At 54.0% G+C, this 127,138-nt stretch overlaps 2 protein-coding genes across 3 annotated transcripts; one reads left to right on the forward strand and one right to left on the reverse strand.

The window, feature by feature from the left end:
* Positions 1-28,894: 28,894 nt before the first annotated feature.
* On the reverse strand, positions 28,895-71,062 carry SLC39A4 (solute carrier family 39 member 4). Of its 2 annotated transcripts, none has more exons than XM_072132084.1 (12): positions 70,928-71,062; positions 38,293-38,538; positions 33,523-33,709; positions 32,254-32,465; positions 31,843-32,017; positions 31,546-31,718; positions 31,313-31,465; positions 30,931-31,044; positions 30,779-30,830; positions 30,543-30,695; positions 30,257-30,444; positions 28,895-30,188 (listed from the first exon to the last, which is right to left on the reverse strand). In XM_072132084.1, the coding sequence occupies exons 1-12, from the start codon at positions 71,045-71,047 to the stop codon at positions 30,060-30,062; spliced, it is 1,902 nt and encodes a 633-aa protein (XP_071988185.1). In that variant the 5' UTR covers positions 71,048-71,062; the 3' UTR covers positions 28,895-30,059. The 2 variants fall into 2 exon arrangements, with proteins under 2 accessions (XP_071988185.1, XP_071988184.1); XM_072132083.1 differs by lacking the exon at positions 70,928-71,062 and adding an exon at positions 44,900-45,191 and having other exon boundaries at positions 28,899-30,188.
* A 97-nt stretch (positions 71,063-71,159) lies between these two features.
* Positions 71,160-119,779, forward strand: CPSF1 (cleavage and polyadenylation specific factor 1). The gene is given in 25 exon segments (XM_072132082.1): positions 71,160-71,229; positions 78,601-78,745; positions 80,769-80,796; positions 80,870-81,003; positions 81,088-81,168; positions 81,260-81,411; positions 83,504-83,517; positions 83,520-83,649; positions 83,723-83,862; positions 85,054-85,161; positions 85,263-85,356; positions 89,072-89,159; positions 89,234-89,356; positions 89,476-89,527; positions 92,208-92,302; positions 92,398-92,437; positions 92,440-92,471; positions 98,100-98,180; positions 108,393-108,482; positions 108,588-108,689; positions 108,865-109,006; positions 114,607-114,785; positions 114,899-115,035; positions 115,455-115,629; positions 119,561-119,779. Coding segments are annotated over 24 exon segments (2,580 nt in total). The 5' UTR covers positions 71,160-71,229; position 78,601.
* The last annotated feature ends 7,359 nt before the right edge of the window (positions 119,780-127,138 follow it).

Consider the following 127,138-nt stretch of genomic DNA (forward strand, 5'->3'; position numbering starts at 1 on the left):
GACTGCAGTGGATGTGAGGAGACGGTGTCTGATATAATGTCAACAGAGCCCTCGAAATTCCTACACAGGAAAGACTCGGTGAAGACTGAGGTGTTGGCCAGCAAGGCGTATGAAGGACTGACCGAGGAAGAGGTCAGCCAGGAACCTAGTGCAAGCCATGAAGAGCTTAAGGCTGCCATTGTGGAAAGTCCATTCCAGGACTTGGGTCCGAAGTCCGAAGTGTTAGCTGGAGGTGATGAGGATGATGCTGATGTTGAGATGAGTTTCACCTACACCGAGAGCGGAGGTTGTGACCTCAGAGGTAGCAAGCGCACAGCTTTGCAGACATGTGACCAGAAGCTCACCAATGTGAATCGTGCCCTGGTTCTGAACGGTAATGCCCCCTTCAATGACAAAGAAGGTGCCGTGAGCTCCACCAGAGCTCTGTACAAAGAAGGCAAACCCGTGCGTGTCGTGTGCAATGATAAGGGGAATAAGCACAGTGCATATGCCTCAGTGGATGGTAACCGGTGTGACGGCATCCACAAGGTGATGAAGAGATGGGGCCTAACCATGCCAAGTCCTGAGGGGTATGTGGAGTCTCCACTAAAAGGCAAGAGAAAGAGGAGAAGAAAATCTATCATTGTTAATAGAGACATGATTGAAGATGATCAGTTGTGTGAAGGAAGAGATGCTGGGAGTATTTTTGAGCTGTCTGTGTCTCCTGCAGTTAAGGAAAAAAGCTGTCATTTTCCAGGTATAGAAGATGTAGTAGATAGTAGGGTCTCTACAGTGCTTCTAGGAACCGTAGGGATTAGACCCCAATATAGGAGCTTTGACCCCGGAGGGAGAATTAAGCTTATTGATCAGGCCTACGGCCTTGATCACAGGGGGAGGATATGTGGCAGGGTGGCTGCCACTAGAGAAGCTTTTGGGCATAAAATGTGCATTTTGCCTTATGAAAAGCTGAGTAGAAGACAGACCTGGAAAAGTTGGGTCTGTCTAATTAAGTTGATTAGTTTTCAGCTGGAGGGGCTGCACTAATACATGGGGCAGACTTCACACTGGGCTCCACCCTGGGGAAGAGACAGGCTACGGCAAAGGCCTGTGGAGCGGTGGCAGTGAACTTGCTGTGTTTTTGGGGTGGCTGGCAGTAGGCCAGCACCTGGTGAGGTAGGGAACCTCGATGTGTAGTTAGTGCCGGAGAGGCTTAGGTGTTATTTTATGTTTTGAGTTTGTGTACTGCCAAATAAAGCTGGCTGAGGCCAGTCTTAACCTTACTCACATTGTGTGAATTCCCTGTGTGTGCTGGTCGTCTGCTTAGGAGACGACGATCCCCGGAGCTAATCCCTTACAATATATATATACAGTGTATAATGTACAGGATATTATATATATATATACAGTGTATAATGTACAGGATATTATATATATATATACAGTGTATAATGTACAGGATATTATATATATATATATACAGTGTATAATGTACAGGATATTATATATATATATACAGTGTATAATGTACAGGATATTATATATATATATACAGTGTATAATGTACAGGATATTATATATATATATACAGTGTATAATGTACAGGATATTATATATATATATACAGTGTATAATGTGCAGGATATTATATATATATATACAGTGTATAATGTACAGGATATTATATATATATATATATACAGTGTATAATGTACAGGATATTATATATATATATACAGTGTATAATGTGCAGGATATTATATATATATACACAGTGTATAATGTACAGGATATTATATATATATATACAGTGTATAATGTACAGGATATTATATATATATATACAGTGTATAATGTACAGGATATTATATATATATATACAGTGTATAATGTACAGGATATTATATATATATATACAGTGTATAATGTACAGGATATTATATATATATACAGTGTATAATGTACAGGATATTATATATATATACAGTGTATAATGTACAGGATATTATATATATATATACAGTGTATAATGTACAGGATATTATATATATACAGTGTATAATGTACAGGATATTATATATATATACACAGTGTATAATGTACAGGATATTATATATATATACACAGTGTATAATGTACAGGATATTATATATATATATACAGTGTATAATGTACAGGATATTATATATATATATACAGTGTATAATGTACAGGATATTATATATATATACAGTGTATAATGTACAGGATATTATATATATATACACAGTGTATAATGTACAGGATATTATATATATATATATATATACACAGTGTATAATGTACAGGATATTATATATATATATATATATACAGTGTATAATGTACAGGATATTATATATATATATACATACAGTGTATAATGTACAGGATATTATATATATATATATATATACACAGTGTATAATGTACAGGATATTATATATATATACAGTGTATAATGTACAGGATATTATATATATATATACAGTGTATAATGTACAGGATATTATATATATATATACAGTGTATAATGTACAGGATATTATATATATATACAGTGTATAATGTACAGGATATTATATATATATATATATATACAGTGTATAATGTACAGGATATTATATATATATATACAGTGTATAATGTACAGGATATTATATATATACACAGTGTATAATGTACAGGATATTATATATATATATAGTGTATAATGTACAGGATATTATATATATATACAGTGTATAATGTACAGGATATTATATATATATACAGTGTATAATATACAGGATATTATATATATACAGTGTATAATGTACAGGATATTATATATATATACACAGTGTATAATGTACAGGATATTATATATATACACAGTGTATAATGTACAGGATATTATATATATATATATACAGTGTATAATGTACAGGATATTATATATATATATACAGTGTATAATGTACAGGATATTATATATATATATATATACAGTGTATAATGTACAGGATATTATATATATATATACAGTGTATAATGTACAGGATATTATATATATATATACAGTGTATAATGTACAGGATATTATATATATATATATATATACAGTGTATAATGTACAGGATATTATATATATATATATATACAGTGTATAATGTACAGGATATTATATATATATATACAGTGTATAATGTACAGGATATTATATATATATACACAGTGTATAATGTACAGGATATTATATATATACACAGTGTATAATGTACAGGATATTATATATATATATATACAGTGTATAATGTACAGGATATTATATATATATATACAGTGTATAATGTACAGGATATTATATATATATATATATACAGTGTATAATGTACAGGATATTATATATATATATACAGTGTATAATGTACAGGATATTATATATATATATACAGTGTATAATGTACAGGATATTATATATATATATATATATACAGTGTATAATGTACAGGATATTATATATATATATATATACAGTGTATAATGTACAGGATATTATATATATATATACAGTGTATAATGTACAGGATATTATATATATATATATATATACAGTGTATAATGTACAGGATATTATATATATATATACAGTGTATAATGTACAGGATATTATATATATATATATACAGTGTATAATGTACAGGATATTATATATATATATATATATACAGTGTATAATGTACAGGATATTATATATATATACACAGTGTATAATGTACAGGATATTATATATATATATATACAGTGTATAATGTACAGGATATTATATATATATATACAGTGTATAATGTACAGGATATTATATATATATATACAGTGTATAATGTACAGGATATTATATATATATATATATACAGTGTATAATGTACAGGATATTATATATATATATATATATACAGTGTATAATGTACAGGATATTATATATATATATATATATACAGTGTATAATGTACAGGATATTATATATATATACACAGTGTATAATGTACAGGATATTATATATATATATATATACAGTGTATAATGTACAGGATATTATATATATATATATATACAGTGTATAATGTACAGGATATTATATATATATATATATATATAGTGTATAATGTACAGGATATTATATATATATATACAGTGTATAATGTACAGGATATTATATATATATACAGTGTATAATGTACAGGATATTATATATATATACAGTGTATAATGTACAGGATATTATATATATATATATATATATATATACAGTGTATAATGTACAGGATATTATATATATATATATATATATATATATACAGTGTATAATGTACAGGATATTATATATATATATATATACAGTGTATAATGTACAGGATATTATATATATATATATATACAGTGTATAATGTACAGGATATTATATATATATATATATATACAGTGTATAATGTACAGGATATTATATATATATACAGTGTATAATGTACAGGATATTATATATATATATATACAGTGTATAATGTGCAGGATATTATATATATATACAGTGTATAATGTACAGGATATTATATATATATATATACAGTGTATAATGTACAGGATATTATATATATATATACAGTGTATAATGTACAGGATATTATATATATATACAGTGTATAATGTACAGGATATTATATATATATATATATATATACAGTGTATAATGTACAGGATATTATATATATATATATATATATATACAGTGTATAATGTACAGGATATTATATATATATATATATACAGTGTATAATGTACAGGATATTATATATATATACAGTGTATAATGTACAGGATATTATATATATATATATACAGTGTATAATGTACAGGATATTATATATATATATATACAGTGTATAATGTACAGGATATTATATATATATATATATATATACAGTGTATAATGTACAGGATATTATATATATATATATATATACAGTGTATAATGTACAGGATATTATATATATATACAGTGTATAATGTACAGGATATTATATATATATATATATACAGTGTATAATGTGCAGGATATTATATATATATACAGTGTATAATGTACAGGATATTATATATATATATATACAGTGTATAATGTACAGGATATTATATATATATATACAGTGTATAATGTACAGGATATTATATATATATACAGTGTATAATGTACAGGATATTATATATATATATATATATATATATACAGTGTATAATGTACAGGATATTATATATATATATATATATATATATATATATATATATATATATATACAGTGTATAATGTACAGGATATTATATATATATATATACAGTGTATAATGTACAGGATATTATATATATATACAGTGTATAATGTACAGGATATTATATATATATACAGTGTATAATGTACAGGATATTATATATATATATATACAGTGTATAATGTACAGGATATTATATATATATACAGTGTATAATGTACAGGATATTATATATATATATATATATATACAGTGTATAATGTACAGGATATTATATATATATATACAGTGTATAATGTACAGGATATTATATATATATATATATACAGTGTATAATGTACAGGATATTATATATATATATATACAGTGTATAATGTACAGGATGTTATATATATATATACAGTGTATAATGTACAGGATGTTATATATATATATACAGTGTATAATGTACAGGATGTTATATATATATATATATACAGTGTATAATGTACAGGATATTATATATATATATATATATACAGTGTATAATGTACAGGATATTATATATATATATATATACAGTGTATAATGTACAGGATATTATATATATATACAGTGTATAATGTACAGGATATTATATATATATATACAGTGTATAATGTGCAGGATATTATATATATATATACAGTGTATAATGTACAGGATATTATATATATATATACAGTGTATAATGTACAGGATATTATATATATATATATATACAGTGTATAATGTACAGGATATTATATATATATATATACAGTGTATAATGTACAGGATATTATATATATATATACAGTGTATAATGTACAGGATATTATATATATATATATATACAGTGTATAATGTACAGGATATTATATATATATATATATATACAGTGTATAATGTACAGGATATTATATATATATATATATATACAGTGTATAATGTACAGGATATTATATATATATATATACAGTGTATAATGTACAGGATATTATATATATATATATACAGTGTATAATGTACAGGATATTATATATATATACAGTGTATAATGTACAGGATATTATATATATATACAGTGTATAATGTACAGGATATTATATATATATACAGTGTATAATGTACAGGATATTATATATATATATATATATATACAGTGTATAATGTACAGGATATTATATATATATATACACAGTGTATAATGTACAGGATATTATATATATATATATACAGTGTATAATGTACCGGATATTATATATATATATACAGTGTATAATGTACAGGATATTATATATATATACAGTGTATAATGTACCGGATATTATATATATATACAGTGTATAATGTGCAGGATATTATATATACACAGTGTATAATGTACAGGATATTATATATATATATATACAGTGTATAATGTACAGGATATTATATATATATATACACAGTGTATAATGTACAGGATATTATATATATATATACAGTGTATAATGTACAGGATATTATATATATACACAGTGTATAATGTACAGGATATTATATATATATATACAGTGTATAATGTACAGGATATTATATATATATATATATACAGTGTATAATATACAGGATATTATATATATATACAGTGTATAATATACAGGATATTATATATATATACAGTGTATAATGTACAGGATATTATATATATATACAGTGTATAATGTACAGGATATTATATATATATACACAGTGTATAATGTACAGGATATTATATATATATACAGTGTATAATGTACAGGATATTATATATATATACACAGTGTATAATGTACAGGATATTATATATATATATATATATACAGTGTATAATGTACAGGATATTATATATATATATACAGTGTATAATGTACAGGATATTATATATATATACAGTGTATAATGTACAGGATTTATATATATATATATATATATATATATATATATACAGTGTATAATGTACAGGATATTATATATATATATATATACAGTGTATAATGTACAGGATATTATATATATATACACAGTGTATAATGTACAGGATATTATATATATATACAGTGTATAATGTACAGGATATTATATATATATATATATATACAGTGTATAATGTACAGGATATTATATATATATACAGTGTATAATGTACAGGATATTATATATATATATATATACACAGTGTATAATGTACAGGATATTATATATATATACAGTGTATAATGTACAGGATATTATATATATATATATATACAGTGTATAATGTACAGGATATTATATATATATATATATACAGTGTATAATGTACAGGATATTATATATATATACAGTGTATAATGTACAGGATATTATATATATATATATATACACAGTGTATAATGTACAGGATATTATATATATATATATATATATATATATATATATACAGTGTATAATGTACAGGATATTATATATATATATATATATATATATATATATATATACAGTGTATAATGTACAGGATATTATATATATATACAGTGTATAATGTACAGGATATTATATATATATATATACAGTGTATAATGTGCAGGATATTATATATATATATATACAGTGTATAATGTACAGGATATTATATATATATATACAGTGTATAATGTACAGGATATTATATATATATATACAGTGTATAATGTACAGGATATTATATATATATATACAGTGTATAATGTGCAGGATATTATATATATATATATACAGTGTATAATGTACAGGATATTATATATATATACAGTGTATAATGTACAGGATATTATATATATATATATACACAGTGTATAATGTACAGGATATTATATATATATATACAGTGTATAATGTACAGGATATTATATATATATATATATATATACAGTGTATAATGTACAGGATATTATATATATATATATATACAGTGTATAATGTACAGGATATTATATATATACACAGTGTATAATGTACAGGATATTATATATATATATACAGTGTATAATGTACAGGATATTATATATATATATATACAGTGTATAATGTACAGGATATTATATATATATATATATACAGTGTATAATGTACAGGATATTATATATATATATACAGTGTATAATGTGCAGGATATTATATATATATACAGTGTATAATGTACAGGATATTATATATATATATACAGTGTATAATGTACAGGATATTATATATATATATACAGTGTATAATGTACAGGATATTATATATATATATATATATACAGTGTATAATGTACAGGATATTATATATATATATATATACAGTGTATAATGTACAGGATATTATATATATATATATATACAGTATATAATGTACAGGATATTATATATATACAGTGTATAATGTACAGGATATTATATATATATATATATATACAGTGTATAATGTACATGATATTATATATATATATATACAGTGTATAATGTACAGGATATTATATATATATACAGTGTATAATGTACAGGATATTATATATATATATACAGTGTATAATGTACAGGATATTATATATATATACAGTGTATAATGTACAGGATATTATATATATATACAGTGTATAATGTACAGGATATTATATATATATATATATATATACAGTGTATAATGTACAGGATTTATATATATATATATATATACAGTGTATAATGTACAGGATATTATATATATATACAGTGTATAATGTACAGGATATTATATATATATACAGTGTATAATGTACAGGATATTATATATATACACAGTGTATAATGTACAGGATATTATATATATATATACACAGTGTATAATGTACAGGATATTATATATATATATACAGTGTATAATGTACAGGATATTATATATATATATACAGTGTATAATGTACAGGATATTATATATATATATATACAGTGTATAATGTACAGGATATTATATATACAGTGTATAATGTACAGGATATTATATATATATACTGTTTATAATGTACAGGATATTATATATACAGTGTATAATGTACAGGATATTATATATATATATACAGTGTATAATGTACAGGATATTATATATATATATATACACAGTGTATAATGTACAGGATATTATATATATATATATATATATATATATATATACAGTGTATAATGTACAGGATATTATATATACAGTGTATAATGTACAGGATATTATATATATATACTGTTTATAATGTACAGGATATTATATATATATACAGTGTATAATGTACAGGATATTATATATATATATACAGTGTATAATGTACAGGATATTATATATATATACAGTGTATAATGTACAGGATATTATATATATATATATACAGTGTATAATGTACAGGATATTATATATATATATATATATATACAGTGTATAATGTACAGGATATTATATATATATATACAGTGTATAATGTACAGGATATTATATATATACACAGTGTATAATGTACAGGATATTATATATATATATATATATATATATATACAGTGTATAATGTACAGGATATTATATATATATATATACAGTGTATAATGTACAGGATATTATATATATACAGTGTATAATGTACAGGATATTATATATATATATACAGTGTATAATGTACAGGATATTATATATATATACAGTGTATAATGTACAGGATATTATATATATATATACAGTGTATAATGTACAGGATATTATATATATATATATATACAGTGTATAATGTACAGGATATTATATATATATATACAGTGTATAATGTACAGGATATTATATATATATACAGTGTATAATGTACAGGATATTATATATATATATACAGTGTATAATGTACAGGATATTATATATATATACAGTGTATAATGTACAGGATATTATATATATATACAGTGTATAATGTACAGGATATTATATATATATATATACAGTGTATAATGTACAGGATATTATATATATATACAGTGTATAATGTACAGGATATTATATATATATATATACAGTGTATAATGTACAGGATATTATATATATATACAGTGTATAATGTACAGGATATTATATATATATACAGTGTATAATGTACAGGATATTATATATATATATATATATACAGTGTATAATGTACAGGATATTATATATATATATATACAGTGTATAATGTACAGGATATTATATATATATACAGTGTATAATGTACAGGATATTATATATATATATATATATACAGTGTATAATGTACAGGATATTATATATATATATATACAGTGTATAATGTACAGGATATTATATATATATACAGTGTATAATGTACAGGATATTATATATATATATATATACAGTGTATAATGTACAGGATATTATATATATATATATATATATACAGTGTATAATGTACAGGATATTATATATATATATATACAGTGTATAATGTACAGGATATTATATATATATACAGTGTATAATGTACAGGATATTATATATATATATACTGTTTATAATGTACAGGATATTATATATATATACAGTGTATAATGTACAGGATATTATATATATATATACAGTGTATAATGTACAGGATATTATATATATATATATACAGTGTATAATGTACAGGATATTATATATATATACACAGTGTATAATGTACAGGATATTATATATATATACAGTGTATAATGTACAGGATATTATATATACACAGTGTATAATGTACAGGATATTATATATATATACACAGTGTATAATGTACAGGATATTATATATATATATATACAGTGTATAATGTACAGGATATTATATATATATATATATATATATATATACAGTGTATAATGTACAGGATATTATATATATATATATACAGTGTATAATGTACAGGATATTATATATATATATACAGTGTATAATGTACAGGATATTATATATATATACAGTGTATAATGTACAGGATATTATATATATATATACAGTGTATAATGTACAGGATATTATATATATATATATACAGTGTATAATGTACAGGATATTATATATATATACACAGTGTATAATGTACAGGATATTATATATATATACAGTGTATAATGTACAGGATATTATATATATATATATATACAGTGTATAATGTACAGGATATTATATATATATACAGTGTATAATGTACAGGATATTATATATATATATACAGTGTATAATGTACAGGATATTATATATATATATACAGTGTATAATGTACAGGATATTATATATATATACACAGTGTATAATGTACAGGATATTATATATATATACAGTGTATAATGTACAGGATATTATATATATATACAGTGTATAATGTACAGGATATTATATATATATATATACAGTGTATAATGTACAGGATATTATATATATATATATATATACAGTGTATAATGTACAGGATATTATATATATATATACAGTGTATAATGTACAGGATGTTATATATATATACACAGTGTATAATGTACAGGATATTATATATATATATACAGTGTATAATGTACAGGATATTATATATATATATACAGTGTATAATGTACAGGATATTATATATATATATACAGTGTATAATGTACAGGATATTATATATATATATATATACAGTGTATAATGTACAGGATATTATATATATATACAGTGTATAATGTACAGGATATTATATATATATATACAGTGTATAATGTACAGGATATTATATATATATATACAGTGTATAATGTACAGGATATTATATATATATATACAGTGTATAATGTACAGGATATTATATATATATATATACACAGTGTATAATGTACAGGATATTATATATATATATACAGTGTATAATGTACAGGATATTATATATATATACAGTGTATAATGTACAGGATATTATATATATATACACAGTGTATAATGTACAGGATATTATATATATATACAGTGTATAATGTACAGGATATTATATATATATATACAGTGTATAATGTACAGGATATTATATATATATACAGTGTATAATGTACAGGATATTATATATATATACAGTGTATAATGTACAGGATATTATATATATACACAGTGTATAATGTACAGGATATTATATATATATATACAGTGTATAATGTACAGGATATTATATATATATACAGTGTATAATGTACAGGATATTATATATATACACAGTGTATAATGTACAGGATATTATATATATATATACAGTGTATAATGTACAGGATATTATATATATATACAGTGTATAATGTGCAGGATATTATATATATATATATATACAGTGTATAATGTACAGGATATTATATATATATATACAGTGTATAATGTACAGGATATTATATATATATACAGTGTATAATGTACAGGATATTATATGTAGTTACCTGTTAGGAGTCTCCCGGAAGCGGCCATTTTTGAAGGATCATGTGACTTAAAAGATCACGTGGTGTCTCCGCCCCTCCCGCCCACGTGTTATATTAACCCTGTGTGTACCTCACGTGCTGCAGTTGGTGATTCCTCCTGATCTATCAATTTTCTGAGAAAAATTTTAGATTCTCTGAACAAGTTGTAAGTTATTCCGGGGTCTCATACATCCGGTGTATATTCTGGGGGGACTCATACATCCGGTGTATATTCTGGGGGGTCTCATACATCCGGTGTATATTCTGGGGTCTCATACACCCGGTGTATATTCTGGGGGGTCTCATACATCCGGTGTATATTCTGGGGGGTCTCATACATCCGGTGTATATTCTGGGGGGTCTCATACATCCGGTGTATATTCTGGGGTCTCATACATCCGGTGTATATTCTGGGGTCTCATACATCCGGTGTATATTCTGGGGTCTCATACATCCGGTGTATATTCTGGGGGGTCTCATACATCCGGTGTATATTCTGGGGGGTCTCATACATCCGGTGTATATTCTGGGGGGTCTCATACATCCGGTGTATATTCTGGGGTCTCATACATCCGGTGTATATTCTGGGGTCTCATACATCCGGTGTATATTCTGGGGGGTCTCATACATCCGGTGTATATTCTGGGGGGTCTCATACATCCGGTGTATATTCCGGGGTCTCATACATCCGGTGTATATTCTGGGGGGTCTCATACATCCGGTGTATATTCTGGGGGTCTCATACATCCGGTGTATATTCTGGGGTCTCATACATCCGGTGTATATTCTGGGGTCTCATACATCCGGTGTATATTCTGGGGTCTCATACATCCGGTGTATATTCTGGGGGGTCTCATACATCCGGTGTATATTCTGGGGTCTCATACATCCGGTGTATATTCTGGGGTCTCATACATCCGGTGTATATTCTGGGGGGTCTCATACATCCGGTGTATATTCTGGGGTCTCATACATCCGGTGTATATTCTGGGGGGTCTCATACATCCGGTGTATATTCTGGGGGGTCTCATACATCCGGTGTATATTCTGGGGGGTCTCATACATCCGGTGTATATTCTGGGGTCTCATACATCCGGTGTATATTCTGGGGTCTCATACATCCGGTGTATATTCTGGGGGGTCTCATACATCCGGTGTATATTCTGGGGGGTCTCATACATCCGGTGTATATTCCGGGGTCTCATACATCCGGTGTATATTCTGGGGGGTCTCATACATCCGGTGTATATTCTGGGGGGTCTCATACATCCGGTGTATATTCTGGGGTCTCATACATCCGGTGTATATTCTGGGGGGTCTCATACATCCGGTGTATATTCTGGGGTCTCATACATCCGGTGTATATTCTGGGGGGTCTCATACATCCGGTGTATATTCTGGGGGGTCTCATACATCCGGTGTATATTCTGGGGGGTCTCATACATCCGGTGTATATTCTGGGGTCTCATACATCCGGTGTATATTCTGGGGTCTCATACATCCGGTGTATATTCTGGGGGGTCTCATACATCCGGTGTATATTCTGGGGGGTCTCATACATCCGGTGTATATTCCGGGGTCTCATACATCCGGTGTATATTCTGGGGGGTCTCATACATCCGGTGTATATTCTGGGGGGTCTCATACATCCGGTGTATATTCTGGGGTCTCATACATCCGGTGTATATTCTGGGGGGTCTCATACATCCGGTGTATATTCTGGGGGGTCTCATACATCCGGTGTATATTCTGGGGGGTCTCATACATCCGGTGTATATTCTGGGGGGTCTCATACATCCGGTGTATATTCTGGGGGGTCTCATACATCCGGTGTATATTCTGGGGGGTCTCATACATCCGGTGTATATTCTGGGGGGTCTCATACATCCGGTGTATATTCTGGGGGGTCTCATACATCCGGTGTATATTCTGGGGTCTCATACATCCGGTGTATATTCTGGGGGGTCTCATACATCCGGTGTATATTCTGGGGGGTCTCATACATCCGGTGTATATTCTGGGGGGTCTCATACATCCGGTGTATATTCTGGGGGGTCTCATACATCCGGTGTATATTCTGGGGTCTCATACATCCGGTGTATATTCTGGGGGGTCTCATACATCCGGTGTATATTCTGGGGTCTCATACATCCGGTGTAGGGTAGTCAGGGAAGGTGGGGTGGGGGCGCTCAGGGCGGGAGGGGGCTAACGACCAAGAGAAATTGTACTTCAAATAGATTGCCTGCACTCGGCGGATTGTTGGAAGAGGCTGCCAGGTTTTGCTGAATGTAACATAGAGGAGGTGAGGTCCTCCATGTGCCATGTATAGAGGAGGTGAGGTCCTCCATGTGCCATGTATAGAGGAGGTGAGGTCCTCCATGTGCCATGTACGGAGGAGGTGAGGTCCTCCATGTGCCATGTACGGAGGAGGTGAGGTCCTCCATGTGCCGTGTATGGAGGAGGTGAGGTCCTCCATGTGCCGTGTATAGAGGAGGTGAGGTCCTCCATGTGCCGTGTATAGAGGAGGTGAGGTCCTCCATGTGCCGTGTATAGAGGAGGTGAGGTCCTCCATGTGCCGTGTATAGAGGAGGTGAGGTCCTCCATGTGCCATGTATAGAGGAGGTGAGGTCTTCCATGTGCCGTGTATAGAGGAGGTGAGGTCTTCCATGTGCCATGTATAGAGGAGGTGAGGTCCTCCATGTGCCGTGTATAGAGGAGGTGAGGTCCTCCATGTGCCATGTATGGAGGAGGTGAGGTCCTCCATGTGCCATGTATAGAGGAGGTGAGGTCCTCCATGTGCCATGTATAGAGGAGGTGAGGTCCTCCATGTGCCATGTATAGAGGAGGTGAGGTCCTCCATGTGCCATGTATGGAGGAGGTGAGGTCCTCCATGTGCCATGTATAGAGGAGGTGAGGTCCTCCATGTGCCATGTATGGAGGAGGTGAGGTCCTCCATGTGCCATGTATGGAGGAGGTGAGGTCCTCCATGTGCCGTGTATAGAGGAGGTGAGGTCCTCCATGTGCCATGTATGGAGGAGGTGAGGTCCTCCATGTGCCATGTATGGAGGAGGTGAGGTCCTCCATGTGCATGATGTCATCCACATTGCGGCCGTCGGTGGAGAAGTCTGTTTCCGGAGTACTGGGATGCAGGACCGGGCCCCAATTATTAGGAAGCGTAGTAGAGACCTCTTGTATGTCCTCGTGGAGACGACACAGTGATGGAGGATGAGGAGAGGAGGATCCATTGTCACAGAATTCCCACAGATTGAGGAGATTAAGCGTTTCAAGCTTTCCCAGAAGGGGCGAGGATCCGACAGGACCAGAACATGTGCAGAACGGACCCCTCCTCCTCTCCGCATCTCCAGCATGTGGAGGGTACCAGCGGGAAGATAGTATGTCGCCTAGTGGGGACCCTCTACCATCTGCACATGACTTTGTACCCTGCTTCTTGGTATCTGGAGCTCCCCGAGGCGCTGGGACATAGTTTGAGGACCCGCGTTTTCTGTTCAGGTGTAAGTGAGATGTTCAGGTCCGTTTCCCATTGCATCAGATATTGAGGGGTCGTCAGGGATGGACAGGAGACTAGAATACGAGAAAGAGCGTGTGGCGAACTGTCCCGGTGCTGGAGCAAAGGCTTCCAAATGAGGTTTTACTTTTGGAGAATTGGGAACCTGGGGGGAGGGAGGTCACTTAGTGTCGTAGCTGTTGGGCTTTCCAAGCTCCTAGTGGACAAGGGTGTGTTCTGCCCTGAACTTGCCCGCTCGTCACCATTGTTTAAATAGTGTATCCTCGCATCCTGGGGTAAAGTCAGGATGACCCAAGATTGGCGACATCGGGGGCTGTTGAGGTAATAATTGTTCCCTGTCTCCAGCTGACAGTGACTAACAGTAGGACCGATCGTGGGGTGCGACTTTAAGGCTGTGGTTCTTTCAGTAGATATCCACGGCAACACCTGTAACGGGATAGTCGAGAAGGACTGCTCCAGAGCCACCCAGGGCCTCAGGCTGGACTTACAGCACCAGTCTCAGATTCTGGCTAGGTGGGCTGCTGTGTGGTCCAACCCCTACCAAAATCCTGGAACGATACAAGGGAGTGCGCTTGATTCTGGCCGGTTTGCCAGCCCAGACAAATTTGTGTTGGATTTGGGGAAGGAAAGTATGGAATGCCTGGAAAAGATACAGACAGCCTGGGAGTATACTCAAAAATATCACATCTTCCAAACCATGAAAAATGCCCCTGGTCCATCTGGAGCAGTCCTCCTGCACTCATAGGTAATGGGAGGAAACGTCAGCCTAAATAGGTGATACTCTGGGCTCAGTGTTTCCTGGAGGTGGTCCGGGAGAGACACGTTTAGGGCTTCAGATTTGGACCAATTGGCTCAAAAGTTGGATATTTGGGAAACGTATGTATCTCTTTCATTACGTTAGGGGGAGAGGTCTGTGGATTAGTCAGAAAGAAGAGAAGGTCATCTGCGTGAGCCGCTATTTTATAGGTGACCCCCTGTACCCGGATCCCAGAAATATCCGACAGAGAAAGGGCGGTATATGTTCCCTCTGTGCTTTGTATATCAGATTAATGGCCTTTGTGCTGTTGTCTCTTCCCTTCCCAGCAAATACCCGGCTTGATGCGAGTGCATGGCGCTCACCAGAGCAAAGTGGCTCTGACTTGCTGCGGCGTGGTATCATCAGGTCGTTCCACGAGTGCGGTCTTGTCTGAGTTGGCAGCCAGGGCGAGGTACAGAGACGTTTAGCAGGATTGTAGTCAGGGACAGACAGGAGGTCGGGACGGGCAGCTCTAGATCATAGTCGGGGACAGACAGGAGGTCAGGACAGGCAGCCCTGGATCAGAGTCGGGGACAGACAGGAGGTCAGGACGAGCAGCTCTGGATCAGAGTCGGGGACAGGCAGGAGGTCAGGACAGGCAGCTCTGGATCAGAGTTGGGGACAGACAGGAGGTCAGGACAGGCAGCTCTGGATCGTAGTCGGGGACAGACAGGAGGTCAGGACAGGCAGCTCTGGATCGTAGTCGGGGACAGGCAGGAGGTCGGGACAGGCAGCTCTGGATCAGAGTCGGGGACAGGCAGGAGGTCGGGACAGGCAGCTCTGGATCAGAGTCGGGGACAGGCAGGAGGTCGGGACAGGCAGCTCTAGATCATAGTCGGGGACAAACAGGAGGTCAGGACAGGCAGCTCGGGATCAGAGTCGGGGACAGACAGGAGGTCAGGACAGGCAGCTCGAGATCAGAGTCGGGGACAGGCAGGAGGTCAGGACAGGCAGCTCTGGATCAGAGTCGGGGACAGGCAGGAGGTCAGGACAGGCAGCTCTGGATTGTAGTCGGGGACAGGCAGGAGGTCAGGACAGGCAGCTCTGGATCGTAGTCGGGGACAGGCAGGAGGTCGGGACAGGCAGCTCTGGATCGTAGTCGGGGACAGGCAGGAGGTCGGAACAGGCAGCTCTGGATCGTAGTCGGGGACAGGCAGGAGGTCGGGACAGGCAGCTCTGGATCGTAGTCGGGGACAGGCAGGAGGTCGGGACAGGCAGCTCTGGATCAGAGTCGGGGACAGGCAGGAGGTCGGGACAGGCAGCTCTGGATCGTAGTCGGGGACAGGCAGGAGGTCGGGACAGGCAGCCCTGGATCGTAGTCGGGGACAGGCAGGAGGTCGGGACAGGCAGCCCTGGATCGTAGTCGGGGACAGGCAGGAGGTCGGGACAGGCAGCTCTGGATCAGAGTCGGGGACAGGCAGGAGGTCGGGACAGGCAGCTCTGGATCGTAGTCGGGGACAGGCAGGAGGTCGGGACAGGCAGCCCTGGATCGTAGTCGGGGACAGGCAGGAGGTCGGGACAGGCAGCTCAGGATCAGAGTTGGAGACAGGCAGGAGGTCGGGACAGGCAGCTCTGGATCGTAGTCGGGGACAGGCAGGAGGTCGGGACAGGCAGCCCTGGATCGTAGTCGGGGACAGGCAGGAGGTCGGGACAGGCAGCTCTGGATCAGACTCGGGGACAGGCAGGAGGTCGGGACAGGCAGCTCGGGATCAGAGTCGGGGACAGGCAGGAGGTCAGGACGGGCAGCTCTGGATCAGAGTCGGGGACAGGCAGGAGGTCGGGACAGGCAGCTCTGGATCAGACTCGGGGACAGGCAGGAGGTCGGGACAGGCAGCTCTGGATCGTAGTCGGGGACAGGCAGGAGGTCGGGACAGGCAGCTCTGGATCGTAGTCGGGGACAGGCAGGAGGTCGGGACAGGCAGCCCTGGATCAGAGTCGGGGACAGGCAGGAGGTCGGGACAGGCAGCTCTGGATCAGAGTCCAGTACGGAATCGGGGTCACAGCGGGTCATCAATACACAGGCACAAGGCAGGGACACAGCTCGGAGATCCTGCAGGGAATGCTGGGAGAGGTCGGCTTTTATCTATGTCCTGGTCCATTAAATATTCGTGAGCCGGCCCTAGGAGGCGGGGACACGCGCACAGCCGCTGGAGCGGGGACAGGTAAGGGGCGGGTGAGAGGGGCACGGGGAGGATCCCCTGACAGACAATCAGAGTAAATGATGACTGGGTGTTTTCTTTTTTTGATTTGCTCCTCTTACTCCGGAGTCTCCGTGGAAGAAGGAAATTGACCTTTTCTGTCTCCAAAATAATCGAAAAATTTTATCATTTTTAACTTTAGAATTTGTGGAAATATTAACTTTTACAAAACGTATTTGGTAGGAGATGAGGGGGCGTGGTGTGGCGCAGGACCTGTGATGATGTCATTGTTAGGGTCCCACATCCGCCGGAAGCCTGTGGAAGGGGTCTCCTGCTACTCATGTTATATATATATATGTCCCGGGGAAGCCGCAGCATCCAAGGATCATGAAGAAGGTGATAAACCTGTATTCACACAGGAATGAAGAAATGCAACATTTCTATCCGCCATGAATCTTTGTCCCTGCACTCACCGCCCTCGGGGGCTCCGCTACACTGCACTCACCACCCTCAGGGGCTCCGCTACACTGCACTCACCGCCCTCAGGGGCTCCACTGCACTCGCCGCCCTCAGGGGCTCCGCTACACTGCACTCACCGCCCTCAAGGGCTCCGCTACACTTCACTCACCGCCCTCAGGGGCTCCGCTACACTGCACTCACCACCCTCAGGGGCTCCGCTACACTGCACTCACCGCCCTCGGGGGCTCCGCTACACTGCACTCACCGCCCTCGGGGGCTCCGCTACACTGCACTCACTGCCCTCAGGGGCTCCGCTACACTGCACTCACTGCCCTCAGGGGCTCCGCTACACTGCACTCACTGCCCTCGGGGGCTCCGCTACACTGCACTCACCGCCCTCGGGGGCTCCGCTACACTGCACTCACCGCCCTCGGGGGCTCCGCTACACTGCACTCACTGCCCTCAGGGGCTCCGCTACACTGCACTCACTGCCCTCAGGGGCTCCGCTACACTGCACTCACTGCCCTCAGGGGCTCCGCTACATTGCACTCACCGCCCTCAGGGGCTCCGCTACACTGCACTCACCGCCCTCAGGGGCTCCGCTACACTGCACTCACCGCCCTCAGGGGCTCCGCTACACTGCACTCACCGCCCTCAGGGGCTCCGCTACACTGCACTCACCGCCCTCAGGGGCTCCACTACATTGCACTCACCGCCCTCAGGGGCTCCGCTACATTGCACTCACTGCCCTCAGGGGCTCCACTACGCTGCACTCACCGCCCTCAGGGGCTCCACTACACTGCACTCACCGCCCTCAGGGGCTCGGCTACACTGCACTCACCGCCCTCAGGGGCTCGGCTACACTGCACTCACCGCCCTCAGGGGCTCCGCTACACTGCACTCACCGCCTTCAGGGGTAGTATGTGGGTGTAGTATGGAGTGCAGTATGGGGTGTATGATGGTGACCATGTTATGGTATTGTATGGACCTCCCTTCATCCTCATAGACTGTAAGCTCTTGTGTCCCTCCTCATAGACTGTAAGCTCTTGTGTCCTCCTCCTCATAGACTGTAACCTCTTGTGTCCCCCCTCATCCTCATAGACTGTAAGCTCTTGTGTCCTCCCCTCATCCTCATAGACTGTAAGCTCTTGTGTCCCCCCTCATCCTCATAGACTGTAAGCTCTTGTGTCCCCCCTCATCCTCATAGACTGTAAGCTCTTGTGTCACCCCCTCATCCTCATAGACTGTAAGCTCTTGTGTCCCCCCTCATCCTCATAGACTGTAAGCTCTTGTGTCCCCCCTCATCCTCATAGACTGTAAGCTCTTGTGTCACCTCCTCATCCTCATAGACTGTAAGCTCTTGTGTCCCCCTCATCCTCATAGACTGTAAGCTCTTGTGTCACCCCCTCATCCTCATAGACTGTAAGCTCTTGTGTCACCCTCTCATCCTCATAGACTGTAAGCTCTTGTGTCACCCCCTCATCCTCATAGACTGTAAGCTCTTGTGTCACCCCTCATCCTCGTAGACTGTAAGCTCTTGTGTCACCCCTTCATCCTCATAGACTGTAAGCTCTTGTGTCACCCCCTCATCCTCATAGACTGTAAGCTCTTGTGTCACCCCCTCATCCTCATAGACTGTAAGCTCACGTGTCCTCCTCATCCTCATAGACTGTAAGCTCTTGTGTCCCCCCTCATCCTCATAGACTGTAAGCTCTTGTGTCACCCCCTCATCCTCCTAGACTGTAAGCTCTTGTGTCACCTCCTCATCCTCATATACTGTAAGCTCTTGTGTCACCCCCTCATCCTCATAGACTGTAAGCTCTTGTGTCACCCCTCATCCTCATAGACTGTAAACTCTTGTGTCCTCCCCTCATCCTCATATACTGTAAGCTCTTGTGTCCCTCTCATCCTCATAGACTGTAAGCTCTTGTGTCCCCCCTCATCCTCATTGACTGTAAGCTCTTGTGTCACCCCCTCATCCTCATAGACTGTAAGCTCTTGTGTCCCCCTCATCCTCATAGACTGTAAGCTCTTGTGTCCCCCTCATCCTCATAGACTATAAGCTCTTGTGTCCTCCCCTCATCCTCATATACTGTAAGCTCTTGTGTCACCCCCTCATCCTCATAGACTGTAAGCTCTTGTGTCCTCCCCTCATCCTCATAGACTGTAAGCTCTTGTGTCACCCCCTCATCCTCATAGACTGTAAGCTCTTGTGTCCCCCCTCATCCTCATAGACTGTAAGCTCTTGTGTCACCCCCTCATCCTCATAGACTGTAAGCTCTTATGTCACCCCCTCATCCTCATAGACTGTAAGCTCTTGTGTCACCTCCTCATAGACTGTAAGCTCTTGTGTCACCCCCTCATCCTCATAGACTGTAAGCTCTTGTGTCCTCCGCTCATCCTCATAGACTGTAAGCTCTTGTGTCCCCCCTCATCCTCATAGACTGTAAGCTCTTGTGTCACCCCCTCATCCTCATAGACTGTAAGCTCTTGTGTCCTCCCCTCATCCTCATAGACTGTAAGCTCTTGTGTCGCCCCCTCATCCTCATAGACTGTAAGCTCTTGTGTCCCCCCTCATCCTCATAGACTGTAAGCTCTTGTGTCACCCCCTCATCCTCATAGACTGTAAGCTTTTGTGTCACCCCCTCATCCTCATAGACTGTAAGCTCTTGTGTCGCCCCCTCATCCTCATAGACTGTAAGCTCTTGTGTCACCCCCTCATCCTCATAGACTGTAAGCTCTTGTGTCCCCCTCATCCTAATAGACTGTAAGCTCTTGTGTCACCCCCTCATCCTCATAGTCTGTAAGCTCTTGTGTCACCCCCTCATCCTCATAGACGGTAAGCTCTTGTGTCCCCCTCATCCTCATAGACGGTAAGCTCTTTTGTCACCCCCTTATCCTCATAGACTGTAAGCTCTTCTGTCACCCCCTCATCCTCATAGACTGTAAGCTCTTGTGTCACCCCCTCATCCTCAAAGACTGTAAGCTCTTGTGTCACCCCCTCATCCTCATAGACTGTAAGCTCTTGTGTCACCCCCTCATCCTCATAGACTGTAAGCTCTTGTGTCACCCCCTCATCCTCATAGACTGTAAGCTCTTGTGTCCCCCTTATCCTCATAGACTGTAAGCTCTTGTGTCACCCCCTCATCCTCATAGACTGTAAGCTCTTGTGTCACCCCCTCATCCTCATAGACTGTAAGCTCTTGTGTCACCTCCTCATCCTCATAGACTGTAAGCTCTAGTGTCACCCCTCATCCTCATAGACTGTAAGCTCTTGTGCCCCCCCTCATCCTCATAGACTGTAAGCTCTTGTGTCCTCCCTTATCCTCATAGACTGTAAGCTTTTGTGTCACCCCCTTATCCTCATAGACTGTAAGCTCTTGTGTCACCCCCTCATCCTCATTGACTGTAAGCTCTTGTGTCCCCCTCATCCTTATAGACTGTAAGCTCTTGTGTCCCCCTCATCCTCATAGACGGTAAGCTCTTGTGTCCTCCCTTATCCTCATAGACTGTAAGCTTTTGTGTCACCCCCTTATCCTCATAGACTGTAAGCTCTTGTGTCACCCCCTCATCCTCATAGACTGTAAGCTCTTGTGTCCCCCTCATCCTTATAGACTGTAAGCTCTTGTGTCACCCCCTCATCCTCATAGACTGTAAGCTCTTGTGTCCTCCCCTCATCCTCATAGACTGTAACCTCTTGTGTCCCCCTCATCCTCATAGACTGTAAGCTCTTGTGTCACCCCCTCATCCTCATAGACTGTAAGCTCTTGTGTCACCCCCTCATCCTCATAGACTGTAAGCTCTTGTGTCCTCCCCTCATCCTCATAGACTGTATGCTCTTGTGTCCTCCCCTCATCCTCATAGACTGTAAGCTTTTGTGTCACCCCCTTATCCTCATAGACTGTAAGCTCTTGTGTCACCCCCTCATCCTCATAGACTGTAAGCTCTTGTGTCACCCCCTCATCCTCAAAGACTGTAAGCTCTTGTGTCACCCCCTCATCCTCATAGACTGTAAGCTCTTGTGTCACCCCCTCATCCTCATAGACTGTAAGCTCTTGTGTCCCCCTCATCCTCATAGACTGTAAGCTCTTGTGTCACCTCCTCATCCTCATAGTCTGTAAGCTCTTGTGTCCCCCTCATCCTCATAGACTGTAAGCTCTTGTGTCACCCCCTCATCCTCATAGACGGTAAGCTCTTGTGTCCCCCTCATCCTCATAGACGGTAAGCTCTTTTGTCACCCCCTTATCCTCATAGACTGTAAGCTCTTCTGTCACCCCCTCATCCTCATAGACGGTAAGCTCTTGTGTCCCCCTCATCCTCATAGACGGTAAGCTCTTTTGTCACCCCCTTATCCTCATAGACTGTAAGCTCTTCTGTCACCCCCTCATCCTCATAGACTGTAAGCTCTTGTGTCACCCCATCATCCTCTTAGACTGTAAGCTCTTGTGTCCTCCCCTCATCCTCATAGACTGTAACCTCTTGTGTCCCCCTCATCCTCATAGACTGTAAGCTCTTGTGTCACCCCCTCATCCTCATAGACTGTAAGCTCTTGTGTCACCCCCTCATCCTCATAGACTGTAAGCTCTTGTGTCCTCCCCTCATCCTCATAGACTGTATGCTCTTGTGTCCTCCCCTCATCCTCATAGACTGTAAGCTTTTGTGTCACCCCCTTATCCTCATAGACTGTAAGCTCTTGTGTCACCCCCTCATCCTCAAAGACTGTAAGCTCTTGTGTCACCCCCTCATCCTCAAAGACTGTAAGCTCTTGTGTCACCCCCTCATCCTCATAGACTGTAAGCTCTTGTGTCACCCCTCATCCTCATAGACGGTAAGCTCTTGTGTCCTCCCTTATGCTCATAGACTGTAAGCTTTTGTGTCACCCCCTTATCCTCATAGACTGTAAGCTCTTGTGTCACCCTCATCCTCATAGACTGTAAGCTCTTGTGTCCCCCTCATCCTCATAGACTGTAAGCTCTTGTGTCACCCCCTCATCCTCATAGACTGTAAGCTCTTGTGTCACCCCCTCATCCTTATAGACTGTAAGCTCTTGTGTCACCCCCTTATCCTCATAGACTGTAAGCTCTTGTGTCCTCCCCTCATCCTCATAGACTGTAAGCTCCTGTGTCACCCTCTCATCCTCATAGACTGTAAGCTCTTGTGTCACCCCCTCATCCTCATAGACGGTAAGCTCTTGTGTCACCCCCTCATTCTCATAGACTGTAAGCTCTTGTGTCATCCCCTCATCCTCATAGACTGTAAGCTCTTGTGTCCTCCCCTCATCCTCATAGACTGTAAGCTCTTGTGTCACCCCCATCATCCTCATAGACTGTAAGCTCTTGTCACCCCCTCATCCTCATAGACTGTAAGCTCTTGTGTCACCCCCTCATCCTCATAGACTGTAAGCTCTTGTGTCACCCCCTCATCCTCATAGACTGTAAGCTATTGTGCCCCCCCTCATCCTCATAGACTGTAAGCTCTTGTGTCCTCCCTTATCCTCATAGACTGTAAGCTTTTGTGTCACCCCCTTATCCTCATAGACTGTAAGCTCTTGTGTCACCCCCTCATCCTCATTGACTGTAAGCTCTTGTGTCCCCCTCATCCTTATAGACTGTAAGCTCTTGTGTCACCCCCTCATCCTCATAGACTGTAAGCTCTTGTGTCCTCCCCTCATCCTCATAGACTGTAACCTCTTGTGTCCCCCTCATCCTCATAGACTGTAAGCTCTTGTGTCACCCCCTCATCCTCATAGACTGTAAGCTCTTGTGTCACCCCCTCATCCTCATAGACTGTAAGCTCTTGTGTCCTCCCCTCATCCTCATAGACTGTATGCTCTTGTGTCCTCCCCTCATCCTCATAGACTGTAAGCTTTTGTGTCACCCCCTTATCCTCATAGACTGTAAGCTCTTGTGTCACCCCCTCATCCTCAAAGACTGTAAGCTCTTGTGTCACCCCCTCATCCTCATAGACTGTAAGCTCTTGTGTCACCCCTCATCCTCATAGACGCTAAGCTCTTGTGTCCTCCCTTATGCTCATAGACTGTAAGCTTTTGTGTCACCCCCTTATCCTCATAGACTGTAAGCTCTTGTGTCACCCCCTCATCCTCATAGACGGTAAGCTCTTGTGTCCCCCTCATCCTCATAGACTGTAAGCTCTTGTGTCCCCCTCATCCTCATAGACTGTAAGCTCTTGTGTCACCCCCTCATCCTCATAGACTGTAAGCTCTTGTGTCACCCCCTCATCCTTATAGACTGTAAGCTCTTGTGTCACCCCCTTATCCTCATAGACTGTAAGCTCTTGTGTCCTCCCCTCATCCTCATAGACTGTAAGCTCCTGTGTCACCCTCTCATCCTTATAGACTGTAAGCTCTTGTGTCACCCCCTCATTCTCATAGACTGTAAGCTCTTGTGTCATCCCCTCATCCTCATAGACTGTAAGCTCTTGTGTCCTCCCCTCATCCTCATAGACTGTAAGCTCTTGTGTCACCCCCTCATCCTCATAGACTGTAACCTCTTGTGTCCCCCTCATCCTCATAGACTGTAAGCTCTTGTGTCACCCCCTCATCCTCATAGACTGTAAGCTCTTGTGTCACCCCCTCATCCTCATAGACTGTAAGCTCTTGTGTCCTCCCCTCATCCTCATAGACTGTATGCTCTTGTGTCCTCCCCTCATCCTCATAGACTGTAAGCTTTTGTGTCACCCCCTTATCCTCATAGACTGTAAGCTCTTGTGTCACCCCCTCATCCTCAAAGACTGTAAGCTCTTGTGTCACCCCCTCATCCTCAAAGACTGTAAGCTCTTGTGTCACCCCCTCATCCTCATAGACTGTAAGCTCTTGTGTCACCCCTCATCCTCATAGACGCTAAGCTCTTGTGTCCTCCCTTATGCTCATAGACTGTAAGCTTTTGTGTCACCCCCTTATCCTCATAGACTGTAAGCTCTTGTGTCACCCCCTCATCCTCATAGACGGTAAGCTCTTGTGTCCCCCTCATCCTCATAGACTGTAAGCTCTTGTGTCCCCCTCATCCTCATAGACTGTAAGCTCTTGTGTCCTCCCCTCATCCTCATAGACTGTAAGCTCCTGTGTCACCCTCTCATCCTTATAGACTGTAAGCTTTTGTGTCACCCCCTCATTCTCATAGACTGTAAGCTCTTGTGTCATCCCCTCATCCTCATAGACTGTAAGCTCTTGTGTCCTCCCCTCATCCTCATAGACTGTAAGCTCTTGTGTCACCCCCTCATCCTCATAGACTGTAAGCTCTTGTGTCACCCCTCATCCTCTTAGACTGTAAGCTCTTGTGTCACCCCCTCATCCTCATAGACTGTAAGCTCTTGTGTCACCCCCTCATCCTCATAGACTGTAAGCTCTTGGGATCAGGCCCCTCATCCTCATAGACTGTAAGCTCTTGTGTCCCCCCTCATCCTCATAGACTGTAAGCTCTTGTGTCACCTCCTCATCCTCATAGACTGTAAGCTCTTGTGTCACCCCCTCATCCTCATAGACTGTAAGCTCTTGTGTCACCCCCTCATCCTCATAGACTGTAAGCTCTTGTGTCCCCCCTCATCCTCATAGACTGTAAGCTCTTGTGTCACCCCCTCATTCTCATAGACTGTAAGCTCTTGTGTCCCCCCTCATCCTCATAGACTGTAAGCTCTTGTGTCACCCCCTCATCCTCATAGACTGTAAGCTCTTGTGTCCCCCCTCATCCTCATAGACTGTAAGCTCTTGTGTCACCCCCTCATTCTCATAGACTGTAAGCTCTTGTGTCCCCCCTCATCCTCATAGACTGTAAGCTCTTGTGTCACCCCCTCATCCTCATAGACTGTAAGCTCTTGTGTCACCCCCTCATCCTCATAGACTGTAAGCTCTTGTGTCCCCCTCATCCTCATAGACTGTAAGCTCTTGGGATCAGGCCCCTCATCCTCATAGACTGTAAGCTCTTGTGTCCCCCCTCATCCTCATAGACTGTAAGCTCTTGTGTCACCCCCTCATCCTCATAGACTGTAAGCTCTTGTGTCCCCCTCATCCTCATAGACTGTAAGCTCTTGGGATCAGGCCCCTCATCCTCATAGACTGTAAGCTCTTGTGTCCCCCCTCATCCTCATAGACTGTAAGCTCTTGTGTCCCCCTCATCCTCATAGACTGTAAGCACTTGTGTCCTCCCCTCATCCTCATAGACTGTAAGCACTTGTGTCCCCCCTCATCCTCATAGACTGTAAGCTCTTGTGTCCCCCTCATCCTCATAGACTGTAAGCACTTGTGTCCTCCCCTCATCCTCATAGACTGTAAGCTCTTGTGTCACCCCCTCATCCTCATAGACTGTAAGCTCTTGTGTCACCCCTCATCCTCTTAGACTGTAAGCTCTTGTGTCACCCCCTCATCCTCATAGACTGTAAGCTCTTGGGATCAGGCCCCTCATCCTCATAGACTGTAAGCTCTTGTGTCCCCCCTCATCCTCATAGACTGTAAGCTCTTGTGTCACCTCCTCATCCTCATAGACTGTAAGCTCTTGTGTCACCCCCTCATCCTCATAGACTGTAAGCTCTTGTGTCACCCCCTCATCCTCATAGACTGTAAGCTCTTGTGTCCCCCCTCATCCTCATAGACTGTAAGCTCTTGTGTCACCCCCTCATTCTCATAGACTGTAAGCTCTTGTGTCCCCCCTCATCCTCATAGACTGTAAGCTCTTGTGTCCCCCCTCATCCTCATAGACTGTAAGCTCTTGTGTCACCTCCTCATCCTCATAGACTGTAAGCTCTTGTGTCCCCCCTCATCCTCATAGACTGTAAGCTCTTGTGTCACCCCCTCATTCTCATAGACTGTAAGCTCTTGTGTCCCCCCTCATCCTCATAGACTGTAAGCTCTTGTGTCACCCCCTCATCCTCATAGACTGTAAGCTCTTGTGTCACCCCCTCATCCTCATAGACTGTAAGCTCTTGTGTCCCCCTCATCCTCATAGACTGTAAGCTCTTGGGATCAGGCCCCTCATCCTCATAGACTGTAAGCTCTTGTGTCCCCCCTCATCCTCATAGACTGTAAGCTCTTGTGTCACCCCCTCATCCTCATAGACTGTAAGCTCTTGTGTCCCCCTCATCCTCATAGACTGTAAGCTCTTGGGATCAGGCCCCTCATCCTCATAGACTGTAAGCTCTTGTGTCCCCCCTCATCCTCATAGACTGTAAGCTCTTGTGTCCCCCTCATCCTCATAGACTGTAAGCACTTGTGTCCTCCCCTCATCCTCATAGACTGTAAGCTCTTGGGATCAGGCCCCTCCCTCAGACATTTCTGTTTTTAAATGTTATAGATTGAACTTGATGCTTTTATTGGACACTTTTTTGAGCCCTGGAAGACCCCAGGATGAAGCCTTCTACCAAGCAGAGGACCCTAGGAGGACACCTGCGACCAGGCACAGGACCCTAGGAGGACACCTGCGACCAGACATAGGACCCTAGGAGGACACCTGCGACCAGGCAGAGGACCCTAGGAGGACACCTGCGACCAGACATAGGACCCTAGGAGGACACCTGCGACCAGGCACAGGACCCTAGGAGGACACCTGCGACCAGGCACAGGACCCTAGGAGGACACCTGCGACCAGGCACAGGACCCTAGGAGGACACCTGCGACCAGGCACAGGACCCTAGGAGGACACCTGCGACCAGGCACAGGACCCTAGGAGGACACCTGCGACCAGGCACAGGACCCTAGGAGGACACCTGCGACCAGGCACAGGACCCTAGGAGGACACCTGCGACCAGGCACAGGACCCTAGGAGGACACCTGCGACCAGGCACAGGACCCTAGGAGGACACCTGCGACCAGGCACAGGACCCTAGGAGGACACCTGCGACCAGGCACAGGACCCTAGGAGGACACCTGCGACCAGGCACAGGACCCTAGGAGGACACCTGCGACCAGGCACAGGACCCTAGGAGGACACCTGCGACCAGGCACAGGACCCTAGGAGGACACCTGCGACCAGGCACAGGACCCTAGGAGGACACCTGCGACCAGGCACAGGACCCTAGGAGGACACCTGCGACCAGGCACAGGACCCTAGGAGGACACCTGCGACCAGGCACAGGACCCTAGGAGGACACCTGCGACCAGGCACAGGACCCTAGGAGGACACCTGCGACCAGACACAGGACCCTAGGAGGACACCTGTGACCAGGCACAGGAGTCGGGGACTGGAGGGGTTGGGGCTCCTCGGCAGATATCACAGTTGAAGGTGGAAACTTGTGAGGCTCCTCGTCTACGCGGTGAGGATTGTGCAGCTCCTGCCCCCGAGGCCGAGGTACAGAGGTCATAAATGTTCTCCGGGGTCTGAGGACGGTCACATTGTTCTTGGGATGAGGTCTCTCGATTAGATTGGAGCATCATACAGCGATGTCGTCCTCAAAGATGGAGAGCAGCAGGAGAATTGCCCACCCGATGAGGAGACCTAAGTTATGGAGGATGAACATCAGCCGAGGTCTCTGCTCCTTCACATTCATCATGGCCGGCAGCTGCAGAAGAAGAGCACAAGTCAGGACAACCCCCGAGCTCCGACCTCCCCCAGACCCCCCCTCCTTACCATGTCCACCAGAGCCACGTAGAGAAAGAGTCCAGTGGCCACCGTGAATATCCACTGCTGGATGGCCTCGTCCGCAGCGATGGAGAGGGCGATGTACAAACCCACAAATGAGGTCAGGGCACTGCCGAAATTGAGGAGAAGAGCCATGCGGACAGTGAGTCCTGCATGGAGGAGAGCCGCAAAGTCACCTGGAGACAAGACAAGGTCACGTCTGGTGCCATGAATGAAAGCCCCCCATCCCTCCAGCCAATGAGACCCCTGTCACCCCACAGGAGGCGGAGCTCACCCAGCTCATGTGGCAATTCATGGCAGAGAACGGCAAGGGTTGTGGCAAGACCCGTCTTCCATGATGTGGAGAATGCAGCTCCCATGGCCAAGCCATCTGCAAAATTGTGGATAGCGTCTCCAATGGTGATCATGTAGGGGATCATCCGCAGCTCTGCAGAGAACGTTCCGGAGTAAGAGAAGATGTGAGAACGGCAGTGGTGGGAGAAGACGTGTGCTGGATGTGATGGCACTCACCTCGACTCCTCACTGGAGGTGCGCTCCTCTGAAGCTCAGCATCCGGATTAACCTACAACCAGTAACACACAATGAAAACCACTGACCTGTGCCACCCAAAAACCCCAGCAGGGAGGCACAGAGCCCCACCCTGGCACAGGACGAGGCCATACCAGGTCAGCCTGGGACTCAGACTGCTGCAGCTGCTTCCTCTTCTTCTGCTCCTCATGGAAGTTCTGCAGGGAGAGCCCGTGGTCACAGTGTCCGTGACCTTCATCCCCGTCCTCCTAATAACAAACAATACAATGTGTCATCTCATCGCCATTAGATGAAGGTCCGGATGGCCCTGGCTTGTAGAATACTTGGGGTAGACGTTGTGGTTTAGTAACCAGCCATGATCTGCAGTCCATTGAATAAACTGAACGTGTGAATGCACCCGAAGGACCAGCAATGGTCCAGTCATGGTCTCCAGTCTGTTGCCTGTGCTACATGTAAACCCCAGGTTCCCATTCTTCTCTCACCCTAATTTCTTCATGTTATAATTCACTTAGTCACCTCAGGTTTCATGAAGAGCCCAAAGATCTTCTCCAACAGGAAGAAGGCGTAGAGACCACCCAAGACCGCCAGAAGTTTCCAGATGTGACTGCGATCTTCTTCTTCATGGTTGTGAGCGTTGTGTGAGTCGCCATGTGAGTGGAGGCCCAGGAACTGTGGAGGAGGCAGAATACGGACACGGTGAAGAGCCTGCAGCCTTTCTGCCCGCAGGGGGCGGTATAATCATCCATTACCTGTGGAATCAGGTGCAGGACTGCATCTCCAGTCAGAGACCCCACGGCCAGGCTGACGAAGAACTGAATGACGTTCTGATAGGCAGAAGTGCAGGCAGTACACAGCAGGACCACAATGCCAAAGACTGCACACAGACACACGATGAGCGTGGCGATGCTTCCGTAAATGAATTCTGTAGAGCAATAGACTATTACGTCACATTGTGTAAAGACAGAGCTAAACCCCACCCCTGCTTAACCAAGGACCCGCCCAGGACATGTCTCAGCCCCTGCTCCATGGTGAAAGCACAGACTTACTCTCAGCAGTGGTCAGCTGTCCTTCGGGGGCGCCGTGCTGGTGATTATCTGGGCAGATACCAATCAGCTGCTGCTGGATCAGACTGCTGCTCATATCTCTGAACTTCTCTGGGGAAATGTCATCTTGTAGATTGACTCCATGTATGGTCAGGATGTCCTCAGGACTGAAGCAAGTCTAGTGAGCATCAAACATGAAATATTACATCTCAGCACTTACAGGACACTAGTGCTGAGCACAGCGAGGCGGCACCGCTATCCTGTCTGCTCGGCATTACAGACCATGAATGCAGCTCTGGATGGGACAATTAATTATGCTGCTTGGCTTCATGCATGGATATTAGCTTGTCCCCTGCAGGACATCTCTGTCTCCATGTAAAATACGGGTCAACATGTGACCTCCTGTAGACAAACCTTGTCCCAGTGATGGATGTGAACATCACTTTCTGGCACGCTGCGCCTGCGACGCAGATTTCCATCCGTCTGATTGTTGTCATCAACATTGTGGTCGTGTTCCTCATCATGGTGATGGTCATGTTCCTCATCATGGTGATGGTCGTGTTCCTCATCATTGTTGTGATCATCTTCATTCAACAGTTTCAAAGTTTGCATAAGGCTGGTGAGACCTGCAATGAGGAGAAGTCTGATCCTTTAGTTGGATTTTTTGCCCATGTCATCCCCAGTAATGTCACAGGTACCAAGGTGGACAGGCGCACGGAGTGGACAGGCGCGCGTGGTCCCGACGGAGTGGACAGGCGCGCGTGGTCCCGACGGAGTGGACAGGCGCGCGTGGTCCCGACGGAGTGGACAGGCGCGCGTGGTCCCGACGGAGTGGACAGGCGCGCGTGGTCCCGACGGAGTGGACAGGCGCGCGTGGTCCCGACGGAGTGGACAGGCGCGCGTGGTCCCGACGGAGTGGACAGGCGCGCGTGGTCCCGACGGAGTGGACAGGCGCGCGTGGTCCCGACGGAGTGGACAGGCGCGCGTGGTCCCGACGGAGTGGACAGGCGCGCGTGGTCCCGACGGAGTGGACAGGCGCGCGTGGTGCCGACGGAGTGGACAGGCGCGCGTGGTGCCGACGGAGTGGACAGGCGCGCGTGGTGCCGACGGAGTGGACAGGCGCGCGTGGTGCCGACGGAGTGGACAGGCGCGCGTGGTGCCGACGGAGTGGACAGGCGCGCGTGGTGCCGACGGAGTGGACAGGCGCGCGTGGTCCCGACGGAGTGGACAGGCGCGCGTGGTCCCGACGGAGTGGACAGGCGCGCGTGGTCCCGACGGAGTGGACAGGCGCGCGTGGTGCCGACGGAGTGGACAGGCGCGCGTGGTGCCGACGGAGTGGACAGGCGCGCGTGGTGCCGACGGAGTGGACAGGCGCGCGTGGTGCCGACGGAGTGGACAGGCGCGCGTGGTGCCGACGGAGTGGACAGGCGCGCGTGGTGCCGACGGAGTGGACAGGCGCGCGTGGTGCCGACGGAGTGGACAGGCGCGCGTGGTGCCGACGGAGTGGACAGGCGCTCGTGGTCCCGACGGAGTGGACAGGCGCTCGTGCTGCTGGTTTATACACTGGTGATATGGAGTGCCCTGGTTGTGTGGCACTGTACTAGTGATAATTGTATGGATTACTTAAAGGGGTGCAGGTTTTAAGGGGGTTGCACTGGTGATGTCAGGGTATATTTTTCTCACCGGTAACATTTAGGTTGTTGCCATATGAATTGTAGATGTAGTTGATAAAATAATATGGGGGTGGCAGGATGGTCATACAGGCCCCCTCTAGCACTAGGGCTAACACGGCTTCCTCGATCACAGGGGTGACATGGTTTGGATTGGACGTCATGTTTAGGATGTCCTCCGCATTGAAACAGTCTGCAATCTAAAAACAGAAGGAAAAGTTTTATGTGCCGAAATAAGCCAAAAACCTACAACCCTCCTGTCCCATTACTGCCATGTCCAGGATAATTCTGGAAGCCATGTCTCCACCATCACATCTTCATAGTCACTCAAAGTTCTGTTCCGTGGCCTGATCTGCTATTCTCCTCATTTATGTATCAGTTACTTAACACAGAGGACAGGACCCCAACGGTGGAGACCTTAGATATCGTGACATCTCCACAGGATTATAGGTGACATACTAACCAAGATCCCAAAACTAAATAACAAAGGCTGCCCCTTTTATATGTTCAGGTGGACCCATTACCCTTGATAAGGTCTCTTCTGGTAAAAGGTGTGGGGTCCCTGCACATTGGCTTGGGTTCTACCTATTGTTTGTCTGATAGACCAGCAGTGGTGTACCATGTCACATAGTCCTTCCTGGAGCTCAGACCTTCATGGCTGGCACCATGTCACATAGTCCTTCCTGGAGCTCAGACCTTCATCGCTGGCACCATGTCACATAGTCCTTCCTGGAGCTCAGACATTCATCGCAGGCACCATCTCACATAGTCCTTCCTGGAGCTCAGACCTTCATGGCTGGTATAATCTCACATAGTCCTTCCTGGAGCTCAGACCTTCATGGCTGGTACCATCTCACATAGTCCTTCCTGGAGCTCAGACCTTCATGGCTGGTACCATCTCACATAGTCCTTCCTGGAGCTTAGACCTTCATGGCTGGTACCATCTCACATAGTCCTTCCTGGAGCTCAGACCTTCATGGCTGGTACCATCTCACATAGTCCATCCTGGAGCTCAGACATTCATCGCAGGCACCATCTCACATAGTCCATCCTGGAGCTCAGACCTTCATGGCTGGTACCATCTCACATAGTCCTTCCTGGAGCTCAGACCTTCATGGCTGGCACCATCTCACATAGTCCTTCCTGGAGCTCAGACCTTCATGGCTGGTACCATCTCACATAGTCCTTCCTGGAGCTCAGACCTTCATCGCTGGTACCATTTCACATAGTCCTTCCTGGAGCTCAGACCTTCATGGCTGGTACCATCTCACATAGTCCTTCCTGGTGCTCAGACCTTCATCGCTGGCACCATCTCACATAGTCCATCCTGGAGATCAGACATTCATTGCTGGCACCATGTCACATAGTCCTTCCTGGAGCTCAGACATTCATCGCTGGTACCATCTTACATAGTCCTTCCTGGAGCTCAGATCTTCATGGCTGGCACCATGTCACATAGTCCTTCCTGGAGCTCAGACCTTCATCGCTGGCACCATCTCACATAGTCCTTCCTGGAGCTCAGACCTTCATGGCTGGTACCATCTAACATAGTCCTTCCTAGAGCTCAGACCTTCATCGCTGGCACCATGTCACATAGTCCTTCCTGGAGCTCAGATCTTCATGGCTGGTATAATCTCACATAGTCCTTCCTGGAGCTCAGACCTTCATGGCTGGTACCATCTCACATAGTACTTCCTGGAGCTCAGACCTTAATCGCAGGTACCATCTTACATAGTCCTTCCTGGAGCTCAGATCTTCATGGCTGGTACCATCTCACATAGTCCTTCCTGGAGCTCAGATCTTCATGGCTGGTATAATCTCACATAGTCCTTCCTGGAGCTCAGACCTTCATGGCTGGTACCATCTCACATAGTACTTCCTGGAGCTCAGACCTTAATCGCTGGTACCATCTTACATAGTCCTTCCTGGAGCTCAGATCTTCATGGCTGGCACCATGTCACATAGTCCTTCCTGGAGCTCAGACCTTCATCGCTGGCACCATCTCACATAGTCCTTCCTGGAGCTCAGATCTTCATGGCTGGTATAATCTCACATAGTCCTTCCTGGAGCTCAGACCTTCATCGCTGGTACCATCTAACATAGTCCTTCCTGGAGCTCAGACCTTCATCGCTGGCACCATGTCACATAGTCCATCCTGGAGCTCAGACCTTCATGGCTGGTACCATCTCACATAGTCCTTCCTGGGGCTCAGACCTTCATGGCTGGTACCATCTCACATAGTCCTTCCTGGAGCTCAGACCTTCATCGCTGGCACCATGTCACATAGTCCTTCCTGGAGCACAGACCTTCATGGCTGGCACCATGTCACAAAGTCCTTCCTGGAGCTCAGACCTTCATGGCTGGCACCATCTCACATAGTCCTTCCTGGAGTTCAGACCTTCATGGCTGGTACCATCTCACATAGTCCTTCCTGGAGCTCAGACCTTCATGGCTGGTACCATCTCACATAGTCCTTCCTGGGGCTCAGACCTTCATGGCTGGTACCATTTCACATAGTCCTTCCTGGAGCTCAGACCTTCATGGCTGGTACCATCTCACATAGTCCTTCCTGGAGCTCAGACCTTCATGGCTGGCACCGTGTCACATAGTCCTTCCTGGAGCTCAGACCTTCATGGCTGGTACCATCTCACATAGTCCATCCTGGAGCTCAGACATTCATCGCTGGCACCATGTCACATAGTCCTTCCTGGAGCTCAGACCTTCATCGCTGGTACCATCTTACATAGTCCTTCCTGGAGCTCAGATCTTCATGGCTGGTACCATCTCACATAGTCCATCATGGAGCTCAGTCCTTCATGACTGGTACCATCGCTGGCACCATGTCACATAGTCCTTCCTGGAGCTCAGACCTTCATGGCTGGCACCATGTCACATAGTCCTTCCTGGAGCTCAGACCTTCATCGCTGGCACCATGTCACATAGTCCTTCCTGGAGCTCAGACCTTCATGGCTGGTACCATCTCACATAGTCCTTCCTGGTGCTCAGACCTTCATGGCTGGTACCATGTCACATAGTCCTTCCTGGGGCTCAGACCTTCATGGCTGGTACCATCTCACATAGTCCTTCCTGGAGCTCAGACCTTCATGGCTGGTACCATCTCACATAGTCCTTCCTGGAGCTCAGACCTTCATGGCTGGTACCATCTCACATAGTCCTTCCTGGAGCTCAGACCTTCATGGCTGGTACCATCTCACATAGTCCTTCCTGGAGCTCAGACCTTCATGGCTGGCACCATCTCACATAGTCCTTCCTGGAGCTCAGACCTTCATGGCTGGCACCATCTAACATAGTCCTTCCTGGGGCTCAGACCTTCATGGCTGGTACCATCTCACATAGTCCTTCCTGGGGCTCAGACCTTCATGGCTGGTACCATCTCACATAGTCCTTCCTGGAGCTCAGACCTTCATGGCTGGTACCATCTCACATAGTCCTTCCTGGAGCTCAGACCTTCATGGCTGGTACCATCTCACATAGTCCTTCCTGGGGCTCAGACCTTCATGGCTGGCACCATCTCACATAGTCCTTCCTGGAGCTCAGACCTTCATGGCTGGCACCATCTAACATAGTCCTTCCTGGAGCTCAGACCTTCATGGCTGGTACCATCTAACATAGTCCTTCCTGGAGCTCAGACCTTCATGGCTGGTACCATCTCACATAGTCCTTCCTGGGGCTCAGACCTTCATGGCTGGCACCATGTCACATAGTCCTTCCTGGAGCTCAGACCTTCATGGCTGGCACCATGTCACATAGTCCTTCCTGGAGCTCAGACCTTCATCGCTGGCACCATGTCACATAGTTCTTCCTGGAGCTCAGACCTTCATCGCTGGCACCATGTCACATAGTTCTTCCTGGAGCTCAGACCTTCATCGCTGGCACCATGTCACATAGTCCATCCTGGAGCTCAGACATTCATCGCTGGTACCATCTCACATAGTCCATCCTGGAGCTCAGACATTCATCGCTGGTACCATCTCACATAGTCCTTCCTGGAGCTCAGACCTTCATGGCTGGTACCATCTCACATAGTCCATCCTGGAGCTCAGACCTTCATGGCTGGTACCATCTCACATAGTCCTTCCTGGAGCTCAGACCTTCATGACTGGTACCATCTCACATAGTCCTTCCTGGAGCTCAGACCTTCATGGCTGGTACCATCTAACATAGTCCTTCCTGGAGCTCAGACCTTCATGGCTGGTACCATCTCACATAGTCCTTCCTGGAGATCAGACCATCATCGCTGGTACCATCTAACATAGTCCTTTCTGGAGCTCAGACCTTCATGGCTGGCACCATGTCACATAGTCCTTCCTGGAGCTCAGACCTTCATGGCTGGTAGCATCTCACATAGTCCTTCCTGGAGATCAGACCATCATCGCTGGTACCATCTAACATAGTCCTTTCTGGAGCTCAGACCTTCATGGCTGGCACCATCTCACATAGTCCATCCTGGAGCTCAGACCTTCATCGTTGGCACCATGTCACATAGTCCATCCTGGAACTTAGACCTTCATCGCTGGCACCATGTCACATAGTCCATCCTGGAGCTCAGACCTTCATCACTGGTACCATGTTACATAGTACTTCCTGGAGCTCAGACCTTCATCACTGGTACCATCTCTTGTTCATCCTTTCCTTCTCCACCCTTGTCTTATTCCCATCCTTCTTCATTCCCTTGTATCTTCTCATTAATTCACATTATGCTTCTACAAATCCCCTAATTCTTCTCATGTTTTCCCCACTTTATCCCACCCTTGTCCCTCACCTGATCCTTTGCTGGCACATAACGGGGCAGTATGGTTGCGATGACGTGGAGTGTGGCCTCCAGAGCCTCCTCATCCTGGGGCAGGAGATTTCTCAGCCACTTTCCCTCCTTGACGGCTGAACAGGTTGCTGAAGGATCTGAGATGTAGCTCAGCAAAGCTCCGGAGACGTTTCCAAACCCTTGAGCATCCAGCTGGGAGATTGGGGATTTCTCCAGAGAATTAAACAGGATGGAAGGAGTCAGACACTGCAGAGGAGAGGAGAAGGTGATAAAGACCTGACCCTCCATCCATCAATAGTCATGCTGCACCCCAATATGTCTCGTATGTGTAGTGTGTAGCAGTGTGCGGTACGTGTGGTATATAGCGGTGTGCCGTACGCGCGGTGTGTAGTAGTGTGCGGTACGTGTGGTATATAGCGGTGTGCCGTACGTGTGGTATATAGCGGTGTGCCATACGCGCGGGGTGTAGCGGTGTGCCGTACGCGCGGTGTGTAGCAGTGTGCGGTACGTGTGGTATATAGCGGTGTGCCGTACACGCGGTGTGTAGTAGTGTGCGGTACGTGTGGTATATAGCGGTGTGCCGTACGTGTGGTATATAGCGGTGTGCCATACGCGCGGGGTGTAGCGGTGTGCCGTACGCGCGGTGTGTAGCAGTGTGCGGTACGTGTGGTATATAGCGGTGTGCCATACGCGCGGGGTGTAGCGGTGTGCCGTACGCGCGGTGTGTAGCAGTGTGCGGTACGTGTGGTATATAGCGGTGTGCCGTACGCGCGGTGTGTAGCAGTGTGCGGTACGTGTGGTATATATCGGTGTGCCATACGCGCGGTGTGTAGCAGTGTGCGGTACGTGTGGTATATAGCGGTGTGCCGTACGCGCGGTGTGTAACAGTGTGCGGTACGTGTGGTATATAGCGGTGTGCCATACGCGCGGTGTGTAACAGTGTGCGGTACGTGTGGTATATAGCGGTGTGCCGTACGCGCGGTGTGTAGTAGTGTGCAGTACGTGTGGTATATAGCGGTGTGCCGTACGCGCGGTGTGTAACAATATTGTACAAGATAACAAGGTACTTACATAATATAATATGAGACTCCATTATTATATTAATTCAGCTTAATTCAGGGGTGGGGGACTATAAGGGGAGAGGGGCTATAAAGGGAGAGGGATTATAAGGGGATGGGGGCTATAAGGGGATGGGGGCTATAAGGGGAGAGGGATTATAAGGGGATGGGGGCTATAAGGGGAGGAATATAAGGGGAGGGGGACTATAAGAGGAGGGGGACTATAGGGGGAGGGGAAACATAAGGGGAGGGGGACTATAAGTGGAGGAGGACTATAAGGGGGGGAGGACTATAAGGGGAGGAGGAATATAAGGGGAGAGGGACTGTAGGGAGGGGACTATAAAGGGGGGACTATAAGGGGAGGGGGACTATAAAGGGAGGGAGATTATAAGAGGAGGGGGACTATAGGGGACTATAAGGGGAGAGGGTTTATAAGGGGAGAGGGACTATAAGGGGAGGGGGACTATAAGGGGAGGGGGACTATAAGGGGAGGGGGATTGTAAGAGGAGGGGGGTTATAAGGGGAGGGGGACTATAAAAGGGGGGGAACATAATGGGAGGCGGACTATAAGGGTAGGGGGAGTATAAGGGGAGGGGGACTATAAAGGGTTGGGGACTATAAGGGTGGAAGACTATAAGGACAGGGGGACTATAAGGGGGATATAAGTGGAAGGGACCATAAGGGGAGGGGGACTATAAGGGGAAGGGACTATAAGAGGAGGGACTATAAGGGGAGGGGGACTATAAGAGGCGGGGGACTATAAGGGGAGAGGACTATAAGGGGAGGGGACCATAAGGGGAGGTGGACCATATGGGGAGGAGGACTATAAGGGTGGAGGACTATAAAGGCAGGGGGACAATAAGGGGGGATATAAGTGGAAGGCACTATAAGCGGAGGGGGACCATAAGGGGAGGGGACTATAAGGGGAAGGAACTATAACAGGAGGGACTATAAGGGGATGGGAACTATAAGGAGAGGGGGGTTATAAGGGGAGGGGAACTATAAGGGGAGGGGGACTATAAGGGGTGGGGGACTGTAAGGGTGGAGGACTATAAGGGCAGGGGGACAATAAGGGGGATATAAGTGGAAGGGACTATAAGCGGAGGGGGGCCATAAGGGGAAGGGACTATAAGAGGAGGGACTATAAGGGGAGGGGGACTATAAGGGGAGGGGAACAAAAGGGGAGGGGAACAAAAGGGGAGGGGGACCATAAGGGGAGGTGGACCATAAGGGGAGGGGGCCTATGAGGACAGGGGGACTATAAGAGGAAGGGACTATAAGGGGAGGGGGACTATAAGGGGAGGGGACTATAAGGGGAGGGGACTATAAGGGGAGGGGGACTATAAGGGGAAGGAGACTACAAGGGGAGGGGGATTATAAGGGGATGGGACTATAAGGCGAGGGGACTATAAGGGGAAGGGACTATAAGGGGAGGGGGACTATAAGGGGAAGGGATTATAAGGGGAGCGGGACTATAAAGAGATGGGGACTATGAGAGGAGGGGGACTATAAGGGGAGGGGACTATAAGGGGAAGGAGACTACAAGGGGAGGGGGATTATAAGGGGAGGGGACTATAAGGGGAAGGGATTATAAGGGGAGCAGGACTATAAAGAGAGGGGGACTATAAAGGGAGGTGGCTTTAAGGGGAGGGGACTATAAGGGGGAGGGGGACTAGAAGGGGAGGGGACCTAAAGGGGAGGGGACCTAAAGGGGAGGGGGACTATAAGGTGAGGGGGACTATAAGGGGAGTGGGACTATAAGGGGGGGACTATAAGGGGAGGTGGACTATAAGGGGAGGAGATTATAAGGGGAGGGGGACTATAAGGGGAGGTGGCTTTAAGGGGAGGTTGACTATAAGGGGAGGGGGATTATAAGGGGAGGGGACTATAAGGGGAGGGAGATTATAAGGGGAGGGTGATAATGGAAGAGATTAGGATCTCGTATTCCTCCTTGGTTCTCGGTTTTCTATTTCTCCAGATAAATTTGAGCTTTTGCCGTTGGAGCTTATTTATTAGGAATTTAGGGACGGGAACTGTTCCGGTCCTCTGGAAGTATTTGGGGTAGCATCATTATTTTCTGGATGACTCTTTCCCATCCATGATAATAGACGGAGGCTCCGATTATCTTCTGCTCCGTTCATTTCCATCATTTCCAAGTTTAGGAAACGGCTTCTCCCGGGAAATCACAGCAAATCTGTTGTTGGAGAACTAATTGTGGGACCCTCATCCTAGGGCTCTGGTCTCATTGTGGGGCCCTCCACCTATAACCCCAGTCTCTGTCTGTCCTTGTTGAGGGACCCTCATTCTATAACCCCAGTCTCTCTCAGTTCTCATTGTAGGTCTCTCATCCCATATCAACAGTCTGTGTAAGTTCTTTCTGTGGATCCCTCATCCAGTCTCTGTCTGTCCTTGTTGAGGGACCCTCATCTTATGGCTCCAGTCTCTGTCTGTCCTTGTTGTAGGACCCTCATACTATAGCTCTAGTCCCTGTCTGTCCTCATTGTGGGACCCTCATCCTATGGCTCCAGTCTCTGTCCGTCCTCATTGAGGGACCCTCATCCTATGGCTCCAGTCTCTGTCCATCCTCATTGTGGTACCCTCATCCTATACCCCCCAGTCTCTCTCCGTCCTCGTTGTGGGACCCTCATCCTATGTCTCCAGTCTCTATCCATCCTCGTTGTGGGTCCCTCATCCTATGTCTCCAGTCTCTATCCATCCCCATTGTGGGTCCCTCATCTTATGGCTCCAGTCTCTGTCCGTCCTAGTTGTGGGTCCCTCATCCGATGGCTCCAGTCTCTGTCCATCCCCATTGTGGGTCCCTCATCATAGGGCTCCAGTCTTTGTCCATCCTCGTTGTGGGTCCCTCATCCTTTGTCTCCAGTCTCTATCCATCCCCATTGTGGGTCCCTCATCTTATGGCTCCAGTCTCTGTCCGTCCTAGTTGTGGGTCCCTCATCCGATGGCTCCAGTCTCTGTCCATCCCCATTGTGGGTCCCTCATCATAGGGCTCCAGTCTTTGTCCGTCCTAGTTGTGGGTCCCTCATCCTATGTCTCCAGTCTCTATCCATCCCCATTGTGGGTCCCTCATCTTATGGCTCCAGTCTCTGTCCGTCCTAGTTGTGGGTCCCTCATCCGATGGCTCCAGTCTCTGTCCATCCCCATTGTGGGTCCCTCATCATAGGGCTCCAGTCTTTGTCCGTCCTAGTTGTGGGTCCCTCATCCTATGTCTCCAGTCTCTATCCATCCTCGTTGTGGGTCCCTCATCATAGGGCTCCAGTCTTTGTCCGTCCTAGTTGTGGGTCCCTCATCCTATGTCTCCAGTCTCTATCCATCCTCATTGTGGGTCCCTCATCTTATGGCTCCAGTCTCTGTCCGTCCTAGTTGTGGGTCCCTCATCCGATGTCTCCAGTCTCTATCCATCCTCGTTGTGGGTCCCTCATCATAGGGCTCCAGTCTTTGTCCGTCCTAGTTGTGGGTCCCTCATCATAGGGCTCCAGTCTTTGTCCGTCCTAGTTGTGGGACCCTCATCCTATGTCTCCAGTCTCTATCCATCCTCATTGTGGGTCCCTCATCTTATGGCTCCAGTCTCTGTCCGTCCTAGTTGTGGGTCCCTCATCCTATGTCTCCAGTCTCTATCCATCCTCATTGTGGGTCCCTCATCTTATGGCTCCAGTCTCTGTCCGTCCTAGTTGTGGGTCCCTCATCCTATGGCTCCAGTCTCTGTCCGTCCTCATTGTGGGTCCCTCATCATAGGGCTCCAGTCTTTGTCCGTCCTAGTTGTGGGACCCTCATCCTATGTCTCCAGTCTCTATCCATCCTCATTGTGGGTCCCTCATCTTATGGCTCCAGTCTCTGTCCGTCCTCATTGTGGGTCCCTCATCATAGGGCTCCAGTCTTTGTCCGTCCTAGTTGTGGGACCCTCATCCTATGGCTCCAGTCTCTGTCCATCCTCATTGTGGGTCCCTCATCTTATGGCTCCAGTCTCTGTCCGTCCTCATTGAGGGACCCTCATCTTATGGCTCCAGTCTCTGTCCGTCCTCATTGAGGGACCCTCATCCTATGGCTCCAGTCTCTGTCCATCCTCATTGTGGTACCCTCATCCTATACCCCCCAGTCTCTCTCCGTCCTCGTTGTGGGACCCTCATCCTATGTCTCCAGTCTCTATCCATCCTCGTTGTGGGTCCCTCATCTTATGGCTCCAGTCTCTGTCCGTCCTAGTTGTGGGTCCCTCATCCGATGTCTCCAGTCTCTATCCATCCTCATTGTGGGTCCCTCATCTGATGGCTCCAGTCTCTGTCCATCCCCGTTGTGGGTCCCTCATCTTATGGCTCCAGTCTCTGTCCGTCCTAGTTGTGGGTCCCTCATCTTATGGCTCCAGTCTCTGTCCGTCCTAGTTGTGGGTCCCTCATCTTATGGCTCCAGTCTCTGTCCGTCCTAGTTGTGGGTCCCTCATCCAATGTCTCCAGTCTCTATCCATCCCCGTTGTGGGTCCCTCATCTTATGGCTCCAGTCTCTGTCCGTCCTAGTTGTGGGTCCCTCATCTTATGGCTCCAGTCTCTGTCCGTCCTAGTTGTGGGTCCCTCATCTTATGGCTCCAGTCTCTATCCATCCTCGTTGTGGGTCCCTCATCTTATGGCTCCAGTCTCTGTCCGTCCTAGTTGTGGGTCCCTCATCCGATGTCTCCAGTCTCTATCCATCCTCATTGTGGGTTCCTCATCTGATGGCTCCAGTCTCTGTCCATCCCCGTTGTGGGTCCCTCATCTTATGGCTCCAGTCTCTGTCCGTCCTAGTTGTGGGTCCCTCATCTTATGGCTCCAGTCTCTGTCCGTCCTAGTTGTGGGTCCCTCATCTTATGGCTCCAGTCTCTGTCCGTCCTAGTTGTGGGTCCCTCATCATAGGGCTCCAGTCTTTATCCGTCCTAGTTGTGGGTCCCTCATCCTATGGCTCCAGTCTCTATCCATCCTCGTTGTGGGTCCCTCATCTTATGGCTCCAGTCTCTGTCCGTCCTAGTTGTGGGTCCCTCATCCGATGTCTCCAGTCTCTATCCATCCTCATTGTGGGTCCCTCATCTGATGGCTCCAGTCTCTGTCCATCCCCGTTGTGGGTCCCTCATCTTATGGCTCCAGTCTCTGTCCGTCCTAGTTGTGGGTCCCTCATCTTATGGCTCCAGTCTCTGTCCGTCCTCATTGAGGGACCCTCATCCTATGGCTCCAGTCTCTGTCCGTCCTCATTGAGGGACCCTCATCTTATGGCTCCAGTCTCTGTCCGTCCTCATTGAGGGACCCTCATCCTATGGCTCCAGTCTCTGTCCGTCCTCATTGTGGGACCCTCATCCTATACCCCCAGTCTCGGTCCGTCCTTGTTGTGGGTCCCTCATCCAATGGCTCCAGTCTCTTGGTCCTTGTTGTAGGACCCCCACCCTATGGCTCATCTCTTAGTCCTCGTTGTGGGCTGTGTGTCCCTGCGTGTCCAGGCTGTCAGTCCCTGTTGTTCCCCGCTGCCCTTTGCTCCCTGCGCTCGGTCTTTGCACTCGTCTCCTGGGCTCTTACCTTTTCACACGACACATTTCCGCACTGCACACGGTCTTCCAGGTGCTTTATAAGGTGGCTGACGGCGCTGTGGTTGAGCGCAGACTCTCCTGGGGCAAGTAGGGTGAGCACCCTGAGGAATGGAGTCCCCTGCACAGGACCCAGCAGTGTGAGGACCAGGCAGAGCAAGGACAGGGACATGGCTGGTGACATGAGGAGAGATGTCACCTCCTGGTCCTGCTGATAGAGTGACAGCCAGTGTCCCGGCGGCTCCTCTCCATGTTCCTGGTCTCAGCCGTGATTGGACGCGGCTCGGAGTCATTATCACCTCCTCCCTTCCTTGTCAGGGAGTCCTGTGTACATGAAACGAGTCTTTCCAGCGCTTCGGGACTTTTAACTCTTCGATCTGGAGAGGAGCCAAGATCAGACACCTCAGGGCTGATCCGTGTAGTAGGAGACCCCGGGGAGAGCAGCTCGCCCCAATATTCATCATTACTGAAAACCGCGAGAACCAAATAGAAGAGAAAAAACTTTCCTTCCAAACTTCTGCAGATTCTGATCCGCGGACCCATGAGTCATATTCAGAGGAACTTCACGTGTAACAAGAAACTCGGCTCCTTGTGCAATAAGAAGGAAGTTATAATAATCCAGTTATATCACAATAGAGAGAGGAGGAGGAGAGGATAGTGGGGGTAGTAGTGAGAGTGATGGAGGAGGAGAGGATAGTGGGGGTAGTAGTGAGAGTGATGGAGGAGGAGAGGATAGTGGGGATAGTAGTGAGACCGATGGAGGAGGAGAGGATAATGGGGATAGTAGTGAGAGTGATGGAGGAGAGGATAGTGGAGGTAGTAGTGAGAGTGATGGAGGAGGAGAGGATAATGGGGATAGTAGTGAGACCGATGGAGGAGGAGAGGATAGTGGGGGTAGTAGTGAGAGTGATGGAGGAGAGGATAGTGGAGGTAGTAGTGAGAGTGATGGAGGAGAGGATAGTGGGGATAGTAGTGACAGTGATGGAGGAGGAGAGGATAGTGGGGATAGTAGTGACAGTGATGGAGGAGGAGAGGATAGTGGGGGTAGTAGTGAGACCGATGGAGGAGAGGATAATGGGGATAGTAGTGAGACCGATGGAGGAGAGGATAATGGGGATAGTAGTGAGACCGATGGAGGAGGAGAGGATAATGGGGATAGTAGTGAGACCGATGGAGGAGGAGAGGATAGTGGGGGTAGTAGTGAGACCGATGGAGGAGGAGAGGATAGTGGGGGTAGTAGTGAGAGTGATGGAGGAGAGGATAGTGGAGGTAGTAGTGAGAGTGATGGAGGATAGTGGAGGTAGTAGTGAGAGTGATGGAGGAGAGGATAGTGGGGGTAGTAGTGAGAGTGATGGAGGAGGAGAGGATAGTGGGGATAGTAGTGAGAGTGATGGAGGAGGAGAGGATAGTGGGGATAGTAGTGAGAGTGATGGAGGAGGAAAAGATAGTGGGGATAGTAGTGAGACCGATGGAGGAGGAGAGGATAATGGGGATAGTAGTGAGACCGATGGAGGAGGAGAGGATAGTGGGGGTAGTAGTGAGACCGATGGAGGAGGAGAGGATAGTGGGGGTAGTAGTGAGAGTGATGGAGGAGAGGATAGTGGAGGTAGTAGTGAGAGTGATGGAGGATAGTGGAGGTAGTAGTGAGAGTGATGGAGGAGAGGATAGTGGGGGTAGTAGTGAGAGTGATGGAGGAGAGGATAGTGGAGGTAGTAGTGAGAGTGATGGAGGATAGTGGAGGTAGTAGTGAGAGTGATGGAGGAGAGGATAGTGGGGGTAGTAGTGAGAGTGATGGAGGAGGAGAGGATAGTGGGGATAGTAGTGAGAGTGATGGAGGAGGAGAGGATAGTGGGGATAGTAGTGAGACCGATGGAGGAGGAGAGAATAATGGGGATAGTAGTGAGACCGATGGAGGAGGAGAGGATAGTGGGGGTAGTAGTGAGACCGATGGAGGAGGAGAGGATAGTGGGGGTAGTAGTGAGAGTGATGGAGGAGAGGATAGTGGAGGTAGTAGTGAGAGTGATGGAGGATAGTGGAGGTAGTAGTGAGAGTGATGGAGGAGAGGATAGTGGGGGTAGTAGTGAGAGTGATGGAGGAGGAGAGGATAGTGGGGATAGTAGTGAGAGTGATGGAGGAGAGGATAGTGAGGGTAGTAGTGAGACCGATGGAGGAGAGGATAGTGGGGGTAGTAGTGAGACCGATGGAGGAGAGGATAATGGGGATAGTAGTGAGACCGATGGAGGAGGAGAGGATAATGGGGATAGTAGTGAGACCGATGGAGGAGGAGAGGATAGTGGGGGTAGTAGTGAGACCGATGGAGGAGGAGAGGATAGTGGGGGTAGTAGTGAGAGTGATGGAGGAGAGGATAGTGGAGGTAGTAGCAAGAGTGATGGAGGAGAGGATAGTGGGGGTAGTAGTGACAGTGATGGAAGAGGAGAGGATAGTGGGGATAGTAGTGAGAGTGATGGAGGAGGAGAGGATAGTGGGGATAGTAGTGAGACCGATGGAGGAGGAGAGGATAATGGGGATAGTAGTGAGACCGATGGAGGAGGAGAGGATAATGGGGATAGTAGTGAGACCGATGGAGGAGGAGAGGATAGTGGGGGTAGTAGTGAGACCGATGGAGGAGGAGAGGATAGTGGGGGTAGTAGTGAGAGTGATGGAGGAGAGGATAGTGGAGGTAGTAGTGAGAGTGATGGAGGATAGTGGAGGTAGTAGTGTGAGTGATGGAGGAGAGGATAGTGGGGGTAGTAGTGAGAGTGATGGAGGAGGAGAGGATAGTGAGGGTAGTAGTGAGACCGATGGAGGAGAGGATAGTGGGGGTAGTAGTGAGACCGATGGAGGAGAGGATAATGGGGATAGTAGTGAGACCGATGGAGGAGGAGAGGATAATGGGGATAGTAGTGAGACCGATGGAGGAGGAGAGGATAGTGGGGGTAGTAGTGACAGTGATGGAGGATAGTGGAGGTAGTAGTGACAGTGATGGAGGATAGTGGAGGTAGTAGTGACAGTGATGGAGGATAGTGGAGGTAGTAGTGACAGTGATGGAGGATAGTGGAGGTAGTAGTGAGAGTGATGGAGGATAGTGGAGGTAGTAGCGAGAGTGATGGAGGATAGTGGAGGTAGTAGTGAGAGTGATGGAGGAGAGGATAGTGGAGGTAGTAGTGACAGTGATGGAGGATAGTGGAGGTAGTAGTGACAGTGATGGAGGATAGTGGAGGTAGTAGTGACAGTGATGGAGGATAGTGGAGGTAGTAGTGACAGTGATGGAGGATAGTGGAGGTAGTAGTGAGAGTGATGGAGGAGAGGATAGTGGAGGTAGTAGTGAGAGTGATGGAGGAGAGGATATTGGAGGTAGTAGTGAGAGTGATGGAGGATAGTGGAGGTAGTAGTGACAGTGATGGAGGAGAGGATAGTGGAGGTAGTAGTGACAGTGATGGAGGAGAGGATAGTGGGGGTAGTAGTGACAGTGATGGAGGATAGTGGAGGTAGTAGCGAGAGTGATGGAGGATAGTGGAGGTAGTAGCGAGAGTAATGGAGGATAGTGGAGGTAGTAGCGAGAGTGATGGAGGATAGTGGAGGTAGTAGCGAGAGTGATGGAGGATAGTGGAGGTAGTAGCGAGAGTGATGGAGGAGAGGATAGTGGGGGTAGTAGTGAGAGTGATGGAGGAGAGGATAGTGGAGGTAGTAGTGACAGTGATGGAGGAGAGGATAGTGGAGGTAGTAGTGAGAGTGATGGAGGATAGTGGAGGTAGTAGTGAGAGTGATGGAGGATAGTGGAGGTAGTAGTGAGAGTGATGGAGGAGAGGATAGTGGGGGTAGTAGTGAGAGTGATGGAGGAGAGGATAGTGGAGGTAGTAGTGAGAGTGATGGAGGAGAGGATAGTGGGGGTAGTAGTGAGAGTGATGGAGGAGAGGATAGTGGAGGTAGTAGTGAGAGTGATGGAGGAGAGGATAGTGGAGGTAGTAGTGACAGTGATGGAGGAGAGGATAGTGGAGGTAGTAGTGACAGTGATGGAGGAGAGGATAGTGGAGGTAGTAGTGACAGTGATGGAGGAGAGGATAGTGGGGGTAGTAGTGACAGTGATGGAGGATAGTGGAGGTAGTAGTGAGAGTGATGGAGGAGAGGATAGTGGAGGTAGTAGTGACAGTGATGGAGGATAGTGGAGGTAGTAGTGAGAGTGATGGAGGATAGTGGAGGTAGTAGTGAGAGTGATGGAGGAGAGGATAGTGGAGGTAGTAGTGACAGTGATGGAGGAGAGGATAGTGGAGGTAGTAGTGACAGTGATGGAGGATAGAGGAGGTAGTAGTGACAGTGATGGAGGATAGTGGAGGTAGTAGTGACAGTGATGGAGGATAGTGGAGGTAGTAGTGACAGTGATGGAGGATAGTGGAGGTAGTAGTGACAGTGATGGAGGATAGTGGAGGTAGTAGTGACAGTGATGGAGGATAGTGGAGGTAGTAGTGAGAGTGATGGAGGATAGTGGAGGTAGTAGTGACAGTGATGGAGGATAGTGGAGGTAGTAGTGAGAGTGATGGAGGAGAGGATAGTGGAGGTAGTAGTGACAGTGATGGAGGATAGTGGAGGTAGTAGTGAGAGTGATGGAGGATAGTGGAGGTAGTAGTGACAGTGATGGAGGAGAGGATAGTGGAGGTAGTAGTGAGAGTGATTGAGGAGAGGATAGTGGAGGTAGTAGTGACAGTGATGAAGGATAGTGGAGGTAGTAGTGACAGTGATGGAGGATAGTGGAGGTAGTAGTGACAGTGATGGAGGAGAGGATAGTGGGGGTAGTAGTGAGAGTGATGGAGGATAGTGGAGGTAGTAGTGACAGTGATGGAGGATAGTGGAGGTAGTAGTGAGAGTGATGGAGGATAGTGGAGGTAGTAGTGACAGTGATGGAGGATAGTGGAGGTAGTAGTGACAGTGATGGAGGAGAGTGGAGGTAGTAGTGAGAGTGATGGAGGAGAGGATAGTGGAGGTAGTAGTGAGAGTGATGGAGGAGAGGATAGTGGGGGTAGTAGTGAGAGTGATGGAGGAGAGGATAGTGGAGGTAGTAGTGAGAGTGATGGAGGAGAGGATAGTGGAGGTAGTAGTGACAGTGATGGAGGATAGTGGAGGTAGTAGTGACAGTGATGGAGGAGAGGATAGTGGAGGTAGTAGTGACAGTGATGGAGGAGAGGATAGTGGAGGTAGTAGTGACAGTGATGGAGGATAGTGGAGGTAGTAGTGACAGTGATGGAGGATAGTGGAGGTAGTAGTGACAGTGATGGAGGATAGTGGAGGTAGTAGTGACAGTGATGGAGGATAGTGGAGGTAGTAGTGAGAGTGATGGAGGATAGTGGAGGTAGTAGCGAGAGTGATGGAGGATAGTGGAGGTAGTAGTGAGAGTGATGGAGGAGAGGATAGTGGAGGTAGTAGTGAGAGTGATGGAGGAGAGGATATTGGAGGTAGTAGTGAGAGTGATGGAGGATAGTGGAGGTAGTAGTGACAGTGATGGAGGAGAGGATAGTGGAGGTAGTAGTGAGAGTGATGGAGGAGAGGATAGTGGAGGTAGTAGTGACAGTGATGGAGGAGAGGATAGTGGAGGTAGTAGTGACAGTGATGGAGGAGAGGATAGTGGAGGTAGTAGTGACAGTGATGGAGGAGAGGATAGTGGAGGTAGTAGTGACAGTGATGGAGGATAGTGGAGGTAGTAGTGACAGTGATGGAGGATAGTGGAGGTCTATGATCTTAAAGTGATTGGGGCTTTCTAGTTCTTGATTCCTGAGCCCCCGGTGCTCCCCGTCAGCATTTCCTAGTCGTCGGTTTCTGGATTTGGGACACATTTACTCACCCGTCCTGAGGTCACAGGAAGAGCATTGTCCGTGTATAATGTGCTGTGCGGGGGGTCACTAAGATCCTGCACCCGATATCCTGCATGTGTCACTTCCCCGCTCAGGTCCCCGGAGTTCACCTTCTTCTTCCTGGTGCATGTAAGTGCATTGTCCGTGTATAATGCGCTGTGCGGGGGGTCACTAAGATCCTGCACCCGATATCCTGCATGTGTCACTTCCCCGCTCAGGTCCCCGGAGTTCCCCTTCTTCCTCCTGGTGCATGTAAGTGCATTGTCCATGTATAATGCGCTGTGCGGGGAGTCACTAAGATCCTGCGCCCGATATCCTGCATGTGTCACTTCCCCGCTCAGGTCCCCGGAGTTCACCTTCTTCTTCCTGGTGCATGTAAGTGCATTGTCCGTGTATAATGCGCTGTGCGGGGAGTCACTAAGATCATGCACCCGATATCCCGCATGTGTCACTTCCCCGCTCAGGTCCCTGGAGTTCACCTTCTTCTTCCTGGTGCATGTAAGTGCATTGTCCGTGTATAATGCGCTGTGCGGGGAGTCACTAAGATCCTGCGCCCGATATCCTGCATGTGTCGCTTCCCCGCTCAGGTCCCCAGAGTTCACCTTCTTCTTCCTGGTGCATGTAAGTGCATTGTCCGTGTATAATGCGCTGTGCGGGGAGTCACTAAGATCCTGCGCCCGATATCCTGCATGTGTCGCTTCCCCGCTCAGGTCCCAGGAGTTCACCTTCTTCTTCCAGGTGCATGTAAGTGCATTGTCCGTGTATAATGTGCTGTGCGGGGAGTCACTAAGATCCTGCACCCGATATCCTGCATGTGTCGCTTCCCCGCTCAGGTCCCCGTAGTTCACCTTCTTCTTCCTGGTGCATGTAAGTGCATTGTCCATGTATAATGCGCTGTGCGAGGAGTCACTAGGATCCTGCGCCCGATATCCTGCATGTGTCGCTTCCCCGCTCAGGTCCCTGGAGTTCACCTTCTTCTTCCTGGTGCATGTAAGTGCATTGTCCGTGTATAATGCGCTGTGCGGGGAGTCACTAAGATCCTGCGCCCGATATCCTGCATGTGTCACTTCCCCGCTCAGGTCCCCGGAGTTCACCTTCTTCTTCCTGGTGCATGTAAGTGCATTGTCCGTGTATAATGCGCTGTGCGGGGAGTCACTAAGATCATGCACCCGATATCCCGCATGTGTCACTTCCCCGCTCAGGTCCCTGGAGTTCACCTTCTTCTTCCTGGTGCATGTAAGTGCATTGTCCATGTATAATGCGCTGTGCGGGGAGTCACTAAGATCCTGCGCCCGATATCCTGCATGTGTCGCTTCCCCGCTCAGGTCCCAGGAGTTCACCTTCTTCTTCCAGGTGCATGTAAGTGCATTGTCCGTGTATAATGTGCTGTGCGGGGGGTCACTAAGATCCTGCACCCGATATCCTGCATGTGTCACTTCCCCGCTCAGGTCCCCGGAGTTCACCTTCTTCTTCCTGGTGCATGTAAGTGCATTGTCCGTGTATAATGCGCTGTGCGGGGAGTGACTAAGATCCTGCACCCGATATCCTGCATGTGTCGCTTCCCCGCTCAGGTCCCCGGAGTTCACCTTCTTCTTCCTGGTGCATGTAAGTGCATTGTCCGTGTATAATGCGCTGTGTGGGGAGTCACTAAGATCCTGCACCCGATATCCTGCATGTGTCGCTTCCCCGCTCAGGTCCCCGGAGTTCACCTTCTTCTTCCTGGTGCATGTAAGTGCATTGTCCGTGTATAATGCGCTGTGCGGGGAGTCACTAAGATCCTGCACCCGATATCCTGCATGTGACGCTTCCCCGCTCAGGTCCCCGGAGTTCACCTTCCTCCTGGTGCATGTAAGTACATTGTCCGTGTATAATGCGCTGTGCGGGGAGTCACTAAGATCCTGCACCCGATATCCTGCATGTGTCACTTCCCCGCTCAGGTCCCTGGAGTTCACCTTCTTCTTCCTGGTGCATGTAAGTGCATTGTCCGTGTATAATGTGCTGTGCGGGGAGTCACTAAGATCCTGCACCCGATATCCTGCATGTGTCGCTTCCCCGCTCAGGTCCCTGGAGTTCACCTTCCTCTTCCTGGTGCATGTAAGTGCATTGTCCGTGTATAATGCGCTGTGCGGGGAGTCACTAAGATCGTGCACCCGATATCCTGCATGTGTCGCTTCCCCGCTCAGGTCCCTGGAGTTCACCTTCCTCTTCCTGGTGCATGTAAGTGCATTGTCCGTGTATAATGCGCTGTGCGGGGAGTCACTAAGATCCTGCTCCCGATACCCTGCATGTGTCGCTTCCCCGCTCAGGTCCCCGGAGTTCACCTTCTTCTTCCTGGTGCATGTAAGTGCATTGTCCGTGTATAATGCGCTGTGTGGGGAGTCACTAAGATCCTGCATCCGATATCCTGCATGTGTCGCTTCCCCGCTCAGGTCCCCGGAGTTCACCTTCTTCTTCCTGGTGCATGTAAGTGCATTGTCCGTGTATAATGCGCTGTGCGGGGAGTCACTAAGATCCTGCGCCCGATATTCTGCATGTGTCGCTCCCCGCTCAGGTCCCTGGAGTTCACCTTCTTCTTCCTGGTGCATGTAAGTGCATTGTCCGTGTATAATGCGCTGTGCGGGGAGTCACTAAGATCCTGCGCCCGATATTCTGCATGTGTCGCTCCCCGCTCAGGTCCCCGGAGTTCACCTTCTTCTTCCTGGTACATGTTAGTGCAGTGTCCGTGTATAATGCGCTGTGTGGGGAGTCACTATGATCGTGTGCCCGATATCCTGCATGTGTCACTTCCCCGCTCAGGTCCCCGGAGTTCACCTTCTTCTTCCTGGTGCATGTAAGTGCATTGTCCGTGTATAATGCGCTGTGCGAGGAGTCACTAAGATCCTGCGCCTGATATCCTGCATGTGTCACTTCCCCGCTCAGGTCCCCGGATTTCACCTTCTTCTTCCTGGTGCATGTAAGTGCATTGTCCGTGTATAATGCGCTGTGCGGGGAGTCACTAAGATCCTGCCCCGATATCCTGCATGTGTCACTTCCCCGCTCAGGTCCCTGGAGATCACCTTCTTCCTCCTGGTGCATGTAAGTGCATTGTCCGTGTATAATGCGCTGTGCGGGGAGTCACTAAGATCCTGCACCCGATATCCTGCATGTGTCGCTTCCCCGCTCAGGTCCCCGGAGTTCACCTTCTTCTTCCTGGTGCATGTAAGTGCATTGTCCGTGTATAATGTGCTGTGCGGGGAGTCACTAAGATCCTGCCCCGATATCCTGCATGTGTCACTTCCCCACTCAGGTCCCCGGAGTTCACCTTCTTCTTCCTGGTGCATGTAAGTGCATTGTCCGTGTATAATGCGCTGTGCAGGGAGTCACTAAGATCCTGCGCCCGATATCCTGCATGTGTCGCTTCCCCGCTCAGGTCCCCGGAGTTCACCTTTTTCTTCCTGGTGCATGTAAGTGCATTGTCCGTGTATAATGCGCTGTGCGAGGAGTCACTAAGATCCTGCACCCGATATCCTGCATGTGTCACTTCCCCGCTCAGGTCCCAGGAGTTCACCTTCTTCTTCCCGCTGCATGTAAGTGCATTGTCCGTGTATAATTTGCTGTGCGAGGAGTCACTAAGATCCTGCGCCCGATATCCTGCATGTGTCACTTCCCCGCTCAGGTCCCCGGAGTTCACCTTCTTCCTGGTGCATGTAAGTGCATTGTCCGTGTATAATGTGCTGTGCGGGGAGTCACTAAGATCCTGCACCCGATATCCTGCATGTGTCGCTTCCCCGCTCAGGTCCCTGGAGTTCACCTTCTTCTTCCTGGTGCATGTAAGTGCATTGTCCGTGTATAATGTGCTGTGCAGGGAGTCACTAAGATCCTGCACCCGATATCCTGCATGTGTCGCTTCCCCGCTCAGGTCCCTGGAGTTCACCTTCTTCTTCCTGGTGCATGTAAGTGCATTGTCCGTGTATAATGCGCTGTGCGAGGAGTCACTAAGATCCTGCGCCCGATATCCTGCATGTGTCACTTCCCCGCTCAGGTCCCCGGAGTTCACCTTCTTCCTGGTGCATGTAAGTGCATTGTCCGTGTATAATGTGCTGTGCGGGGAGTCACTAAGATCCTGCACCCGATATCCTGCATGTGTCGCTTCCCCGCTCAGGTCCCTGGAGTTCACCTTCTTCTTCCTGGTGCATGTAAGTGCATTGTCCGTGTATAATGTGCTGTGCAGGGAGTCACTAAGATCCTGCACCCGATATCCTGCATGTGTCGCTTCCCCGCTCAGGTCCCTGGAGTTCACCTTCTTCTTCCTGGTGCATGTAAGTGCATTGTCCGTGTATAATGCGCTGTGCGAGGAGTCACTAAGATCCTGCGCCCGATATCCTGCATGTGTCACTTCCCCGCTCAGGTCCCCGGAGTTCACCTTCTTCCTGGTGCATGTAAGTGCATTGTCCGTGTATAATGCGCTGTGCGGGGAGTCACTAAGATCCTGCCCCTGATATCCTGCATGTGTCACTTCCCCGCTCAGGTCCCTGGAGTTCACCTTTAGAGATGAGCGAACACTAAAATGCTCGGGTACTCGTTATTCGAGACGAACTTTTCCCGATGCTCGAGTGCTCGTTTCGAATAACGAGCCCCATTGAAGTCAATGGGAGACTCGAGCATTTTTCAAGGGGACCAAGGCTCTGCACAGGGAAGCTTGGCCAAACACCTGGGAACCTCAGAAAAGGATGGAAACACCACGGAAATGGACAGGAAACAGCAGGGGCAGCATGCATGGATGCCTCTGAGGCTGCTTAAACGCACCATTATGCCAAAATTATGGGCAACAGCATGGCCATGACAGAGTGACAGAATGAAGCTAGATAGCATCTAAAACATCCAATAATTGACCCTGACACTATAGGGGATGGCATGCAGCGGCAGCAGCGGCAGGCTAGAGAGTGGCATGGCGACATACCCTAAATGGACTCAGGCTTCAAACCAATGGGTGTCAGAGAGGAACCAAAGGAGGTGAGCAAGAAGCGCTCAAATAATATCGGTACATGATAAAAGTTTGCCAGTATATTTTGTGGATTACACAGCAGGGTGGCGACAAAGTTAACATGGAAGCCATGAAAACAACCCAAAATTCTGCCTGACACAGCTCGTTTGATAAGGGGACCATGTATGCTTACAGTTCATGCCAGTCGCTGCACTGGCTGCCAGTCTCCTTTCGAATACAGTTTAAAATAATAATAACCCTCATCCATAAAGCTCTGTATAATGCTGCACCCCCCTACCTCTCCTCTCTTATCTCAGTCTATCGCCCAACCCGTGCTCTTAGATCCGCCAGTGATCTTAGATTAACCTCTACCCTAGTGCGGACCTCCCACTCGCGTCTCCAAGACTTCTCTAGAGCTGCACCAATTCTATGGAATGCTCTGCCCCGGACTATCAGACTAATACCTAACCTCCAAAGTTTCAAACGTGCTCTTAAAACCCATTTCTTTAGGCAAGCCTATAACACTCATTAACTGCATGAAGTTTTAACTCTTCTACTAACCCGTCCTGTGTCGTCCTCCCATCTGTTATCCAGCAACCAACAGGCACCAGACTTCTCTACAGTCCCATTCACCCTGGACCTGGTATATAAGATGACGGCTGAGTGGTTCAAGCGACAGCAATTCCATTTATTATATTTTGTTCTATTCCCTAAGAAGAATGGCTTGACCATTAAATATTCTTGTACCTCGTGTTACCCCATCATCTTCATAAACCGTAAGCTCTGGCGAGCAGGGACCTCACTCCTGTTGTTCCATACAAATGTTGTGCTCTGTTACATTACATTTGTATTTGTTTCCTATGATTTGTAAAGCGCTACAGAATATGATGGCGCTATATAAATAAAGATTATTATTATTATTATGGAGGCAGTGAACTAGTAGTAGATTAAAGGTGCTGCAGTTAAAACTATGTTAGTTGGATCTTGGCATGGAGTTGGCGCTCCGCTGCCAGGCGAGCTTTCGCCAATCCAAGCCCCTGTCTCTAGGCTACTCCCCAAACAGCACTTTTGTATAAGATCAAGTGTAGTAGCGTTCTTATAAGTTTAGGATATGGCGGGTGAGGGGAATGTAAACAGATGCGCAAGAAGCGCTGAAATAATATCCCTAAATGGTAAAAGTTTGCCAGTATATTTTGTGGATAACACAGCAGGGTGGCGACAAAGTTAACAACTTTGATGTGGAATCCATGAAAACAACCCAAATTTCTGCCTGACACACCTCGTTTGATAAAGGGACGATGTATGGAGGCAGCTATATGGACGACTTTTGGAGGTAGCAATGGAGACAACGTGTGGAGGCTGCTATGGAGACAATTCAATTTGGATAGTGCCTGTATGTGGCAGTCCCAAACATTTTTCAAACCAGAGGAGCAGGTAGGTGGCCCTCCAGTAAAATGGAATAGATTGAGTGCCTGTATGTGGCAGTCCCAAACATTTTTCAAACCAGAGGAGCAGGTAGGTGGCCCTGCAGTAAAATGGAATAGATTGAGTGCCTGTATGTGGCAGTCCCAAACATTTTTCAAACCAGAGGAGCAGGTAGGTGGCCCTCCAGTAAAATGGAATAGATTGAGTGCCTGTATGTGGCAGTCCCAAAAATTTTTCAAACCAGAGGAGCAGGTAGGTGGCCCTCCAGTAAAATGGAATAGATTGAGTGCCTGTATGTGGCAGTCCCAAAAATGTTTCAAACCAGAGGAGCAGGTAGGTGGCCCTGCAGTAAAATGGAATAGATTGAGTGCCTGTATGTGGCAGTCCCAAAAATGTTTCAAACCAGAGGAGCAGGTAGGTGGCCCTGCAGTAAAATGGAATAGATTGAGTGCCTGTATGTGGCAGTCCCAAAAATGTTTCAAACCAGAGGAGCAGGTAGGTGGCCCTCCAGTAAAATGGAATAGATTGAGTGCCTGTATGTGGCAGTCCCAAAAATTTTTCAAACCAGAGGAGCAGGTAGGTGGCCCTGCAGTAAAATGGAATAGATTGAGTGCCTGTATGTGGCAGTCCCAAAAATTTTTCAAACCAGAGGAGCAGGTAGGTGGCCCTGCAGTAAAATGGAATAGATTGAGTGCCTGTATGTGGCAGTCCCAAAAAATTGTTTAAAACAGAGGACCGGGTAGGTGGCCCTCCAGAAAAATTAAATGCATGAAGTACTATAGCTAGAGCCAGTGGGCCCTGGCAAAAAATAGCCAGTTTCCTCTGCTTTACTGTACAAAGAGGAGGAGAAGGAGGAAAATGAGGAGGAGGAGGAGTGGATAAATTATTCAGGTTGAGCTTCCTTCACCTGGTGGAGATTGGAAATCATGAGAAATCCAGGCTTTATTCATCTTAATAAGCGTCAGCCTGTCAGCGCTGTCAGTCGACAGGCGTGTACGCTTATCGGTGATGATGCCACCAGCTGCACTGAAAACCCGCTCGGACAAGACGCTAGCGGCAGGGCAGGCAAGAACCTCCAAGGCGTACAGCGCCAGTTCGTGCCACATGTCCAGCTTTGAAACCCAGTAGTTGTAGGGAGCTGTGTGATCATTTAGGACGATGGTATGGTCAGCTACGTACTCCCTCACCATCTTTCTGTAAAGATCAGCCCTACTCTGCCGAGACTGGGGACAGGTGACAGTGTCTTGCTGGGGTGACATAAAGCTGGCAAAAGCCTTGTAAAGCGTACCCTTGCCAGTGCTGGACAAGCTGCCTGCTCGCCTACTCTCCCTCGCTACTTGTCCCGCAGAACTACGCACTCTGCCGCTAGCGCTGTCAGAAGGGAAATACTGTTTCAGCTTGTGCACCAGGGCCTGCTGGTATTCATGCATTCTCACACTCCTTTCCTCTGCAGGGATGAGAGTGGGAAGATTTTGCTTGTACCGTGGGTCCAGGAGAGTGAACACCCAGTAATCGGTGCTGGAATAAATTCTTTGAACGCGAGGGTCACGGGATAGGCAGCCTAGCATGAAATCTGCCATATGCGCCAGAGTACCAACGCGCAAGAATTCACTCCCCTCACTGGCCTGACTGTCCATCTCCTCCTCCTCCAACTCCTCCAACTCCTCTTCTTCTGCCCATACACGCTGAACAGTGAAGGACTCAACAATGGTCCCCTCTTGTGTCTCGCCAACATTCTCCTCCTCTTCCTCCTCATCCACCTCCTCCGATATGCGCTGAGAAACAGACCTAAGGGTGCTTTGGCTATCAACAAGGGAATCTTCTTCCCCCGTATCTTGTGACGAGCGCAAAGCTTCCGACTTCATGCTGACCAGAGAGTTTTTCAACAGGCCAAGCAGCGGGATGGTGAGGCTGATGATGGCGGCATCGCCACTGACCATCTGTGTTGACTCCTCAAAGTTACTCAGCACCTGACAGATATCAGACATCCACGTCCACTCCTCATTGTAGACTTGAGGAAGCTGACTGACCTGACTACCAGTTCTGGTGGAAGTTGACATCTGGCAGTCTACAATCGCTCTGCGCTGCTGGTAAACTCTGGATAACATGGTTAATGTTGAATTCCACCTCGTGGACACGTCGCACAACAGTCGGTGAGCGGGCAGTTGGAGGCGGCGCTGCGCTGCCCTGAGAGTGGCAGCATCTGGGCTGGACTTCCTGAAATGCGCACAGATGCGGCGCACCTTCGTGAGCAAATCAGACAGATTGGGGTATGTCTTGAGGAAACGCTGAACTATCAGATTTAACACATGGGCCAGGCATGGCACATGTGTCAGTCTGCCGAGTTGCAGAGCCGACACCAGGTTACGGCCGTTGTCACACACAACCATGCCTGGCTTCAGGTTCAGCTGTGCCAGCCACAGATCAGTCTGCGCCGTGATGCCCTGTAATAGCTCTTGGGCGGTGTGCCTTTTGTCGCCTAGGCTCAGCAGTTTGAGCACCGCCTGCTGTCGCTTAGCGACGACACTGCTGCTGTGCCTAGAGCTAGCGACTGATGGCGCCATGCCCACGGATGGTAGTTCGGAGGAGGAGGTGGAGGAGGGGTGGGAGGAGGAGGAGGCATAGTAGGCCTGAAACACCTGGACCGAGGTAGGCCCCGCAATCCTCGGCGTCGGCAGTATATGAGCAGCCCCAGGGTCAGACTCGGTCCCAGCCTCCACCAAGTTAACCCAATGTGCCGTCAGCGATATATAGTGGCCCTGCCCGGCAGCACTCGTCCACGTGTCCGTGGTCAGGTGGACCTTGTCAGAAACGGCGTTGGTCAGGGCACGGATGATGTTGTCTGACACGTGCTGGTGCAGGGCTGGGACGGCACATCGGGAAAAGTAGTGGCGGCTGGGGAGCGAATACCGAGGGGCGGCCGCCGCCATGAGGTTGCGAAAGGCCTCGGTCTCTACTAGCCTATAGGGCAGCATCTCCAGGCTAAGCAATCTGGAGATGTGCACATTAAGGGCTTGGGCGTGCGGGTGGGTTGCACTATATTTGCGTTTCCGCTCCAGCGTCTGGGGTATGGAGAGCTAAACGCTGGTGGATGCTGTGGAGGATCGTGGAGGCGACTATGGGGTTTTTGTGGCAGGGTCCTGGGCAGGGGGCTGACTAGCAGCTGACACAGGGGAAGGAGCAGTGGTGTGCACGGCCGGAGGTGAACGGGCTTGTTGCCACTGAGTGGGGTGTTTAGCATTCATATGCCTGCGCATACTGGTGGTAGTTAAGCTAGTAGTGGTGGAACCCCTGCTGAGCCTGGTTTGGCAAATGTTGCACACCACAGTCCGTCGGTCATCCGGTGTTTCCTTAAAGAACCTCCAGACTTCTGAAAATCTAGCCCTCGCCGCGGGAGCCCTCGCCACGGGAGCTTCACTACGTGACACATTTGGCGCTGATGCACCAGCTCTGGCCCTGCCTCTCCGTCTGGCCCCACCACTGCCTCTTCCAACCTGTTCTGGTCGAGGACTCGCCTCCGTCTCAGAAGCACTGTGTTCACCCGGCCTCTCAACCCAGCTTGGGTCTGTCACCTCATCATCCTCCGATCCCTCAGTCTGCTCCCCCCTCGGACTTCCTGCCCTGACAACAACTTCACCACTGTCTGACAACCGTGTCTCCTCATCGTCGGACACCTCTTTACACACTTCCACTACGTCAAGAAGGTCATCATCACCCACAGACTGTGACTGGTGGAAAACCTGGGCATCGGAAAATTGCTCAGCAGCAACCGGACAAGTGGTTTGTGACTGTGGGAAGGGTCCAGAAAACAGTTCCTCAGAGTATGCCGGTTCAAATGCCAAATTTTCCTGGGAGGGGGCAGACTGGGGGGGAGGAGGCTGAGGTGCAGGAGCTGGAGGAGTGGCGATTTCGGTGACATGGGTGGACTGCGTGGAAGACTGACTGGTGGACAAATTGCTCGAAGCATTGTCAGCAATCCACGACATCACCTGTTCGCACTGTTCTGGCCTCAACAGTGCTCTACCACGAGTCCCAGTAACTTCAGACATGAACCTAGGGAGTGTAGCTCTGCGGCGTTCCCCTGCTCCCTCATCAGCAGGTGGTGTCTCACCCCGCCCAGGACCACGGCCTCTGACCCCTGCAGTAGTTGGACGCCCACGTCCCCGCCCTCGTCCTCTACCCCTAGCCCTCGGGTTAAACATTTTTAAAATGAGAGTTATAACTTTATTTTTTTTTTAACTTTTTTTTGTTTTTTTTTGTGTTTTTTGTTTTTTTTTGAGTTTTTAAAACCAAACAATGCTATCCTATTGCTATGGCTATTTTCTAGCCAAGTATCAAAGGAAGCACACTACTATGCCAGATGAGATGACGCTGAGTTAGTGCCTAATTGAAATCCAACCCCTACTAAATTTTCCCACTTCGGTCTTTGCTATGGATATGTGCGTCACTAAGCGCAGAACACAGCGGTCGCAAGTCTCACTACAAATTGCTCAGAATTGGCAAGTACATGCACTGCAGAAACTACAGCCACCAGCAGATCAACCAGAAATTAAATATATAGAACGCTACTGTAGGCGTAAGTAAGCCGTTTGGATTCTCCTATGGCTATTTTCTAGCCAAGTATGAAAGCACACTACTATGCCAGATGAGATGACGCTGAGTTAGTGCCTAATTGAAATCCAACCCCTACTGAATTTTCCCACTTTGGTCTTTGCTATGGATATGTGCGTCACTAAGCGCAGAACACAACGGTAGCAAGTCCCCCTGCTAATTCCTCACAAAATGGTACTAGATGCAAATTAAAATAAAAAAAGTATAACGTTATTGTAGCCCTAAGAAGGGCTGTTGGGTTCTTGGAGAATCACTCCTGCCTAACAGTAAGCTAATAGAACACCCTAACGCTTTCCCTGAGCAGCAGCAGCTCTCTCCCTAGCGGCATCCAGACACAGAATGATCCGAGCAGCGCGGGCAGCGGCTAGTCTATCCCAGGGTCACCTGATCTGGCCAGCCAACCACTGCTATCCACGTGTAAGGGTACCACGTCATGCTGGGTGGAGTGCAGAGTCTCCTGGCTTGTGATTGGCTCTGTTTCTGGCCGCCAAAAAGCAAAACGGCGGGAGCTGCCATTTTCTCGAGCGGGCGAAGTATTCGCCCGAGCAACGAGCAGTTTCGAGTACGCTAATGCTCCAACCAGCATCAAGCTCGGACGAGCATGTTCGCTCATCTCTATTCACCTTCTTCCTCCTGGTGCATGTAAGTGCATTGTCCGTGTATAATGCGCTGTGCGGGGAGTCACTAAGATCCTGCGCCCGATATCCTGCATGTGTCACTTCCCTGCTCAGGTCCCTGGAGTTCACCTTCTTCTTCCTGGTGCATGTAAGTGCATTGTCCGTGTATAATGCGCTGTGCGGGGAGTCACTAAGATCCTGCACCCGATATCCTGCATGTGTCACTTCCCCGCTCAGGTCCCCGGAGTTCACCTCCTTCTTCTTGGTGCATGTAAGTGCATTGTCCGTGTATAATGCGCTGTGCGGGGAGTCACTAAGATCCTGCCCCCGATATCCTGCATGTGTCACTTCCCCGCTCAGGTCCCTGGAGTTCACCTTCTTCTTCCTGGTGCATGTAAGTGCATTGTCCGTGTATAATGCGCTGTGCGGGGAGTCACTAAGATCCTGCGCCTGATATCCCGCATGTGTCGCTTCCCCGCTCAGGTCCCTGGAGTTCACCTTCTTCATCCTGGTGCATGTAAGGGCATTGTCCGTGTATAATGCGATGTGCAGGGAGTCACTAAGATCCTGCACCCGATATCCTGCATGTGTCGCTTCCCCGCTCAGGTCCCCGGAGTTCACCTTCTTCTTCCTGGTGCATGTAAGTGCATTGTCCGTGTATAATGCGCTGTGCGGAGAGTCACTAAGATCCTGCCCCGATATCCTGCATGTGTCACTTCCCCGCTCAGGTCCCAGGAGTTCATCTTCTTCTTCCTGGTGCATGTAAGTGCATTGTCCGTGTGTAATGTGCTGCGCGGAAGGGGCGGGCCCTCAGGGGACACGCGGGGAAGGGGCGGGCCCTCAGGGGACACGCGGGGAAGGGGCGGGCCCTCAGGGGACACGCGGGGAAGGGGCGGGCCCTCAGGGGACACGCGGGGAAGGGGCGGGCCCTCAGGGGACACGCGGGGAAGGGGCGGGCCCTCAGGGGACACGCGGGGAAGGGGCGGGCCCTCAGGGGACACGCGGGGAAGGGGCGGGCCCTCAGGGGACACGCGGGGAAGGGGCGGGCCCTCAGGGGACACGCGGGGAAGGGGCGGGCCCTCAGGGGACACGCGGGGAAGGGGCGGGCCCTCAGGGGACACGCGGGGAAGGGGCGGGCCCTCAGGGGACACGCGGGGAAGGGGCGGGCCCTCAGGGGACACGCGGGGAAGGGGCGGGCCCTCAGGGGACACGCGGGGAAGGGGCGGGCCCTCAGGGGACACGCGGGGAAGGGGCGGGCCCTCAGGGGACACGCGGGGAAGGGGCGGGCCCTCAGGGGACACGCGGGGAAGGGGCGGGCCCTCAGGGGACACGCGGGGAAGGGGCGAGCCCTCAGGGGACACGCGGGGAAGGGGCGAGCCATGAGGGGACACGCGGGGAAGGGGCGAGCCATGAGGGGACACGCGGGGAAGGGGCGAGCCATGAGGGGACACGCGGGGAAGGGGCGAGCCATGAGGGGACACGCGGGGAAGGGGCGAGCTATGAGGGGACACGCGGGGAAGGGGCGAGCTATGAGGGGACACGCGGGGAAGGGGCGAGCTATGAGGGGACACGCGGGGAAGGGGCGGGCCCTGAGGGGAGGGGTAGCACTGATATGTAACCTCACACCTTGTGAGGAGCCATAATAAATGGTGTAAGTGGCTCGTCCAGTTTGGTCTCCGCTTTAGGATCTGAATGTACAGGAGACTATAAATAGCTGCCGGGAAAGTCCCAGAGGAGACAGAAGGACTTCACCCTTTATAACAGCCAAACCCTTTATCACATTGCTGACTCCACAAAAATACAATAGTGGAAAGACCTTCACCCCATCATTAACCCTTCTGCACCAAGCCAAACGCTGCCATGTACTTCTAAAGGAGGGCAGAGGGGAAAGGGAGGAGGGAGGAGGACGGACAGAGGAGTCTGGAGGAGGACGACGGACAGAGGACACTGGTTGTGTAGAGGACGACGGAGGAGGACACTGGTTGTGTAGAGGACGACGGAGGAGGACACTGGTTGTGTAGAGGACGACGGAGGAGGACACTGGTTGTGTAGAGGACGACGGAGGAGGACACTGGTTGTGTAGAGGACGACGGAGGAGGACACTGGTTGTGTAGAGGAAAACGGAGGAGGACACTGGTTGTGTAGAGGACGGTGGAGGCTGGAGGAGGAGGACACTGGTTGTGTAGAGGACGGAGGAGGACACTGGTTGTGTAGAGGACGGAGGAGGACACTGGTTGTGTAGAGGACGGAGGAGGACACTGGTTGTGTAGAGGACGGAGGAGGACACTGGTTGTGTAGAGGACGGAGGAGTCTGGGGGAGGAGGAGGACGACACTGGTTGTGTAGAGGACGGAGGAGTCTGGGGGAGGAGGACACTGGTTGTGTAGAGGACGGAGGAGTCTGGGGGAGGAGGAGGAGGACACTGGTTGTGTAGAGGACGGAAGAGTCTGGGGGAGGAGGAGGAGGACACTGGTTGTGTAGAGGACGGAGGAGTCTGGGGGAGGAGGAGGACGACACTGGTTGTGTAGAGGACGGAGGAGTCTGGGGGAGGAGGACACTGGTTGTGTAGAGGAAGGAGGAGTCTGGGGGAGGAGGAGGACACTGGTTGTGTAGAGGACGGAGGAGTCTGGGGGAGGAGGAGGACACTGGTTGTGTAGAGGACGGAGGAGTCTGGGGGAGGAGGAGGAGGACACTGGTTGTGTAGAGGACGGAGGAGTCTGGGGAGGAGGAGGAGGACACTGGTTGTGTAGAGGAAGGAGGAGTCTGGGGGAGGAGGAGGACACTGAGTGTGTAGAGGACGGAGGAGTCTGGGGGAGGAGGACACTGGTTGTGTAGAGGACGGAGGAGTCTGGGGGAGGAGGACACTGGTTGTGTAGAGGACGGAGGAGTCTGGGGGAGGAGGACACTGGTTGTGTAGAGGACGGAGGAGTCTGGGGGAGGAGGACACTGGTTGTGTAGAGGACGGAGGAGTCTGGGGGAGGAGGACACTGGTTGTGTAGAGGACGGAGGAGTCTGGGGGAGGAGGACACTGGTTGTGTAGAGGACGGAGGAGTCTGGGGGAGGAGGAGGAGGACACTGGTTGTGTAGAGGACGGAGGAGTCTGGGGGAGGAGGAGGAGGACACTGGTTGTGTAGAGGACGGAGGAGTCTGGGGGAGGAGGAGGAGGACACTGGTTGTGTAGAGGACGGAGGAGTCTGGGGGAGGAGGAGGAGGACACTGGTTGTGTAGAGGACGGAGGAGTCTGGGGGAGGAGGAGGAGGACACTGGTTGTGTAGAGGACGGAGGAGTCTGGGGGAGGAGGAGGAGGACACTGATTGCGTAGAGGACGGAGGAGTCTGGGGGAGGAGGAGGAGGAGGACACTGGTTGTGTAGAGGAAGGAGGAGTCTGGGGGAGGAGGAGGAGGACACTGGTTGTGTAGAGGATGGAGGAGTCTGGGGGAGAAGGAGGAGGACACTGATTGCGTAGAGGACGGAGGAGTCTGGGGGAGGAGGAGGAGGACACTGGTTGTGTAGTGGAAGGAGGAGTCTGGAGGAGGAGGAGGACACTGGTTGTGTAGAGGACGGAGGAGTCTGGAGGAGGAGGACACTGGTTGTGTAGAGGACGGAGGAGTCTGGAGGAGGAGGACACTGGTTGTGTAGAGGACGGAGGAGTCTGGGGGAGGAGGACACTGGTTGTGTAGAGGACGGAGGAGTCTGGAGGAGGAGGATACTGGTTGTGTAGAGGACGGAGGAGTCTGGGGGAGGAGGAGGACACTGGTTGTGTAGAGGACGGAGGAGTCTGGGGGAGGAGGACACTGGTTGTGTAGAGGACGGAGGAGTCTGGGGGAGGAGGACACTGGTTGTGTAGAGGACGGAGGAGTCTGGGGGGAGGAGGAGGACACTGGTGTAGGGGACGGAGGAGTCTGGGGGAGGAGGACACTGGTTGTGTAGAGGACGGAGGAGTCTGGGGGAGGAGGAGGAGGACACTGGTTGTGTAGAGGACGGAGGAGGACACTGGTTGTGTAGAGGACGGAGGAGGACACTGGTTGTGTAGAGGACGGAGGAGGACACTGGTTGTGTAGAGGACGGAGGAGGACACTGGTTGTGTAGAGGACGGAGGAGGACACTGGTTGTGTAGAGGACGGAGGAGGACACTGGTTGTGTAGAGGACGGAGGAGGACACTGGTTGTGTAGAGGACGGAGGAGGACACTGGTTGTGTAGAGGACGGAGGAGGACACTGGTTGTGTAGAGGACGGAGGAGGACACTGGTTGTGTAGAGGACGGAGGAGTCTGGGGGAGGAGGACACTGGTTGTGTAGAGGACGGAGGAGTCTGGGGGAGGAGGACACTGGTTGTGTAGAGGACGGAGGAGTCTGGGGGAGGAGGAGGAGGACACTGGTTGTGTAGAGGACGGAGGAGTCTGGGGGAGGAGGAGGAGGACACTGGTTGTGTAGAGGACGGAGGAGTCTGGGGGAGGAGGAGGACACTGGTTGTGTAGAGGACGGAGGAATCTGGGGGGAGGAGGAGGACACTGGTTGTGTAGAGGACGGAGGATTCTGGGGGAGGAGGGAGGACACTGGTTGTGTAGAGGACAGAGGAGTCTGGGGAGGAGGACACTGGTTGTGTAGAGGACAGAGGAGTCTGGGGGAGGAGGACACTGGTTGTGTAGAGGACGGAAGAGTCTGGGGAGGAGGAGGAGGACACTTGTTGTGTAGAGGACGGAAGAGTCTGGGGGAGGAGGAGGAGGACACTGGTTGTGTAGAGGACGGAGGAGTCTGGGGGAGGAGGAGGACACTGGTTGTGTAGAGGACGGAGGAGTCTGGGGGAGGAGGAGGACACTGGTTGTGTAGAGGACGGAGGAGTCTGGGGGAGGAGGACACTGGTTGTGTAGAGGACGGAGGAGTCTGGAGGAGGAGGACACTGGTTGTGTAGAGGACGGAGGAGTCTGGGGGAGGAGGACACTGGTTGTGTAGAGGACGGAGGAGTCTGGGGGAGGAGGAGGAGGACACTGGTTGTGTAGAGGACGGAGGAGTCTGGAGGAGGAGGACACTGGTTGTGTAGAGGACGGAGGAGTCTGGAAGAGGAGGACACTGGTTGTGTAGAGGACGGAGGAGTCTGGAGGAGGAGGAGGACACTGGTTGTGTAGAGGACGGAGGAGTCTGGGGGAGGAGGAGGAGGACACTGTAGAGGTTGTGTAGAGGACGGAGGTGGAGGGGTGAGGAGGAGGACGGAGGTGGAGGGGTGAGGAGGAGGACGGAGGAGGAGGACACTGGTGTAGAGGATGGAGGTGGAGGGGTGAGGAGGAGGACGGAGGGGTGAGGAGGAGGACGGAGGGGTGAGGAGGAGGACGGAGGGGTGAGGAGGAAGACGGAGGGGTGAGGAGGAGGACGGGAGGACGGAGGGGTGAGGAGGAGGACGGAGGACGGAGGGGTGAGGAGGAGGACGGAGGACGGAGGGGTGAGGAGGAGGACGGAGGACGGAGGGGTGAGGAGGAGGACGGAGGACGGAGGGGTGAGGAGGAGGACGGAGGGGGTGAGGAGGAGGAGGAGGGGGAGGGGTGAGGAGGAGGACGGAGGGGGAGGGGTGAGGAGGAGGACGGAGGGGGAGGGGTGAGGAGGAGGACGGAGGGGGAGGGGTGAGGAGGAGGACGGAGGGGGAGGGTGAGGAGGAGGACGGAGGGGGAGGGGTGAGGAGGAGGACGGAGGGGGAGGGGTGAGGAGGAGGACGGAGGGGGAGGGGTGAGGAGGAGGACGGAGGGGGAGGGGTGAGGAGGAGGACGGAGGGGGAGGGGTGAGGAGGAGGACGGAGGGGGAGGGGTGAGGAGGAGGACGGAGGGGGAGGGGTGAGGGGGAGGACGGAGGGGGAGGGTGCGGAGGAGGACGGAGGGGGAGGAGGAGGACGGAGGTGGAGGGGTGAGGGGGAGGACGGAGGTGGAGGGGTGAGGGGGAGGACGGAGGTGGAGGGGTGAGGGGGAGGACGGAGGTGGAGGGGTGAGGGGGAGGACGGAGGTGGAGGGGTGAGGGGGAGGACGGAGGTGGAGGGTGAGGAGGAGGACGGAGGTGGAGGGGTGAGGAGGAGGACGGAGGTGGAGGGGTGAGGAGGAGGACGGAGGTGGAGGGGTGAGGAGGAGGACGGGAGGTGGAGGGGTGAGGAGGAGGACGGAGGTGGAGGGGTGAGGAGGAGGACGGAGGGGGAGGGGTGAGGAGGAGGACGGAGGGGAGGGGTGAGGAGGAGGACGGAGGTGGAGGGGTGAGGAGGAGGACGGAGGGGTGAGGAGGAGGACGGAGGGGTGAGGAGGAGGACGGAGGGGGAGGGGTGAGGAGGAGACGGAGGGGGAGTGGGGAGGAGGAGGACGGAGGGGAGTGGGGAGGAGGAGGACGGAAGTGGAGGGGGGAGGAGGAGGACGGAGGGGGGAGGAGGAGGACGGAGGTGGAGGGGTGAGGGGGAGGACGGAGGTGGAGGGGTGAGGGGAGACGGAGGTGGAGGGGTGAGGGGGAGGACGGAGGTGGAGGGGTGAGGGGGAGGACGGAGGGTGGAGGGGTGAGGGGGAGGACGGAGGTGGAGGGGTGAGGAGGAGGACGGAGGTGGAGGGGTGAGGAGGAGGACAGAGGTGGAGGGGGGAGGAGGAGGACGGAGGTGGAGGGGGAGGAGGAGGACGGAGGTGGAGGGGGAGGAGGAGGACGGAGAGGGAGGGGTGTGAGCTCTGTTGCCATTTCTAGGTTAGGAGTCATTATCGCTCGTGTAATTATTATTATGTTATTTGGAAAGATTTATTAAAGTTTCTCCATCTCTCAGGCCGCCCCCTCTTATTGTACTGGTTATAAACCAATCATCCGGCCTCATCCCTCTAATCTGCATATTGCTGGGACAGAGCGAGGATGTGGCTCCTCCAGTTGTCTGACAGCATCACTGATCTCTGTTCTCTTGGAGAAGTCACTTGATTATTAACTTTCTATCTGCGCATTCTCTGATGGAAAAAGATTTTATGGCTGATAATAAAAATGTCTCTACAGATAAGGAGAGCAGGGGGAGGTGCAGGGGGGGAGGAGGTGCAGGGGGGGGGGGAGGAGGTGCAGGGGGGGTGGGCAGGGGGGGAGGTGCAGGGGGGGAGGAGGTGCAGGTGGAGAGGGGAGGAGGTGCAGGGGGAGAGGGGGAGGAGGTGCAGGGGAGAGGGGGAGGAGGTGCAGGGGGGAGGAGGTGCAGGGGGAGGGGGAGGAGGTGCAGGGGGGGAGGAGGGGCAGGGGGGAGGAGGTGCAGGGGGAGGAGGTGCAGGGGGGAGGAGGTGCAGGGGGGGAGGGGGAGGAGGTGGCAGGGGGGGGGGGTGCAGGGGGGGAGGAGGTGCAGGGGGAGAGGGGGAGGAGGGCAGGGGAGAGGGGAGGAGGTGAAGGGGGGGAGGAGGTGCAGGGGGAGCGGGGGAGGAGGTGCAGGGGGAGCGGGGGAGGAGGTGCAGGGGGGAGAGGAGGTGCAGGGGGGAGGGGGAGGAGGTGCAGGGGGGAGGGGGAGGAGGTGAAGGGGGGAGGAGGTGCAGGGGGAGAGGGGAGGAGGTGCAGGGGAGAGGGGGAGGAGGTGAAGGGGGGGAGGAGGTGCAGGGGGAGAGGGGTGCAGGGGAGAGGGGGTGGAGGTGCAGGGGGAGAGGGGAGGAGGTGGGGGGGGAGAGGGGAGGAGGTGAAGGGGGGAGGAGGTGCAGGGGGAGAGGGGGTGGAGGTGCAGGGGAGAGGGGTGGAGGTGCAGGGGGAGAGGGGGAGGAGGTGGCGAGGGAGAGGGGGAGGAGGTGCAGGGGGAGAGGGGGAGGAGGTGCAGGGGGAGAGGGGGTGGAGGTGCAGGGGGAGAGGGGGTGGAGGTGCAGGGGGAGAGGGGGTGGAGGTGAAGGGGGGGGAGGGGGTGCAGGGGGAGAGGGGGTGGAGGTGCAGGGGTAGAGGGGGAGGAGGTGCGGGGGGAGAGGGGGAGGAGGTGGAGAGGGGTGGAGGTGCAGGGGGAGAGGGGGAGGAGGTGCGAGGGGAGAGGGGGAGGAGGTGCAGGGGAGAGGGGGAGGAGGTGCAGGGGAGAGGGGGAGGAGGTGCAGGGGAGAGGGGGAGGAGGTGCAGGGGGGAAGGGGAGGAGGTGCAGAGGTGTAGGCGGGAGGGGAGAGGGTGCAGGGGGAGGGGGGGGGCAGGGGGGAGGGGAGAGAGTGAGGAGGTGTCGGGGGAAGGGGTAGAGGCAGGCCGGCTCCAGGTTCAGTGGGCCCCTTAACAGTGAACTCATGTGGCGGCATGGCCTTACCGGTGCAGGGGGAGAGGGGGAGGAGGTGCAGGGGGGAAGGGGGAGGAGGTGCAGAGGGTGTAGGCGGGGGGAGAGGGTGCAGGGGGGAGGGGGTGCAGGGGGGAGGGGAGAGAGTGAGGAGGTGTCGGGGGAAGGGGTAGAGGCAGGGCCGGCTCCAGGTTTCAGTGGGCCCCTTAACAGTGAACTCATGTGGCGGCATGGCCTTACCACCTGAGCTCAGACAAAATCATATGGGTGGGGGAGGGTCCCTCTCTCTGTATATCACATGGAGGGTCTCTCTCAGGTGATTTAGTAACAACCCTCTGGCTACATGACGACACTCACATAATAAATGTGCGGGAGTACAAATATGGCCGCCGGTATCTTCCTACTGAAGGCAAATTCCTGGGTGTATAAAGATGGCGCGACAAACCCTTTCACTCCGGCGGATGCTGTGGTTGTCATGGCGAAGCGGAAGTGGCGGACTGATCTAGCTGAGGACTCTATGGCTCGCTAACCGGATATCCGGTTGATGTGCTGTAAACTCCGCCCCCGGCGTGGAAATCTATGACTGCAGGTGAGAACCTACACCGACCCTGAACCGGGGCAACCGATAGCCGCTCCCCAGCCTCCTCCCCCTGCTAACAGTGTGTCCTCCCCCTTATATCCTCTGCTCAGTGTATCCTCCCCCTGCTGTGTCCTGTGCCCCCTGATATCCTCTGCTCAGTGTATCCTCCCCCTGCTGTGTCCTGTGCCCCCTGATATCCTCTGCTCAGTGTATCCTCCCCCTGCTGTGTCCTGTGCCCCCTGTTATCCTCTGCTCAGTGTATCCTCCCCCTGCTGTGTCCTGTGCCCCCTGATATCCTCTGCTCAGTGTATCCTCCCCTGCTGTGTCCTGTGCCCCCTGATATCCTCTGCTCAGTGTATCCTCCCCCTGCTGTGTCCTGTGCCCCCTGATATCCTCTGCTCAGTGTATCCTCCCCCTGCTGTGTCTGTGCCCCCTGATATCCTCTGCTCAGTGTATCCTCCCCCTGCTGTGTCCTGTGCCCCTGATATCCTCTGCTCAGTGTATCCTCCCCCTGCTGTGTCCTGTGCCCCCTGATATCCTCTGCTCAGTGTATCCTCCCCCTGCTGTGTCCTGTGCCCCCTGATATCCTCTGCTCAGTGTATCCTCCCCCTGCTGTGTCCTGTGCCCCCTGATATCCTCTGCTCAGTGTATCCTCCCCCTGCTGTGTCCTGTGCCCCCTGATATCCTCTGCTCAGTGTATCCTCCCCCTGCTGTGTCCTGTGCCCCCTGATATCCTCTGCTCAGTGTATCCTCCCCCTGCTGTGTCCTGTGCCCCCTGATATCCCTCTGCTCAGTGTATCCTCCCCCTGCTGTGTCCTGTGCCCCCTGATATCCTCTGCTCAGTGTATCCTCCCCTGCTGTGTCCTCCCCCTTATATCCTCTGCTCAGTGTCTCCTCCCCCTGCTGTGTCCTGTGCCCCCTGTTATCCTCTGCTCAGTGTATCCTCCCCCTGCTGTGTCCTGTGCCCCCTGATATCCTCTGCTCAGTGCATCCTCCCCCTGCTGTGTCCTGTGCCCCTGGGGACGGTGCATCCTCCCCTGCTGTGTCCTGTGCCCCTGGGGACGGTGCATCCTCCCCTGCTGTGTCCTGTGCCCCTGGTGACGGTGCAGCCTCCCCCTGCTGTGTCCTGTGCCCCCTGATATCCTCTGCTCAGTGTCTCCTCCCCTGCTGTGTCCTGTGCCCCCTGATATCCTCTGCTCAGTGTATCCTCCCCCTGCTGTGTCCTGTGCCCCTGATATCCTCTGCTCAGTGTATCCTCCCCCTGCTGTGTCCTCCCCCTTATATCCTCTGCTCAGTGTCTCCTCCCCCTGCTGTGTCCTGTGCCCCCTGTTATCCTCTGCTCAGTGTATCCTCCCCCTGCTGTGTCCTGTGCCCCCTGATATTCTCTGCTCAGTGTATTCTCCCCCTGCTGTGTCCTGTGCCCCTGGGGACGGTGCATCCTCCCCCTGCTGTGTCCTGTGCCCCTGGGGACGGTGCATCCTCCCCCTGCTGTGTCCTGTGCCCCTGGGGACGGTGCATCCTCCCCCTGCTGTGTCCTGTGCCCCTGGGGACGGTGCATCCTCCCCCTGCTGTGTCCTGTGCCCCTGGGGACGGTGCATCCTCCCCCTGCTGTGTCCTGTGCCCCTGGGGACGGTGCATCCTCCCCCTGCTGTGTCCTGTGCCCCTGGGGACGGTGCATCCTCCCCCTGCTGTGTCCTGTGCCCCTGGGGACGGTGCATCCTCCCCCTGCTGTGTCCTGTGCCCCTGGGGACGGTGCATCCTCCCCCTGCTGTGTCCTGTGCCCCTGGGGACGGTGCATCCTCCCCCTGCTGTGTCCTGTGCCCCTGGGGACGGTGCATCCTCCCCCTGCTGTGTCCTGTGCCCCTGGGGACGGTGCATCCTCCCCCTGCTGTGTCCTGTGCCCCTGGGGACGGTGCATCCTCCCCCTGCTGTGTCCTGTGCCCCTGGGGACGGTGCATCCTCCCCCTGCTGTGTCCTGTGCCCCTGGGGACGGTGCATCCTCCCCCTGCTGTGTCCTGTGCCCCTGGGGACGGTGCATCCTCCCCCTGCTGTGTCCTGTGCCCCTGGGGACGGTGCATCCTCCCCCTGCTGTGTCCTGTGCCCCTGGGGACGGTGCATCCTCCCCCTGCTGTGTCCTGTGCCCCTGGGGACGGTGCATCCTCCCCCTGCTGTGTCCTGTGCCCCTGGGGACGGTGCATCCTCCCCCTGCTGTGTCCTGTGCCCCTGGGGACGGTGCATCCTCCCCCTGCTGTGTCCTGTGCCCCTGGGGACGGTGCATCCTCCCCCTGCTGTGTCCTGTGCCCCTGGGGACGGTGCATCCTCCCCCTGCTGTGTCCTGTGCCCCTGGGACGGTGCATCCTCCCCCTGCTGTGTCCTGTGCCCCTGGGGACGGTGCATCCTCCCCCTGCTGTGTCCTGTGCCCCTGGGGACGGTGCATCCTCCCCCTGCTGTGTCCTGTGCCCCTGGGGACGGTGCATCCTCCCCCTGCTGTGTCCTGTGCCCCTGGGGACGGTGCATCCTCCCCCTGCTGTGTCCTGTGCCCCTGGGGACGGTGCATCCTCCCCCTGCTGTGTCCTGTGCCCCTGGGGACGGTGCATCCTCCCCCTGCTGTGTCCTGTGCCCCTGGGGACGGTGCATCCTCCCCCTGCTGTGTCCTGTGCCCCTGGGGACGGTGCATCCTCCCCCTGCTGTGTCCTGTGCCCCTGGGGACGGTGCATCCTCCCCCTGCTGTGTCCTGTGCCCCTGGGGACGGTGCATCCTCCCCCTGCTGTGTCCTGTGCCCCTGGGGACGGTGCATCCTCCCCCTGCTGTGTCCTGTGCCCCTGGGGACGGTGCATCCTCCCCCTGCTGTGTCCTGTGCCCCTGGGGACGGTGCATCCTCCCCCTGCTGTGTCCTGTGCCCCTGGGGACGGTGCATCCTCCCCCTGCTGTGTCCTGTGCCCCTGGGGACGGTGCATCCTCCCCCTGCTGTGTCCTGTGCCCCTGGGGACGGTGCATCCTCCCCCTGCTGTGTCCTGTGCCCCTGGGGACGGTGCATCCTCCCCCTGCTGTGTCCTGTGCCCCTGGGGACGGTGCATCCTCCCCCTGCTGTGTCCTGTGCCCCTGGGGACGGTGCATCCTCCCCTGCTGTGTCCTGTGCCCCTGGGGACGGTGCATCCTCCCCCTGCTGTGTCCTGTGCCCCTGGGGACGGTGCATCCTCCCCCTGCTGTGTCCTGTGCCCCTGGGGACGGTGCATCCTCCCCCTGCTGTGTCCTGTGCCCCTGGGGACGGTGCATCCTCCCCCTGCTGTGTCCTGTGCCCCTGGGGACGGTGCATCCTCCCCCTGCTGTGTCCTGTGCCCCTGGGGACGGTGCATCCTCCCCCTGCTGTGTCCTGTGCCCCTGGGGACGGTGCATCCTCCCCCTGCTGTGTCCTGTGCCCCTGGGGACGGTGCATCCTCCCCCTGCTGTGTCCTGTGCCCCTGGGGACGGTGCATCCTCCCCCTGCTGTGTCCTGTGCCCCTGGGGACGGTGCATCCTCCCCCTGCTGTGTCCTGTGCCCCTGGGGACGGTGCATCCTCCCCCTGCTGTGTCCTGTGCCCCTGGGACGGTGCATCCTCCCCCTGCTGTGTCCTGTGCCCCTGGGGACGGTGCATCCTCCCCCTGCTGTGTCCTGTGCCCTGGGGACGGTGCATCCTCCCCCTGCTGTGTCCTGTGCCCCTGGGGACGGTGCATCCTCCCCCTGCTGTGTCCTGTGCCCCTGGGGACGGTGCATCCTCCCCCTGCTGTGTCCTGTGCCCCTGGGACGGTGCATCCTCCCCCTGCTGTGTCCTGTGCCCCTGGGGACGGTGCATCCTCCCCCTGCTGTGTCCTGTGCCCCTGGGGACGGTGCATCCTCCCCCTGCTGTGTCCTGTGCCCCTGGGGACGGTGCATCCTCCCCCTGCTGTGTCCTGTGCCCCTGGGGACGGTGCATCCTCCCCCTGCTGTGTCCTGTGCCCCTGGGGACGGTGCATCCTCCCCCTGCTGTGTCCTGTGCCCCTGGGGACGGTGCATCCTCCCCCTGCTGTGTCCTGTGCCCCTGGGGACGGTGCATCCTCCCCCTGCTGTGTCCTGTGCCCCTGGGGACGGTGCATCCTCCCCCTGCTGTGTCCTGTGCCCCTGGGGACGGTGCATCCTCCCCCTGCTGTGTCCTGTGCCCCTGGGGACGGTGCATCCTCCCCCTGCTGTGTCCTGTGCCCCTGGGGACGGTGCATCCTCCCCCTGCTGTGTCCTGTGCCCCTGGGGACGGTGCATCCTCCCCCTGCTGTGTCCTGTGCCCCTGGGGACGGTGCATCCTCCCCCTGCTGTGTCCTGTGCCCCTGGGGACGGTGCATCCTCCCCCTGCTGTGTCCTGTGCCCCTGGGGACGGTGCATCCTCCCCCTGCTGTGTCCTGTGCCCCTGGGGACGGTGCATCCTCCCCCTGCTGTGTCCTGTGCCCCTGGGGACGGTGCATCCTCCCCCTGCTGTGTCCTGTGCCCCTGGGGACGGTGCATCCTCCCCCTGCTGTGTCCTGTGCCCCTGGGGACGGTGCATCCTCCCCCTGCTGTGTCCTGTGCCCCTGGGGACGGTGCATCCTCCCCCTGCTGTGTCCTGTGCCCCTGGGGACGGTGCATCCTCCCCCTGCTGTGTCCTGTGCCCCTGGGGACGGTGCATCCTCCCCCTGCTGTGTCCTGTGCCCCTGGGGACGGTGCATCCTCCCCTGCTGTGTCCTGTGCCCTGGGGACGGTGCATCCTCCCCCTGCTGTGTCCTGTGCCCCTGGGGACGGTGCATCCTCCCCCTGCTGTGTCCTGTGCCCCTGGGGACGGTGCATCCTCCCCCTGCTGTGTCCTGTGCCCCTGGGGACGGTGCATCCTCCCCCTGCTGTGTCCTGTGCCCCTGGGGACGGTGCATCCTCCCCCTGCTGTGTCCTGTGCCCCTGGGGACGGTGCATCCTCCCCCTGCTGTGTCCTGTGCCCCTGGGGACGGTGCATCCTCCCCCTGCTGTGTCCTGTGGCCCCTGGGGACGGTGCATCCTCCCCTGCTGTGTCCTGTGCCCCTGGGGACGGTGCATCCTCCCCCTGCTGTGTCCTGTGCCCCTGGGGACGGTGCATCCTCCCCCTGCTGTGTCCTGTGCCCCTGGGGACGGTGCATCCTCCCCCTGCTGTGTCCTGTGCCCCTGGGGACGGTGCATCCTCCCCCTGCTGTGTCCTGTGGCCCCTGGGGACGGTGCATCCTCCCCCTGCTGTGTCCTGTGGCCCCTGGGGACGGTGCATCCTCCCCCTGCTGTGTCCTGTGGCCCCTGGGGACGGTGCATCCTCCCCCTGCTGTGTCCTGTGGCCCCTGGGGACGGTGCATCCTCCCCCTGCTGTGTCCTGTGGCCCCTGGGGACGGTGCATCCTCCCCCTGCTGTGTCCTGTGGCCCCTGGGGACGGTGCATCCTCCCCCTGCTGTGTCCTGTGGCCCCTGGGGACGGTGCATCCTCCCCCTGCTGTGTCCTGTGGCCCCTGGGGACGGTGCATCCTCCCCCTGCTGTGTCCTGTGGCCCCTGGGGACGGTGCATCCTCCCCCTGCTGTGTCCTGTGGCCCCTGGGGACGGTGCATCCTCCCCCTGCTGTGTCCTGTGGCCCCTGGGGACGGTGCATCCTCCCCCTGCTGTGTCCTGTGGCCCCTGGGGACGGTGCATCCTCCCCCTGCTGTGTCCTGTGGCCCCTGGGGACGGTGCATCCTCCCCCTGCTGTGTCCTGTGGCCCCTGGGGACGGTGCATCCTCCCCCTGCTGTGTCCTGTGGCCCCTGGGGACGGTGCATCCTCCCCCTGCTGTGTCCTGTGGCCCCTGGGGACGGTGCATCCTCCCCCTGCTGTGTCCTGTGGCCCCTGGGGACGGTGCATCCTCCCCCTGCTGTGTCCTGTGGCCCTCCCCTGGGGACGGTGCATCCTCCCCCTGCTGTGTCCTGTGGCCCCTGGGGACGGTGCATCCTCCCCCTGCTGTGTCCTGTGCCCCTGGGGACGGTGCATCCTCCCCCTGCTGTGTCCTGTGGCCCCTGGGGACGGTGCATCCTCCCCCTGCTGTGTCCTGTGGCCCCTGGGGACGGTGCATCCTCCCCCTGCTGTGTCCTGTGGCCCCTGGGGACGGTGCATCCTCCCCCTGCTGTGTCCTGTGGCCCCTCCCCTGGGGACGGTGCATCCTCCCCCTGCTGTGTCCTGTGGCCCCTCCCCCTGGGGACGGTGCATCCTCCCCCTGCTGTGTCCTGTGGCCCCTCCCCCTGGGGACGGTGCATCCTCCCCCTGCTGTGTCCTGTGGCCCCTCCCCCTGGGGACGGTGCATCCTCCCCCTGCTGTGTCCTGTGGCCCCTCCCCCTGGGACGGTGCATCCTCCCCCTGCTGTGTCCTGTGGCCCCTCCCCCTGGGGACGGTGCATCCTCCCCCTGCTGTGTCCTGTGGCCCCTCCCCCTGGGGACGGTGCATCCTCCCCCTGCTGTGTCCTGTGGCCCCTCCCCCTGGGGACGGTGCATCCTCCCCCTGCTGTGTCCTGTGGCCCCTCCCCCTGGGGACGGTGCATCCTCCCCCTGCTGTGTCCTGTGGCCCCTCCCCCTGGGGACGGTGCTCCTCCCCCTGCTGTGTCCTGTGGCCCCTCCCCCTGGGGACGGTGCATCCTCCCCCTGCTGTGTCCCGTGGCCCCTCCCCCTGGGGACGGTGCATCCCTCCCCTGCTGTGTCCCGTGGCCCCTCCCCTGGGACGGTGCATCCTCCCCCTGCTGTGTCCCGCGGCCCCTCCCCCTGCGGCCCCTCCCCCTGCTGTGTCCCGCGGCCCCTCCCCCTGCGGCCCCTCCCCCTGCTGTGTCCCGCGGCCCCTCCCCCTGCGGCCCTCCCCCTGCTGTGTCCCGCGGCCCCTCCCCCTGCGGCCCCTCCCCCTGCTGTGTCCCGCGGCCCCTCCCCCTGCTGTGTCCCGCGGCCCCTCCCCCTGCTGTGTCCCGCGGCCCCTCCCCCTGCGGCCCCTCGGCCCCTCCCCCTGCGGCCCCTCCCCCTGCTGTGTCCCGCGGCCCCTCCCCCTGCGGCCCCTCCCCCTGCTGTGTCCCGCGGCCCCTCCCCCTGCGGCCCTCCCCCTGCTGTGTCCCGCGGCCCCTCCCCCTGCGGCCCCTCCCCCTGCCTGTGTCCGCGGCCCCTCCCCCTGCGGCCCCTCCCCCTGCTGTGTCCCGCGGCCCCTCCCCCTGCGGCCCCTCCCCCTGCTGTGTCCCGCGGCCCCTCCCCCTGCGGCCCCTCCCCCTGCTGTGTCCCGCGGCCCCTCCCCCTGCGGCCCCTCCCCCTGCTGTGTCCCGCGGCCCCTCCCCCTGCGGCCCCTCCCCCTGCTGTGTCCCGCGGCCCCTCCCCCTGCTGTGTCCTGTGCCCCTGCTGTCGGTGCATCCTCGCCCTGCTGTGTCCTGTGCTCTGATTGCTGTGCTCTGCCCCCTGCAGGATGTATGCTGTGTACCGTCAGGCCCATCCCCCCACTGGGCTGGAGTTCTCCATGTTCTGCAACTTCTTCTCCAACTCTGAACGGAACCTTGTTGTAGCGGGAACCAGTCAGCTCTATGTGTACCGCCTGAACCCCGACACCGAGGTACCGCCCCCTCCAGGCTCCTCCCCCTCACTCTGCAGTCTGTACCTCCCCACTCTACAGGCTCCTCCCCCTCATACTCTGCAGTCTGTACCTCCCCACTCTACATGTTCCTCCCCCACATACGCTGCAGTCTGTACCTCCCCACTCTACAGGCTCCTCCCCCTCATACTCTGCAGTCTGTACCTCCCCACTCTACAGGCTCCTCCCCCTCATACTCTGCAGTCTGTACCTCCCCACTCTACAGGCTCCTCCCCCTCATAGTCTGCAGTCTGTACCTCCCCACTCTACAGGCTCCTCCCTCTCATACTCTGCAGCCTTTACATCCCCCACTCTACAGGCTCCTCCTCCTCCTCTCTTCTGGCAGGCTCCTCCTCCTCCTCTCTGCTGGCAGGCTCCTCCTCCTCCTCCTCTCTGCTGGCAGGCTCCTCCTCCTCCTCCTCTCTGCTGGCAGGCTCCTCCTCCTCTCTGCTGGCAGGCTCCTCCTCCTCTCTGCTGGCAGGCTCCTCCTCCTCTCTGCTGGCAGGCTCCTCCTCCTCTGCTGGCAGGCTCCTCCCTCCCCCTCCTCCTCTCTGCTGGCAGGCTCCTCCCTCCCCCTCCTCCTCCTCTCTGCTGGCAGGCTCCTCCCTCCCCCTCCTCCTCTCTGCTGGCAGGCTCCTCCCTCCCCTCCTCCTCTCTGTTGGCAGGCTCCTCCCTCCCCCTCCTCCTCTCTGTTGGCAGGCTCCCTCCTCCCCCTCCTCCTCTCTGTTGGCAGGCTCCTCCCTCCCCCTCCTCCTCTCTGTTGGCAGGCTCCTCCCTCCCCTCCTCCTCTCTGTTGGCAGGCTCCTCCCTCCCCCTCCTCCTCTCTGTTGGCAGGCTCCTCCCTCCCCCTCCTCCTCTCTGTTGGCAGGCTCCTCCCTCCCCCTCCTCCTCTCTGTTGGCAGGCTCCTCCCTCCCCCTCCTCCTCTCTGTTGGCAGGCTCCTCCCTCCCCCTCCTCCTCTCTGTTGGCAGGCTCCTCCCTCCCCCTCCTCCTCTCTGTTGGCAGGCTCCTCCCTCCCCCTCCTCCTCTCTGTTGGCAGGCTCCTCCCTCCCCCTCCTCCTCTCTGTTGGCAGGCTCCTCCCTCCCCCTCCTCCTCTCTGTTGGCAGGCTCCTCCCTCCCCCTCCTCCTCTCTGTTGGCAGGCTCCTCCCTCCCCTCCTCCTCTCTGTTGGCAGGCTCCTCCCTCCCCCTCCTCCTCTCTGTTGGCAGGCTCCTCCCTCCCCCTCCTCCTCTCTGTTGGCAGGCTCCTCCCTCCCCCTCCTCCTCTCTGTTGGCAGGCTCCTCCCTCCCCCTCCTCCTCTCTGTTGGCAGGCTCCTCCCTCCCCCCCTCCTCTCTGTTGGCAGGCTCCTCCCTCCCCCCCTCCTCTCTGTTGGCAGGCTCCTCCCTCCCCCTCCTCCTCTCTGTTGGCAGGCTCCTCGCTCCTCCCCCTCCTCCTCTCTGTGGCAGCTCCTCGCTCCTCCCCCTCCTCCTCTCTGTTGGCAGGCTCCTCGCTCCTCCCCTCCTCCTCTCTGTTGGCAGCTCCTCGCTCCTCCCCCCTCCTCCTCTCTGTTGGCAGGCTCCCTCGCTCCTCCCCCCTCCTCCTCTCTGTTGGCAGGCTCCTCGCTCCTCCCCCTCCTCCTCTCTGTTGGCAGGCTCCTCGCTCCTCCCCCTCCTCCTCTCTGTTGGCAGGCTCCTCGCTCCTCCCCCTCCTCCTCTCTGTTGGCAGGCTCCTCGCTCCTCCCCCTCCTCCTCTCTGTTGGCAGGCTCCTCGCTCCTCCCCCTCCTCCTCTCTGTTGGCAGGCTCCTCGCTCCTCCCCCTCCTCCTCTCTGTTGGCAGGCTCCTCGCTCCTCCCCCTCCTCCTCTCTGTTGGCAGGCTCCTCGCTCCTCCCCCTCCTCCTCTCTGTTGGCAGGCTCCTCGCTCCCCCCCTCCTCTCTGCTGGCAGGCTCCTCCTCCTCCTCCTCCTCTCTGCTGGCAGGCTCCTCCCCCTCTCCTGACTTGCTGATGACCTGTGTTCTTGTCTTGCAGAGCTCCAGTAAGGGTGACCGTGGATCAGGTAGGTCTGGGGCTGCAGTGTTGGGGTGCAGCACCCCCTGGCGGCTGGTAATGGTGTCTTCTTGTCTTGACAGATGGGAAGAGCCACAAGGAGCGTCTGGAGCTCATGGCCTCCTTCTCCTTCTTCGGGAACGTCATGTCCATGGCCAGTGTGCAGCTGGCGGGCGCCAAGAGGGACGCACTGCTGCTCAGCTTCACCGACGCCAAGGTGGGGGGGGGGGGCAGTGGTCCTCGGGGGCGGGGTGAGTGCCTGGGGGTGGTCCTTCCTCACTCAGCTCTTTCCTCTCCTCAGCTCTCAGTGGTGGAGTACGACCCGGAGACCCATGACCTGAAGACTTTGTCCCTCCATTACTTTGAGGAGCCGGAGCTGCGGGTAAGGATGGTGGAGTGGGCGGGGTCATTCCAGGGAGCAAAGGTCATCTGGTTTCCGTTGTCTCCATGGTGATATCTATTTCTCTTTACAGGATGGTTTTGTACAGAACGTTCACATCCCAAAGGTGCGGGTGGACCCCAGCGGGCGCTGCGCCGTCATGCTGATCTATGGCACCCGGCTGGTGGTGTTACCCTTCAGGAGAGACACCCTGGCAGAGGAGCACGAGGGGCAAATGGCCGAGGGGTAAGAATATACCAGACTCTCCTTTTCTTCCTCTGGTGGGGCCAGGGCGCTCCTCCTCCTCTTCTGGCTGTGGTGGGTGCTCTTCCTCCTCTTCTGGCTGTGGTGGGTGCTCTTCCTCCTCTTCTGGCTGTGGTGGGTGCTCTTCCTCCTCTTCTGGCTGTGGTGGGTGCTCTTCCTCCTCTCTGGCTGTGGTGGGTGCTCTTCCTCCTCTTCTGGCTGTGGTGGGTGCTCTTCCTCCTCTTCTGGCTGTGGTGGGTGCTCTTCCTCCTCTTCTGGCTGTGGCGGGCGCTCTTCCTCCTCTTCTGGCTGTGGCGGGCGCTCTTCCCTTCCTCCTCTTCTGGCTGTGGCGGGCGCCCTTCCCCTTCCTCCTCTTCTGGCTGTGGCGGGCGCTCTTCCCCTTCCTCCTCTTCTGGCTGTGGCGGGCGCTCTTCCCCTTCCTCCTCTTCTGGCTGTGGCGGGCGCTCTTCCCTTCCTCCTCTTCTGGCTGTGGCGGGCGCTCTTCCCCTTCCTCCTCTTCTGGCTGTGGCGGGCGCTCTTCCCCTTCCTCCTCTTCTGGCTGTGGCGGGCGCTCTTCCCTCTTCTGGCTGTGGCGGGCGCTCTTCCTCTTCCTCCCCTCTGGCTGGGGCGGCCGCTCTTCCCCTTCCTCCTCTTCTGGCTGTGGCGGGCGCTCTTCCCCTTCCTCCTCTTCTGGCTGTGGCGGCGCTCTTCCTCCTCTTCTGGCTGTGGCGGCCGCTCTTCCCTTCCTCCTCTTCTGGCTGTGGCGGGCGCTCTTCCCCTTCCTCCTCTTCTGGCTGTGGCGGGCGCTCTTCCCCTTCCTCCTCTTCTGGCTGTGGCGGGCGCTCTTCCCCTTCCTCCTCTTCTGGCTGTGGCGGGCGCTCTTCCCCTTCCTCCTCTTCTGGCTGTGGCGGGCGCTCTTCCCCTTCCTCCTCTTCTGGCTGTGGCGGGCGCTCCTCCCTTCCTCCTCTTCTGGCTGTGGCGGGCGCTCCTCCCCTTCCTCCTCTTCTGGCTGTGGCGGGCGCTCCTCCCCTTCCTCCTCTTCTGGCTGTGGCGGCGCTCCTCCCCTTCCTCCTCTTCTGGCTGTGGCGGCCGCTCTTCCTCTTCCTCCTCTTCTGGCTGTGGCGGCCGCTCTTCCCCTTCCTTCTCTTCTGGCTGTGGCGGGCGCTCTTCCTCCTCTTCCGGCTGTGGCGGGCGCTCTTCCTCCTCTTCTGGCTGTGGCGGGCGCTCTTCCTCCTCTTCTGGCTGTGGCGGGCGCTCTTCCTCCTCTTCTGGCTGTGGCGGGCGCTCTTCCTCTTCCTCCTCTTCTGGCTGTGGCGGGCGCTCTTCCTCCTCTTCTGGCTGTGGCGGGCGCTCTTCCCCTTCCTCCTCTTCTGGCTGTGGCGGGCGCTCTTCCCCTTCCTCCTCTTCTGGCTGTGGCGGGCGCTCTTCCCCTTCCTCCTCTTCTGGCTGTGGCGGGCGCTCTTCCCCTTCCTCCTCTTCTGGCTGTGGCGGGCGCCCTTCCCCTTCCTCCTCTTCTGGCTGTGGCGGGCGCTCTTTCCTCTCCTCCTCCTGGCTGTGGCGGCCGCTCTTCCCTTCCTCCTCTTCTGGCTGTGGCGGCCGCTCTTCCCTTCCTCCTCTTCTGGCTGTGGCGGCCGCTCTTCCTCTTCCTCCTCTTCTGGCTGTGGCGGCCGCTCTTCCTCCTCTTCTGGCTGGGGCGGGCGCTCTTCCTCCTCTTCTGGCTGTGGCGGCCGCTCTTCCTCTTCCTCTCCTCTGGCTGGGGCGGGCGCTCTTCCCTTCCTCCTCTTCTGGCTGTGGCGGGCGCTCTTCCCCTTCCTCCTCTTCTGGCTGTGGCGGGCGCTCTTCCCCTTCCTCCTCTTCTGGCTGTGGCGGGCGCTCTTCCCCTTCCTCCTCCTCTGGCTGGGGCGGGCGCTCTTCCCCTTCCTCCTCTTCTGGCTGGGGCGGGCGCTCTTCCCCTTCCTCCTCTTCTGGCTGTGGCGGGCGCTCTTCCCCTTCCTCCTCTTCTGGCTGTGGCAGGCGCTCCTCCCTCCCTTCTCCTCTGGCTGGGGCCGGCGCCCCTCCCCTCCTTGTTCCCCTTGTGATGTTGTGCTCTCTGCAGGCAGAAGTCCAGCTTCCTCCCAGTTACATCATTGATGTGCGTGAGTTGGATGAGAAGCTGCTGAACATCATAGACATGCAGTTCCTCCATGGATACTACGAGCCCACCCTGCTCATCCTGTTTGAGCCCAACCAGACGTGGCCGGGGTAGGTGGTCCGGGTAGGGGGTTGGTGGTCAGGTTCTTCTGGGGTCTCTTCATGGTCCTGTCTGTGTTTGCAGTCGCGTGGCCGTGCGCCAGGACACCTGCAGTATAGTCGCCATCTCCCTGAACATCCTGCAGAAGGTGCACCCCGTTATCTGGTCGCTCTCCAGCCTCCCCTACGACTGCACCCAGGCGCTGGCCGTGCCCAAGCCCATCGGTGAGTGCCACACACAGGGGGTCATTACTCTCACCCCGAAAGGGGTTGTCCCTCCAGGAAGACAAGTTTCTTCTATGTCCTCAGGGTAACAATTTATCCCATTCTCTAATTCCCTGTTATTCCCAATAATCCAGCATCTCCCAGATATAATCCCACCCGTCTCTATCAGTCCTGCTGGACACAATTCCAGTAGCCCCCGGACACGACCCTGTAACTGCAGACTTCGGGTCAGGTGGCCGCCATCTTGGATTCCTCTGTGAGATTGTGCAGATGAGATTTCTTTGTGTCTCTGCTATAAGCCTGCCAGGAGATAAGTGACCCGGGGAAGGGGGAGGCAGGCACAGATCTGTGAGATGTAGCAGAGCCCACAGTGTAACAAGCTATAAGGAGATAAGTGACCCGGGGGAAGGGGGAGGCAGGCACAGATCTGTGAGATGTAGCAGAGCCCACAGTGTAACAAGCTATAAGGAGATAAGTGACCCGGGGGGTGCGGCAGTGGCGGGGGGCCGGATGGGGCGAATACGGGGGGTGGGGCAGTGGCGGGGGGCCGGATGGGCGAATACGGGGGGTGCGGCAGTGGCGGTGGGCCGGATGGGGTAAGTACCGGGGTGCGGCAGCAATTCTGCAGTTTGGGGGCGATATCTCCCTGTAGCGTCGCCCCGTCATCCTTCTTCACACCTTCGCCCTCTGCTACCTTGCGCACTTTTGTTCGTCGATCAGCGAGTTTCATGTCGTGGACTTTTTGGATGGTTTCCTTGGTAACCGCGTCTCCCGATATCTAACTCTGGTCATATATGGCAAAGTCTCCATAAACAGCAGCAGCTTTATCTCCTCCCATTTTTTCCCATCTAAAAACAAAAAGCAAATTACAGAATGATAATCACGAAACGCGACTTACTCCAATGGCAGCCGAATCCAAACCAACCAATCAGCCTGTAGATGGCAGCACACGATGAGAAGGCTTCCCCCTGGAGGGACCTCGTATATACACCCTGTACCCTGATCCCCACAGAACGAGAGGGATCATAATGTGTCTGCTCAGAGAGGCCCCGCCCACACCCTCAGCAGCCTAGGGAGAGCAATAACACTCAGTGACTGTGTAGAGTAAAGGGTTAAACTGCTCTGTATTGTGTAACATCACTGGGGATTGGGAATCCCCTCTAATGTTGTCTTATCTTTTCCTGCCTGTAGGGGGAGTTGTTATTTTTGCAGTTAATTCACTACTTTACCTGAATCAGAGCGTCCCTCGTATGGGTGTCCCTCAACAGTCTGACCAATGGACCACATCCTTCCCTCTTAGTGAGTATGGTTCCCTGCGCCCTGACCCCGGCCTTGCGCCCCCGCCCCAGCCCCCCCCCCTGCGCCCTGACCCCGGCCTTCTGTTGTTGTTGTGTCTGCAGAGCCACAGGACGGTGTCCGGATCTCACTGGACTGTTGTCAGGCGACGTTCATCTCCTACGACAAGATGGTGATCTCCCTGAAGGGCGGAGAGATGTGAGTGTCACAGAGTATATATATATGTGTATGATGTGTGTAGCAGGTGTGTGTATATATGTATGATGTGTGTAGCAGGGTGTGTATATATGTATGTATGATGTTGTAGCAGGGTGTGTATATATGTATGTATGATGTGTGTAGCAGGGTGTGTATATATGTATGTATGATGTGTGTAGCAGGGTGTATATATGTATGTATGATGTGTGTAGCAGGGTGTATATATGTATGATGTGTGTAGCAGGGTGTATATATGTATGATGTGTGTAGCAGGGTGTATATATATATATGATGTGTGTAGCAGGGTGTATATATGTATGATGTGTGTAGCAGGGTGTGTATGTGTATAATATATATATATGTATGATGTGTGTAGCAGGGTGTATATATATATGTATATGTATGATGTGTGTAGCAGGGTGTGTGTATATATGTATGATGTGTGTAGCAGGGTGTATATATATATAATGTATGATGTGTGTAGCAGGGTGTATATATATATGTATGATGTGTGTAGCAGGGTGTGTATATATATGTATGATGTGTGTAGCAGGGTGTATATATATATATGTATGATGTGTGTAGCAGGGTGTATATATATATATATATGTATGATGTGTGTAGCAGGGTGTGTGTGTGTATATATATATATATATGATGTGTGTAGCAGGGTGTGTGTGTATATATATATGATGTGTGTAGCAGGGTGTATATATGTATGATGTGTGTAGCAGGGTGTGTATATATATATATAATGTATGATGTGTGTAGCAGGGTGTGTATATATATGTATGATGTGTGTAGCAGGGTGTATATATATATATATATATATGTAGGTGTGTAGCAGGTGTGTATATATATATATAATGTATGATGTGTGTAGCAGGGTGTGTATATATATGTATGATGTGTGTAGCAGGGTGTATATATATATATATATATGTATGATGTGTGTAGCAGGGTGTGTATATATATATATATAATGTATGATGTGTGTAGCAGGGTGTGTATATATATGTATGATGTGTGTAGCAGGGTGTATATATATATTATATATGTATGATGTGTGTAGCAGGGTGTATGTATATATATATATATATGTATGATGTGTGTAGCAGGGTGTGTGTGTGTGTATATATATATATATATGATGTGTGTAGCAGGGTGTATATATGTATGATGTGTGTAGCAGGGTGTGTATATATATATGTAGTGTGTAGCAGGGTGTATATATATATGTATGATGTGTGTAGCAGGGTGTATATATGTATATGTATGATGTGTGTAGCAGGGTGTATATATGTAATGTATAGATGTGTGTAGCAGGGTGTGTATATATATATATGTATGATGTGTGTAGCAGGGTGTGTATATGTATGATGTGTGTAGCAGGGTGTATATATATATATATGTATGATGTGTGTAGCAGGGTGTATATATATACATGTATGATGTGTGTAGCAGGTGTGTGTATATATATATATATATATATATATATATATATATATATATATATATACACACCCTGCTACACACATCATACATGTATATATATACACCTGCTACACACATCATACATATATATATATATATATATATATATATATATATATACATACACACACACCCTGCTACACACATCATACATATATATATATATATATATATATATATATATACACACACACCCTGCTACACACATCATACACATATACACCCTGCTACACACATCATACATATATATATATATACACACACACCCTGCTACACACATCATACATATATATATACACACCTGCTACACACATCATACATATATATATACACCCTGCTACACACATCATACATATATATATACACACACACATCATACATATATATATACACACACCCTGCTACACACATCATACATATATATACACACACCCTGCTACACACATCATACATATATATATACACACACCCTGCTACACACATCATACATATATATATACACAACCCTGCTACACACATCATACATATATATATATACACCCTGCTACACACATCATACATATATATATATATACACCCTGCTACACACATACATACATATATATATATACACCCTGCTACACACATCATACATATATATATACACCCTGCTACACACATCATACATATATATATACACCCTGCTACACACATCATACATATATATATACACCCTGCTACACACATCATACATATATATACACCCTGCTACACACATCATACATATATTACACACCCTGCTACACACATCATACATATATATATATACACCCTGCTACACACATCATACATATATATATACACCCTGCTACACACATCATACATATATATATACACCCTGCTACACACATCATACATATATATACACACCCTGCTACACACATCATACATATATATATACACCCTGCTACACACATCATAACATATATATATACACCCTGCTACACACATCATATATATACACTGCTACACATACATATATATATATATACACCCTGCTACACACTACATATATATATATACACCCTGCTACACACATCATACATATATATACACACCCTGCTACACACATCATACATATATATACACACCCTGCTACACACATCATACATATATATATACACCCTGCTACACACATCATACATATATATATACACCCTGCTACACACATCATATATATATATATACCATATGCGTGTGCATGTATATATATATATGTGTGTAGCGGGTATATATATATATGATGTGTGTAGCAGGGTATATATATGATATGATGTGTGTAGCAGGGTATATATATGTATGATGTGTGTAGCAGGGTGTATATATATGTATGATGTGTGTAGCAGGGTGTATATATATATGTATGATGTGTGTAGCAGGGTGTATATATATATGTATGATGTGTGTAGCAGGGTGTATATATATATAGGTATGATGTGTGTAGCAGGGTGTGTGTATATATATATGTATGATGTGTGTAGCAGGGTGTGTGTATATATATATGTATGATGTGTGTAGCAGGGTTGTGTGTATATATATATGTATGATGTGTGTGTGTATATATATGTGTATGATGTGTGTAGCAGGGTGTGTGTATATATATATAGTTGATGTGTGTGTATATATATGTATGATGTGTGTAGCAGGGTGTGTGTAGTATATATATATGTATGATGTGTGTGTATATATATGTGTATGATGTGTGTAGCAGGGTGTATATATATATATGTATGATGTGTGTAGCAGGGTGTGTGTATGTATATGTGTATGATGTGTGTGTGTATATATATATGTATGATGTGTGTGTATATATATATGTATGATGTGTGTAGCAGGGTGTGTGTATGTATATATGTATGATGTGTGTGTATATATATATGTATGATGTGTGTAGCAGGGTGTGTGTATATATATGTATGATGTGTGTAGCAGGGTGTGTGTATGTATATGTGTATGATGTGTGTGTGTGTATATATATATATATATATGTATGATGTGTGTAGCAGGGTGTGTGTATGTATATGTGTATGATGTGTGTGTGTGTATATATATATATATATATATATATGTATGATGTGTGTAGCAGGGTGTGTGTATGTATATGTGTATGATGTGTGTGTGTGTGTATATATATATATGTATGATGTGTGTAGCAGGGTGTATATATTTGTCTCCCCTGCAGATATGTCCTGACTCTGATCACGGACGGGATGAGGAGCGTTCGCTCTTTCCACTTTGACAAGGCGGCTGCGAGCGTCCTGACTACATCTGTGAGTGTGTGGGGGAGGGGCAGCTGTAGATATTTGGGTTGGGGTCCTGACCTCTTGGTGTTCCCCCTCTGCAGATGACCCTGATGGAGCCCGGATATCTCTTCTTAGGGTCACGTCTAGGGAACTCGCTGCTTCTCCGCTACACAGAGAAGGTCCAGGACACCCCGTCAGGACCCATCCGAGACCACGAGAAGCCGGTGAGTGCACCCCCGTCTGTCCGGTCCGGGCGACCCCCCCCCCCCCCCCCCCCCCCGTCTGTCCGGGCAGGGCGCCCCCCCCGTCTCCCACTCATTACCCTGATACTTGTGTCTTGTAGGATGAGCCCCCAAGTAAGAAGAAACGGGTGGACACTTCTCTGTCACGACCAGGTGAGCAGCTCTGGAGAGCAGGGGCCGGCGCTCGGTGCTTCCTCCCAATCCCCCCCTCCCTCTGGAGAGCAGGGGCCGGCGCTCGGTGCTTCCTCCCAATCCCCCCCTCCCTCTGGAGAGCAGGGGCCGGCGCTCGGTGCTTCCTCCCAATCCCCCCCTCCCTCTGGAGAGCAGGGGCCGGCGCTCGGTGCTTCCTCCCAATCCCCCCCTCCCTCTGGAGAGCAGGGCCGGCGCTCGGTGCTCCCCCCCCCCCCCCCTCTGGAGAGCAGGGCCGGCGCTCGGTGCTTCCTCCCAATCCCCCCCCCCCTCTGGAGAGCAGGGGCCGGCGCTCGGTGCTTCCTCCCAATCCCCCCCTCCCTCTGGAGAGCAGGGGCCGGCGCTCGGTGCTTCCTCCCAATCCCCCCCTCCCTCTGGAGAGCAGGGGCCGGCGCTCGGTGCTTCCTCCCAATCCCCCCTCCCTCTGGAGAGCAGGGGCCGGCGCTCGGTGCTTCCTCCCAATCCCCCCCTCCCCTCTGGAGAGCAGGGCCGGCGCTCGGTGCTTCCTCCCAATCCCCCCCTCCCTCTGGAGAGCAGGGGCCGGCGCTCGGTGCTCCCCCCCCCCCCCTCTGGAGAGCAGGGGCCGGCGCTCGGTGCTTCCTCCCAATCCCCCCCCCCCCTCTGGAGAGCAGGGGCCGGCGCTCGGTGCTTCCTCCCAATCCCCCCCTCCCTCTGGAGAGCAGGGGCCGGCGCTCGGTGCTTCCTCCCAATCCCCCCCTCCCTCTGGAGAGCAGGGGCCGGCGCTCGGTGCTTCCTCCCAATCCCCCCCCCCCCTCTGGAGAGCAGGGGCCGGCGCTCGGTGCTTCCTCCCAATCCCCCCCTCCCTCTGGAGAGCAGGGGCCGGCGCTCGGTGCTTCCTCCCAATCCCCCCCCCCCTCTGGAGAGCAGGGGCCGGCGCTCGGTGCTTCCTCCCAATCCCCCCCCCCCTCTGGAGAGCAGGGGCCGGCGCTCGGTGCTTCCTCCCAATCCCCCCTCCCTCTGGAGAGCAGGGGCCGGCGCTCGGTGCTTCCTCCCAATCCCCCCCTCCCTCTGGAGAGCAGGGGCCGGCGCTCGGTGCTTCCTCCCAATCCCCCCCTCCCTCTGGAGAGCAGGGGCCGGCGCTCGGTGCTTCCTCCCAATCCCCCCCCTCTGGAGAGCAGGGGCCGGCGCTCGGTGCTTCCTCCCAATCCCCCCTCCCTCTGGAGAGCAGGGGCCGGCGCTCGGTGCTTCCTCCCAATCCCCCCTCCCTCTGGAGAGCAGGGGCCGGCGCTCGGTGCTTCCTCCCAATCCCCCCTCCCTCTGGAGAGCAGGGGCCGGCGCTCGGTGCTTCCTCCCAATCCCCCCCCTCTGGAGAGCAGGGGCCGGCGCTCGGTGCTTCCTCCCAATCCCCCCCCCCCTCTGGAGAGCAGGGGCCGGCGCTCGGTGCTTCCTCCCAATCCCCCCCCCCCCCTCTGGAGAGCAGGGGCCGGCGCTCGATGCTTCCCACCCCCCCCCCCGTCTCTAGAGAGCAGGGGCCGGCGCTCGGTCCTCCTCCCCCCACCCTTCTCTGGAGAGCAGGGGCCGGCGCTCGGTGCTTCCTCCCAATCCCCCCCCCCCCTCTGGAGAGCAGGGGCCGGCGCTCGGTGCTTCCTCCCAATCCCCCCCCCCCCTCTGGAGAGCAGGGGCCGGCGCTCGGTGCTTTCGAACCCCCCCCCCACCGTCTGGAGAGCAAGGGCCGGCGCTCAGTGCTCCCCCCCCCCCCCCACCCTCTGGAGAGCAGGGGCCGGCGCTCGGTGCTTCCTCCCAATCCCCCCCCCCCCCCTCTGGAGAGCAGGGGCCGGCGCTCGGTGCTTTCGAACCCACCCCCCACCGTCTGGAGAGCAAGGGCCGGCGCTCAGTGCTCCCCCCCCCCCCACCCTCTGGAGAGCAGGGGCCGGCGCTCGGTGCTTCCTCCCAATCCCCCCCCCCCCCCTCTGGAGAGCAGGGGCCGGCGCTCGGTGCTTTCGAACCCCCCCCCACCACCACCGTCTGGAGAGCAAGGGCCGGCGCTCAGTGCTTCCCCCCCCCCCCACCCTCTGGAGAGCAGGGGCCGGCGCTCGGTGCTTCCTCCCAATCCCCCCCTCTGGAGAGCAGGGGCCGGCGCTCGGTGCTTCCTCCCAATCGCAGGGGCCGGCGCTCGGTGCTTCCTCCCAATCGCAGGGGCCGGCGCTCGGTGCTTCCTCCCAATCGCAGGGGCCGTCGCTCGATGCTCCCCCCCCTCCTTCTCTGGAGAGCAGGGCCGGCGCTCTGTCCCCCCCCCCCCCCCCTTCTCTGGAGAGCAGGGGCCGGCGCTCTGTCCCCCCCCCCCCCTTCTCTGGAGAGCAGGGGCCGGCGCTCGGTCCTCCCCCCCCCCCTTCTCTGGAGAGCAGGGGCCGGCGCTCGGTGCTTCCTCCCAATCCCCCCCCCCTTCTGGAGAGCAGGGGCCGGCGCTCGGTGCTTCCTCCCAATCCCCCCCCCCCTTCTGGAGAGCAGGGGCCGGCGCTCGGTGCTTCCTCCCAATCGCAGGGGCCGGCGCTCGATGCTTCCCCCCCCCCCTTCTCTAGAGAGCAGGGGCCGGCGCTCGGTCCTCCCCCCCCCTCCCCCTTCTCTGGAGAGCAGGGGCCGGCGCTCGGTGCTGCCCCCTATAGCGGTTTCTCTCTTTCTGCAGGCAGTAAGGGGTTAATGGTGGATGAGATTGATGAGATTGAGGTGTACGGCAATGAGATGCAGTCGGGCACTCAGCTCTCCACATATTCTTTTGAGGTGAGTAGCCATAATGGGTGATGGGGACCCCTGACAGTGACCACCACGGGGTCCCCCAAGTGTCTCCACTCAAGGTAATAAGACGTCTCCTCCAGGTGTGTGACAGCATCCTGAACATCGGACCCTGCGCCATGGCCTCATGGGGGAACCCGCCTTCCTGTCCGAAGAGGTAACTGAATGTGCACCCCAAAACTGTACTATAGACGTATTCCAATGTACCCCATAATAGCCGGGCCTGTACTGTACCCCAAATCACCCCCGACCTGATACTGACCCCTCCCTGTACCCCATAATACACAGCCCTGTACTGTACCCCACATCACCCCCGACCTGATACTGACCCCTCCCTGTACCCCATAATACACAGCCCTGTACTGTACCCCCACATCACCCCCGACCTGATACTGACCACTCCCTGTACCCCATAATACACAGCCCTGTACTGTACCCCCACATCACCCCCGACCTGATACTGACCCCTCCCTGTACCCCATAATACACAGCCCTGTACTGTACCCCCACATCACCCCCGACCTGATACTGACCACTCCCTGTACCCCATAATACACAGCCCTGTACTGTACCCCCACATCACCCCCGACCTGATACTGACCCCTCCCTGTACCCCATAATACACAGCCCTGTACTGTACCCCACATCACCCCCGACCTGATACTGACCACTCCCTGTACCCCATAATACACAGCCCTGTACTGTACCCCCACATCACCCCCGACCTGATACTGACCACTCCCTGTACCCCATAATACACAGCCCTGTACTGTACCCCCACATCACCCCCGAATATCACACGTGAGTGATCTCTGCCTGTACTGGCCCCCTCATCCTCCCGCCCCCTTTCCCCTCCAACCATACCTTCTAATCCCCACTACTGAGTGATCTCTTGTACCCCATAATACACAGCCCTGTACTGTACCCCACATCACCCCCGACCTGATACTGACCACTCCCTGTACCCCATAATACACAGCCCTGTACTGTACCCCCACATCACCCCCGACCTGATACTGACCCCTCCCTGTACCCCATAATACACAGCCCTGTACTGCCCCCACATCACCCCCGACCTGATACTGACCCCTCCCTGTACCCCATAATACACAGCCCTGTACTGTACCCCACATCACCCCCGACCTGATACTGACCCCTCCCTGTACCCCATAATACACAGCCCTGTACTGTACCCCACATCACCCCCGACCTGATACTGACCCCTCCCTGTACCCCATAATACACAGCCCTGTACTGTACCCCCACATCACCCCCGACCTGATACTGACCCCTCCCTGTACCCCATAATACACAGCCCTGTACTGTACCCCACATCACCCCTGACCTGATACTGACCCCTCCCTGTACCCCATAATACACAGCCCTGTACTGTACCCCACATCACCCCTGACCTGATACTGACCCCCTCCCTGTACCCCATAATATACAGCCCTGTACTGTACCCCACATCACCCCCGACCTGATACTGACCCCTCCCTGTACCCCATAATACACAGTCCTGTACTGTACCCCACATCACCCCCGACCTGATACTGACCCCTCCCTGTACCCCATAATACACAGCCCTGTACTGTACCCCCACATCACCCCCGACCTGATACTGACCCCTCCCTGTACCCCATAATACACAGCCCTGTACTGTACCCCCACATCACCCCCGACCTGATACTGACCCCTCCCTGTACCCCATAATACACAGCCCTGTACTGTACCCCCACATCACCCCCGACCTGATACTGACCCCTCCCTGTACCCCATAATACACTGCCCTGTACTGTACCCCCACATCACCCCCGACCTGATACTGACCCCTCCCTGTACCCCATAATACACAGCCCTGTACTGTACCCCACATCACCCCCGACCTGATACTGACCCCTCCCTGTACCCCATAATACACAGCCCTGTACTGTACCCCCACATCACCCCCGACCTGATACTGACCCCTCCCTGTACCCCATAATACACAGCCCTGTACTGTACCCCCACATCACCCCCGACCTGATACTGACCCCTCCCTGTACCCCATAATACACAGCCCTGTACTGTACCCCCACATCACCCCCGACCTGATACTGACCCCTCCCTGTACCCCATAATACACAGCCCTGTACTGTACCCCCACATCACCCCCGACCTGATACTGACCCCTCCCTGTACCCCATAATACACAGCCCTGTACTGTACCCCCACATCACCCCCGACCTGATACTGACCCCTCCCTGTACCCCATAATACACAGCCCTGTACTGTACCCCCACATCACCCCCGACCTGATACTGACCCCTCCCTGTACCCCATAATACACAGCCCTGTACTGTACCCCCACATCACCCCCGACCTGATACTGACCCCTCCCTGTACCCCATAATACACAGCCCTGTACTGTACCCCCACATCACCCCCGACCTGATACTGACCCCTCCCTGTACCCCATAATACACAGCCCTGTACTGTACCCCCACATCACCCCCGACCTGATACTGACCCCTCCCTGTACCCCATAATACACAGCCCTGTACTGTACCCCCACATCACCCCCGACCTGATACTGACCCCTCCCTGTACCCCATAATACACAGCCCTGTACTGTACCCCCACATCACCCCCGACCTGATACTGACCCCTCCCTGTACCCCATAATACACAGCCCTGTACTGTACCCCCACATCACCCCCGACCTGATACTGACCCCTCCCTGTACCCCATAATACACAGCCCTGTACTGTACCCCCACATCACCCCCGACCTGATACTGACCCCTCCCTGTACCCCATAATACACAGCCCTGTACTGTACCCCCACATCACCCCCGACCTGATACTGACCCCTCCCTGTACCCCATAATACACAGCCCTGTACTGTACCCCCACATCACCCCCGACCTGATACTGACCCCTCCCTGTACCCCATAATACACAGCCCTGTACTGTACCCCCACATCACCCCCGACCTGATACTGACCCCTCCCTGTACCCCATAATACACAGCCCTGTACTGTACCCCCACATCACCCCCGACCTGATACTGACCCCTCCCTGTACCCCATAATACACAGCCCTGTACTGTACCCCCACATCACCCCCGACCTGATACTGACCCCTCCCTGTACCCCATAATACACAGCCCTGTACTGTACCCCCACATCACCCCCGACCTGATACTGACCCCTCCCTGTACCCCATAATACACAGCCCTGTACTGTACCCCCACATCACCCCCGACCTGATACTGACCCCTCCCTGTACCCCATAATACACAGCCCTGTACTGTACCCCCACATCACCCCCGACCTGATACTGACCCCTCCCTGTACCCCATAATACACAGCCCTGTACTGTACCCCCACATCACCCCCGACCTGATACTGACCCCTCCCTGTACCCCATAATACACAGCCCTGTACTGTACCCCCACATCACCCCCGACCTGATACTGACCCCTCCCTGTACCCCATAATACACAGCCCTGTACTGTACCCCCACATCACCCCCGACCTGATACTGACCCCTCCCTGTACCCCATAATACACAGCCCTGTACTGTACCCCCACATCACCCCCGACCTGATACTGACCCCTCCCTGTACCCCATAATACACAGCCCTGTACTGTACCCCCACATCACCCCCGACCTGATACTGACCCCTCCCTGTACCCCATAATACACAGCCCTGTACTGTACCCCCACATCACCCCCGACCTGATACTGACCCCTCCCTGTACCCCATAATACGCAGCCCTGTACTGTACCCCCACATCACCCCCGACCTGATACTGACCCCTCCCTGTACCCCATAATACGCAGCCCTGTACTGTACCCCCACATCACCCCCGACCTGATACTGACCCCTCCCTGTACCCCATAATACGCAGCCCTGTACTGTACCCCCACATCACCCCCGACCTGATACTGACCCCTCCCTGTACCCCATAATACGCAGCCCTGTACTGTACCCCCACATCACCCCCGACCTGATACTGACCCCTCCCTGTACCCCATAATACGCAGCCCTGTACTGTACCCCCACATCACCCCCGACCTGATACTGACCCCTCCCTGTACCCCATAATACGCAGCCCTGTACTGTACCCCCACATCACCCCCGACCTGATACTGACCCCTCCCTGTACCCCATAATACGCAGCCCTGTACTGTACCCCCACATCACCCCCGACCTGATACTGACCCCTCCCTGTACCCCATAATACGCAGCCCTGTACTGTACCCCCACATCACCCCCGACCTGATACTGACCCCTCCCTGTACCCCATAATACGCAGCCCTGTACTGTACCCCCACATCACCCCCGACCTGATACTGACCCCTCCCTGTACCCCATAATACGCAGCCCTGTACTGTACCCCCACATCACCCCCGACCTGATACTGACCCCTCCCTGTACCCCATAATACGCAGCCCTGTACTGTACCCCCACATCACCCCCGACCTGATACTGACCCCTCCCTGTACCCCATAATACGCAGCCCTGTACTGTACCCCCACATCACCCCCGACCTGATACTGACCCCTCCCTGTACCCCCATAATACGCAGCCCTGTACTGTACCCCCACATCACCCCCGACCTGATACTGACCCCTCCCTGTACCCCCATAATACGCAGCCCTGTACTGTACCCCCACATCACCCCCGACCTGATACTGACCCCTCCCTGTACCCCCATAATACGCAGCCCTGTACTGTACCCCCACATCACCCCCGACCTGATACTGACCCCTCCCTGTACCCCCATAATACGCAGCCCTGTACTGTACCCCCACATCACCCCCGACCTGATACTGACCCCTCCCTGTACCCCCATAATACGCAGCCCTGTACTGTACCCCCACATCACCCCCGACCTGATACTGACCCCTCCCTGTACCCCCATAATACGCAGCCCTGTACTGTACCCCCACATCACCCCCGACCTGATACTGACCCCTCCCTGTACCCCCATAATACGCAGCCCTGTACTGTACCCCCACATCACCCCCGACCTGATACTGACCCCTCCCTGTACCCCCATAATACGCAGCCCTGTACTGTACCCCCACATCACCCCCGACCTGATACTGACCCCTCCCTGTACCCCCATAATACGCAGCCCTGTACTGTACCCCCACATCACCCCCGACCTGATACTGACCCCTCCCTGTACCCCCATAATACGCAGCCCTGTACTGTACCCCCACATCACCCCCGACCTGATACTGACCCCTCCCTGTACCCCCATAATACGCAGCCCTGTACTGTACCCCCACATCACCCCCGACCTGATACTGACCCCTCCCTGTACCCCATAATACGCAGCCCTGTACTGTACCCCACATCACCCCCGACCTGATACTGACCCCTCCCTGTACCCCATAATACGCAGCCCTGTACTGTACCCCCACATCACCCCCGACCTGATACTGACCCCTCCCTGTACCCCCATAATACGCAGCCCTGTACTGTACCCCCACATCACCCCCGACCTGATACTGACCCCTCCCTGTACCCCATAATACGCAGCCCTGTACTGTACCCCACATCACCCCCGACCTGATACTGACCCCTCCCTGTACCCCATAATACGCAGCCCTGTACTGTACCCCCACATCACCCCCGACCTGATACTGACCCCTCCCTGTACCCCATAATACGCAGCCCTGTACTGTACCCCCACATCACCCCCGACCTGATACTGACCCCTCCCTGTACATGGTCCTGGACTCCTCAGGGGCTCCGGATGATGAGAGTAATAGTCTTATGTGTTTAGTTCCAGAACTGCCCAGAGCCGGACCTGGAGATTGTTCTGTGTTCTGGATTTGGGAAGAACGGGGCGCTGTCCGTCCTGCAGGTGAGCGCCGCGCCGTTTTGATATTGGATTTTTTTGGACAATAATGAAATAAAACTTTGCTCTTTATTGACCAGTACATGGGGGGGGGGGGGGGGGGCTATTATGTGCTGTACATGGGGGGGGGGGCTATTATGTGCTGTACATGGGGGGGGGGCTATTATGTGCTGTACATGGGGGGGGGGGGCTATTATGTGCTGTACATGGGGGGGGGGGGGGCTATTATGTGCTGTACATGGGGGGGGGGCTATTATGTGCTGTACATGGGGGGGGGGCTATTATGTGCTGTACATGGGGGGGGGGGGGGCTATTATGTGCTGTACATGGGGGGGGGGGCTATTATGTGCTGTACGGTACATGGGGGGGGGCTATTATGTGCTGTACGGTACATGGGGGGGGGGGCTATTATGTGCTGTACATGGGGGGGGGGGGCTATTATGTGCTGTACATGGGGGGGGGGGCTATTATGTGCTGTACATGGGGGGGGGGGCTATTATGTGCTGTACATGGGGGGGGGGGGCTATTATGTGCTGTACATGGGGGGGGGGGCTATTATGTGCTGTACATGGGGGGGGGGCTATTATGTGCTGTACATGGGGGGGGGGGGCTATTATGTGCTGTACATGGGGGGGGGGCTATTATGTGCTGTACATGGGGGGGGGGGGCTATTATGTGCTGTACATGGGGGGGGGGCTATTATGTGCTGTACGGTACATGGGGGGGGGGCTATTATGTGCTGTACGGTACATGGGGGGGGGGGGGCTATTATGTGCTGTACATGGGGGGGGGGGGGCTATTATGTGCTGTACAGTACATGGGGGAGGGGCTATTATGTGCTGTACATGGGGGGGGGGCTATTATGTGCTGTACATGGGGGGGGGGCTATTATGTGCTGTACATGGGGGGGGGGCTATTATGTGCTGTACGGTACATGGGGGGGGGGGGCTATTATGTGCTGTACGGTACATGGGGGGGGGGCTATTATGTGCTGTACGGTACATGGGGGGGGGGCTATTATGTGCTGTACATGGGGGAGGGGCTATTATGTGCTGTACATGGGGGGGGGGGGCTATTATGTGCTGTACATGGGGGGGGGGGCTATTATGTGCTGTACGGTACATGGGGGGGGGGGGCTATTATGTGCTGTACGGTACATGGGGGGGGGGCTATTATGTGCTGTACGGTACATGGGGGGGGGGCTATTATGTGCTGTACGGTACATGGGGGGGGGGGCTATTATGTGCTGTACGGTACATGGGGGGGGGGGCTATTATGTGCTGTACGGTACATGGGGGGGGGGCTATTATGTGCTGTACGGTACATGGGGGGGGGGGCTATTATGTGCTGTACGGTACATGGGGGGGGGGGCTATTATGTGCTGTACGGTACATGGGGGGGGGGCTATTATGTGCTGTACGGTACATGGGGGAGGGGCTATTATGTGCTGTACGGTACATGGGGGAGGGGCTATTATGTGCTGTACGGTACATGGGGGAGGGGCTATTATGTGCTGTACGGTACATGGGGGAGGGGCTATTATGTGCTGTACGGTACATGGGGGAGGGGCTATTATGTGCTGTACGGTACATGGGGGAGGGGCTATTATGTGCTGTACGGTACATGGGGGAGGGGCTATTATGTGCTGTACGGTACATGGGGGAGGGGCTATTATGTGCTGTACGGTACATGGGGGGGAGGGGCTATTATGTGCTGTACGGTACATGGGGGGGAGGGGCTATTATGTGCTGTACGGTACATGGGGGGGGGGGGCTATTATGTGCTGTACGGTACATGGGGGGGGGGGCTATTATGTGCTGTACCTAGTGCATATTATGTGGGACTTTATGTGGTGTGGCGGGGGCGGGCAATATACTATGGGGGGCACTGGCTGCCTTTGTCCTGGGGGGGGCAGCTATATACTGGGCGGCAGGGGGCTAGCTGTATACTGGGGGGCAGGGGCTGCAGGCTATATACTGGGTGGGGGCAAGGGCTGCAGGCTATATACTGGGTGGGGGCAAGGGCTGCAGGCTATATACTGGGTGGGGGCAGGGGCTGCAGGCTATATACTGAGGGCAGGGGCTGCAGGCTATATACTGGGGGGGAAGGGGCTGCAGGCTATATACTGGGTGGGGGCAAGGGCTGCAGGCTATATACTGGGTGGGGGCAGGGGCTGCAGGCTATATACTGGGTGGGGGCAGGGGGCTAGCTGTATACTGGGGGGCAGGGGCTGCAGGCTATATACTGGGTGGGGGCAAGGGCTGCAGGCTATATACTGGGTGGGGGCAGGGGCTGCAGGCTATATACTGGGTGGGGGAAGGGGGCTGCAGGCTATATACTGGGGGGCAGGGGCTGCAGGCTGTATACTGGGGTGCAGGGGCTGCAGGCTGTATACTGGGGGGCAGGGGGCTGCAGGCTGTATACTGGGGGGCAGGGGGCTGCAGGCTGTATACTGGGGGGCAGGGGGCTGCAGGCTATATACTGGGGGGCAGGGGCTGCAGGCTATATACTGGGGGGCAGGGGCTGCAGGCTGTATACTGGGGGGCAGGGGGCTGCAGGCTATATACTGGGGGGCAGGGGCTGCAGGCTATATACTGGGGGGCAGGGGCTGCAGGCTATATACTGGGGGGCAGGGGCTGCAGGCTATATACTGGGGGGCAGGGGCTGCAGGCTGTATACTGGGGTGCAGGGGCTGCAGGCTGTATACTGGGGGGCAGGGGGCTGCAGGCTGTATACTGGGGGGCAGGGGGCTGCAGGCTGTATACTGGGGGGCAGGGGGCTGCAGGCTGTATACTGGGGGGCAGGGGCTGCAGGCTATATACTGGGGGGCAGGGGCTGCAGGCTATATACTGGGGGGCAGGGGCTGCAGGCTATATACTGGGGGGCAGGGGCTGCAGGCTATATACTGGGGGGCAGGGGCTGCAGGCTATATACTGGGGGGCAGGGGCTGCAGGCTGTATACTGGGGGGCAGGGGCTGCAGGCTGTATACTGGGGGGCAGGGGCTGCAGGCTGTATACTGGGGGGCAGGGGCTGCAGGCTGTATACTGGGGGGCAGGGGCTGCAGGCTGTATACTGGGGGGCAGGGGCTGCAGGCTGTATACTGGGGGGCAGGGGCTGCAGGCTGTATACTGGGGGGCAGGGGCTGCAGGCTGTATACTGGGGGGCAGGGGCTGCAGGCTGTATACTGGGGGGCAGGGGCTGCAGGCTGTATACTGGGGGGCAGGGGCTGCAGGCTGTATACTGGGGGGCAGGGGCTGCAGGCTGTATACTGGGGGGCAGGGGCTGCAGGCTGTATACTGGGGGGCAGGGGCTGCAGGCTGTATACTGGGGGGCAGGGGCTGCAGGCTGTATACTGGGGGGCAGGGGCTGCAGGCTGTATACTGGGGGGCAGGGGCTGCAGGCTGTATACTGGGGGGCAGGGGCTGCAGGCTGTATACTGGGGGGCAGGGGCTGCAGGCTGTATACTGGGGGGCAGGGGCTGCAGGCTGTATACTGGGGGGCAGGGGCTGCAGGCTGTATACTGGGGGGCAGGGGCTGCAGGCTGTATACTGGGGGGCAGGGGCTGCAGGCTGTATACTGGGGGGCAGGGGCTGCAGGCTGTATACTGGGGGGCAGGGGCTGCAGGCTGTATACTGGGGGGCAGGGGCTGCAGGCTGTATACTGGGGGGCAGGGGCTGCAGGCTGTATACTGGGGGGCAGGGGCTGCAGGCTGTATACTGGGGGGCAGGGGCTGCAGGCTGTATACTGGGGGGCAGGGGCTGCAGGCTGTATACTGGGGGGCAGGGGCTGCAGGCTGTATACTGGGGGGCAGGGGCTGCAGGCTGTATACTGGGGGGCAGGGGCTGCAGGCTGTATACTGGGGGGCAGGGGCTGCAGGCTGTATACTGGGGGGCAGGGGGCTGCAGGCTGTATACTGGGTGGCAGGGGGCTGCAGGCTGTCTGGTATAGGTGGTCTGTGTTGGGATTGGGGGCTGGAGATCTGTCTGGTATAGGTGGTCTGTGTTGGGATTGGGGGCTGGAGATCTGTGTCTGGTATAGATGGTCGGTGTTGGGATTGGGGGCTGGAGATCTGTGTCTGGTATAGATGGTCGGTGTTGGGATTGGGGGCTGGAGATCTGTGTCTGGTATAGATGGTCGGTGTTGGGATTGGGGGCTGGAGATCTGTGTCTGGTATAGATGGTCGGTGTTGGGATTGGGGGCTGGAGATCTCTGTCTGGTATAGGTGGTCGGTGTTGGGATTGGGGGCTGGAGATCTGTGTCTGGTATAGATGGTCGGTGTTGGGATTGGGGGCTGGAGATCTGTCTGGTATAGGTGGTCGGTGTTGGGATTGGGGGCTGGAGATCTCTGTCTGGTATAGGTGGTCGGTGTTGGGATTGGGGGCTGGAGATCTGTGTCTGGTATAGATGGTCGGTGTTGGGATTGGGGGCTGGAGATCTGTGTCTGGTATAGATGGTCGGTGTTGGGATTGGGGGCTGGAGATCTGTGTCTGGTATAGATGGTCGGTGTTGGGATTGGGGGCTGGAGATCTGTGTCTGGTATAGATGGTCGGTGTTGGGATTGGGGGCTGGAGATCTGTGTCTGGTATAGATGGTCGGTGTTGGGATTGGGGGCTGGAGATCTGTGTCTGGTATAGATGGTCGGTGTTGGGATTGGGGGCTGGAGATCTGTCTGGTATAGATGGTTGGGATTGGGGGCTGGAGATCTGTGTCTGGTATAGATGGTTGGGATTGGGGGCTGGAGATCTGTGTCGGGATTGGGGGCTGGAGATCTGTGTCTGGTATAGATGGTCTGTGTTGGGATTGGGGGCTGGAGATCTGTGTCTGGTATAGATGGTCTGTGTTGGGATTGGGGGCTGGAGATCTGTGTCTGGTATAGATGGTTGGGATTGGGGGCTGGAGATCTGTGTCTGGTATAGATGGTTGGGATTGGGGGCTGGAGATCTGTGTTGGGATTGGGGGCTGGAGATCTGTGTCTGGTATAGATGGTCTGTGTTGGGATTGGGGGCTGGAGATCTGTGTCTGGTATAGATGGTTGGTGTTGGGATTGGGGGCTGGAGATCTGTCTGGTATAGGTGGTCTGTGTTGGGATTGGGGGCTGGAGATCTGTGTCTGGTATAGATGGTCGGTGTTGGGATTGGGGGCTGGAGATCTGTCTGGTATAGATGGTTGGGATTGGGGGCTGGAGATCTGTGTCTGGTATAGATGGTTGGGATTGGGGGCTGGAGATCTGTGTTGGGATTGGGGGCTGGAGATCTGTGTCTGGTATAGATGGTCTGTGTTGGGATTGGGGGCTGGAGATCTGTCTGGTATAGGTGGTCGGTGTTAGGATTGGGGGCTTGAGATCTGTCTGGTATAGATGGTCGGTGTTGGGATTGGGGGCTGGAGATCTGTCTGGTACAGGTGGTCTGTGTTGGGATTGGGGGCTGGAGATCTGTGTCTGGTATAGATGGTCGGTGTTGGGATTGGGGGCTGGAGATCTGTGTCTGGTATAGATGGTTGGTGTTGGGATTGGGGGCTGGAGATCTGTGTCTGGTATAGGTGGTCTGTGTTGGGATTGGGGGCTGGAGATCTGTCTGGTATAGATGGTCTGTGTTGGGATTGGGGGCTGGAGATCTGTGTCTGGTATAGATGGTTGGTGTTGGGATTGGGGGCTGGAGATCTGTCTGGTATAGATGGTCTGTGTTAGGATTGGGGGCTGGAGATCTGTCTGGTATAGGTGGTCTGTGTTGGGATTGGGGGCTGGAGATCTGTGTCTGGTATAGATGGTCGGTGTTGGGATTGGGGGCTGGAGATCTGTCTGGTATAGATGGTTGGGATTGGGGGCTGGAGATCTGTGTCTGGTATAGATGGTTGGGATTGGGGGCTGGAGATCTGTGTCTGGTATAGATGGTCTGTGTTGGGATTGGGGGCTGGAGATCTGTGTCTGGTATAGATGGTCTGTGTTGGGATTGGGGGCTGGAGATCTGTGTCTGGTATAGATGGTCGGTGTTGGGATTGGGGGCTGGAGATCTGTCTGGTATAGGTGGTCGGTGTTAGGATTGGGGGCTTGAGATCTGTCTGGTATAGATGGTCGGTGTTGGGATTGGGGGCTGGAGATCTGTCTGGTACAGGTGGTCTGTGTTGGGATTGGGGGCTGGAGATCTGTGTCTGGTATAGATGGTCGGTGTTGGGATTGGGGGCTGGAGATCTGTGTCTGGTATAGATGGTCGGTGTTGGGATTGGGGGCTGGAGATCTGTGTCTGGTATAGATGGTCTGTGTTAGGATTGGGGGCTGGAGATCTGTGTCTGGTATAGATGGTCGGTGTTGGGATTGGGGGCTGGAGATCTGTGTCTGGTATAGATGGTCGGTGTTGGGATTGGGGGCTGGAGATCTGTGTCTGGTATAGGTGGTTTGTGTTGGGATTGGGGGCTGGAGATCTGTCTGGTATAGATGGTCGGTGTTGGGATTGGGGGCTGGAGATCTGTGTCTGGTATAGATGGTTGGTGTTGGCATTGGGGGCTGGAGATCTGTCTGGTATAGGTGGTTTGTGTTGGGATTGGGGGCTGGAGATCTGTCTGGTATAGATGGTTGGTGTTGGCATTGGGGGCTGGAGATCTGTCTGGTATAGGTGGTTTGTGTTGGGATTGGGGGCTGGAGATCTGTGTCTGGTATAGGTGGTTGGGATTGGGGGCTGGAGATCTGTGTCTGGTATAGGTGGTTGGGATTGGGGGCTGGAGATCTGTGTCTGGTATAGATGGTTGGGATTGGGGGCTGGAGATCTGTGTTGGGATTGGGGGCTGGAGATCTGTGTCTGGTATAGATGGTCTGTGTTGGGATTGGGGGCTGGAGATCTGTGTCTGGTATAGATGGTCTGTGTTGGGATTGGGGGCTGGAGATCTGTGTCTGGTATAGATGGTCTGTGTTAGGATTGGGGGCTGGAGATCTGTCTGGTATAGATGGTCGGTGTTGGGATTGGGGGCTGGAGATCTGTCTGGTATAGGTGGTCTGTGTTAGGATTGGGGGCTGGAGATCTGTCTGGTATAGATGGTCGGTGTTAGGATTGGGGGCTGGAGATCTGTGTCTGGTATAGATGGTCTGTGTTGGGATTGGGGGCTGGAGATCTGTGTCTGGTATAGGTGGTCTGTGTTGGGATTGGGGGCTGGGTATCTGTCTGGTATAGGTGGTCTGTGTTGGGATTGGGGGCTGGAGATCTGTGTCTGGTATAGGTGGTTGGTGTTAGGATTGGGGGCTGGAGATCTGTGTCTGGTATAGATGGTCGGTGTTAGGATTGGGGGCTGGAGATCTGTCTGGTATAGATGGTCGGTGTTGGGATTGGGGGCTGGAGATCTGTGTCTGGTATAGATGGTTGGGATTGGGGGCTGGAGATCTGTGTTGGGATTGGGGGCTGGAGATCTGTGTCTGGTATAGATGGTCGGTGTTGGGATTGGGGGCGGGAGATCTGTCTGGTATAGGTGGTCTGTGTTGGGATTGGGGGCTGGAGATCTGTGTCTGGTATAGGTGGTCTGTGTTGGGATTGGGGGCTGGAGATCTGTGTTGGGATTGGGGGCTGGAGATCTGTGTCTGGTATAGATGGTCGGTGTTGGGATTGGGGGCGGGAGATCTGTGTCTGGTATAGGTGGTCGGTGTTGGGATTGGGGGCTGGAGATCTGTGTCTGGTATAGATGGTCGGTGTTGGGATTGGGGGCTGGAGATCTGTGTCTGGTATAGATGGTCGGTGTTGGGATTGGGGGCTGGAGATCTGTGTCTGGTATAGATGGTCGGTGTTGGGATTGGGGGCTGGAGATCTGTCTGGTATAGATGGTCGGTGTTGGGATTGGGGGCTGGAGATCTGTGTCTGGTATAGATGGTCGGTGTTGGGATTGGGGGCTGGAGATCTGTCTGGTATAGGTGGTCGGTGTTGGGATTGGGGGCTGGAGATCTGTGTCTGGTATAGGTGGTCTGTGTTGGGATTGGGGGCTGGAGATCTGTCTGGTATAGGTGGTCGGTGTTGGGATTGGGGGCTGGAGATCTGTGTCTGGTATAGATGGTCGGTGTTGGGATTGGGGGCTGGAGATCTGTGTCTGGTATAGGTGGTCTGTGTTGGGATTGGGGGCTGGAGATCTGTGTCTGGTATAGATGGTCGGTGTTGGGATTGGGGGCTGGAGATCTGTGTCTGGTATAGATGGTCGGTGTTGGGATTGGGGGCTGGAGATCTGTCTGGTATAGGTGGTCGGTGTTGGGATTGGGGGCTGGAGATCTCTGTCTGGTATAGATGGTTGGTGTTAGGATTGGGGGCTGGAGATCTGTCTGGTATAGATGGTCGGTGTTGGGATTGGGGGCTGGAGATCTGTCTGGTATAGATGGTCGGTGTTGGGATTGGGGGCTGGAGATCTGTGTCTGGTATAGATGGTTGGTGTTGGCATTGGGGGCTGGAGATCTGTCTGGTATAGATGGTCGGTGTTGGCATTGGGGGCTGGAGATCTGTCTGGTATAGATGGTCGGTGTTGGGATTGGGGGCTGGAGATCTGTCTGGTATAGATGGTCGGTGTTGGGATTGGGGGCTGGAGATCTGTCTGGTATAGATGGTCTGTGTTAGGATTGGGGGCTGGAGATCTGTGTCTGGTATAGATGGTCTGTGTTGGGATTGGGGGCTGGAGATCTGTGTCTGGTATAGATGGTTGGGATTGGGGGCTGGAGATCTGTGTCTGGTATAGATGGTTGGGATTGGGGGCTGGAGATCTGTGTTGGGATTGGGGGCTGGAGATCTGTGTCTGGTATAGATGGTCTGTGTTGGGATTGGGGGCTGGAGATCTGTGTCTGGTATAGATGGTTGGTGTTGGGATTGGGGGCTGGAGATCTGTCTGGTATAGATGGTCTGTGTTAGGATTGGGGGCTGGAGATCTGTCTGGTATAGATGGTCGGTGTTGGGATTAGGGGCTGGAGATCTGTCTGGTATAGATGGTCTGTGTTGGGATTGGGGGCTGGAGATCTGTGTCTGGTATAGATGGTCGGTGTTGGGATTGGGGGCTGGAGATCTGTGTCTGGTATAGATGGTTGGTGTTGGGATTGGGGGCTGGAGATCTGTGTCTGGTATAGATGGTTGGTGTTGGGATTGGGGGCTGGAGATCTGTGTCTGGTATAGGTGGTCTGTGTTGGGATTGGGGGCTGGAGATCTGTCTGGTATAGATGGTCGGTGTTGGGATTGGGGGCTGGAGATCTGTGTCTGGTATAGATGGTCTGTGTTAGGATTGGGGGCTGGAGATCTTTGTCTGGTATAGATGGTCGGTGTTGGGATTGGGGGCTGGAGATCTCTGTCTGGTATAGATGGTCGGTGTTGGGATTGGGGGCTGGAGATCTCTGTCTGGTATAGATGGTTGGTGTTGGGATTGGGGGCTGGAGATCTGTGTCTGGTATAGATGGTCGGTGTTGGGATTGGGGGCTGGAGATCTGTGTCTGGTATAGATGGTCGGTGTTGGGATTGGGGGCTGGAGATCTCTGTCTGGTATAGATGGTCGGTGTTGGGATTGGGGGCTGGAGATCTGTGTCTGGTATAGATGGTCTGTGTTGGCATTGGGGGCTGGAGATCTGTGTCTGGTATAGATGGTTGGTGTTAGGATTGGGGGCTGGAGATCTGTCTGGTATAGATGGTCTGTGTTGGGATTGGGGGCTGGAGCTCCGTGTTGGGATTGGGGGCTGGAGCTCCGTGTTGGGATTGGGGGCTGGAGATCTGTGTCTGGTATAGATGGTCGGTGTTGGGATTGGGGGCTGGAGATCTGTGTCTGGTATAGATGGTCGGTGTTGGGATTGGGGGCTGGAGATCTGTGTCTGGTATAGGTGGTCTGTGTTGGGATTGGGGGCTGGAGCTCCGTGTTTGGATTGGGGGCTGGAGCTCCGTGTTTGGATTGGGGGCTGGAGCTCCGTGTTGGGATTGGGGGCTGGGGCTCCGTGTTGGGATTGGGGGCTGGGGCTCCGTGTTGGGATTGGGGGCTGGAGCTCCGTGTTGGGATTGGGGGCTGGGGCTCTGTGTTGGGATTGGGGGCTGGAGCTCCGTGTTGGGATTGGGGGCTGGAGCTCCGTGTTGGGATTGGGGGCTGGAGCTCCGTGTTGGGATTGGGGGCTGGAGCTCCGTGTTGGGATTGGGGGCTGGAGCTCCTGTTGGGGGTAAGATGGCGGCAGGAGGAGAGCGCTAGAGGATGTGGATGTGACGGCTTCTTCACCTTTTATGTCTCTTCCACAGAAAAGTATTCGGCCGCAGGTGGTGACGACATTTGAGCTTCCGGGTTGTCACGACATGTGGACAGTGATTTCCCATAACAAGAAGGATGAGGTGGGATGTCTACTTGCCGCGCCCCTCCCTCTGCCCCGCCCCTCCCTCTGCCCCGCCCCTCCCTCTGCCCCGCCCCCCTGCTCTAAGTCTTGCCCTCTCTTCTAGGCTGTGGACACAGAGGGAGTGACCAGCTCTGTGGAGCCGGAGGATGAAGATGAAAAGAACCGGCATGGATTCCTAATCCTGAGTAGGGAAGACTCCACTATGGTGAGATGTTACGTGTCCTGATTGGCTGTGGTGTGTGCAGGTCCTGTCCTCCACCACCTGGGGGAGCCATGCCGCTCACTGCCCCTCGGCCTCCAGCTGCATTGTCTTTCCCCAACACGTTCCCCTCCTCTCAAGCTGTGTAGTCGTAGTCGGCCCCTCACCCTCTTCCTTACAGATTCTGCAGACAGGACAAGAGATCATGGAGCTGGACACCAGCGGATTCGCCACTCAGGGCCCCACCGTGTACGCCGGAAATATCGGAGACAACAAGTACATTGTACAGGTGTCACCCCAGGGGATCCGCCTGCTGGAGGGAGGTGAGAGGAGGGGCTTATTATAGCTTCTGATAGACTGTCAGCTCTTGTGACCAGGACCGGCTCCTCTTATGCTGGGCTGATGTCAGGTCCTCTGTGTTCTCTGTGTGTCACCCTCCCCCCATAGATTGTCAGCTCTTGTGACCAGGACCGGCTCCTCTTATGCTGGGCTGATGTCAGGTCCTCTGTGTTCTCTGTGTGTCACCCTCCCCCCATAGATTGTCAGCTCTTGTGGTCAGGACCGGCTCCTCTTATGCTGGGCTGATGTCAGGTCCTCTGTGTTCTCTGTGTGTCACCCTCCCCATAGATTGTCAGCTCTTGTGGTCAGGACCGGCTCCTCTTATGCTGGGCTGATGTCAGGTCCTCTGTGTTCTCTGTGTGTCGCCCTTCCCCCATAGATTGTCAGCTCTTGTGGTCAGGACCGGCTCCTCTTATGCTGGGCTGATGTCAGGTCCTCTGTGTTCTCTGTGTGTCGCCCTTCCCCCATCTTCTGATAGATTGTCAGCTCTTGTGACCAGGACCGGCTCCTCTTGTGCTGGGCTGATGTCAGGTCCTCTGTGTTCTCTGTGTGTCGCCCTCCCCCCATAGATTGTCAGCTCTTGTGACCAGGACCGGCTCCTCTTATGCTGGGCTGATGTCAGGTCCTCTGTGTTCTCTGTGTGTCGCCCTTCCCCCATAGATTGTCAGCTCTTGTGGTCAGGACCGGCTCCTCTTATGCTGGGCTGATGTCAGGTCCTCTGTGTTCTCTGTGTGTCACCCTCCCCCCATAGATTGTCAGCTCTTGTGACCAGGACCGGCTCCTCTTATGCTGGGCTGATGTCAGGTCCTCTGTGTTCTCTGTGTGTCACCCTCCCCATAGATTGTCAGCTCTTGTGGTCAGGACCGGCTCCTCTTATGCTGGGCTGATGTCAGGTCCTGTGTGTTCTCTGTGTGTCGCCCTTCCCCCATAGATTGTCAGCTCTTGTGACCAGGACCGGCTCCTCTTATGCTGGGCTGATGTCAGGTCCTGTGTGTTCTCTGTGTGTCGCCCTTCCCCCATAGATTGTCAGCTCTTGTGGTCAGGACCGGCTCCTCTTATGCTGGGCTGATGTCAGGTCCTCTGTGTTCTCTGTGTGTCACCCTCCCCATAGATTGTCAGCTCTTGTGGTCAGGACCGGCTCCTCTTATGCTGGGCTGATGTCAGGTCCTCTGTGTTCTCTGTGTGTCACCCTCCCCCCATAGATTGTCAGCTCTTGTGACCAGGACCGGCTCCTCTTATGCTGGGCTGATGTCAGGTCCTCTGTGTTCTCTGTGTGTCACCCTCCCCCCATAGATTGTCAGCTCTTGTGGTCAGGACCGGCTCCTCTTATGCTGGGCTGATGTCAGGTCCTCTGTGTTCTCTGTGTGTCGCCCTCCCCCCATAGATTGTCAGCTCTTGTGACCAGGACCGGCTCCTCTTGTGCTGGGCTGATGTCAGGTCCTCTGTGTTCTCTGTGTGTCGCCCTTCCCCCATAGATTGTCAGCTCTTGTGACCAGGACCGGCTCCTCTTGTGCTGGGCTGATGTCAGGTCCTCTGTGTTCTCTGTGTGTCACCCTCCCCATAGATTGTCAGCTCTTGTGGTCAGGACCGGCTCCTCTTATGCTGGGCTGATGTCAGGTCCTCTGTGTTCTCTGTGTGTCGCCCTTCCCCCATAGATTGTCAGCTCTTGTGGTCAGGACCGGCTCCTCTTATGCTGGGCTGATGTCAGGTCCTCTGTGTTCTCTGTGTGTCGCCCTCCCCCCATAGATTGTCAGCTCTTGTGACCAGGACCGGCTCCTCTTATGCTGGGCTGATGTCAGGTCCTCTGTGTTCTCTGTGTGTCGCCCTTCCCCCATAGATTGTCAGCTCTTGTGGTCAGGACCGGCTCCTCTTATGCTGGGCTGATGTCAGGTCCTCTGTGTTCTCTGTGTGTCACCCTCCCCCCATAGATTGTCAGCTCTTGTGACCAGGACCGGCTCCTCTTATGCTGGGCTGATGTCAGGTCCTCTGTGTTCTCTGTGTGTCACCCTCCCCATAGATTGTCAGCTCTTGTGGTCAGGACCGGCTCCTCTTATGCTGGGCTGATGTCAGGTCCTGTGTGTTCTCTGTGTGTCGCCCTTCCCCCATAGATTGTCAGCTCTTGTGACCAGGACCGGCTCCTCTTATGCTGGGCTGATGTCAGGTCCTGTGTGTTCTCTGTGTGTCGCCCTTCCCCCATAGATTGTCAGCTCTTGTGGTCAGGACCGGCTCCTCTTATGCTGGGCTGATGTCAGGTCCTCTGTGTTCTCTGTGTGTCACCCTCCCCATAGATTGTCAGCTCTTGTGGTCAGGACCGGCTCCTCTTATGCTGGGCTGATGTCAGGTCCTCTGTGTTCTCTGTGTGTCACCCTCCCCCCATAGATTGTCAGCTCTTGTGACCAGGACCGGCTCCTCTTATGCTGGGCTGATGTCAGGTCCTGTGTGTTCTCTGTGTGTTGCCCATCTGTCTGCTCACAGCGCGCGCGCACACACACACACACACACACAACACAGCGCGCGCACACACACACACACACAACACAGCGGCACAGGGCCGGCTCTAGGTTTGAGTAGGCCCCTGGGCAACAGAACCTCAGTGGGCCCCTTTGCTATAGCTCCCAAATTTTGTGGCAGATAACGTGTCCTATGGCCCCACTTTTGCCCCCTCTCCTAACCCCACTATGTGTTTTACATGTTATCATGTGTTTGGCTGCTTTGAAAGCCTTTTTATTCATTGCTGGACACGTAAACAGCTGTGTTAACACTTTCACATTTGCATACATTTCTAACAATGAAAGAATACGATTTGAAAGCATCCAAACGCATGGTAACATTAGAAACGCATGGTAACATTAGAAACGCACGGTAACATTAGAGACGCACGGTAACATTAGAAACGCACGGTAACATTAGAAACGCGCGGTAACATTAGAAACGCACGGTAACATTAGAGACGCACGGTAACATTAGAGACGCGTGGTAACATTAGAAACGCGTGGTAACATTAGAAACACATGGTAACATTAGAAACGCACGGTAACATTAGAGACGCACGGTAACATTAGAAACGCACGGTAACATTAGAAACGCACGGTAACATTAGAGACGCATGGTAACATTAGAGACGCACGGTAACATTAGAAACGCACGGTAACATTAGAGACGCGTGGTAACATTAGAAACGCGTGGTAACATTAGAAACGCGCGGTAACATTAGAAACGCGCGGTAACATTAGAAACGCGCGGTAACATTAGAAACGCGCGGTAACATTAGAAACGCGCGGTAACATTAGAGATGCACGGTAACATTAGAAACGCACGGTAACATTAGAAACGCACGGTAACATTAGAGACGCACGGTAACATTAGAAACGCACGGTAACATTAGAGACGCGCGGTAACATTAGAGACGCGCGGTAACATTAGAGACGCGCGGTAACATTAGAAACGCACGGTAACATTAGAGACGCACGGTAACATTAGAAACGCATGGTAACATTAGAGACGCGTGGTAACATTAGAAACGCGCGGTAACATTAGAGACGCACGGTAACATTAGAAACGCATGGTAACATTAGAGACGCGTGGTAACATTAGAAACGCATGCGTTCTTACCCATACGTCCAAACACTGTGGGCCACATTTATCAAAAGTAGTGCAGCCTGTACTATGTGCAGATTCATCAAAACTGGGGCGCGTTCTTCATGAATCTGACGCCCCCTGCACTGCTCCGGAAGTGTCAACAACTTTTTTTATGCACCTTTGACATAATTCAGTCAAGACGCAGTAAAAAATATGGAGCACGGTCCGACTCTGCACCAGAACACCCTGTTTTGTGCAGGATTTTGCGGTACAGCGGACTGTCGCAGACACTTCATAAATGTGCCTTGTGTGAATGCACCGTCAGGGTTAATGTGAGAAGCATTGATAGGATGGCAGCAGGCGAGGTGACCTGGCAAATCTAGTGAGGTGGTTGTACATGGGAAAGAGATAGGAGGTCAAGAGGAAGGGAGTGGTGGAACAGGCGGCACCCAGGTAACATTGCAGGGGGCAGAAAGTGGGCATAAAAAAAACACAACCCACTCTGTCAGAGTCCAGACTGAAAGGGTTAATTGCACACACAGGGCTGTCCTCCTCAGCGAGGTCACAGGGTCACCATACATCAAACAGGAGTGGGTTTCTGTCTGATAATGCTGAGGCCGATCGGAGCAGCGCTGGTGGCTGGAGGCACTGAGTGCTCGCAGTGGGAGGCCCGGCCATGGCCCGTACGGGAGTGCAGTGCACGGCTGTAACACAGATACTGAGGATGCAGAGAGTCACCGCTCTGAGTGCTCACAGTGGGAGGCTCGGCCATGGCCCGTACGGGAGTGCAGTGCACGGCTGTAACACAGACACTGAGGATGCAGAGAGTCACCGCTCTCTGTATCATTATTATATCCCTGTCACACACCTCCCGCGCCTTAAGTGGGCCCTGCACACACAGAGCGCACACACAGAGCGCACACACAGAGCGCACACACAGAGCGCACACACAGAGCGCACACACAGAGCGCACACACAGAGCGCACACACAGAGCGCACACACAGAGCGCACACACAGAGCGCACACACAGAGCGCACACACAGAGCGCACACACAGAGCGCACACACAGAGCGCACACACAGAGCGCACACACAGAGCGCACACACAGAGCGCACTCTGTGTGGTCAGGACCGGCTCCTCTTATGCTGGGCTGATGTCAGGTCCTCTGTGTTCTGTGTGTCACCCTCCCCCCATAGATTGTCAGCTCTTGTGGTCAGGACCGGCTCCTCTTATGCTGGGCTGATGTCAGGTCCTGTGTGTTCTCTGTGTGTCACCCTCCCCCCATAGATTGTCAGCTCTTGTGACCAGGACCGGCTCCTCTTATGCTGGGCTGATGTCAGGTCCTCTGTGTTCTCTGTGTTTCACCCTCCCCATAGATTGTCAGCTCTTGTGACCAGGACCGGCTCCTCTTATGCTGGGCTGATGTCAGGTCCTCTGTGTTCTCTGTGTGTCGCCCTCCCCATAGATTGTCAGCTCTTGTGACCAGGACCGGCTCCTCTTATGCTGGGCTGATGTCAGGTCCTCTGTGTTCTCTGTGTGTCGCCCTCCCCATAGATTGTCAGCTCTTGTGACCAGGACCGGCTCCTCTTATGCTGGGCTGATGTCAGGTCCTCTGTGTTCTCTGTGTGTCGCCCTTCCCCCATAGATTGTCAGCTCTTGTGGTCAGGACCGGCTCCTCTTATGCTGGGCTGATGTCAGGTCCTTTGTGTTCTCTGTGTGTCGCCCTCCCCATAGATTGTCAGCTCTTGTGACCAGGACCGGCTCCTCTTATGCTGGGCTGATGTCAGGTCCTCTGTGTTCTCTGTGTGTCGCCCTCCCCCCATAGATTGTCAGCTCTTGTGGTCAGGACCGGCTCCTCTTATGCTGGGCTGATGTCAGGTCCTCTGTGTTCTCTGTGTGTCGCCCTCCCCCCATAGATTGTCAGCTCTTGGAGAGCTCCTGTGTGAGCTTTGTTTGGGGTCACTGTGTGTTGATTATAAAGGGTAACACTATTTTACTTTGCAGTGAATCAGGTGCACTTCATCCCTGTGGACCTGGGCTCTCCCATAGTGCACTGCGCCGTGGCTGATCCCTACGTGGTCATACTCAGTGCAGAGGGTCAGGTATCCATGTTCCAGCTGAAGAGCGACACGTATGGAGGCCGCACTCATAGACTGGCCCCACAAAAGCCCAACCTGCATTATGTAAGTGCCCCCTCTGTCCTGCCTGACGCTTGGCATGGGCTCACCTATGGGGCCCCCTGTATGGGTGTCACTGAGGGCTTCCCCAATAGTTGTGTATTGTGTCATTCCTGCAGCAATCTAAGGTCCTCACCCTTTGTGTCTATCGTGATGTGAGCGGCATGTTCACCACCGAGACCCGGTCATCCCAGGCCAGAGAGGAGAGCAGCGGCCTGAGCGTATCCGAGCCCGAGAGTGTGATACCGGAGATGAGGTGAGTGTCTGCAGGGCTCCTCACCAGACACGTCCATGACTGATGTGTAATGATGAGAGGAGCCATGGGAAGGCATGACACCAGCTGGAATCATCAGTAATGAGAAGGCACAAGGGTTACACCCAGGACGTTCACTGTCGTCCTAATGGTTAGAGAAGTGCTCACTGCATGACCAGGGCCCCCGAGAGGTCCAAGAGGACCATGTGAGGAAGCTACAACATGCCACGTCCTGATCGCTGCTCTGCTGGAACGTCCCAAACCTTCCGGCTGTGGAGAATGGACCAGAATCTGCTGGGTCCCTCATACAGGAGGCGTCTGGTACAGTCAGAGCTGTCTCATTATTACTCGTCAGTCATGGACGTCTTTCCCGACCTCTGGGATCTTACTCTCCCATTCCTGACCCGGGATCTGCTCCGCAGTCACTCCGTGGATGATGAGGACGAGCTGCTCTATGGCGACTCTGGATTTCTATCGAGCCCCAGTAAGGACGAGACGCGGAGGAGTAACACGACTTCTGCCGAGAAAGAATCCATGCAAAACAAGATCGACCCGACCCACTGGTGCGTCCTGGTGAGAGACAACGGCATCATGGAGGTAAGAGAAGACACGGGATCCACTGATCCCCAGAGATCTGCCCAGAGAGGATCCTGTACACATCATACAGAGAAGGGTCCATAGTCGTGTCCACATCACACAGAGGAGGGTCGTGTCCACATCACACAGAGGAGGGTCGTGTCCACATCACACAGAGGAGGGTCGTGTCCACATCACACAGAGGAGGGTCGTGTCCACATCACACAGAGGAGGGTCGTGTCCACATCACACAGAGGAGGGTCGTGTCCACATCACACAGAGGAGGGTCGTGTCCACGTCACACAGAGGAGGGTCGTGTCCACGTCACACAGAGGAGGGTCGTGTCCACGTCACACAGAGGAGGGTCGTGTCCACGTCACACAGAGGAGGGTCACACAGAGGAGGGTCGTGTCCACGTCACACAGAGGAGGGTCGTGTCCACGTCACACAGAGGAGGGTCGTGTCCACGTCACACAGAGGAGGGTCGTGTCCACGTCACACAGAGGAGGGTCGTGTCCACGTCACACAGAGGAGGGTCGTGTCCACGTCACACAGAGGAGGGTCGTGTCCACGTCACACAGAGGAGGGTCGTGTCCACGTCACACAGAGGAGGGTCGTGTCCACGTCACACAGAGGAGGGTCGTGTCCACGTCACACAGAGGAGGGTCGTGTCCACGTCACACAGAGGAGGGTCGTGTCCACGTCACACAGAGGAGGGTCGTGTCCACGTCACACAGAGGAGGGTCGTGTCCACGTCACACAGAGGAGGGTCGTGTCCACGTCACACAGAGGAGGGTCGTGTCCACGTCACACAGAGGAGGGTCGTGTCCACGTCACACAGAGGAGGGTCGTGTCCACGTCACACAGAGGAGGGTCGTGTCCACGTCACACAGAGGAGGGTCGTGTCCACGTCACACAGAGGAGGGTCGTGTCCACGTCACACAGAGGAGGGTCGTGGGTCGTGTCCACGTCACACAGAGGAGGGTCGTGTCCACGTCACACAGAGGAGGGTCGTGTCCACGTCACACAGAGGAGGGTCGTGGGTCGTGTCCACGTCACACAGAGGAGGGTCGTGGGTCGTGTCCACGTCACACAGAGGAGGGTCGTGGGTCGTGTCCACGTCACACAGAGGAGGGTCGTGGGTCGTGTCCACGTCACACAGAGGAGGGTCGTGGGTCGTGTCCACGTCACACAGAGGAGGGTCGTGGGTCGTGTCCACGTCACACAGAGGAGGGTCGTGGGTCGTGTCCACGTCACACAGAGGAGGGTCGTGGGTCGTGTCCACGTCACACAGAGGAGGGTCGTGGGTCGTGTCCACGTCACACAGAGGAGGGTCGTGGGTCGTGTCCACGTCACACAGAGGAGGGTCGTGGGTCGTGTCCACGTCACACAGAGGAGGGTCGTGGGTCGTGTCCACGTCACACAGAGGAGGGTCGTGGGTCGTGTCCACGTCACACAGAGGAGGGTCGTGGGTCGTGTCCACGTCACACAGAGGAGGGTCGTGGGTCGTGTCCACGTCACACAGAGGAGGGTCGTGGGTCGTGTCCACGTCACACAGAGGAGGGTCGTGGGTCGTGTCCACGTCACACAGAGGAGGGTCGTGGGTCGTGTCCACGTCACACAGAGGAGGGTCGTGGGTCGTGTCCACGTCACACAGAGGAGGGTCGTGGGTCGTGTCCACGTCACACAGAGGAGGGTCGTGGGTCGTGTCCACGTCACACAGAGGAGGGTCGTGGGTCGTGTCCACGTCACACAGAGGAGGGTCGTGGGTCGTGTCCACGTCACACAGAGGAGGGTCGTGGGTCGTGTCCACGTCACACAGAGGAGGGTCGTGGGTCGTGTCCACGTCACACAGAGGAGGGTCGTGGGTCGTGTCCACGTCACACAGAGGAGGGTCGTGGGTCGTGTCCACGTCACACAGAGGAGGGTCGTGGGTCGTGTCCACGTCACACAGAGGAGGGTCGTGGGTCGTGTCCACGTCACACAGAGGAGGGTCGTGGGTCGTGTCCACGTCACACAGAGGAGGGTCGTGGGTCGTGTCCACGTCACACAGAGGAGGGTCGTGGGTCGTGTCCACGTCACACAGAGGAGGGTCGTGGGTCGTGTCCACGTCACACAGAGGAGGGTCGTGGGTCGTGTCCACGTCACACAGAGGAGGGTCGTGGGTCGTGTCCACGTCACACAGAGGAGGGTCGTGGGTCGTGTCCACGTCACACAGAGGAGGGTCGTGGGTCGTGTCCACGTCACACAGAGGAGGGTCGTGGGTCGTGTCCACGTCACACAGAGGAGGGTCGTGGGTCGTGTCCACGTCACACAGAGGAGGGTCGTGGGTCGTGTCCACGTCACACAGAGGAGGGTCGTGGGTCGTGTCCACGTCACACAGAGGAGGGTCGTGGGTCGTGTCCACGTCACACAGAGGAGGGTCGTGGGTCGTGTCCACGTCACACAGAGGAGGGTCGTGGGTCGTGTCCACGTCACACAGAGGAGGGTCGTGGGTCGTGTCCACGTCACACAGAGGAGGGTCGTGGGTCGTGTCCACGTCACACAGAGGAGGGTCGTGGGTCGTGTCCACGTCACACAGAGGAGGGTCGTGGGTCGTGTCCACGTCACACAGAGGAGGGTCGTGGGTCGTGTCCACGTCACACAGAGGAGGGTCGTGGGTCGTGTCCACGTCACACAGAGGAGGGTCGTGGGTCGTGTCCACGTCACACAGAGGAGGGTCGTGGGTCGTGTCCACGTCACACAGAGGAGGGTCGTGGGTCGTGTCCACGTCACACAGAGGAGGGTCGTGGGTCGTGTCCACGTCACACAGAGGAGGGTCGTGGGTCGTGTCCACGTCACACAGAGGAGGGTCGTGGGTCGTGTCCACGTCACACAGAGGAGGGTCGTGGGTCGTGTCCACGTCACACAGAGGAGGGTCGTGGGTCGTGTCCACGTCACACAGAGGAGGGTCGTGGGTCGTGTCCACGTCACACAGAGGAGGGTCGTGGGTCGTGTCCACGTCACACAGAGGAGGGTCGTGGGTCGTGTCCACGTCACACAGAGGAGGGTCGTGGGTCGTGTCCACGTCACACAGAGGAGGGTCGTGGGTCGTGTCCACGTCACACAGAGGAGGGTCGTGGGTCGTGTCCACGTCACACAGAGGAGGGTCGTGGGTCGTGTCCACGTCACACAGAGGAGGGTCGTGGGTCGTGTCCACGTCACACAGAGGAGGGTCGTGGGTCGTGTCCACGTCACACAGAGGAGGGTCGTGGGTCGTGTCCACGTCACACAGAGGAGGGTCGTGGGTCGTGTCCACGTCACACAGAGGAGGGTCGTGGGTCGTGTCCACGTCACACAGAGGAGGGTCGTGGGTCGTGTCCACGTCACACAGAGGAGGGTCGTGGGTCGTGTCCACGTCACACAGAGGAGGGTCGTGGGTCGTGTCCACGTCACACAGAGGAGGGTCGTGGGTCGTGTCCACGTCACACAGAGGAGGGTCGTGGGTCGTGTCCACGTCACACAGAGGAGGGTCGTGGGTCGTGTCCACGTCACACAGAGGAGGGTCCAGGGTCGTGTCCACGTCACACAGAGGAGGGTCGTGGGTCGTGTCCACGTCACACAGAGGAGGGTCCAGGGTCGTGTCCACGTCACACAGAGGAGGGTCCAGGGTCGTGTCCACGTCACACAGAGGAGGGTCCAGGGTCGTGTCCACGTCACACAGAGGAGGGTCCAGGGTCGTGTCCACGTCACACAGAGGAGGGTCCAGGGTCGTGTCCACGTCACACAGAGGAGGGTCCAGGGTCGTGTCCACGTCACACAGAGGAGGGTCCAGGGTCGTGTCCACGTCACACAGAGGAGGGTCCAGGGTCGTGTCCACGTCACACAGAGGAGGGTCCAGGGTCGTGTCCACGTCACACAGAGGAGGGTCCAGGGTCGTGTCCACAGTCTGTATACAGCTGTCTCTTCGCAGATTTATCAGCTTCCTGATTGGCGTTTGGTGTTTTTGGTGAAGAACTTTCCTATGGGGCAGCGCGTCCTCGTGGACAGTTCATTCGGCCAAACCTGCGCCCAAGGCGAGAGCCGGAAGGAGGAGGCGCGGCAGGACGAGATGCCCCTGGTGAAGGAGGTCCTGCTGGTGGGGCTCGGAAACCGCCAAAGCCGACCGTACCTAGTGGTGAGCAGCGAATGACCCCCACAATGTATATACCGGCTGTCCCCCCGCCTCCCTGTGTATGCCCCCCCCCCGCCTCCCTGTGTATGCCCCCCCCCCCCCGCCTCCCTGTGTATGCCCCCCGCCTCCCTGTGTATGCCCCCCGCCTCCCTGTGTATGCCCCCCGCCTCCCTGTGTATGCCCCCCCGCCTCCCTGTGTATGCCCCCCCGCCTCCCTGTGTATGCCGGCTGTCCCCCCCGCCTCCCTGTGTATGCCGGCTGTCCCCCCCGCCTCCCTGTGTATGCCGGCTGTCCCCCCCGCCTCCCTGTGTATGCCCCCCGCCTCCCTGTGTATGCCCCCCGCCTCCCTGTGTATGCCCCCCCGCCTCCCTGTGTATGCCGGCTGTCCCCCCCGCCTCCCTGTGTATGCCGGCTGTCCCCCCCGCCTCCCTGTGTATGCCCCCCCGCCTCCCTGTGTATGCCCCCCCGCCTCCCTGTGTATGCCGGCTGTCCCCCCCGCCTCCCTGTGTATGCCGGCTGTCCCCCCCGCCTCCCTGTGTATGCCCCCCCGCCTCCCTGTGTATGCCCCCCCGCCTCCCTGTGTATGCCGGCTGTCCCCCCCGCCTCCCTGTGTATGCCGGCTGTCCCCCCCGCCTCCCTGTGTATGCCCCCCGCCTCCCTGTGTATGCCCCCCGCCTCCCTGTGTATGCCGCTGTGTCCCCCCGCCTCCCTGTGTATGCCGGCTGTCCCCCCCACCTCCCTGTGTATGCCGTTCCCCCGCCTCCCTGTGTATGCCGTCCCCCCCGCCTCCCTGTGTATGCCGTCCCCCCCGCCTCCCTGTGTATGCCGGCTGTCCCCCCCCGCCTCCCTGTGTATACCCTGGCACCCTGTGTTGCCCCCCCGCCTCCCTGTGTATGCCGGCTGTCCCCCCGCCTCCCTGTGTATGCCGGCTGTCCCCCCCGCCTCCCTGTGTATGCCCCCCCCCCCCCCGCCTCCCTGTGTATGCCGGCTGTCCCCCCGCCTCCCTGTGTATGCCGGCTGTCCCCCCGCCTCCCTGTGTATGCCGGCTGTCCCCCCGCCTCCCTGTGTATGCCCCCCCCCCCCGCCTCCCTGTGTATGCCGGCTGTCCCCCCGCCTCCCTGTGTATGCCGGCTGTCCCCCCGCCTCCCTGTGTATGCCGGCTGTCCCCCCGCCTCCCTGTGTATGCCGGCTGTCCCCCCCGCCTCCCTGTGTATGCCGGCTGTCCCCCCCGCCTCCCTGTGTATGCCGTCCCCCCCGCCTCCCTGTGTATGCCCCCCCCGCCTCCCTGTGTATGCCCCCTCCCCCCCCGCCTCCCTGTGTATGCCCCCCCGCCTCCCTGTGTATGCCCCCTCCCCCCCCGCCTCCCTGTGTATGCCGTCCCCCCCGCCTCCCTGTGTATGCCCCCCCGCCTCCCTGTGTATGCCGTCCCCCCCGCCTCCCTGTGTATGCCGGCTGTCCCCCCCCGCCTCCCTGTGTATGCCGGCTGTCCCCCCGCCTCCCTGTGTATGCCGGCTGTCCCCCCCGCCTCCCTGTGTATGCCGGCTGTCCCCCCCGCCTCCCTGTGTATGCCGGCTGTCCCCCCCGCCTCCCTGTGTATGCCGGCTGTCCCCCCCGCCTCCCTGTGTATGCCGTCCCCCCGCCTCCCTGTGTATGCCCCCCCCCGCCTCCCTGTGTATGCCCCCCCCCCGCCTCCCTGTGTATGCCCCCCCGCCTCCCTGTGTATGCCCCCTCCCCCCCGCCTCCCTGTGTATGCCCCCCCCCCCGCCTCCCTGTGTATGCCCCCCCCCGCCTCCCTGTGTATGCCCCCCCCCTCCTCCCTGTGTATGCCCCCCCCTCCTCCCTGTGTATGCCGGCTGTCCCCCGCCTCCTCCCTGTGTATGCCGGCTGTCCCCCCCCCCCTCCTCCCTGTGTATGCCCCCCCCCCTCCTCCCTGTGTATGCCCCCCCCCCTCCTCCCTGTGTATGCCCCCCCCCTCCTCCCTGTGTATGCCCCCCCCTCCTCCCTGTGTATGCCCCCCCCCTCCTCCCTGTGTATGCCCCCCCCCCTCCTCCCTGTGTATGCCCCCCCCTCCTCCCTGTGTATGCCCCCCCCCTCCTCCCTGTGTATGCCCCCCCCCTCCTCCCTGTGTATGCCCCCCCCCCTCCTCCCTGTGTATGCCCCCCCCCTCCTCCCTGTGTATGCCGCCTCCCTGTGTATGCCCCCCCCCCCCCGCCTCCCTGTGTATGCCCCCCGCCTCCCTGTGTATGCCCCCCGCCTCCCTGTGTATGCCCCCCGCCTCCCTGTGTATGCCGCCTCCCTGTGTATGCCCCCCCCCCCCGCCTCCCTGTGTATGCCGGCTGTCCCCCCGCCTCCCTGTGTATGCCCCCCCCCCGCCTCCCTGTGTATGCCCCCCCCCCCGCCTCCCTGTGTATGCCGGCTGTCCCCCCCGCCTCCCTGTGTATGCCCCCCCCCGCCTCCCTGTGTATGCCGGCTGTCCCCCCGCCTCCCTGTGTATGCCGGCTGTCCCCCGCCTCCCTGTGTATACCGGCTGTCCCCCCGCCTCCCTGTGTATACCGGCTGTCCCCCCGCCTCCCTGTGTATACCGGCTGTCCCCCCCGCCTCCCTGTGTATGCCGGCTGTCCCCCCCGCCTCCCTGTGTATGCCGGCTGTCCCCCCCCCCGCCTCCCTGTGTATGCCCCCCCCGCCTCCCTGTGTATGCCGGCTGTCCCCCCCACCTCCCTGTGTATGCCGGCTGTCCCCCCGCCTCCCTGTGTATGCCGGCTGTCCCCCCCACCTCCCTGTGTATGCCGGCTGTCCCCCCCCCCGCCTCCCTGTGTATGCCGGCTGTCCCCCCCGCCTCCCTGTGTATGCCGGCTGTCCCCCCCCCCGCCTCCCTGTGTATGCCCCCCCCGCCTCCCTGTGTATGCCGGCTGTCCCCCCCACCTCCCTGTGTATGCCGGCTGTCCCCCCGCCTCCCTGTGTATGCCGGCTGTCCCCCCGCCTCCCTGTGTATGCCGGCTGTCCCCCCGCCTCCCTGTGTATGCCGGCTGTCCCCCCGCCTCCCTGTGTATGCCGTCCCCCCCGCCTCCCTGTGTATGCCGGCTGTCCCCCCCGCCTCCCTGTGTATGCCGGCTGTCCCCCCCGCCTCCCTGTGTATGCCGGCTGTCCCCCCCGCCTCCCTGTGTATGCCGGCTGTCCCCCCGCCTCCCTGTGTATGCCCCCCCCCCCGCCTCCCTGTGTATGCCGGCTGTCCCCCCCCCCCGCCTCCCTGTGTATGCCCCCCCCCGCCTCCCTGTGTATGCCGGCTGTCCCCCCCCCCCCCCCGCCTCCCTGTGTATGCCCCCCCCCGCCGCCTCCCTGTGTATGCCCCCCCCCCCCGCCTCCCTGTGTATGCCGGCTGTCCCCCCCGCCTCCCTGTGTATGCCCCCCCCCGCCTCCCTGTGTATGCCCCCCCCCGCCTCCCTGTGTATGCCCCCCCCCGCCTCCCTGTGTATGCCCCCCCCCCGCCTCCCTGTGTATGCCGGCTGTCCCCCCCCCCCCCCGCCTCCCTGTGTATGCCGGCTGTCCCCCCCGCCTCCCTGTGTATGCCCCCCCCCCGCCTCCCTGTGTATGCCCCCCCCCCGCCTCCCTGTGTATGCCCCCCCCCCGCCTCCCTGTGTATGCCCCCCCCCGCCTCCCTGTGTATGCCCCCCCCCGCCTCCCTGTGTATGCCCCCCCCCGCCTCCCTGTGTATGCCCCCCCCGCCTCCCTGTGTATGCCCCCCCCCGCCTCCCTGTGTATGCCCCCCCCCCGCCTCCCTGTGTATGCCCCCCGCCTCCCTGTGTATGCCCCCCGCCCGCCTCCCTGTGTATGCCCCCCCCCTCCCTGTGTATGCCCCCCCCCCCCGCCTCCCTGTGTATGCCCCCCGCCTCCTGTGTATGCCCCCCCCCCGCCTCCCTGTGTATGCCCCCCCCCCCGCCTCCCTGTGTATGCCCCCCCCCCGCCTCCCTGTGTATGCCCCCCCCCGCCTCCCTGTGTATGCCCCCCCCCCCCGCCTCCCTGTGTATGCCCCCCCCCCCCCGCCTCCCTGTGTATGCCGGCTGTCCCCCCCCCCGCCTCCCTGTGTATGCCCCCCCCCCCCGCCTCCCTGTGTATGCCGGCTGCCCCCCCCCCCGCCTCCCTGTGTATGCCGGCTGTCCCCCCCCCCCCCGCCTCCCTGTGTATGCCGGCTGTCCCCCCCCCCCCCGCCTCCCTGTGTATGGCCCCCCCCCCGCCTCCCTGTGTATGGCCCCCCCCCGCCTCCCTGTGTATGCCCCCCCCCCGCCTCCCTGTGTATGCCCCCCCCCCGCCTCCCTGTGTATGCCGGCTGTCCCCCCCGCCTCCCTGTGTATGCCGGCTGTCCCCCCCGCCTCCCTGTGTATGCCCCCCCCCCCCCGCCTCCCTGTGTATGCCGGCTGTCCCCCCCGCCTCCCTGTGTATGCCCCCCCCCCGCCTCCCTGTGTATGCCGGCTGTCCCCCCCCCCCCGCCTCCCTGTGTATGCCGGCTGTCCCCCCGCCTCCCTGTGTATGCCCCCCCCCGCCTCCCTGTGTATGCCCCCCCCGCCTCCCTGTGTATGCCGGCTGTCCCCCCCCCCCCCCCCGCCTCCCTGTGTATGCCGGCTGTCCCCCCCCCCCCCCCGCCTCCCTGTGTATGCCGGCTGTCCCCCCCCCCCCCCCGCCTCCCTGTGTATGCCGGCTGTCCCCCCGCCTCCCTGTGTATGCCCCCCCCCCCGCCTCCCTGTGTATGCCGGCTGTCCCCCCCCCCCCCGCCTCCCTGTGTATGCCGGCTGTCCCCCCCCCCCCCGCCTCCCTGTGTATCCCCCCCCCACCTCCCTGTGTATGCCGGCTGTCCCCCCCCCCCCCCCCCCCGCCTCCCTGTGTATGGCCCCCCCCCCCCCCCCGCCTCCCTGTGTATGGCCCCCCCCCCGCCTCCCTGTGTATGGCCCCCCCCCCGCCTCCCTGTGTATGCCCCCCCCCCGCCTCCCTGTGTATGCCGGCTGTCCCCCCCGCCTCCCTGTGTATGCCCCCCCCCCCCGCCTCCCTGTGTATGCCGGCTGTCCCCCCGCCTCCCTGTGTATGCCCCCCCCCCCGCCTCCCTGTGTATGCCGGCTGTCCCCCCGCCTCCCTGTGTATGCCCCCCCCCCCGCCTCCCTGTGTATGCCGGCTGTCCCCCCGCCTCCCTGTGTATGCCGGCTGTCCCCCCCCGCCTCCCTGTGTATGCCCCCCCCCGCCTCCCTGTGTATGCCGGCTGTCCCCCCGCCTCCCTGTGTATGCCGGCTGTCCCCCCGCCTCCCTGTGTATGCCGGCTGTCCCCCCGCCTCCCTGTGTATGCCGGCTGTCCCCCCGCCTCCCTGTGTATGCCCCCCGCCTCCCTGTGTATGCCGGCTGTCCCCCCGCCTCTCTGTGTATGCCCCCCCCTGCCTCCCTGTGTATGCCGGCTGTCCCCCCGCCTCCCTGTGTATGCCGGCTGTCCCCCCGCCTCCCTGTGTATGCCCCCCGCCTCCCTGTGTATGCCGGCTGTCCCCCCGCCTCTCTGTGTATGCCCCCCCCTGCCTCCCTGTGTATGCCGGCTGTCCCCCCCACCTCCCTGTGTATGCCGGCTGTCCCCCCCCCCGCCTCCCTGTGTATGCCGGCTGTCCCCCCCCCCCCGCCTCCCTGTGTATGCCGGCTGTCCCCCCCGCCTCCATGTGTATGCCGGCTGTCCCCCCGCCTCCCTGTGTATGCCCCCCCCGCCTCCCTGTGTATGCCGGCTGTCCCCCCCCCCCCCCCCGCCTCCCTGTGTATGCCCCCCCCCCGCCTCCCTGTGTATGCCGGCTGTCCCCCCCCCCGCATCCCTGTGTATGCCGGCTGTCCCCCCCCCCGCCTCCCTGTGTATGCCCCCCCCCGCCTCCCTGTGTATGCCGGCTGTCCCCCCCACCTCCCTGTGTATGCCGGCTGTCCCCCCCACCTCCCTGTGTATGCCGGCTGTCCCCCCCCCCGCCTCCCTGTGTATGCCCCCCCCCGCCTCCCTGTGTATGCCGGCTGTCCCCCCCCCCGCCTCCCTGTGTATGCCCCCCGCCTCCCTGTGTATGCCGGCTGTCCCCCCCCCCGCCTCCCTGTGTATGCCGGCTGTCCCCCCCCCCGCCTCCCTGTGTATGCCCCCCCCCGCCTCCCTGTGTATGCCGGCTGTCCCCCCCCACCTCCCTGTGTATGCCGGCTGTCCCCCCCCCCGCCTCCCTGTGTATGCCGGCTGTCCCCCCCCCCCGCCTCCCTGTGTATGCCCCCCCCCGCCTCCCTGTGTATGCCGCCCCTCCCCCCGCCTCCCTGTGTATGCCGCCCCTCCCCCCGCCTCCCTGTGTATGCCGCCCCTCCCCCCGCCTCCCTGTGTATGCCGCCCCTCCCCCCGCCTCCCTGTGTATGCCGCCCCTCCCCCCGCCTCCCTGTGTATGCCGCCCCTCCCCCCGCCTCCCTGTGTATGCCGCCCCTCCCCCCGCCTCCCTGTGTATGCCGCCCCTCCCCCCGCCTCCCTGTGTATGCCGCCCCTCCCCCCGCCTCCCTGTGTATGCCGCCCCTCCCCCCGCCTCCCTGTGTATGCCGCCCCTCCCCCCGCCTCCCTGTGTATGCCGCCCCTCCCCCCGCCTCCCTGTGTATGCCGCCCCTCCCCCCGCCTCCCTGTGTATGCCGGCTGTCTCCCCCCCCCTCCCCCCGCCTCCCTGTGTATGCCGCCCCTCCCCCCGCCTCCCTGTGTATGCCGCCCCTCCCCCCGCCTCCCTGTGTATGCCGCCCCTCCCCCCGCCTCCCTGTGTATGCCCCCCCCGCCTCCCTGTGTATGCCGGCTGTCCCCCCCCTTGTTGCCCGTTCCCCCCCCGCCTCCCTGTGTATGCCGGCTGTCCCCCTGTTGCCCCCCCGCCTCCCTGTGTATGCCCCCCCCCCCGCCTCCCTGTGTATGCCGGCTGTCTCCCCCCCCCGCCTCCCTGTGTATGCCGGCTGTCCCCCCCCCCGCCTCCCTGTGTATGCCGCTGCATCCCTGCTCCCCCCCCGCCTCCCTGTGTATGCCGGCTGTCCCCCCCGCCTCCCTGTGTAGTGCCCCCCCGCCTCCCTGTGTATGCCCCCCCGCCTCCCTGTGTATGCCCCCCGCCTCCCTGTGTATGCCCCCCCCCCCCCCGCCTCCCTGTGTATGCCGGCTGTCTCCCCCCCCCCCCCGCCTTCCTGTGTATGCCGGCTGTCCCCCCCCCCCCCCCCGCCTTCCTGTGTATGCCGGCTGTCATCCCCCCCCCCCGCCTTCCTGTGTATGCCGGCTGTCCCCCCCCGCCTCCCTGTGTATGCCGGCTGTCCCCCCCCCGCCTCCCTGTGTATGCCGGCTGTCCCCCCACCTCCCTGTGTATGCCCCCACCTCCCTGT

The sequence above is a fragment of the Engystomops pustulosus genome, unplaced genomic scaffold (genome assembly GCF_040894005.1).
Source record: "Engystomops pustulosus unplaced genomic scaffold, aEngPut4.maternal MAT_SCAFFOLD_219, whole genome shotgun sequence".
NCBI classification, from domain to species: domain Eukaryota; kingdom Metazoa; phylum Chordata; class Amphibia; order Anura; family Leptodactylidae; genus Engystomops; species Engystomops pustulosus.

Bases quoted from the DNA above. Each gene is read 5' to 3' on its own strand.
- SLC39A4 (XM_072132083.1), bottom strand. From the start codon at position 45,091: ATGTCACCAGCCATGTCCCTGTCCTTGCTCTGCCTGGTCCTCACACTG. The intron at 38,539-44,899 runs GTAAGAGCCCAG...TCTCCTCTGCAG, and splicing joins GAAATGTGTCGTGTGAAAAG to TGTCTGACTCCTTCCATCCT. The intron at 31,045-31,312 runs GTGACTAAGTGA...GTTTGTTATTAG, and splicing joins GGCTCTTCATGAAACCTGAG to GAGGACGGGGATGAAGGTCA.